The 140687-nt window shown below is 35.7% G+C and overlaps 1 protein-coding gene across 1 annotated transcript; it reads left to right on the forward strand.

Annotated features, from left to right (window-relative positions):
- Nucleotides 1–2783: 2783 nt before the first annotated feature.
- Nucleotides 2784–99769, forward strand: LOC150094937 (retinal guanylyl cyclase 2-like). Its single transcript, XM_090411154.1, has 18 exons — nucleotides 2784–3480; nucleotides 66566–66846; nucleotides 67708–68089; nucleotides 70337–70427; nucleotides 76742–76823; nucleotides 76948–77088; nucleotides 77214–77294; nucleotides 77702–77878; nucleotides 78091–78250; nucleotides 79601–79750; nucleotides 80364–80535; nucleotides 80632–80772; nucleotides 82918–83110; nucleotides 84778–84949; nucleotides 87495–87593; nucleotides 88674–88765; nucleotides 89703–89785; nucleotides 99214–99769. Exons 1-18 carry the CDS (start codon nucleotides 2784–2786, stop codon nucleotides 99767–99769), a joined length of 3750 nt encoding a protein of 1249 aa, XP_090267280.1.
- The last annotated feature ends 40918 nt before the right edge of the window (nucleotides 99770–140687 follow it).

The raw sequence follows: 140687 nt of genomic DNA on the forward strand, positions 1-140687 counted from the left end.
CTATTGTATCGACACAATATTAGTGTGTCGATACAATAGCTTCAAGTCTCCCTAAAATTCTCCCAACAAATGGGAGAATTTTAGGGAGACTTGAAGGATTATTTCTAGTTTGGAAAATATAAACTGCTTATTTCGTATAAGCAGTTAATATTATTCGTTATCTTACACTTTAAGTCACGTACTAAAATCATCCGAAATCTATGCGAATGATTTTAACAAAACCTAAATTCTATTTGTCTGCTTTTATCATTTTTAAGTTATTCGGAAAGTCGCATTTTACCGCTTCAAACATACTAACTTTCTTTCATTAAGATAGATTGGAATTGTCCTAAATGTTTCTCGTGTACTTTATGGATTATCTTGGCAGTACAGCGCTAACGTGACGAACATCACTTAATCCTCACTGTAAGGCGAAAATGTCCCTCCAAGTGGTCAACTGTTGTGCGTAGTTGGAAACAAATTATAAGCTAATTAATGACATTGCAGAATTTTGTTGTAACTTTTGTAAACTTACTCAAACAACACTCCGAAATAGAAAGTGTACAGTATGTTCAGTAATCTTCCCCCCCCCCTTTTTTTTTTTTTTTGTTCCTTCTGCATTTTATGTGACAACTAGCATACAGCTCCTGAACAAAGATTCAGGAGCTGTATACTAGTTGTATACCTTCACGTAGATTGGTAACAATGGAAATTCATCAGAATGCATAATGGCGCATGCGCAACTGAACTTTTGCTAATTGGCCATTGTTTGAATTAGATTTCGTTTTGTATACACGAGATTTAGTTTAGAAAAAATTCTTTATTCAACAACGAAATCTTAAAACGTGTCACGCGTTTGGGTTATATGAGATGAACGATAATGCAGATGCATTCGTTGATTTGTTGACATAAATACTAGAAAGGTAGAACAAATGAATGCAGAAATGACAAGTACAAAAACAGATAAACGAATAGATAAATAACTGATCATTTTAGCTAACGTCCAACAAAACTTGTTGAAAACAAAATTCCCTTTCTGTTCTTGTGTGGCAATGTGCCAATTTCAGATTGGAACGAAGTGTTGCCGACACCGTAAAAGCATTTTCAAGAATAAATCGATGTAAATCTTATAGTGATAAACTCTACAAGTTGATACACTTTACAACTCTACAAGTTTAAGAAGAAATCCGATAGGACTCACAATCAGGGAAGGTTTATATGAACTTCAACTCTTAAAAAATAAAAGAAAAAAAAACGTGAGTTATTTGATGAATGATGATAGAAGCTGAGACGAATATGTCAACTTTTAACGTTTAAATAACTAGCAATGAAAATATATTTAAGAAAATAACAATCTAATTAGCAAATGGTCCAACGTTTCAACAGACTTAAACTAACATTTTCAAGGCAGCATTGTTAGGTGATTGGTCATAATACCAAAACAGTTTTAGAGTAATTAGTAAAAAAACTGATGACAAAACATACTGACAGTTCCTAATCTCGTGACAATAGCGCGCGCACACACACACACACACACACACACACACACACACACACACACACACACACACACACACACACACACACACACACACACACACACACACACACACACACACACACACACACACACACCTGTATCACATATTACCCACACTATTGTATCCATTCAAATACATTATGTCAGCACACCATTAGAAAATTTATATAGTTATATATTATAAACTTTCTCCGGATATCTTTATTAAACCGGTAATTTGTTTTCAGCATTAAATATCCTTAATGCATTAAGAATTATGGTCTTTAGCATGTGAACAGACCATTTGTTTTATTACATAGGTGTGCATTGTTGGAAAACTGCAAATGGAATTACAAAAAAAAAGTCAAAAGAGAGCTGTAAAGTCTTTTCAAGGACGTAACGTTATCTAAATCTCTGCGAATGACTACGATAAGAACTTGCAATGATTACAACTGAAATATGTTTCTATTTGTGTAGAGAATGGGATATACTGATAATGTTTTTATCGGGAGATAAATACATCGATCTGTTTCATTTATTTTAGTATAGATTGATATGAGCAAAACGTACTTGTGCGCAGGCGCAGAAGTTACTTTTTTTTTTTCGATATTAGGTAATCGTGCAGAGCAAATGCGAATATTTTACTAGGTAAGTTCATAATGAGATTTAATATTTTTTAGATAAAATTTTAAACAACATAGAGAACATTTCCAAAGTATGGATTGTCGTCAGTGTCGCACAGTTGCAACTTCTCGAACGGCAAAGCGATCGACCTTTCCCCCCCCCCTCCTCCTCTCCCCCAACACAATTCAACAAGTCACCAATAGCTGACGTTAGCACTAACAGATCTTGTTACCTCGAAATCCCATAACGGAATGTACTAGCTGCCGTCAGGGGGCGCAGCCAAGCACTAAGAGAGCTTCACCTTCAACAGTTACCGCGTCAACTCCTTTAGCCAATTAGAAGAGCGCATTGCACGGCGTAAACATTCCTCATTCTTACACACACCATTCTGTTCACGTCTCCTTCCCCTGGACATCAGGCTTCACTGCCGAGCTGAGAAGTGCTGCGTGGTAAAACAACAACAACAGCACAGGGGATGGCAGCAGAGACATCATCCAGGCTAGAGTACCGGGTTCCGGTAGGAAAGGTGAGGTAGTGGTAGGAGTCGCCAATATGCGTGAAGGATGTGTGCCATCGTGAGAGGGGATCGCACCGCAGCATCTTCCGTTAGTGGCGGCGGCTTCCGTCAACAAAGTCGTGCCAGAGCCGCTGACTTCTTGCTATGCTACAAGCGAGCAGAGTCAAAGGACAAGGTTTTTTCCTCCGCTTGTTGTCCCTGTTATTCCTGTGCAGCACGCGCGCCGACACCAACCTCACGTCACCCGCCAGGTCATTCCGCATAGTCGCACTAGAGTTCGACAGCGCCTGTAATCGTAACTCCTCCCTCTTCGAAGACATCGTCAACGAAGTTCTCCGCCACCCGACCTTTTCGCCTCTCGTCGCCGAAACCGGCGTGACCTTCGACTTCCACTTGCCTTTAGTGGGTTGTTTCAGCGGCGGTCTCTATCCGCTGATCAAAGCTTTAGCCGAGCCCGAAGTGCGGGCCGTGGTCGGAGGATTCGCCGATCACGTGTGCGAAGCTGCGGCCACCTTGGCTACCGTTCATCGCAAGTTGTTGGTGTCGTGGAGTTGCACGAGCTCGGCTCTATCCGACAAAACTCTGTACCCGTCGTTCGCAAGATCGGTGTCGACGGCCGACAGTTCGGCCAAGCTACTGGCCAGCATACTGAAACGCTTGAGGTGGAAGTTTTCCGTGCTGATTGCCGCAGACAGCGAAGGTTGGTTACGACTGGCCACCGAAACTGACCGTGCCATACGCTCTCGCGGATTTGTTGTCAGGGGTTTCGTGGTGCTGTCGCCTAACGCTAGTATGGAAGAGGTCAAACTGCATTTGTCGGATATCCATCCACCCGTGAAAGGTAAGACAAATTTTTTTTTTCGGGGGAGGAGATCGTGTGACATTTGGAGACAACCCGGAAGTGTAACATGTAATCGTATGACACTTCCGCATATCTAACCGACTGTACACCTGATCAACCAAGATGGTTAATAGGATGGCTTCTCTGAATACGGGAGTGTTCGGAGAAATATGACATTCAAATCAAATGCCGGTAATAACGTATAATGAGAAACATATTACAAGTTAGAAAAATAGAGTGCGGATCATTATCTGAAGATATGGCGAGTTACTTAGTTGCTTAATACAAGTTCCAATTACTTGATAATTGCACGGAATGTCGTTAATAATCGCGTACGCACACACACACACACGCACATAGAACTTAGAACATTCACAATATCAGATAAACGAACTTAATGATCAGACACACAAGCACGCATACACCACTAACCAGGATGTGTGTGTGGGGGGGGGTGCACCCATTCTCGTGAGCGCATCTGATAATATATTGAGGATCGGTGGGTGTTTACTAGATAGATTAATAGCAACCGAGAGGCAATTACTTACCTCTTCTGTGGCTATACATAAGAGAATTGGTATCAGTGAGACAAATGGATTCCTACCACCAAAACGCAGCCAATCATTCCCATCTCATTTAATCACAACGCACCAAAAGATTCAAAACACGAATGCCACAATAAACAGATGATGATGTGGCTAGCTCCATCATCATCAATAGACAGATGATATGCCTGCCTACAACGTCATCGCTCCACACTAGACAGCTGACGTACAACCATTTCCACTGCTATGACCTCTCTACTTAAAGAATTACTAATACGGTTCAATAGCCTTATGTTCGTAATATAATATGCAAAAATTACCGATCCCTCATCCAATATTTAAAGTGTAATACTAATGACGTATTTCTTTTTCAGTGTTAACAACGCCCTCTTCTGGTTCCTAGTGAAAGTGTACATCAATAAATGAATTTTTGTTTTGTTTCGTTTCTTACCATTAATTTCATATATTTCTAAGCATACGCCATGAATATACTGCACAAAAAAATGCGTCACTTGATACATCCGCAGTGAGTTTTTCCCACTTTAATAGTCATTGTTTGCAATGACTGTAGCTAATCGATGTCTCCAATGGATACGCACTCTTCAAAACATCTCAGTACCAACTTCTCATTAAAACATGGAGGAGTATCACAGACAAAACCATTATCGATAAAAGAGTTTAATCCATACTGTAAAAATGTTGTTTGCATTCGATTTTTATTTATTTATTTACCTTCCGCAGTATTCGTATCTATGACAACACATTCTACGTTGATGTTTCTATTTATGCTAATACATAATGACAAAAAAACATTTAAAATAATAAAAATAAACAATTTTTATTTGATTTTGGCTACCAACAAACCATTGTATTAAACATCAATACATTTTGGTTACATAAGAATGGCATTCAATTCACAACAATGTAGCACGCGCAGAGTATTTTATTTATTTATTTTTTATTTCAATACAAAACAACAATGGCCAATCACATGTTTGTTTCACAAGTAAGTTAATAGAAGCTTTAACGATATGAGTGATATCATAAACTATTTAGTAAATGAGAAGGATATGGAAATTCTGAGTCGCCAGAGATCACAGAATTTTGGAAGTGAATCGTGGAAAATCAGTTGTCACTATATGGATCCGTAGTATATAGTTGAACCCATTGCCTATTGAATGTTAACTTCCGGGAATGATATCCACATACATTGCCTTTGTGTGACAATTGAGTGACAGGTAATAGCCTTCTATCTTCATGTTCAATAAAAAATAACTTCTCAGGATTCAAGAAGACAATGGAAAATATAACACCACCTGCAAAGGCCCCATATTATTTCTTGGCATATGACATTTTTTCAGCCATTTTTTCAATTTATTTGAAAACGACTTCTATTCCTCACACTGTCATTGAAATTTTCCGCTAAAAACTGACATGTCTGTTGGAAGTTTCATACTTTTGCTTCGTAGAGTTTTATCGGAGTGCGTAGCTTCTGTAATAGATGACTAATAGGTCTACGTTATCAAAGTGATAACATAGATTGAGATCATTTATTTATTTTAAAATAATAAAAAATAAATTATAATGTATAAATGAGGATGCTTCTTACTGTAGCATGTCTCAATTTTAAAACAATAGGCTTATTAAACCAGTCTCGGATGGAAGTGGAACAGAACACTTGATACTCGAAGCCCAGTGGCCGGTTTGGGACGGACTAATCCTGAGCAGTAAAAATAACCGAAAATTCCTATGAACTTCGTATACTAAGCAAATATACTTATTTGCTACTAACTGATTTCTGTTAACACGTTTCTTTGATAAGGTTTAAAAAATATTATTGTGGGTTGACTGGTGAGTCCTGGTTAATACAGTACAGACTTCGTTAGAAAACTGGAAAATGAAAATAATGCAAATATAGGAACGTAATTCTACAGCAAACTCCTTTTTCTGAGCACTAAACATCGCCGTAGTGACAGAGGATGTCGTGTTTATACATCCACCACAATTGCGCAGTTTAATCTATTATTTCCCATAGATCAAAGTACGCAAACCTATTCCCCTGCGCAGTTCAGTGAGGTGTGGATCGAGAACAGCCTTCGTTAAATGCTTCGGTTGCTGCCCACAGGAAGTTCTCAGACAATCTCGTTCCCGGCAAACTGTCTTATGAGCACACACACACTCACGCCTCTTAGAACACGCAATGTGGGTTATTTTTCCACTGATTAAACAACCGGCATACCTCACCTTTTGAGAAACCAGTCAGTTCTGCTGTTACGTTTTGCATTTATAAATTAATGTGGATATTAGAACACGTTCAGACTTATTATGGGATATCACGTGACACTCAAGAAAGGAGTTGCCGATAAGAGTCTTCGAAGAGATTGGGAAGTTGGACAACATCCTCTTTAGTTGAAAAAGACTCGGCATGGAATCTTTTCATGATTTGAGCCTTTTTAACGCAGTATGAGTTAGTCTGTCTCATACGGATGTGAAAAAATCTTCTGCCTCCAGGATCTCGGAGTTTTTCTTCTTCCGGAAAACGCACGCAACTAACAGCCACAATATATTTAAACTGAATGATCTGTATAAGGCGAAGTTCACTGTTGGCGCGGTTCCTGCAATAAATTCTGTCTTTTTTACCTTTAAGTTAAAAGATCGTATTAACATACGTAAAGTTAAGTTGTGATTGAATTTTGAAATATTAAAAGAAAACTACTTAAATTTTAGATAAAGAAATAATAAATAGAATAAATTAATTTTTTGTAATTTTTCTTATTAATATAATTTTTATATGAGGACGCATTTTATATGAGAGATTGGGATTCTATATACATGAGACTTAATTTTCAAATTTCAGTAAGACAGAGTGGAAAGTAATTTATATCCCAAATATCTTGTATCGCATTAGCACTCGCCAGTTACCCGAATTCATCATGCTGGCATTTTTTTCAATGGAAATACTATTTATTCTTTACTGATATCAATGTTGATTTCCTGGACTTCTTTATATTTAAATCAGTCAAAGAATGTTGCATATGCTGTACGCCCCTTTTCAAAATTTCATAGACACGCCACCCCGTTAATGATGAGAATTTAACGCAAAATGCTGTATTTTCGAGTGAATTCAAAATCTGCTATTGAGGCAATGCAATAACATCCCAGTAAGCGTAACTCAGGAACAAAACATCAGTTCATGATCACGTGATTTTAATAAGGGCTATATAGATTTACGATTCAAGCAATCCCTTTATATTTCACAATTTTAACTTCGACAATACTTAACACTGAATCACCGATTTCGCGATATCATTTAGTGACGATGCATGTCATATACTTGACCACCCTGGTATACGCAATCAGCATACATTGTTGTAATGGAAATATACGTTGATATCCTTCATGATCAAGTAACATCGGAAATTTTATTTACACTACCTGGTTGACGCGAGCAGAATATATCGTTGCCATGGAAACAGAGAGAGATAGAGGTCTTGTGTTCTCGCATGATTCTGTTCCGATTATTAACATTCTAGTAAGTTTTGAGTGCAGGTGTGTTTCAAGGTGACATTATTAATACCATACACGTCTTACACATAAGTGTCCATCTATTCCGTGGGCATGACTCCATCATCAGTTCGAAACTGGTGAAATAACCTTCACATGTTACTAACCCTTTCGGCAATTTTTCAATAAATGGTAGTCCCAAGTGTCGACTAACACTTCACACTTCTCGTGTAATCTGTTGCAGCGCATGCTTTTAGTGTATTGATCTCGTGATCAATGATAGATCATTAAAAGAATTTTGCATTGCAGAACCAGCAAGGCAGTACCAAACAGAGAAAATAGGTCAGGCTTTTTTTAAAAAAAATCTTATAAACAATGGTAACTAAGTAACCATTATACACAAATATAGGGCAATAATGAAAGAAAATAAATCGAATATTTTGAGGGGTGGGAGAGTAGATTCTTTTCTTTTTTGTAAATAAAAATCTAAAATATTTTAGTCTAAATCTATCATATTTAATATACTGCAAATCGTCGTAAAACTTAAAAAATGATTAGTTTAAAATACATACTGATTTCATTTTGAACTACAAACCCGTACATAACCTAAGACACGCGTATGACTTCAAAAAAGGTAGAAGAGCAACATATTCAGTTAGAACCTATAAATTCTGATGTGAATACCTGTTTCACTTGATATTATTCTTTAATGTATGACCACCAAACTTCACAGAATATTTCTGTGGCTTGGAATCGTATCGTCAATTTCTCTCCAAGACATTTTGGCAGTAATCCAAGGCTCGATGTACCTTCTGGGCACCTTTAAAACTAACAATAAAGCGACTTCGAAACAGTTTTGTAAAAAGAGGGAGGTAAACAGTCCTATAAATTATATACTAAATTTACATCGATATTTATATATAAAAGTTTAGGAACTTGCCGGCAATTCTTATACAAATTAAATAGGATTGATAATTATATTTCCTAAAACCTTCTCGATAGTGAGAATAAATTCTATCTCACTCTATCTATCCCCCTCCTCCCTGATTCTGTAATTAATAAATCTTTATCCTGGTGACTAATATTTTGTTCTTAAATCTATCTCTCAGCATTGTCAAATTCACGAGTGATTTTTTGGTATTGCTTGTAAAGGTAATTGTTACGTCATTTGATTTTAATCCAATGACAATAATGCTTCATTACCTTGGTGTTTATTATACTTTACTTCGATTGTTAACTGATATTTAATAGCCTGGTCTGTGCAGAAAACACTATCATCATTATCTGTCTATACGATTAGCATGGTTGTCATTTTTTTTCTCTTTAGTTATTAGTGTGTTTCTAAATAGAGTGGATTATATTAGATTATTTTCGAAATTAATTTTAATGCTATTTGCAGAATTAGTATTTTATTTTGTTTTAAGCATTAATGCTAATTTGAAGAGACTTAGTTTTAAGAGTGTACACTCTTCAAACGGAGCTCTAAAAAAACATCCTTCGGGATAGCGATTTCGTAACAAGCATTTTAGTGAATCAGTTGAGCTTACGGGCTGTATGAAATAATCTCTTAATCTTTAACTAACAAACTTAATCTAGTTTTAATTATATTATTAAGTACAAATGTTAAAAGAAAGACTTTTTCACTTAAGAAAATAGAATTAAAACTAAGTTTGAGGATTAGTGACTAAGAGGAGGAAAAAGAAAAGATCCCCTAAAGAGGAAGCATTTCGACGCTCTATGATGATGTTGTGGACTTTGAAAACGGATTTGACTCCATCAAACCTCAGCTATTCTAGAATTGTTGTTCAAACAAGGAAGAGAAGAAACACACAGAAATAAAAATACTCTGTTATTAAAACTGCATCAAAAACGCGAAACTTTTCCAATAAACAGAGAAATAAATAGCGACATACGATATCTCCCAAACTCTTTACGTCTGCTTAGCGAAAGTTTTGAACTGGAAGAATGGATACATTTAAATAAACGAAAAGATTCAAACTCATCTGTGTTTTGCCGATGATATTCTTCCTTGGTAGAAGATGTACTAGAAATAAAAATTAACAGAATGAACTCACGTTTCCATTCGAATTGGATTGAAGATGAGCACAATCCAAACGAAAGTAATGAATCACAATTTACCATAAAAAATTGAGAAGTGGACACAGTGAATTCATAAGTCTATCTGGAAGACAAATCAGGAAAGTTAAAGATGAACAAATAGAAGGAATAAAACGAAGGATACAGCTAGGTTAGATGGGTTTGGGGAGGAGGTAAAATATCGTGAAAAGTGATATTCCCATTAGTTTGAATCTGTAATTGCATATAGCAGTGAAACCTGGAACTTAACTCAAAATATCATTCACCAATTTAAAGTTAACCACAGAAGAACAGGAATGCTCGATGAGGCAATTAAAGACAGGATACTCTCCCGCTTTCCAGCCAAAAAGACTGCGGGTTCGAATCCCGCCGTCGGCATGGATGTTCTGTGAAAATACTAGTGGTGGGCAGTAGATACCGTTGGTGTAGATGAATGCGGTTCGCTGTAGTTGGTGGATTGAATGGTAGAGACGGAGAGTTGTGGAGTGGGTTTTTTTTCCTCGATGAGTCTTTGGACTCATTGGAGTTGTCACGTAATAATAATAATAATTCAAAATGGAGATGGGGTAGACACATTGCAAGATATAACAACGCAAGGGGGGGGGAATAAATTATTGACGGGATTTAAATCTATGGATGGAAGTAGACAAACGGAAAGATCAAGGAAGAGATGGCAAGATGAAATTACTAAGATTGCTGCAATACAATGGATAATAAAAGCTGAAAATAGAATGTAATGGAGAAAATTGTTGGGGGAGGCCTTCGTTTAGCAGTGGAACCGATCCAGGTTGAAGAAGAAGATGATGATTTTATTAATACTGAACTATATGATAGTTAATGCTGACCTTGTTATACACCAATCTGGTGATGGTATAACAAGTGGTCAAAACTACAGATGTGTCTTCACCAAGAAACAAGAAAGAGAGAGAGAGAGAGAGAGGCCCTCTTCCTGACAGCTGGTTGATGGACTTAAAGCTGTCGCCTGTCATAGGCCCGTCTTGCCAAGATCCTATAATCAAATTATCATAACTTTTTTAGGCATATATAGCTGAACTTTCGAGTTTTGTTAAAAGGAAATTGACCAGGCCCATGGAGACTAACCTTAATATTCTGATCAGTGACCTAAAATTTGACTTCCTAACAGGGGTTCGTCTTACAGAGTTCGTCCTCTCTACAAGACCCATCAATATGGAAATCGAGCTGATCTGATGTTGTCAGCGAGGTTTTCACCCTTACTGACAAGGAAAAGAGAGAAAATAAGCACCTATCTCAAATGATCTCGATTAATTATCTGTCTAGGAAGCATTTTACAAAAGGAAAACAAGCCTGAAATTTTGACTACTAGGTGCTTTTTAGTGATTTGAAAGAAACGGTGATGGACGCCATTTCTTTTAAAAACTGTCCCTCCCTAAAACTTCTGTTTTTCAATTTCCTGATGAATTTCATCGCCAATTTATCGTTCCAAGGGATTGGTTCTACTTTTGATCTTCTTATTAATTCAAAATTTATTAAACTGCTTTCGGTACGGTGTTTGCAAGGACTTACCGAAATTTTTCTACATCCGAACGATCGATGCCGCTTGCTGCATACAAAAAAGAAACAGAAGCAAGAAGGCATCCTTTTTTTTTCAAGAAAAGAGTGTTTCTATTTTCTCTACTGCGTACCCTCTATCCATACAAATCTGAAGAAAAATGTGAAGATTTTTTAGAGCTTATGCGGTATGAACCACGAATAATAAACAGTAAAAATTGTCATCAATTACCTGATTTACAATTTGGGGTTCCTACTGGATAACTCACACCGCGGAAAAAATTATTAATATACAATTTTGTTCTCTTCTTCCATTGAAATGTTTGTTCAGTTTATTTTTGCTAGAAACTGAGCAACAATATTCTTTCCATCGTTCCATCCAGTTGTATTTGCATTTTCCTTCTTCAAAATGCCATTCGAACTACGGAAACCTCCTACAAGTAAACAACCAGGAATTTTATGTCTCTCTCCCCCCCCCCCCATCGCACAGAATTAATTTCGCCAGCGATGTATAGTCTGCACCGTTCATCATAAGAATTGGTTACATTTTTATAAGATTTATTTTCAAACCACATTTTTTTTCTTTCTAAAAACGTAAATTATTCCAAACACACCAGTTTTACTTTGTTGAGAATAAAGCAATTCTCTGAATCTAAATGTTTGAATTTTCTTATTGTTGGGTCGCTAAACAAGGAAAAAAAATCCAGGCATCATCAAATAGTATCTCTGATTTATTCTTTTTTTTTTTTTTTTTTCATAATTTTTCATCTGTTTATCATTTTGGTCATGGCTTGTGTACAACATCAGTAATAATCTTATTCATTTTTTTTTGTTATTTATTTCCACTGTAATGATAAATTTTTAGTTACAGAGTAAACATCGAAATGTACTTTATAGAATATTTACATGAATCTAAGAGATCAACGTAATCCCTCCAAGATTCATTAGCAATTTATACTCATAATCTCACGAGACACAGAACCGATTATTCTTAATCATGTAAAATAACAAAAAAAGCTTTTAAAATATTAATTAGAATTAATGTATGCAGATTAATGGAAAAAAGCTCTTCTGCGTTCGTTCTTGATGCTGTTTGAAGTGCTAAACTTTGCTGAATGTTTCTTGTAAGCATTTCACGTTGCGAAACGCCTTCTCTAGGTCCGCTGCTGTTAGCGCACTTTCATTTCCTTGATAAAGCCGAAATAATACAGTTTTCAGTAATATCAATAAATATAGATTCAACTCTAGTGTTTATATTTCTGAGAACGGATTATATATATATATATATATATATATTTTTTTTTTTTTTTTTTTTTTTTTTTTTTTTTTTTTTTTTGTCCTGCAAGACCAACTGACTTGGGAATATACGCAATCGACAGAATTATTGGTAGACAATAATTCTGTCTACAATTTTGTTCATTATTATTTTGGTCATGAAAGGTTGCAAGACCTTCCAGCACATTAGTTCAGCCTATGGGCAAGAAGATAAGAAGAAAGAAGAAATCTGTGAACGTGTGTTTTTGCTTCCCATGGTCAACGGTTGAAGATTGTAGTCTTTCAGGAAGACCGAGTAAAGGAGGTTCGTTCATAGAACAGAAATAGATGGAATGAAAGAGGAGAAATGAAGTTTATTTGGTAAGTTTGGAGCTGGACTGTAAATGGTTGTTGACCAGTAGTTGTTCGGATTAATGGTTTAGGAAGAAAATTAAGGAATAGTAGACAATTCCTGAGAGTTTTGACCACAAAAGTACTTGTAAAGGAGGACTAATGCATAAAATGAACATTTATGAGAGAGAGCGAGAGAGAGAGAGAGAGAGAGAGATTGAAATAGATATGTAAAAGATTGATAATCTATTAAATTTTATTGCCATCTCGCATCTAGCAATCTTGGAGAGTAATTTGGCGTACCATCTTAAACATATGATCATTATTTCGGTGTTGGGTGGATATGGAATTTGTCTAGTCAGCAGCTGTGAAATAAGTGTCTACAGCGGAAAAGTACACAGAGTTTTGTGGCAGTTGCAGAAGCTATGGTTGAGCTAAGATGTGTTGATGTGTTGGTATCAGGAGATGTCGGTCAGTCCAAAGAGGGAGATCTACTCTGATCACATCTATACATGATCAGATCCGAGTTTTAGTAGCAGAAGTTTACAAGGTTGTCCAAGCTCCATTGAAGTACAACAATGGAATTGATTATGATAGATATTGAAGTCTCTAATAATTGGCCACTAGGAGGTTTGCCACATGATAAAAGAAGATTAGAGTATACGCTCATCAGCTAAGCCACAAATATAATTTAAAGTCAGTATGAGGTGTCAATTGATGTTCGGGAGGAAGAGAGTAGGTGAAAGAACGGAACCCGGAGGAGAAATTTGAGGATAGGAAGCTGTTCATCATGACTCATGGTGAGCGACCAATGGAAAATATGGTGATACAATTGTAGAGGGTGAACGGCATCCCATGCAACAGTTTGCTGAGCAGGCCTCTATGCCAAAAACGACCTTTGAAATGTCGAAACAATCATATCAATTTGTCCAAACCTTTCCATGGCTTGAATCCAGAAGTGGGTGGTAAATACTGTGGATCTAAAGTGGCCGATTCCATATTGCTGATCATTAATTAGATGCGTTGCCTCTAGATGGTGAAGAGGTTTGCTTGTGATTCTAAGTTTTGCTTTGGAGCCACTCATAATATGCTTTTTGATTGGATTGTGTTGCTACACTTGTTTGAGAACCAAGGTTTGGATAGTTGTAATGAATTTTCGGTGGAATGAGAGATAACGCCCTCACTCTAGTGAGGACTATATCTGTTATTTGAAATGAAATGGGATCTGGATCAGGAGAACAACAGCATCACTAGTCAGCCCATGGGAAGCAAGCACAAAAGTCATCCTATTTAGCACACTTGTAACGCCAAAAAAAAAACAGGAGATTGAGAATGGTTGGGTAAAGTTGATCCTTGGCGAAGGAGACATGTATGAGGTTGTGGTATGAATTACCAATATGAAAACGGAGATCAAAACTGACATCTACAACGTATTTGGAAGGGAGTTTATTAAGAAGTGAAGGGTGTTGGCAAAATGATGAGAGTTGTCTGATATTCTGGTAAGTAGATGAGGATTGTCTGTCTCAGGTCGTTACCGATTACAAAACCTCGACATCCCCGCCTGCTTATCAGGAGTGGACTGGTCCGCCGGACTACAAGGAATTTCCCAGTGGACCGTGGTGGGAATGGGCCGAAATATCTCCTATAGTGTTTTTTAAATTCATTCACGAGTTAATTTTATTCATAAAATATGAATATACTTCTTAAAAGCAAAAAAACAAAATGTGGCGAAGTGCATGTACGACAATTCAGATATATTTTGTAAAAATATATCCAAATATATTTTCACAAGTCACTTCACAATTACGTGACACTTCGATTGTGTATGTCAGGGCTATCCAACCTTAGGTAATCCGAGTGGCCGCATTCAATGTATATCTAGTAATTTAGTGAGCAGCAGCGACACAACCTCGAAAACTGAACAAACGAACAACACTAATGGCGCACCAATCGTGCGCTCACGTTCCCCGTGAGCGCCCGGAAGCAGGCGCGTTGGAACAAAACAGTGCAAGAACGCTTCTTTGACACATCTAATATTTGAAAAACACATGGATCTATAGTGATGTAAAAACACCAAATAAAATGACCAGCATCGAGATTATCGATTAGTGATAGAATTAAAATATGTAACACGCATTCGATTCAAGTTGTTATTTTATTTTTTTTCGCTCGTGAAAATCACAACCAGCGGAGGGCCGTGGGCAGTGCTTTGGACAGCCTTGGTGTATGTGATCAGTCTTTCCTACATCTTAGAATACAAATGTTGATGCAACTTCATCACCTAAATACTTGCAGTTGAATTTAATCGAGGTTATTTTTAACCAATAAATACGCGCTGACTTTATGTTCTAAATGAGTCAGCAACAGAAAGATGAAAAAAATATATATATATAACATAAAATAGTAGGCAGGAGGTGCTCAAGCAACTACCCGGATCTAATCGCTATTTCGCCAGCGCTACTGCTGTTAGAATTATTTACAAAAACAATTCAAAAAAAAATAATAATAATTAATGTATTTTTCATGATCGTGTTTTGTAGGAGATTTTTATGACTGCAATAACATCGTGTTTTATTGAGTTATCCTTCATTGGATGTGAAGTAAAAGCGATAAATAAAGCGTAGAGGCATGAAATGGGAGGTGAAAGGCATGCAGACATACTGCCCCATTGAGAGAATCCGGTTTCCTGTGCACACTTAACCTTGACAGTTTCCTCATACAAACCACTGTACTCAGTCTCATTCCACACACACACACGCGAATGGCAGAATAAGTGGTAACAAGATTTTGCACTAGCTGATAGGGAAGCCTTTGGATTCGTCATCAGATTCATTCTGGTGCACACTATCTAGCGGCCAAACTACGGGACTTGTGTCCTCGAATGGGTCCTTACAATGTGATCGAAAGATATCCCCTCCCCCACCCGCACTGCATGTGAGAAAACTTGGACAGAAGCCGGAGTCTTTGCTATAAGGAGCAAACATGGAAGTAAACCACTTCAGGCTTCCAATAGGCAAGATGCTGAGATTTCGTTCGGCGATGACAATCTACCACCAAGAGATCGAATTGTACTTTTCTCCAACGAGGAAGTGTACGATGTCTGCGGTGGCAAGTCGTAAATGCCACCACGTTATTTGATGAAATATGCTGCACCACAGGAAGTTTTTTTTTTTAATTTTTTTTTTCGATGTTGCGAAATTAGTATTTTTAGAACTTTAAAAACAATGGTTCAACTAAGATGCATATAAATAACATTAAATATATAACTAACATTAAATAAAACTTTTTTTTTTCGCTAGATGGGCGAAGCAAGAATGCTTTTCATCTTCCCCGTTATCTGTAGAGGACAATGTAAGGATAGAGTGTTATTGAGCTATGAGCTCTGATCATGGCAGGAGGTAACAGCAATAGCCGAGCCTCAGTTAGAACTTCATTGGCTACACCATTGACATCCATTACCCTCCTTGGGTACTCATTTTAGTCGCCTCATACGACATGCATGGGCTGCAGTGTAACTATTCTTATCCCGGCCACCACACGGGGATTTCTAAATAAAACTATTTTTATTTTATTTTATTTTATTTTTATTTATTTATTATTTTTTTTTTTGGAGGGGAGGAAGAGATGGACCGAGTCCTTGACTCTTTATCCCTTCCTCTGATTGAAGAAAATGGGGTGGATGGGGTGTTATTGAGCTAAAGGCTCTAGTCATGGCTGGGTAGCGGCAATAGCTGAGCCTCAGTTAAAACTTCATTGGCTACAGCATTGCCATCCATTACCCTGGGTGGTAAGCCAATAATAAATAAAACTAACCTAAACCTAAAAAGGACTGAGTCCTTGACTTTTTATCCATTCATCTAAATGAAGAAAATCTGCGTGGATGGTGTTATTGAGTTAAAAGCTCTAGTCATGGCTGGGTAACGGCATTAACCAAACCTCAGTTAAAACTTCATTGGCTACAACATTGCCATCCGTTACCCTGGAAGTCCTAAAGAGGATTCTACGTCAATATTTCCTTTACCACCTATTTCTCTTCAAAAATGTACGGGAGGAAGAGAGTGAGTGAAAGAACGGAACTCTAGGGTACTCCTGCACTGGAGGGGGAAATCTGAGGAGAGGAAAGTATCCATCATGACTCTTGGTGAGCGACCAGTGGAAAATATGGATAATAATAATTTGTGAGTTCAACATATCTCATCATTGGCCTAGAGAAAAAAAGGTGCTGAGATTCAGCGGATAGTAGGAGAGGAGGATAAAAAGATAGAGGTGATAGTGGTAGAGTAGGGAAAAGAGGCCTCAACTGACCTGTTTTAGCTGTTGACACCCCCCAGGGGTGCTTCTAAAACGGTCGTTGATTTTTCACTATTAAAGGAAAAATCCTAAAAGAAAAAAACATAAGAGACTAGACAAACTTAACAAATATAAATATATTTCAGGACTATGCGGAAGACCTTTCTAGAGAGAAGGAGAAAGGACTGAAATACCAGGAACAAGAAGGGAGATGATCTGGCCCGGAAGACCCCGCCCTGAAAAGGGCTTGAGACCACCTCGGTGTTGGCCTTCGCAGTCCGGATTTGTTCAGGTCAACCCGATCTAGGGACAGAAGCCTTAAACTGGGAATAGAAAGCTGGATAGAAATCTATAACATAGATGTTGGTTTGGGGAAGGGTGCGAAAGCGCACCATCTCCTCAGGAACGGGTCTTCGCCTAGCCGGCACCTTTCCTGCTCCAGGAAACGGCGGAGAGGCAATTCCTAATACGGAGATAAATGCGGTCCTCCTCAGTGAGAAGGTGTTTTTTCCTGATTTTCCATATCACAGATATTGAAGCACATTCCATACAATAGTTTGAGATAATGGGGAAAAAAAAAACTAATATTAAACCGACCATATATTTACTAAATTTATATTAATAAATAAAAGGCGTATTTTCATAATTCTTTATATTATTTGAAATATTTAAAATATTAACATTTTGAGAAAAAAATTTTTTTTAAATAAAAGTTTCACTTCTTTTTTATATAAATATTTAATTTATTTAAAAATTAATTTATAATAATAAATCGTATAATGTAATAATTCACAGTGCAATGCATATGATCCTATCACTATCTCTTTTCTTCATTCATTATCCGTAATGTGTTTCCTTTATCTCCACGCATGTCCTTCATTTATCTTTCAATTACTTGTAACAGGATAACAAGTCCAAATCATCTAGAAACTTTCTTTACCAACTTTAGTATTTTTTTATTATTATTATTTTTTGCAGTCTTATCAATCAAATGATTGAAATTAAAAATTTAGAGACCATCTATAGGGAGAGGCTGAAGAGAGAATCAAAAGGGAGGAAAAAACTCTCAAAGATCGCCCGAGGAACGTTATTGGCGAAGAAGGACAGAAAGTTATCGACCTGTCTAATAGATTGCAATGCTGAACCACGCCTTGCGAGGAACGTACGGACACCAACGCCAGTCTATAAAAGGAAACAACGTCACACAGCTATCGATCAAATGCCATTCTGTACGACCCTTGTATCCAAACGGATGAAAATGTTGCGAACGATTGGAATTTCCAAACGACGAATACTGAGTTTATCGTACGGGACATAGCGCCGAATATTTTACGAAGTTTTAGGTTTACACGGGATGTTAAGAATCCGATAAACTCCAGCCGGTACGAGATTGATAGCGGAAAGGGGAAAAAAAAATCTAAGCTTTTGCCGTATGCTAGCTTTTATTGCATTCCCTAACATCTGTTTTCATTACGAGTATGCTATGAGCCTTAATAGATTCGGCAGCAAACCTCCTTGGAATCTCTCAATCTTGACTTTCTCCTAAACCCGCTCTCTTACAGCATGTTTCATTCGGAGAAGCCAATCTCAGTCGGCAACTAATGAAAAAGTTCTTTACCAAGATTGAGTGTTATTCGAGAGATCGCGATAATCCAAGATAATTCTTGGTCAATTCTTCACAGACTTTGACCTTTAAGAATGAAAGTTTATTTCCTAAATCAAATTTTTGCCTGCAAAGTTATCAAAAATTTTATCCTCAAGATTATCAAAAAATGTATCTTCGAGATGACCAAAAAATTTATTCTCAAGATTATTAAACTTTTGCTTTCATAGTTATCAAAAATTTTTTTCTCAAGAACAACCAATTTTTTTATTTTACCTTCAATCGCTCCATATTTTTATCTTCAACATTTTCAGGATTTATCCTCAAGAATAGGAAATGTTTCAGGAAAAATTCCCCATTTGCTTATAGGAACAACGGAATTTATCGTGACAAACTAGGATTTTAACTTCCGGTATTTCAATTTAATTGTGAGCTTAATTTAGTTGTAACAATTGAAGGCAAAAGCCTACATCCGCATGTCACTGAGGGACGGATTTTAATCGCATTTAATAGGAAGGGATCCTCCCACTTGAAAAAGACAGTGTATTATCTTTGCACTACTCTAAACTACACATCCGCTGACGAAAAAAAAAATACTTTGTTTCTTTATGGTGTGAAAAATCTACTACCAACTAAGCACTAAAATATTTCTATGTTCTCTCTGGAGATATGGGGGGGGGGGAATAGCTTCCTAAATAATATAACGCTGCAATCATTTAACCCCCGTAGAGGGCTTAATACAATGAGAGTCAGTAGGCAAACAAGAATAAATTTACTTCGGTGATTAACGAAATCAAATATACGCAATGCAAGCAAAGTAATTTGTCTACTACAGCTAAAGATAGTGCTGTCTTCATAATCTTTGCCCGCCGCTAACATGGATAATTACAAAGACCTAAAACAGTACGGGAACGTCTATTAAGCAAATATGTGTCTAATCTCATTTGTTATGCAACCTTAATATCCTCCCTGGCACCTCATTTACATTCTTATCTCTGCCTCCTTCGCATTCCGCGAAGATATGTAGCACTAGAGGGGACGAGTGAGTCTAACCTTCTATTTATAGATGCGGAACATTAGAAAAGATAACTGTTTTTACACTCATAATTAATAATGCGATGCTAATTTTGGCAGTGGTTGGGGGGGTTTGCATTTACACTGTTCAAGATTAGCATTAATAACGTTATACAACTGAGTACATACCAATAAATAAAGATAATGGATCGAATAACTAATTATAGAATTGATGAGGATAATCCTCTGTCGTATTTCCAATAGAACAGTGCAATTGCACTACTGAAATAGTGTTCATCTTTTTTTTTTTTTTTTTGAATTCAAGGTATGCAAATGAAATGCCGATCTAGTAGGCCTAGCGTGTAGCACTTCCGGTCTACACCTAATAGGTAGTGGACGAGAATTCCTTGAATGTTAAATAATATAAAATGAATAAAATACAAATATCTTATAAAATGCACGACTTTATACATTCGTTGTAATAAATACGACTCAACAAATGGTCCTTTATTTCATTTTAATCCAATCATTAGACGCTTGGGTAGCGTAGTTGATAGCAATTGGTAACAATCACCATTTGGTCGAATAAGTTTGGGTTCGAATTCTGTTCAAGATGAACAGATCTAAAAAATTCATCCTATCATTATAATAAGGTATATTTTGCAATAGCATTGTTGTGCAATGACATCATTATCACAACAATCGAAATCGAACCACAGCAATATTTTTATCGTATGTACTACAGACGTTAATTTTGTTTTGCCTAATTCTGCCATTACATTGTTTCAATTATAGCGTATGTGTAGACTATTTTTTATCTATAGAGATCTATTACGTTTCTATTAGTTAAAATTATATATTGGAAACTTTTATTATAAAAAAATTGGATAAGATTGCGTCAAAGCAACGTCTGTTATTAAGAGAATGTAATATACTTGCAAATTGCAATTATTCTCTTACTGGTTTTTTATATAATTATTTATTTATTTTGTTATTATTTTGAGAACTAAAATATCCCTTTGTTATCTCTATATAAGATTGGTAATTCATGTTCAACTGAATTCAAAACCCTCCTAATGGTTCATGTCGACTTGTAATATGATCGAATCCAAGACAAAATAACTCCGTCACTACCGACTAACCTACTGCTAGCAATCTGCGAGATTAAAAAAAAAAGGAAAATACTCGATTAAAAGGGAACTTATAGTGGAGAATTTTCATCACCACAACCGAAACGTAATTATTGACATTGAAATTACAGTTACGATCAATGAAGATGGTTTAAATGATGTCCATACGCGCATTGTTTATAGCCACAGTGTACATATAAGCAGCGAAATGAATAAACATGAATCCACAAGTGAAGAAGATGATTCAGTTCCATGCACCCTACAAACCACTTCGTACGCTGTCATACCATAAAGCGTCATCCACCATTAGTTCGTGCAAGGGCACTGGTATTCCACACACGTCAATCCACAGGCACAATCCCTTGCTGAATTATCCGTATGAACATGGCTGTTCCGCTAAGCTCACTGACACCGTGGAAGGTGTAGAAATGAATCGAATATTTACATCACTATGGTTACAGTGGCGAAATGTACCAGGATATATTATAATCGTTAAAAGCAGAGTAAGTTGCCAATACAAAAATAAGTCGTGTGTCTATTCCACTAGTGAAGAATAATATCTTTCACATCAGCCACACTATTCTACATAATACGAAGATCAGTAGTAGTTAACCAGGTATATATTAGTCGCAACGGTTTCGTGTGCGTGTATGTAAACTCTCGTCTCATTCTACGAGCTAAATACTTCACTTATAGGCACTACGGTATTCTTTATTTTACTGCATAGACTTTCCTCTGTCGATCTACCACCTGTTTGATCTCCTCCAAATGCTTTGAAACGTTGTCACTTTGCCAATGATCAGAGCTGAAAGAAAGAGGTGGTGCATACATGGCAAGCTGCCCAGCCATTCCCCCCCCCCTACAGGTATTAAAAAATGTGTATTTTGTTCCTTGTTTAAAACAGTAGGGGACAAAGTTGAGAAAAACTGAATATTTGGTTATAATTTCGCTAAATACAAATTCGTCCGTTAAGATAAGAATAAATATGACTCAGAAGAGAGAAATGAATACGTTTCTTTCAATGATACAGTTCTATTGGCAAATGAATATTAGTCAATATTCATTTGCCAATAATAATCAATTTCCCACAACCCTTCATACTCAATGATTGTACTTCACTCTGCTCCAAGAGATGATTTAACTCAGCATCGTGTAACAGTTTACTGTCAAGTGAACGTAGCACATTCCAAACATCCTCAGTTGGCCACAAGAACATTAGAGATTTCTAATGAGAATAATGATAGTACGGGATAAACAATTATTGGTCCCTCGATATTGTAGAATGCAAACGACTCGATAGAATTCATTTTGCATTGTTGGAGTTTTTCCGATTGTAAATAAAATAATGCAGTAAAAAAAGTACATAACCATTGTTGGAATTTTGTTACTGTTCGATCCAGGGGCGTTCGTGCATGGGCACTGCGAAACTGCAGCACCCCCAATTTTTCTCGATATATAAATATATTTATTAATTTATTTATATTTGCTTGTAATATTTAATTTTATCATCAATAATCCTATACAATTCTCTTATTTTGTATTTAAAATAATAAAAATCCATCTCGTAGCACTTAGGAGGGCGCTAGCAGCACTGTGTTTACCACAGTGTCATATTGTTACGCGCGCAAGTATAGCACGTCATAGTGAGATCCGGGCTATTAGCGTAATGCGGCACTGTCCATCGCGCAGTTCCGCTGTTGTTTATATGCAGTTTGCGCCAGTAGTAGAGTGTTCGGAGTGCTTATCGTGTTTACTCCGTCTCTTTAAATATTTGGACATTACAATTAAAGACATAACATTTGTTATAGTTTTTATTTTAGAATGTTATTGGGGTTATGATAATGGCTTTTATTTTTAAGTAATTTTGAATTATATCAAAGTGTATAATTTTATTGATAATAAACAATATTTTTTTCATGTTTAATTTTTTTTAAAATTTTTATCATAATTTTGATATTTTATCCAAACACGTATGCACTGTACTTACAGTGTGTATGTATGTTTCGAGAGTTGTAGCACCCCCACGATTTCAAGCCACGAGCCACCACTGGTTCGATCTTCTGGAGATTAAAAGGAGGAAATGAACTCCAAATTTGATAATAATAATTTTACAAAGACAGATTTAGAACAGCCTTAGTCCATCAGCGAGAGCTGACCCAAGGCTATCAATGATTTTATTAGGCATTCAAGAGGAGAATAACGTAGACGTACCAGTCGCCATCTCGTGGTCTCTAACCCTAACAATATATATTATCTGAAATACTTTCATTTCTACGGTCGTTTTTATTACGTTAGAATAAAAAACTCGACTTTCCGGAAGAAAAAAAAATTTTTTTAATAATAAAAAATAAAACGTTCCTCTAGTTCAGAGGTCGCGAACTGGCGGCCCACGAAGGCTTCGTATCCGGCCAGCGACCTTAATGATTTCTTTTCTGAAAATCTAATTTTCTGCGGGGATTAAAACAGAAAAAATCCAAACTTCTAAATGTTTTACGACCATCTTAAATGAAAGTAAAACTTATTACTACAATTCTTTGTACCATGTTTTTATCATCAAATTTGGACAACACTGAATGGAAGTTACTTGCCACGCAGTCATTTTAAACCACGTGATACAATGTCAATAAGTTACAGATTACTATTGTAATATGATAGTCTAATTAAAAGTTACCTCAACTTATATATTTTTTGCCCATAACGATGTCTGAATTGAAAGTTAAAAAAAAAGAAAATAGATCAAGAAGGCAGAACTTTTCAAGAAAAATGAGAGAGGCATATTTCTTTTTAAAGTAAAAAAAAAACATTCCAACATGTTTGATATGTAGACAAAGTGTCGCCGTAGTGAAAGCATATAACCTAAAACGCCACTATGAAACAAACTATGTGATTAAATATACAGAAAAGATGCGTGCTGACAAACTTAAAGATTTAAAAAATGAACTGAAGTTTCAACAAAGGATATTTTCGAATGTTATCACAACAAGTGATGCTGCTGTTAATTGTAGTTACGTCATAAGTGAAAAAATTGCTCGAGCTTCGAAACCTTTTACTGATGGAGAATTTATTAAAAATTGTATTTTAAGCGCAGTCGAAATCATATGTCCGGAAAAAAAAGCAAGCATTTCAAAGTATAAGCCTGTCAGGAAATACAGTTGCGGAGCGTGTTGAAGATATAGCAGAGAACTTCCAAGATAATATTGAGTGAAAAAATAAAGAGTTTTGTAGCGTTTTCCATTGCAGTTGACGAATGTACAGACATTATTAATACTTCCCAGTTAGCAATATATATTCGTGTTGTTGATGACGATATGGATGTGACTGGATAACTATTGGATATAGTGCCTCTGTCAGGAACAACGACAGCAAATTAATTATTTTTGTGGATTGAGAAAAGTTTTCAAAATGCTCACGCGAACTGGTCAAAATGGGGCTCCTGTTATGGTTGGTGTTAACGTCAGACGTGTTACAAAACTTCAAATGAAAAAGGAAATGTTGTGCAAGGACAAACTTAAATCGTTTCATTGCATAATACACCAGGAGTCACTTTGTGCTAAAAAAAACTAAAAAATGTGCTAAAAATGCCGTATAATACAGCATTTTGCTATATTATACGGAGGCTTGGTCGTTGCGTCGTTTTAAAAAGATTTTTTTGAACTCTTAAAAGAAATTGACATGTTTATTTTATCCAAAGGAAAATTGATTCCTCAGCTCACCGATGAAGATTGTTGCAAAGACTTGGCCTTTTCAGTTGCAGCCACTTAAACACTTTGAATACTGCTCTGCAAGGACGTGAACAGTTGATATGTCATATGTAGGATTCAATTAAGTCATTTCTGGCAAAACTCTATCTTTGGCAAACCCAGTTGGCAAAGAATAATTTAGCCCACTTTCCTACACGTAAATCGATTTCTCGAAATAATAATGATGCTGAAAAGTACATTCCTCAAATTGAAGAATTGAAAATTGAATATGAAAAAAAAATTATGATTTCAACCGGTTTGAAAATGAATTATTATCATTTAGTTCGCCTTGATTAATTAATATTGAAAATGTTCGCGAAGAATTACAAATGGAAATAAATATAACGAAGTTGGCATACCAAATTTTTATAAATAACTCGGAAGTAAATATCCCAAATATAAAATTTATTGTACAAAATTGTTGTCAATCTTTGGAAGCAACTACTGTATGTGAGCAATTATTTTCAATTATGAAGCTTAATAAGGGATTAAAGATTCTAGATTAAATGCAATACTTCATATTGCAACACGAAATAAAAAAGCAGATATTGAATGTTAGTAAAGAGAAAAAGATATCAGGTTTCAGGATCAAAATCAAATTTAAAAAAAGGACTCGTAGATAAAAATCTTCATTTTTATAAATCAAAATTATGTATTTAAATAATTTTCTTAAAGTATGAATAAAATGTAATTCAAATTATATTTTCTGAACTTGTTATATTTTTAAAATTTAAAAATAAAAATGGTTATAAATGTAAAATTTAAAAGCTGGTGCTGTTTACGTAAGTCGTAAAGGCCCGGCAACAAAAGAACTTTCTTTTTTAGTTTATGTTTTGGTTCACAGAATAATATTGAATACGGCCCGCGTCTGATATACATCTAATTGACTGCCCCTTTGCTGCGTTTGAGTTTGAGACCCCTGCTCTAGTCGAAGAACTAGGAACTTACAACGGCCTTTGTAATTTCAATCCACAGGGTTGCACTGGCCTCTAAATAATAATAATAATAATAATAATAATAATAATAATAATAATAATAATAATAATAATAATAATAATAAAAGCAAAACATGGGAATATAAGAAACATTTAAATAATAAAATATTTAAAGTTGTTACCCTTCCCAATTATATGAACAGATTTTTCCCATTGATTAATATAAAATTACAAGAATCGCCTAAATATAGAAACTTGATATAAGTTCACACAAAATTCACGACTTGACTGCCTCAGTAAAAAATGCATCCAATGGGAATACTTTTGCAATTCTGTTTTTAAATATTTATGAAAAATAATAAAGAAATGTAAAAATCAGAGCAGTTACTATATTTAAGAGCTTATAATTATGAAAAAGATACAGAATCATTGGATAAACGGAACGCAAATAGCATTAATTTTGATGAATAAATATATTTAAATATATATTTACCAAAAGTTCGTCCTCTTTTAAATTTTTCATGTCTTTGTGGATTTATTGAACAGTCCCACTTAACTGTAATACGCCATTTAACATACTAAGTTGAACAGAGTTTTTTTTTTTTTATTTCAATAATCATTTATCATTTACAACAATACTCCAAACTTTCCTGTTTTATTACGGAAGTTATTGTTAACATATTGATTGATCAGAAGCTGCCATTCTTAGCCAGTGCATTTAAAGAGCTGAATAAAATCAGTCTCAGTGCTTTATACTTCTCATAAGGTTTAAAAGAACAGGAAAGGACAACTTTACTCTGAAAAATCGCGAGCGAATGCCGGTGTATTCGGCATTGATCGGAACCATGATTTAGAAGGAGAAACGATACCTCTTACTCAGGATATCTGAAAATATTTTAAGATCTTTAAGAAGGTATACAATTTACTTAAAAAAAATTCTTAACCTGTTACGCGTTTTAAAGGAAGTTAACCACATCATGTGTGGAAAGAGTTTAGAGACTGCGCCAAAGCAACTAAGCTTTGAAAACAGGTATGTTCCGGTAGGATGAGAAAAATTGCACAAATTTAATTTTTATTCAGAGGAAGAATCTTGGAACGAAAAAATATATGGCTTTTAGGTGGTGAGAGCGCGAGATAAGATATATTTGATATGTTGGCACTCGCTTGCATTATTTATTCTGAAATCTAGAGAAATCTAATCTAGTCTCGAGATCCGGATGTTTTGACGCCAATAACAGCTTGAAAAAAATTCCCCCTTTTTTTGCAAATAAACTAGGAGAGAATATCACTGTGGTGGAGTTAAGTACGCCATCTTGCTCCCAGTGGAGAACGATTTGGAGATAAACACTTATTGATGGGGGACAGAATTTTCATAAATATGTTTGCTCCTCTTAGAAAAGATAAAAACCAATTCAAATGTGAAGTATTTTAGCTTTTCACGTGTATTGGGTAACACTACACAACAAAAACATTTTTACTCTATAATAGGTAATGAAATTACATTAACTTTTGAGATTTTACTAAAGCTTCCCGTCAAAAATATATATAAAGAAAAATGATAATTTCTTTAAGGCATGTTATTTCCTCAAAAACTGGTAAACATCGACAAGAGTTGGTTGATCTATCCGTCTATATACGTATAAATTAAAATATCTTCTCGTATTTGTCAAGTTATTTTTATTTGGACTTCTTAGAATAGGACAGAGCAAATACTCCTATTTATGATTCTAGGATTATTTCTCCTCTTTAAAATCGCATAGACTTCGTAAACATTTCCATCCTAAGTTATCATAGAAACGTGAAAAAATCATTGATATAAAACAAACCCATCCACTTACATATATCTACTATAAAATAATAGAATTAAATTTTTTTTTTTGTTGTTTGGCTAGATGGGTGAAGCAAGAATGCTTTTCATATTCCCCTTTATCTGTAGAAGAAAATGTATGGATGGGGTAATATAGGGCTATAAGTTCTGATCACGGCAGGAGGGTAACAGCAATAACCGAGCCTCAGTTAAAACTTCATTGACTACAGTATTGCCATCCACTACCCTCCCTGGGTACCCATTTTAGTCGCCTCTTACGACATTCATGGGCTACAATGCGGCGATTTTTAAGTAAAGTGCTTTCTAAAAATTAAGACGATCTCCCCGGACCACTCCCTATGAGTGGCCAAAAGATCGTCCAACATAGCGTTGGCCCACTCAGTGACAGTCTCACCCTACCACTGAGCAGACCCGCTCATATTCCAGGGAAAGGCATCCACCGACAAGGTCCCCCCGCACACATACACACTGGCCACGCCGGAAGCCCCCCCTGGAGACTCAAAATACTCTGTCAGGTCAAACACCCCGAAATCTAAGCTTCCCCCTCACCGGGAGCAAAATTCCGGAAGAAACCTGAGAGAGCGAAACTCTGCGTCCATTTTATTCGCCTCTTACGACATGCATGAGTTACATACAGTGGGACAATTTTTAAGTAAAGCCCTTTCGAAAAAATAAGACGATCCCCCGGACCACTCCATATTAGTAGCCAAAAGACCGTCCAACTCAGCGTTGGTTCCACTCAGTGACACACCCCCCACCACCACTGAGCAGAAACACTCATATTCCATGGAAAATCATCCACCGACAAGGCCTCTTACGGGTCACGCCGGAGAATACCCTCCCCAGAAACACAAAATACTCTCTCAAGGCAAACTTCTCGAAATCTAAGCCACTCCCCCTCCACCAGGAGCAAAATTACGGAAGAAACCTCAGAGATCGAAACTCTACGTCCCATTTTAGTCGCCTCTTACGATATGCATGGGCTGCAGTGGAGGTATTCTTATCCCTGCCACCACATGGAGTATATATATATTATATCACACTTTAACTCCTTAAAAGGACTGGCTAGATGGGCGAAGCAAGAATGCTTTTCATATTCCCCGTTATCTGAAGAGGACAGTGAAGGATAGGGTATTATTGAGCTATATAAGCTCTGATCATGGCAGGAGGGCAACAGCAATAGCCGAGCCTCAGTTAGGACATCATTGGCATTACCCTCCCAGGGTACCCATTTTAGTCGCCTTGTACGACATGCATGAGCTACATTGAGGCTATTCTTATGCCGGCCACCACACGGGAAACACTTTAACTTATATAGTCCTTATAAGGACTGGCTTAAAGGGGCGAAGCAAGAATGCTTTTCATCTTCCCCGTTATCTGTAGTAAAAATGTGTAGGGATAAGGTGTTATTGGCTATTAAAGCTCTGATCATGGCAGGAGGATAACAGCAATAGCCGAGCCTCAGTTAGGACTTCATTGGCTACAGCATTGCTATCCATTACCCTCCAAGGGTATTAATCACTGCCTAATACGTGTCTGACCTGTCTTCCCTAACACTTTAACTTATATCCTTATAAGGACTGGCTTAAAGGGGCGAAGCAAAAATGTTTTTCATCTTCCTCGTTATCTGTAGAGGACAGTGTAGGGATAAGGTGTTATTGAGCTATTAAAGCTCTGATCATGGCAGGAGGGCAACACCGAACCTCAGTTAGAACTTCATTGTCTACAGCATTGCCATCCATTACCCTCCAAGGGTATTATTAATCACCGCATCTCACGGTCGATTAATTCCAATCCTTCCAACATTTTAATAGTCCTTATAAGGACTGGCTTAAAGGGGCGAAGCAAGAATGCTTTTCATATTCCCCGTTATCTGTAGAGAACAGTGTATGGATAAGGTATTATTGAGCTATATATAATATAATAAATAATAAAGCTCTGATCATGGCAGGAGGGTAACAGCAATAGCCGAGCCTCAGTTAGAGCTTCATTGGCTACAGCATTGCCATCCATTACCCTCCAAGGGTAATGAATGAATCAATCACCGCATCTAACGGTCGATTGATTCCTTCAAAACTCTCCCTCCAACATTTTAACTATGATTGTATTCTATTTATTTTAAATTATTTAAATATTGTTATGGTGTATTAATATATAATTAAATATATAAAATAAATTTTATTTATTAAAAAGTTGATTGATATTTTAACTTTTGTTTATATTTATTATATAATTGTATAGTAATTATAAATAAAAATGTAGTTATTTGAAAAATAATTGTATCACTATAGACAATTATTTATAACTATTTACGGTATAGTTTTTATTGTATAATTATATACGGTATGGTTATATCAGATTAGTTACATGCAGTTCTTTATATGTAGTTATTGCATAGTTATATACAGCTGTATATCTAATAATTCCATCCGAAAGTTCTCAAACCAACGTGAATGATGAATCTATTTCTTAATGCGTCCCATCAATCTTTTGTAATCTCGAACAAAGACTCCAAACAGCTTCTTTCTAAGAACCATTCAATTCTTACATTATATTTTTCCTTAACTCAATTCAACTCTTTTTTTTTTTTTTCAAAGCAGTTTTAACTTTGCAAGTGATTACCGCAAAGGATTTCGTTTCCGATCTTTTGCATAAACCATGAAGATGTTTTACTGACAAGAGCTTCATCTTCAAGTGTTCTGTTAAAATCCGTTAACAAATTACCATAAGTAACAGAGAGGTCCTCTGTTTATCTTTCTAATAGTAAAATTGTGTGCGTGTGTGTGTGAATATTTTTTATCGAACTTTGCCTTTTACATGCTGGATGATCAACTGGATCGGAATTGTCTTGAACGTTTTTTCTAGACCTTTTAAAAATCCCGACTCTGTGGTGCATACCATAAAAAACGAAATTGTTTTCTATTAGTCGAAAGTCTTGTTTATACAACGATATACAGGAAATATTTAAACGATAGCTGTGAATTTAGAAATACGGACGGACTTTTATCTTTTATGATTGAAAAAACACGTAACTTCCGAACAAAACCAGCGATAGCTTGCTATATTCGAAGGAAAAGTTATGCACCCTGTAACCGATAAGTAGTGGGTTCGAATTCCTCTACCGGGCATGAATGCTTGCGAATAAATGGATGAAAAAAAATGAAATTCATCGTCATGTGAGAGATCACCTGTTTATTAGAGGCATAAAGTGGTTTGGTTTTGAAAAAGTTCCATATTTGATTTGTCGAGGGGCGGGGGGGGATTCTGAATTATCTGACCCTTAATTTACCCAACACACTCAAGCGCGATAGTTTTATAATGTTTTGTGGGTGGGATTCGCATAACTAAAAAAAATAATTGATCAGAACGATAGCTTTTAGTTATTTGTTCTCAAAGAAGAAAAGGGGCCAACTTATCCGCATTTAGGGAATCAGTTACTTGATTCCAGCAAAGAAATGGAACAGATACAGAAATCAATCAACTGACTGAATTAATGTCCATTCTTAAACTCATTTTTACAAGAGTTGAGAGGTGAAATGCATAATAACCCATTTTAACACGTGTATCGCAGTAGATAGAATACAATTATGTTGATGGCTACAGTTGAATATTACTCACAGAGGAATTAGAAGATAAATACGGACATCTATCATCAATAGAAATATTTTGGAATTAATTTATATTTTAATTTTAAAAAAAGATATTAATTATGCATCATCGTCCTCGTCTTCCTATCTAGGCTCTAGGCCACGTGGCCTGTTCCGGACTCAGTACATCTTCTTGGTCGTCCCCTATTCTTTGTTCCTCTAGGATTATATGTTAAGATTTTTTTTTGGTAGTCTTTCTCTCTGCATTCTTGCTACATGTATTGTATCCTGTATTGAGGAGGTTATTGTAATCTGTTTTTAGATATTTTTTATAAATCGGTAACTAGAGCTCTACCCCAGCTTTTTGGAGATTTTCCCTCTTTGTATATTTGGGTTATAAGTTTTAGAAATTTAACGTTAAATTCTTTACCTGCAAATTTAATAAGTTCTGTGTTTATATTATCTTCTCCTGGTGACTTGCCCGTTTTGCTTTGTTTGAAGGTGTTTTGTAGTTCTTCGTATGTAAACTCATCTATATGACTAATATTATATTTTAGGGAAGATCCTTGCATCCGTAGCTCGGTTAATATCGACGATAACTTTGGTTGGAAAGATCTGGGTTCGAATCCCGTCTATTGTCAAGTCCTAATAACCTTATTAGGACTTGACAATAGAAGGTGAGCTACCTGGCCATGCTGGAATTGGAGCCTGTTCAGTGGAGAGCGGATGCACTTAGTCCATCAGACTTTGCCTGATTGGCTAAGTGAAAAATCTAAAACTTAATGACTATGGAGTGTCTTGAGGAATCCATCTTTTTTTTGGTAATCACTTCTTTACCGAAGTATTCAGAAACCTATCACGTCGTGTAAGAGTGACACGTGTCGCACTTTGTACTTGAGTCATAGAAAGTAATTGGGAGTCAGCGCATAGAAACAACTACACGGAAAGAAAATGAATGTCAATGTTTTAAAATTCCGAAGATGATTTTGTTTTTCTAATTTTTCACTTGGAAAAAAAAAAGTGTCGATTCTCAGTAAAAAAGTACTTCTTATATTCATTGAATGCAGACAGTGTATACAAACAAAACAAATGGAATAATTATTGTTCTGTAATTTGGTAGAAGAGAAAAAGTATTTTTGAGTTGCTTGTGATTTAATTGACTTCCTTTATTTAGACGTATTCTTTCCATTACGTGGCAATGGAAAGAAAGAATAGATGTAAAGTGTTAGTTTTTTAGATGGATTTCGTTCACAGAAAAATTAAGTGAAAGGGTGGGTATGAGGACACTGCTGTCGCACATGATTTCCATGTGTTAATCCGACCAGATTGCTACTTTTTACGAGATGAAAAACCTGACTTCCCGGAGAGAAAAAATAAAAATAATAAAACGCTGCCAACCCCCTTGAGACTGACTAATGGACCTTCAGATGCAAACTTCTATTAGATTTTTTTCGCATCCCAGACGTTATTCGAATCCAATTTTTTCAGAAGACTTGAATAGCTTCATGACATAATATCATAATACTCGTTTCACAATGATTATAGAAATGGTTGTCTTTTCAACTGAATGTGAGTTATCCGGTCTCATATACAAATAGAAGACAAAAGTAGCCAACAGAACACACGCGATGAAGATATAATAAATACATTGACTTATAGTATTACTTTGTTGTAACTCCAAATAATCCCAATAAATCATCCTCTACAAATTATTATTACCATTTACCAAAACCAAATGTTTTTCTACAATTATATTTATGGTTATTGCTAATTATTCTTAAAAAATACGCAAGAATCATACGTCATTCAGACAGATAAATAAAAAAATGCGCGTTGTCTATTGATAACGTAATATTCGTTTTTAATAAAATGCCTGCAGGCCTGGCGAGCTGAGTGTCCAACCGTTAGCGTCTGGGGTTGAATCCCATCATTTTGAGCGTGGATGTTTATGATTGTCTTTTATATATATATAGAAGACAATATCGGAAAACTGGGACGTGAAGTCATGGATTTTTTCCTTAAGTTTTACTTAAGGAGTTTTTTTTTTTTTTTTTTTCTGCTTTGAAACGAATCTTTGCTAGTGTTGTGCAATCATTTGGATATTTTAAAGGCGTCTCTGGTGGGAAAAGCACATCAGACGAGTTAAAAGGCAAACCACTCATCAAAAAAAAAAAAAAAATGAATGACATTCTCAAGGCGACTTATAAATTTAAGATATAAAATGTCTCGTGATTTTAGTTCCTAATATTTGTGGGAAGGAGTGTTCCTGAGAGAACCCCCTGTAAATATATAGAATGAGAACCAACACTCTAATTTAGTTTACACAATGGCTCTCGACGCGTATTATATTTACCGCATTAAGAAGGTAGCGTCTTGGAAGAGTGAGAAAACAAAATCTCACGTTCTCTGCATCACCTAAATATGCAACTGAGCTTATCTTTTATTCAATCTTAATACTCTTCTTAACATTTCATCATCGCCGTTGCGTTGTATCCCATGAATATTGCATCGTTTGCATGTATGCAAGCGATGCCTATCTCTCCTACGTATGCAAAGCCTCTTTCATTTACTGCCGGCTAAACTATTAGCTATATAATTCGTTGTGTCGACATCACGAGACACTCTAATAAGATGCCTCAGATAAAGCTGTAACCCGCTTCATCAACAGCAGAGAACATCATTAATTGAATAGGCCAATATTTCGTCTCATGGCATAATTAGCGTTCGAACAGTTAAACACTGCTTGTCGTAGTCTATTTTTGTCGACTCGCCAACTTGTACACGCGCATTAAAATTACAACGAAGTTGCATTGAGATTTAACGCAACGTACAGCAATGCACTGACAGTAGTGTAATATACCGTAATGTATGGACGTTTTCCTGCAGACAGTAGCTGATACATATATTAATGTGCTACTGCTGTTGCCTCAACAGTAGTGCGACATATAGTAATGCAATGCTACTATTGCAATCACACTAGTAACATACAGTAATGCATTTTGTTGTTTTAGCGACATAGTAACCACTGCTGTTACTGCAACGATGTATCAATGTCCTGCTGCTAATGTAACAACACTGCTAACATACAACAATGCGCTGTTATTGTTGATGTTCGATACAATAATGCACTGCTGCTATTGCAGTGACACTAGCAAAATACAGCAATGCATTTTCCAGAGGTAAAAGACTGATTTATGGTCCCAATTTTTATTTCCGGGTCAATATATCAAATAGATTACGATCATCAACCAAAGCAAAAATCTCATGACGTCATATATATATATCATTAATTGTCTTCTACCGTCTTCAAAAAAAAAAAAAAAAGCTGCTATCGAAGCATCCAAGAGAAGATTATTGATCAAAATTAACCCCAATATCCTTCTGTTCGATATGTGAAGCTTTTCAGCGTGCGCGCAGCCGTTGTCCATTGAGGCATGTTCGACAGCCGCCTTCCACAGCTGTATCGTATCTATGGAAAGCTTACATAAAGATCTGTAATTACCTCTGCTCTCTCCATCTTCCTAAGTAATTGTATTCTCGGGAAAATGAAAAAGAGGCGAAATACGAGCAAAGGCTAACTTTTAACATTTTTCAAATGACTTCGTACCAAAACTTCAAGATATGTGTGAAAACTTTCTTTAATAATAATAAAAAAAAGAGATATCGAAACTTTAAATTGAATAAAAAGTCCAAAGTTTCGAAATGGAAGATGCACTTGAAAGAATTCGACATATCTGTGAATTGAAACAATCGCCAAAACAAAAGGGTTAAAATAAATCTATAGTGTTGGTATAGAGTATTAAATATAGTAAATGCCACTCGCTATCAATAAATGAGAATAAAATTATATATTAATATTAATACAGTATGAAATATTATTACTATAAATTTAAGGAAAAAAGCACAAAGAATTAAACACAATATATTATAAATGATAAACCGAAATATTTTTATTTTAATTAATTATCCTTTTAATGAATTACCTAATTCAATCATAAGCTATACTGTTTTATATAATATTATATATAATATTCATGATGAGTACTTAAAACAGTATTTTAGTTCTGACAATGCAAACTCACCATTACAATTTCCGGTGATTTGCAGGAAGCGATTAGGGAACAAGCAAGGAGCACAGATTTACATAAACTAGGTGAACTAGTTTATGTAAATTGCAATAGGTTGGAACACGAGATATAAACAATGGAGTTTCTACGTGTAGATTTCTAAGTTATGTAATGTGGTTGGATAATCAACAATGTAAAATGCAAGTTAGAAATGGGAATTGTTTACAACAATGTAAGAAAGAATACATTCGTCTGATTTTACATTTATTGTTGCTAGTATTTAACAAATAATTTCCTTATTTCTTTATTCAAATTCTAAGACAATACGGGAAGAGAATCGAGTACTGAAAAAATAAAAATAATAATTGAATAGTAAATCTCTAGGATTATTTAACTGTACAAATATCAACGAACAAGAATCACAGACTTCCCTTTCATAATTAGTCTGAATTTCAAGCTTGAATATTTAGAAATTATGTTTTTTTTTTTCATAAATTCGAACTTAAAAGAATGGAGAGATAATAATGTACCATTTAGAAATAACAGTTAGCTTTAAATGAAAAAGGAAAATAATTTCTAACTAACCGTCATTAATCCCTGAATCTTAGGGATTAAGTATCAAACTTGACAGATTCTTTTGAGAAGTTTTAATTAGACCAATTATAAGTGACATTCATAAGAAATGGCCTCATCTTTCACGAGGAAACACAGCATGAAGAACTTTTACAAAGTTGTTACAGAGACCGGCAAAGACTGTTTTTTTTTTTTTAAATCTTCAACCATTTAAAAAAGAAACTTGTCTTTATGAAAAGATTAATATTTTAATATCCGAAATGAGCTACACTTGAATATTCAACTTTGAATAATAATAACAGGAAACATTATTTTGTCAAATGCACGAGGACTTTCTTTATTTTTTAAGGATTCTTTTGTGCTGCAGCAATTTCAGACAATTCCGTTTGTTAAACGTAATCTAATTTATATACACAAAAGAACGAAGAATGCAAGCGTACAAGGAAAGAAATATGGAGACGCAATTACAACCAACTGGTATAATCACTAATAACATTATTTCTTGTTGAATATTTATTATTTTCATTTATAGAAATGTTTGTTTGGTGTATTATAATTATTTTATTTTTACACTTAAAATTATTAAATTTATTAACATATCGATTAAAATTGCGACTGAATTTTAAATAAATTATTATTTTTTTAAATATTTCTTTTTCTTTTTGTTATTTAAATTTCTCAGGCTGCCTTAAGACATTTATGACACCATATTATTTATTTATATTTTTTCATTTGTTTGTTTCTAGTGAATATCTAAAATGAGAATCTTTTTATGATGCTATGTTTCTACTTTCTTTTTTCTTGTTAAAAAAAAACAAAACAAAACGTATAACTTCTGAATTGTATTCACTGATATATAATATAATGTATTTTTAATTTCATGGGGGGGAAAGAGTCACAAAATAGATGAGAGCGAGACTATCTGAAATGGTGACTTCAACTTTACTGATTCCAAGGGTGAAGCAAGATGCTTTTCATATTCCCCGCTGTCCGAAATGGATACAGTGAAGGAAAAAGTTTATGAGCAATATGCTCGCCCTGAGAGGGCAAGAGGATTATAGATCATTTCTTGAAAATCAGGATGGCTTTAGGTCTTTTGTGTTTGTACAGATCCGTTTCATCATAGTCAGCAGCTTGTTGCACCAGTGGATTGGGATGTGTAGACGATTTTAGGAAATACTTCGTTGCAAGAGACTGGAGGAAAGCGTATATATAGGGAATGTCGGTGTTCCGATAAAGTCGAACAACTCTGACAAACCACGAGCGTTCAGAATTATACGAAGGCACTTGTTTTGCACTCGCTGCAGTTTGAGGATATTAGTATCAGCGGTGTGGCTCCATGCTGGCGAAGCATATGTGATTATAGGAAGAATCATCAGTTTGTAGAGGAGCGGTTTGATTCTGGACTCAAATGGTGAAGAGGGTTCAGGTAGTATGAATAAATTTCTTCTTTTTCTTCCCTTCTAGATATTTGGCCTGTTAGGGCGCTATCTTTAGCCCTTCTAAGCCGTACCAGTCCCGAAGATAAGGTGGCTAGCTCTATGCCTCCCGGTGTGTATCCTATGTCTGTAGCTGCGTGTGTTCACGGAGTCCATTTGCCTGTTTGAGGAAGGAAAAACCCCCAGATAAACTGGGGAGAAAAATCCCGCAGTTCAGACCCTGGCTGCAGTTCAGACCCTGCAGGATTTTTTGGCTATGGCTGAGAAAGATCCTTAGGCTCCTCACGTCGGCGACGGGAATCGAGCCCAGAGACACTCCTTCCCAGGCATATAGTTGCGAAGCGCATAGCCACTGAGTAACAGATATATTTTATTAACCAATAACAAATAAATACATAGTTAGTAAATTATTTACAATATAAATAGATATAATATATACATCCTATATTTACATATGCTTTACCCTCCTTAAGGGAATTATCATTTGTTACAAATAATTCATTTCGTGAATTTACTTCCCATAGTCATTAATAGTGAACAGTTACATGACATTTCATTATTAGATATATTCAGGTTTTAGCTGTTAACACCTTTTATTAAACTAATCACAAATAAATATATTGTAGTAAAAATAAACACTTCATAAGTAGATCTATACATCAAGTATTTTCATATATTTTAACCTCCTTAGGGATATTACTATTAGTTACAAGTATTTCATCTTGTGAATTTACTTCTCATAGTCTTTAACATGGATCAGTTACATGACGTTTCATGATTAATTACGGTACATTCAGGAAAAACTCCTAATATCTTTGTATTACTGTTATTATGCAAATTAAAATAACTACATAGCAGTAAAAATAAGTACATCATAACTAGATATATACATCATATATTTACATTTGTTCAACTTCTTTAGGGGTACTGTGTTACTAGTAATTCATTTTGTGAAGGATCAGTTACATGACATTTCAGTTATTTACATTCAGGTTTAACTCTTAATACCTTTGTATTACTGTTTTTATACAAATAAATATAAGTACACAGCAGTAGAATAGATACATCACTGATTGATATATTCATCCTCTATATGCATATGCTTTAACCTCCTTAAGGTATTACCATTTGTTACAAGTAATGTATTTCGTGAAATTACTTCTCATAGTCACTGACAATTATATGATATTACATTATTAGTTACATTCAGGTTTTAAATCTTAATACCGTTTGCATTACTGTTATTAATCACTTTAGATTGTTAGCTATTTTACCACATCATTCTGATTAAATATTTCGAATCCTTACAAGTTCACTTGGCATATATATATATTTTGTGAGCTCAACAAACTTCATCATTGGCCTGTAGAGTAAGATAGGCTGAGAGTCAGCAGATAGTAGGAGAGGAAATAAAGATAGAGTGCATAGTGGTAGAGTAGTTAAAGGAGGCCTCAGCTGACCCGTTTTAGCTGTTTGCCCCCCCAGGGGCGCTTCTAAAACGGTTTGATTTTTCACTTTCAAAAAAAAGGAAAAATCCTAAAAGGGAATGTAACAAAACAAAGAGAGAATAAATCTGGAGAAGGAATGGAAAGATAAACTTAGAGGTGGAGGAAGGATCTGGCCCGAGTGATGCAGCTCACAAGGAACTGCACCGCCTCGCTGTAAGCCTTCGCCGCTCGGGTTCTCAGGTTCTACCCCACCTGTGAGAGCTAAAAACCAGTGAAGCTGAGTACAGAAATCTACAAGATGGTTACTGTTCCTTTCTTTTGTTGTGGGCTGTTATGATTCTTTTGGCCACCTCATTTCCCTTGGCCATGTCTAGTTTGCAGAGAGCTATGAAGAACGCCGAAGCTGCCTCCTCGTCTATATCAAGGGCTACCTCTACTTGCTCAGGGGTGATTTTGCTAATGTCATCAACGAAGAGGTCACCCCATTTTGCACTAACGATGTCGGGTCCATATTTCCCTGTGAGGAGGAGTTCAGGTTCTCCTACTTTATCTATTGCCTCTTTAAACTTTTCTGCCACCCCGGGCATACCTCTAAGGAGATGTTTTAGAGTCTCCCCTGCTTTTGCATGAGGGACTTCTGGGTGTTCGGTTTCAGATACTTTTGCTGTTTTGAGATTTGTCAGCTCTTCCTGCGGACTTAATGGCCGTTTGGAAGTTTTGGTGTTCGTCTCCATCTCTCCTAGAGCTTCTTCTACTGTATCTGAATTGGCGATGTCTATATTGGCAGTGGTAGCTCCGCTTTCGTCCGTGGGAGTTACCATGATGGTTTCTGCATTGTCAGTCTCTTCTGTTGGGATTGTATTGCTGGTCTCTGCAATTCTGGTAGGTTTCCCTTCCTTACGGGACCTTTTAGTTGTCTTAGACATGGCGGCATGATCAGGATTGGCCTCAAGAGGCGGAAACTCTTCCTGTGTTGTGACCTTTTCATTACTTGGTTTTGTTGCTGATGATTGCACCACCCATCCTCTCTGCGAGGGTTCTGGATGGGCAGGTGTCAACTTTGTGGTCAGTGACCCCACATTTCAAACAAGCTGCCTCACATTTTTCGTGGTTGTGGCCAATTTTTAGGCAGTTCTTGCATTTTATGCGAGGGCAGTCTTCCCCAAGAAGGCACCACATCTAAAGCATTGCTTTTTGACGCCTGGGTAATTTACCATTACCCGGGCAGATCCTATGAGGACAAAGTTAGGAACTTCGGTCCCTATTTCACGAGAGATGGTTACCTCCCCTGACTTCCACTCAGGATTGTCTGCATCATTCTGTACCTGGATTTCCCGTACAACTCACCACTTAGAGAATACGCTATGAATTATATCGTTGTTCTCTGCATATTCTAGGGGAAATCGTGGTATCTTAAGGGTTCTCAGGATGCTCCCAACCATGAAGGGAGATACTTTTACTTTACCACAGTCAAACCCTTGGAGAAGCTTTTCTCTGGTCTCCATATTTTTGGTCACTACCTGGTATCTTCCTCCCCCATAAGGGGTAAATCCAAAAATGTTCTCTGCGCCGACGCAGTCTATGATAGCTTTCGCCATCGCCGGTATTGTGGCGTCAACCTCAATTCCGAGGGTACGCACACGCGGCGGAATGGAGGACATGATCAGATGGGGGGGGGGGCTAACTTTTCCCACAACCAAGTGTTTGATATTTCCCCAGTCCGGGGTTTAGGAAGTTCTGTAAAATTCCGGTTAAATATATCGTGAAACCCGATGGGACTCGTACCGATATTAATGGTTAAGAACAGAAACTATATACTACATACTTGATCTTAGCCAAAAGGGATCTTTGGATTAAGAGAACAGTGATAAGCAGGGCACATATGTATGCACATATACATATACATACACCAAGCTAACAGTACAGACGTATGTATGAATTTATAATAAGTTCTTATGAATAGTAATAAGGTGTGAATAATATCTGTCCTTTTTAAATTAGTTCCTAACCTAAAGAGGTCTTTTATAACAATAATAATAACAATAAAAATGTTTTCCAAAAATATGTATTCTATTTTATCTTAAAAACGTAAATTATTATACTAATTTATCAATGTCTAGAGAAAAAAAAATCAATTGTTATTAAAATATGGAACCGAAAGGCCACAATTATATATTCATTTATTAACCAATTTAAAAAAATAAAGAAATAAGATGTCTTTTTTATTTATTATTTTTAAAGATATTATTTGGTTACTAAGCCAAGATTTATGGTTGGTTGTTCAAAAAAGAGATTTATTAATACATAAAATGTAAATAATTATTATTTTAACACAGAGAGATATACGCCTGTATTTAAAGTAGATGTATTCTAAACCTAAATGTTAATTTCGTTTCAGAATAGATGCGCATTCTCAATTATATATGTATATTCTAAATGTATAAATGCTAGATACATATTCTAAATTCAAAATCTAATAAAATAACATATCTATGTATTCTAATTAAGTATCTATCTATATTTAAAATACACATATTCTAAATGTTTATGCCTATCACTAGCTGTATTCGATGTACTACGTATAGAAGCATAAATTCCACCGACCAGATTGGTGATAAGCATAGTTTGCCCTGAAGCTTATCATCCGATCTGCATCTCAATTTACTTTCAGTTGAATCGCTTCGTTCTTTTCGATATATTTTGAATAAAATATTGTACTTACAATAATTCCAACCAACATCTTACTGCTCATTTAATAATTTTATGTCTAGACAACTACTGCAGTACACAGTAGTTGTCTAGACATATACAGGTCCTCTTTTCTTCAGCAGTTGAATCCTTCGTTCTATTACTGCGGCAATATTTTATTTAAGAATTTCGTCAAAACATGTTGTGGTTTAACCTACTTTAACATTTCAAGAATATGTTCATTGCTAGTTATATTCCAGTCCTTAACTTCACATTTATTTATCTTATTTCTAATATTTCTTCCATCTCACTAAAAAGAATTTATTTCTCCAGAAATTTTCTGTCTGATAATCTACTACTCTTCAGTCATTTCATCAGCTGTTCCTCTTCACTTTATTGCATTTTTATGGGCCTTATCTGATTTTTCGCGCTGTTCTTACTTAAATCGGATTCTTATTATTTCTTCACATATTTTTGAGGTATTCAATTAGCTTTTTTCCATTTCCATCTATCATTCGTTCTTTACGATATATTTATTTTCTTTTAACATTATTTTACTAATTACGTTCTCTCTCTCTCTTTTTTTGCTCGTGTCTTACAGTTATTTTACACTTACTTTTTCTTTATCGAATTTCTTCTTCTTTTTTTTTCTTTTTTGTACTCTCTCATAACCACTGTTTATTATATCTTTCTTACTTTATTTTTTTGACTTCTTCGCCGATAAATTTTTAAACTTCATCTCAAAGAATTTGAAAAAATAAATGGGTTGTGGTTTCTGCCTGTAATTCTTTAGAAGCTGTTTTTTTTTAATTATATATTTTCACATTTTTTTGAAATATATGCGAAATATAGTTTCATTTTTCTTATTTAAATATGTAGTACGAATCGACTTCTTTTAATAATAATAATAATAATAATAATAATAATAATAATAATAATAATAATAATATCCTTAAGTGATCAGGACAACATCATGTCATGTCATGTTTTTCGTGGAAATTTATCGGGTTTAGATAGTATGATGGGTAATGTTTTCCCATTATCGAAATTAATTTAGGCTTTCCGAATACAACATTTAATTAATTAGCTTAATTATGCTATGTGCAAGTCCATCTTAACTTACTTAGATCCAACACTTAGATCTACTCTTGGCGATCTTTAATTTTTCGTGATACTGGTTTAAGAATTTTTCTTGTGTTTGTCATAACAAAGTTATTAGTTTCGTGCGTATTCCTATCCATTTATCCAGGATATGCATCCACTTCCGCGATTCAAAAATATATCCTCGACCCAGTTTCAATAATACTGTTGTGAATGTTCATAGGTTGAGAATATTTAGAATTGTGAAAGCTGACGTCATAGTTACCAAATATTATTACAACATTCCCTACTACTAGGAAGCTGACGAAGATCCATATTTCTAAAAGATGAAAAAAAAAAAAAAAAACTTCGATGCATTACGGATAGTATACAAATTTATCCCCCCCCCCATACACATCGACTTCAAGAAACCTCTTTATGCATTACTATATTAAAAGGCAACTTCTGTTCTTCGTAACGAATAATTACGTACATACCATTACAATTCTTTTCACGCTGAAGAGGGGCTAGAAATAAAATGTCTTCCAATCAGTGATGTATATATTGTGTGAGTTCAAGTCTCTCGTCGTTGGACTTTTGAGATGAAAGTGGCGCTCTGATTCAGCAGACAGAGAGAGAGGGGAAGATAAAAAGACAGAGTGAAATAATGATAGAAGAGAGAAAGAGGCCTCAGTTGACCCACCTCATACTTCTAAAAGGGTCGTTTGACTTTTCACTAACAAGAATAAAGAGATAAAAAGAATTAAGATAAAAAGCCAAACGGCTATTTTTTCTGGCGAAGTTAATTAAATTAGTGGGATAACAATCCCTTATTATTTTACAGCCAGTGTGCGAAACTCTGAGATCGAAAACTATGATCTAAAAGTCTCATGCCGAAGAACTATCGGCGAATCCAAGCGTAAGTGACCGCCTGGTAGTACAACACCAAGGCGAAAGCTATCATAGATTGCGTCGGCGCAGAGAACAGTTTTTTATTTTTAATATGATACGATCGCTACATTCATTGAAGAAACGACTACACTACTCAAAAACAGGCAAGCAGCTTTGTCTCGAAAAATATTCTTATATATAATTTGTATTTTAATAAATGAATGGGAGATTTAATTATAATAAATATTTATTTAATTTTTATTTTAATTTTAAGCATTATTACAAAATGAAAAAATAAATAAAAGATGCATCTAAATAATATACAAAAATCTGAAATAAATTAAAAGAAAAAAATTAAAATAAAAAAACTTTAGGTTCCTTGGTTATTAATTCCAATTTTCCTAGAGAACGCATTTTGCTTAAATAACATTTTTAGACTTCTTTCAAAAAAATGCATGTTTCGGTTATTTCCAAAGAATAAATAACCAAGGCGTTATTAAGCTTAGAAACTTCTCTAGGCAGTCGTTTTCTTTCAGCGACTAAATCTCTGAATATGAATGAAGTTCCCAAAACACCTTGCTGAGTCAACAAAAAAAAAAAAAAAAAAAAGCAGAAAAAGCTGTTGTCGATTGTTAGGGATCCAATTAACTCTTCTTCCACCTCAATCCTAAAATTTCAAATACGGCGTATGCTAAACCATTCGTGTTTTCCTGAGATCGTGAAAAGTTTTGCTTTTCACTTCCGTCTCCTGCATCATATTTGCAAGCCTCTTGCCTATGATGAATTGCCTTTGGCAGAATATGACTTCCGCGAGATCTCGGCGTGGCATTGTTGTCTTGAACAGCTAGCTTAATTCGTTTCCATGGACACTGGCGCATGAAAGTACAGTTATTTGGTATCCAATTTGTGACGTACTTATTTGTTGGAGTAGTCTCGTGAATCATTTCATTTAAATGTAATTAAAAGAACGAATTGCCTTTCGCATCAGTGAAGTTGTAAATTTCAATTCTATTTATTAGCTCGTGTAGATTTCTCCTATAATTTGAATTCTATTTTTTTTTTTTGTAATTTAATTATCTTCTATAGTTTCTATACTTCTTTTTTTTTTTTTGCTTGCTTCCCACGTAGCAAGGTAATTAACTGCTAGACTTTATTTATTGCAAGTGGGTTGACATCTGTCGAAATCGTGCGAATCTCACGGTATGTATTCTCGAGTAATCCCAACAGTGTATGCATATATGTGGGTAGAAGATTTAAAGCACATTCATAGCAGAAAATCCTTTAAAATATCGTCGATAAACAAGCATTTAGAATTTTCCGCTGCAATTCTGACAGTATCCTTCTTTTTTTCCCATAAAAAATTTAACAGATCTTATGAAATAAATATTTTTTCTGATATCCTAAGTACGCCGTAAGTTTCATCGGATGAGAAGGTAACCTTCCTCTTAGATTACACCCTAAATACCCCATTCGTTTCCCTTTTATTGATGGAAATCCAATATCGTGTTCTACTGCATAGCAAAATTTCGTAAATCTTCAAGAATATTGCTGTATACGAATGAATTTTAAAACATCCACAAAACGCAAGACTATCGAGTTTCTTATTGCACCTACCTTATTATAAATAAATGATTGAGGATCTCTTTCCCATGCCTATTCAAGCATTCTCTATACGGTAGATTTCCGGTGCATTTTATATCTTTTAAAATGTAACAGCAGTTCTCATCGAAAAAAAAATGACATTGGATCCTAAAATCTTTTCTAAACCTTGTAGTTGTGTTGGAAAGAAAACTGATACAATATCCGGGGATGCAACTACCTGACTCATTTTTAGTGTCGATTTTTTTTTCTTGAGTGTGACGTAAGCAACAATTCCCCCCCCCCCCCCCCATGCACACACACTCTCTTTCTGCCACGACTCATGCTTTTGTTGATCGATTTCACCTGGAGTATTAGCAACCTAGCGTGTGGCTACCATGTTGAAGGCCAAGGTTATAATAAACGCTGATGACGTCAGATCAAAATCATTACAGCTTAAGGACTATACCATCCAGGTCATGAACCGCTGATCTATAAACACTTTTAATAATATTTAGAAAAACATTAAGATATCTAACCGGAATTAAATCGGATAAAAATAGCATGACATTGAATTTTTTTTTGCCATATACGTAATTGAAAGATTGCTTAGAATTCTATTAAATTCTGCTTAGAATTAAGAACATTATCTTATATAACACACCGTAGAAATATTTTCCACGTCAGTGATGGTAGTTTCATCATGAAAAAATTTCGAGTTGAAAATAGGCCACCTACTCATGAACGAAAACCCATAACAATATTTCATTATGTATCATTACCAATCGAACTATGATAATTTTATTATTATTAAAAATAATATTATATTTTATTTATATATTGCTATTAAATATAATTACATTGTTTAATGATTATTAAAACTAGTAAAATATTGATTTATTATTAAAATAGTTTACAATATATTAATACATCATCAATTAATAATTAACATAATATATAACGTGTCATTTGGCTGAGATATTATTGTTGTGTGCAGAGATAGAGTAATCAACCGTGAGATGCGGTGATTGATTTTATATGAGATGCCCATATAGGGTAACGGATGGCAATGCTGAACCAATGAAGTTTAACTGAGCTTCGGCTGTTGCTGTTACCCCCTTGGATAATGAGTTTCGAGAGTTTGCTCTCTTGAGGTTTTTGCCTAAAGGGAGCAATTTGAGTCTCCGGGGATGGTGTTCTCCGGCACGGCCCGGTGAGGGGCTTTGTCGGTGAATTATTTTCTTCGGAATTTGAGCGGTTCTGCTCGGTGGTCGGGGAGCCCGTCACTGAGTGGAACCAACGCTGAGATTTGGATGGTCTTTCGCCCACTATGGAGTGGCCTAGAGATCGTCCGATTTTTTGAGATATCACCTTTACTTAAACAGGCGGTGATTAATACCCTTGGAGTGTGATGGATGGCAATGCTGTAGCCAATGAAGTTCTAACTGAGGCTCAGCTATTGCTGTTACCCTCCTGCCATGATCAGAGCTTTACTCCCTACACTGTCCTCTACAGATAACGGGCAATATGAAAAACATTCTTGCTTCGCCCCTTTAAGCCAGTCCTTTTAAGGATTATTGTTGTGTGTTGTCTTCGTAAGGAAGTGGTGCTCAATTCATCCGATTCCGCAGGTTTTCTGTTTTAATCGTCCAATAAAACGCTTTATTGGTGTTAGGTAGCAGAGTGGAGCGGTGAGGGGGGGGGGCTAGACCTCGGGGGGTTTGCCCTGAGAGAGCATTTTGAGTCTCCAGGGAGGTTGTTCTCCGGCATGACCTAGTGATGGGCTGTGTCGGTGGATGCCTTTTCCTGGAATATGAGGATTCTGCTCGGTAGCGGGGAAGCCCATCACTAAGTGGAGCCAACGCTAAGTTGGACGGTCTTTCGGCCACTATGGAGTGCTCTAGGGAGATAGCTTTACTTATTCAGTAGCCAATGAAGTTTTAACTTAGGCTCGGCTATTGCCGTTATCCAACCATGGCTAGAGCTTTTAGCTCAATAACACCCCATCCACACAGATTTTCTTCAATCAGATGAAGGGACAAAGAGTCAAGGACTAAGTCCATCTCCCCCCTCCCCCCAAAAAATATTTACATTAATGTTTATAGTATAGTAAAAATTGCTTTTCCCCACCCTCTCCTTTATGTACTTTTATAATTGAAATAATTGTGTTTACAAGTATACAAGAGTTTGATTTTAGGAATAATTCAATTAAATTGCAAATCATATATTTACGTCTTAATTATTTTGCAAAAATAACCATTCAATATTTTTTCCGGTGAACTGTATGAATTAAAACGTTAAGCGATTATTAAAATCAATTGAATAATTTTAGTATTCAGAGCGACGGTATATATATATATATATATATTGTTGTTGTTCGTGTTAGCCTTTTATTGTATATTTATCTTAACCAAGAAGAAGCCACAGGCATCTGTGTCGAAATGAGTATATTTGCAAGTACTTAATATATTTAATACTTGCATATTGTTGTTGTTGGAATAACAATATCCTCTTCATTGTTGCTTCCTTATTATTATTATTATAATATCCTCCAGGGAGTCCAAAGACTCATCGAGGGAGAGTGTGCCAACAGCATCGAATGATTGAATCCCTTCCAACTACTAACCGCGCTCAAACTTACTTAACTGAGCCATTAGTAGCAGAGGCTCTAACAATCGACCAACCTTTGCCGGCAAGGTTGGTCGATTAGTCGATTGGATTATCATCATTATCAAAGTTCTCTCATTTAAAAGTGTTTAGTTCGTTAATCTATTGTCTTTCGGAAGTGAAGAATATTTTTCCCCTCCTTAATTTAAATAATTATGTTTGCAAATATATGAGTTTATACTTGTTTTAATTATTTTGCAAAAATAGCCATTTAATATTTTTCCAGTGAGCTGTATGAATTATTTTGTTATATTAGTATGAATTATTATTATTATTATTATTATTATTATTATTATTATTATTATTAAACTTTAAATATTTTTAAATCTTGATTAATTTTATTTTTATTATAAACTTAATAATACACCATTATTTTATTTACATCATGAGACAATATAAGATATTATTTAATTTTTTTCTTTCGTTATTTATTTACACCTGTGTCGTGGCCGGGGTAAGAGTAGCGCTACTGTTGCCCATGCATGTCGTAAGAGGCGATTAAAAGAGAGTGAAACTCTGTGTCCCATTTTAATAGGACACAGAGTTTCACTCTCTTAGGTTTCTTCCGGAATTTTGCTCCCGGTGAGGGGAGCTTGGATTTCGTGGCGGGGTGGGGGGGGGGTTGCCCTGAGAGAGCATTTTGAGTCGATTGGATTGTGGTGGGGGGGAAACGTCACTACGTTGGACGATCTTTCCGCCCCTCGTAGGGAGTGGTCCGGGGGATGGTTTTAATTTTTAGAAAGGGCTTTACTTACATACCAGCCCCATGTATGTCGTACGAGGCGACTAAAATGGGTACCCAGGGAGAGTAATGGATGGCAATGCTGTAGCCAATGAAGTTTAACTGAGGCCTATGCCATTGCTGTTACTCTCTTGCCACGATCAGAGCTTATAGCGCTATATTACCCCATCCATACATTTTCTTCTACAGATAATGGGGAATACGAAAAGCATTCTTGCTTCGCCCATGTAGCGAAAAAAAATTATTTACATTACATGTCTATATTAGATATACCATTAAATAAAATAATGCAACACATCCTGTTCCGGTTTCAATGTTGTCTGGAGACTATAATCTGTGTTTTGCCTGTCTCCAATAATTTGTTCCTTCAGCCTAATTACGTTTTCTTGTCCGAAGCCGACACAATAAACTAGTCCTTCAAGTTAGAATGTACCGAAAAGTTTTCTTGACTACCGCTGGAAAATTTAATGAACTATTAAAACAAGGTCTTGTTTGTTGGTATGGAAATAAGTAACAAGAAAGCTCTTTCATGTTTGGTGCCATGCTTAATTAACAAGCAACGCTAATGAGCTCTTGTTGATAGCGGTTTAAATGCATTTACTGGTTTAACTTGTAGCTTGAGTATTCCCAAACAATACACGACTAAGGTTTGGCATTTTCACTGGAGTTTGTATGTTGACGTTAATTTCAACGTAGAAGTAGTGCATGTCCAGGTCGATGGTGATTGGTTAAAATTCCTCGCATTAAGAAATTAAACCAATAGTTAACAGAGTATTATAGAATTCAATTTAGTCCCAATACCATAACCTACTCGCTTTAGTTCGCGTGCCAAAGCACACTTTGGCACGCGAAGTTTGTTAAGACAAATAAAAGTTTAAACAGATTTCCGTAACTTTCACAACTATGACTTTTTTTTTTGTTTATTTGTTTTATTTTCCCGAACGATGCACCATGTTGTAAACTAACGTCACACTTTAACGATGTATATCTTTCCTATAAGAATGAATCAATGCGGATGTTTGTAACTCTTAAGATAGTTCACCATAAATATTTCAAATCCGTCGATATTATTATCCATACATCGTTCACTGTTACTGCACGCTACTATCTTAATGGATAAAATACTTCTTTTTTTAACGTTTCGTTTATTTTTCTAAGCACGTCTTACAAAGCTTACCATCGGTCTAGAAGAAAACGGTCACGCACGCCAACCAAGTAGGAGATCCATAACTTCGACACACACACACACACGTTGCCACTTTCTGCCAGTAATATCTACTCATCAATCTTTAAGTCTATGAAAAGAATAAAGAATGTCTAAAGAAACTAGGTTTTCTATTATATAGATATAAAATTATATCGGACGCCTGTTAACAAGTGGAATATTCAAAAAAAATTCGATGAGAACTGTTGCTTGATTATATATATTTTCCCTTTAACAAGACACCTTTTTAAAAACCGAATAATCTTTATATATTTTGGAGCGTTATGGATTCAACTAAATGGGGTGAGGGTTCGAACGTGAGATGCGGTGATTGATTAATAAATAATTAGCACCAAATAACACCTCATCCCTACACTGTCCTCTACAGATAACGGGAAAGATGAAAACCATTCTTGCTTCGCCCCTAACCAAATAGTTTTTTAATAATTTCTTCGTAGCAAAACAGACATACTGTATTTCAAGAATATTATTATTATTAAACTGAATATATAAAAATAAAAATGTGTACTATTTAGCTTCATCGATTAAAAATATAAAAATAAAAATGTGTACTATTTAGCTTCTTCGATTAAAAAATTGCATGAGTAATAACACTATTAAATCCTTTTTAAATGTTACTCCTATCCACAAAAGGTGTAAAACTAAAAATATATATTAGTAATGTGAATGACCTAAGAATTTTTATGATTTTTACTTTTTTTATGTATAAGTAATCAAGAAACGCTACTTAAACCAAACATGGAACTTTTTGAAGCCATTTCAGGAGAAGTAATTCCATCTTTAGGCATTTTTTGAAATTATTTTTACTTATTTATATTCGTATTTGTATTTTAAGCGTTCTTTGCTATAAAACGATAATAAAGGAATTCCTTTTGGATGGGACTTATTTGTTTGACAAGTTTATCATCTCTCGATGGATTTCAATAAATTTAATAAGTGAAGTCCTGAATAAAATCCACCTTCTTCACAAGTTCTTTTATACCGAAAACAAAAGTGAAGACTTTATTCTTGGCTGTATTACGTTAGCTATAGTCAATAATAAAAATAAGGGGAAAATCGTATAGAATTTGTTTTATTTCACAGAAATTTGATAAAATAATACTTTATTAAATAAAGAATTCAGCACCATTTGTTATTGTAGTTACGTGATATCCAAGAAATCGTTGACGTAATAATAATTATAGCATTGTTATATTTTTATGCATAAATATGAATGGCGTATTAATTTTCTCTAACTACTCTATCAGATTAAATTAATTTCGGTGATTAATTAAAGTATTGAGCAGCTTAAAATACATTTTAAAATAAAATATAAACAGAAAAGATAACAAAAAGTTCATTATTGTTTTGTATTTGGTCACTTAATATTAATACTTGAGATTTTTTCTTGGTTTATTGGTCGACCATATATTAGTAAATGATATACATAGTTTGTCAACAAGTTTTACTAGCTATTCTGTCTGGCTTCTTCAGGACTTTTGTGACTACGAAAATTAAAACTGACTCGTAACATCATAAGCATGGAGCGTGGTGTTACGCGTCAGTTTTAATTTTAGAGTTGCTCTCAAACCTGTCAAAACTCTACGCCACATTTTAAGATCTCCTAAGAATGCCTTCTTCAAATACGTAGGTGTATACAACATCCCATGTTCCTGTGGATTAAATGACATAGGCCAAACATCAAGAAGCCTGGAAATTCGAAAAAAAAGAACATATAGGGGATGTGAACAACAACAACAGAACAGACACTTCAGGATTAACCCATCACTTCTCGATCTCTAACTACACCATCGATTGCGATAACAGCTCAATGCCTCATATAGAAGAAGATCTTCGATGTAGAAACTTCAAAGAAGCCGCGGTTGTACACTCCGTTCGGGAGAAAATCTAAACAGAAATGAAAGAATGATTCTGAAAGACATCAGGAAAAGCCTAATGAATTCACTAATGTTACTCCATTCTTCTTTTTTAGTAGCGAACGTTATTGTACCGACATACTTGTCCTGAAGAAGTCAGACAGAATAGCTGCAGAAACTGGTTGACAATTTGTGTATATCATTTACTAATATATGGTCGCCCAATAAACCAAGAAAAAATCTCCAATTATAACAAAAGTGGTATCATTTTTTATTTTATGAAATATGTAGTTGGTATATTTTATTTAAATGGCATTTAGATGGCGTTAGTGCTTTAAGGGCTTTTCGTCGATGGTATTGTGTGTGTAGGATACCCATATCGCGGGTTAGACCTTGAATTCATGCATTGTGGAGCTCTGGCATTATTTGAAGAATTCGAGCAGGCGATTAAAACACCCAGTGGTTCTATTCTTTTGTTATTGAAAAGATCATGCACCGGACCTACTTCGCTTTCCATTTGGTGCTACCAGCAAGTTATTCATTAAGTGTCAAGTTAGTTTAATAACTTTATTTTGTGGATTGTATCGGATAAGTAATAGTGCTGAAGAATAAGATCTTAGATGATCCTACTGTTGTAGACGGTAATTTGCTAGTTCAAATACGTGATGATGCTGTGCAACATGTGTGTCTCGGAATCAATAGCCTGTTAACTGACAAGCTCTATTAACTTTGCATTGGCAAAGTATGCCGTATTACAATGCCATACTTTTAAGAGCTAAAACTATTAACTTAGTCACGTGTTTCCTGTGGACCAGTACGGATTCTGGAGTTTTTTTTTTTTTTTTTTTTAATTCTTAATACTTTTTTTAAATTTGAATTAAATAAACATTTATTTAGAATATGTTCTTTAATTTTTAGTGGTTGTTGATTTAAAAATTTTACTACGTAAATACTGATAATTTAACGAATACACCATTACTGAGAACTTAAGTGATATCTTCAAATATCTAATTTATTTTAGGGAAATTATTCAAAATTAAAAAATATTGAAACCCCATGTGGTAGCCGGGATAAGCATAACCTCACTCTTACGACATGCAACCCATGCATGTCGTAAGAGGGGACTAAAATGGACGCAGAGTTTCGCTCTCTTAGGTTTCTTCTGAAATTTTGCTCCCGGTGAGGGGGGGGGCTTAGATTTCGGGGGGGGGGGGGTTGCCCTGAGAGAGAGAGCATTTTGAGTCTCTGGGGAGGACGTTCTCCGGCGTAGCCCGTGAGGGGCCTTGTCGGTGGATGCTTTTCCCTGGAATATGAGCTGTTCTGCTCAGTGTTGGGGGGGGGAAGTCATTGAGTGGAGCAACGCTGAGTTGGACGATCTTTCGACGACTCGTAGGGAGTGCGGGGGATCGTCTTCATTTTTAGAGGTGGCTTTACTTATTAATCCCACTGAAACCCATGCATGTCGTATGAGGCGACTAAAATGGGTGCCCGAGGAGGGTAATGGATGGCAATGCTGTAGCCAAAGAAGTTGTAACTGAGACTCGGCTATTGCTTTTACCCTCCTGCCATGATCAGAGCTTTATATAGCTCAATAATACCTTATCCATACACTTTCCTCTACAGATAACGGGGAAGATGAAAAGCATTCTTGCTTCGCCCATCTAGCCAAAAAAAAAAAAAGTAAATTAAATATTAAATAGATGCATTTATTTGTTTATTCATTCGTGTGGGGTTCCCCCCGATCCTCGACAGTCCCTTAGAACTGCTTGAGCCTTCCTAATGAGGGATTAAATATGTACTTTTGAACTGTAGCAGCGTGTATTTACTGGACCGGTTTGCCTGTTCTGAGGGATAAAAAACCGGAGTTTCCCAGAGGAAACGCCCTCTACCACTCCGTATGAGACCAGCTAACTCACCTTTAATCGAAAGAGACCAGATAAAGGTTCCTCACGTCACCGACAGGAATCGAACCCAGGTCTTTCTGACAAGGGCTTCGCCTATACCAACCGAGATACGCACTGTAGCATGTTTAAGCCAAGAAAAAAATGAAAATTAAAAACTTATTTGAAAAATTATTCTTTTAACACTACGTTACTAGAACCTCGGCGCGCGTAGTAAGCTAAACACCCATTCGTTGTTGGAAGCATAAAACACCATTTATTGGTGATATTATGTTACTGATACTGAAAACGTGTACTGATAGCGGTGCCATCTGCTTCGTTTAGTTAGTTATTCAGATGTGACATCGGTTTGAGCCCTACCTCCTCAGGTTTTGGAGGCGAAGTCTTCTGCGGGATTCGAACCCGCAGCCTCTTCGCTGAAATGAGGATATACGTTAACCACAGGGAAAACCAAGCAAATATCAATTATTGTTACTATGGAAACATAACATCTTATTTGTTTAACTATTCTACAAACCGAAGTATTTTATATGTTCTGATAAGTACTGCAATACAGAACTTTTGGAAGCTAAACTACTGTAAAAAACTACAGACCGAAACTTTTTTAATCCCCCTTTTTGTGTGTGTGTGTGGGGGGATTCCCTTAAGGCAATGGTAACACTGTTCTGACCTATTGTATGAAATATAAGACAAAGAAATCTTGCAAACATCTTATGTTTTCTACTTTGAAGCTATCAAAGTTTTTTTCGATATGTAAAACGGGGAAAAAAATATTGATCAAACTTATATCGAAGTCGTCGACAGAATTTTGTTGTCGGCATAATCCTTACTAGCAGAACAATCAGTAAATAAAACTGTGACGAGAAGAATTGCGAAGCTCTTGGCTCGTCAATGGAGAAACTATGGAATGTTTGCTTACTTGCAATGTTGGATTTCCACTGGGCTTCAAAACGTCTGACTGCTACAAATTTATGTCAAGAGTACATCGCTTGAAGGGATGAAGATCGCCTAGTGCTGCCTTCTGTTTTGTTGCCATGGTGAAGAGGCCCATCACTCCACCAACGTTTCCGGTTGTATCAGACGCACGTGCAATATTACATCACCAGAGAAGAGAAAAGAGGGAGATGGGGGGGAAGGGATAAAATCCGTTCTCTAGGATGTGCTCGAAGACAGGAAACTAAGACAGGATTTCCTGTTGGAGTTTTATTCCAGGTAGAGTACTAAAGTAAAACAGCGAATAAAATATTCTTGGGATAAAATCGTATACGAAGGATGAGGATTCGGAGAGGCGTAAGATGTGATTAATATCCATGCTAAAACGACTGTTGCTAAGTGTACATGCGTCTTTCCCAGTTGAATTGTCACTTTGTTTAACGATAAGGTACAGACATAAGGGAGTGATAAAATTTCTACGTACGTTCCTATGGAGGAACTTGTAAGCATCAAGGTTCCCCCCTCCCCCCCATTGGAACATAACGCAGATAATGTTTATGGGATGCGTTTCTTTTTAAGTAGGCCACAGAGAGTATTGTAGTTATGGTTAAAGAATATTTATTAAGCCTTTATATAACGAATTTTTTCTATGTTTTGTTCATACTTGATGTAATCACAATTTAAAGTTATTTTAAATATAATATATTAAAAGTTTTCTAATTAATTATTGAGATAAATTAACATTTTAAAGCTCAAAAACTTTTTTATGTAAATTTGAAATCAGGACGAAATCTCACACACCTTTTTTCAGATTAAATAAGAGATAATAATATAGCCTTTGTTGAAATGCGTATAGTAAACGAATTTTGGAGAGTGGAAAAATGGCGGCTCGCGTGTTAGTGTTTTGTGTCGTGTGTTATTGATGGTGAATTGTGTATTTGACTGATAAGTTTTCAGAGATTTATGCTTATATTCATTAGTAATATCAGTTATTTGCTTGCCGCAATAAACAGGCATTTTACATTTTATTTCCCATACAAGGTAAGTCAACTGACTTCGCAAAGGCGATACGCTAGGCCTACTGCCATTAGTGTCGTTGTTGTATTTTAACATCTTGTTGCTAGTTGACGCGCCTATGCTTGATATTGCTGGTAGTCCTTTGCGGCTGCGGGATATTTTACAAAAACTTCTGCTGGCAGGTCTTTAGACCTGCGGGATATTTTATTAACGCACATACGCAACTAAATCGATATGAGCGTGCCTGACCTGGACGTATTTGCTGATCTGCTCGAAAGAGAGCCAGCTCTTGAACTCATTGATAAACTACAAAAGAAGTTCAAGTTGACATGGCCTACTAGCATGATTGACCCCGACACTATTATTGAGTCACTCGATAAAAAGCTAGCACTCAGTTTTATTAAAAAGCTCCTCAAAAAGTTTGAACGGGATTGGCCCGGCTACTTAAATTTGTATTCCTCACCTGAAGTTGAAGTTGAGGAAAATGAAGACTCCCCACAAGTGGAGGAAAAACTCAATCTAGTTGTCTCTACCTCTAATCCTTCTGATCAAGAAGAAACTCACGCACGTAAGAAGAGAAAAATTCTTGCTGCTGAATCAACAAATGTTGTTGGTATGGAAGAGGATGTTCCCATTTCAGATCCCTCTGTTTCCCACAATGAAAAGGTGCCACCGATTATCCCAAGGGAAAAGCAGAGATGGACAACACTCAGAACCATCATGGCAAATTCACAAATTCATTACACGTCTGCTAAAAATGCAGACGAGGGAATACGAATTCAGCCCACCACGGTGGCTGACTATAGAAACCTTACAAAGGAACTGGATACTAGAGGAACCCAATATCACACATTTTCACTTGCCTCTGAAAAAAATCTGAAAGTAGTCTTACGAGGAGTCTCTGAGGATATTGACACAGATGAAATAGTTACTGACCTTAACCTACAGGAACTACCCCCCATAAAGGTCACTAGAATGTTTAGATCAAATAAGACACCTATGCCTTTAGTCTTAGTAGAAATTCATAACATCTACAAAGACATTTATAATTTAAAATCAATCTGTGGACTCAAAATCACCACAGAACCATTGAGAAAGAAATCATCTTCTGGGCAGTGCCACCGGTGCCAAAAATTTGGCCATGCCCAGAAGCTATGCAAAGCTCAGTTCAGATGCGTAAAATGTGGCGAGAATCACCCCACAAACACCTGCGCCAAGCCAAAAACCACCCCGGCTAAGTGCGCTAATTGTGGGGGTCCCCACCCTGCTAATTATAGAGGGTGTATGCATCATCCCAAAAACAGATGGAATGATCCCAGTCATCAATCTACCTCGTCATCTAATGCGAGAGTTCCTGAAGCTCAGGCTACTCAGTTCTCCAAGAGTGAGAACATGACAACTGGTGCTCGCCCATCATTAACTGAGCCCCTTAAGAAAACGAATCTTCAACATCAAGTAAGAACATATGCTGATGTGGCCCGCTCCAAACAGATAGTACAAACCCAGAACCGGAATACTCCACACTCAAATCTATCAGCTGTTATCACCTCTTCTCTTGCAAACATGCTCCAGGATTTCAGCAACTCAAATCCATCCTTAAGTGTCACAAAAAGATTCCTACAGCAAACCCAATCCATATTATCTGCACTCTCTGATGCATAGGAAAAAAATCGTCCCAAACTCTCTTAGGATTATCGGTTGGAATGCCAACGGTATAAAAAACAAACTATTAGAAATCCAGGAATTTAATAATAGATACAACCCAGATATACTGCTAATTAATGAAACTCACCTGAGGCCTGCTGACACCCTGAAAATCAGAGGGTATCAGATTTACAGAAACGACAGGCTTGGGTATAGAGGTGGAGGTACAGCCACTCTTATCAAAAGCTATATCAATCATCACTCAATAACCAACCCTACTACCACCAACCTCGAAATCACAGGAATCAATGTTCTCACAAACTCAATTGGGAACCTCAAAATTTTTTCTGCTTACAACCCTCCATTAAAGACATTATTGACCTCAGATCTGGATGCCATCCTTGGAGTAAAAGGACCGATCATCATCGCTGGAGACCTCAATGCAAAGCATCCTGCTTGGAACAGTAAATCCACTAACAAAAATGGTCGTATCCTTTCTAGCTACACAGGATTAAACCATGCTGTTGTGGCTGGACCTACCGAACCAACTCATCTCAGTACATCTGGCACTGCTGACATCTTGGATATAGCCATCCTGCAAGACATTAAACTACAGTACAGCCTTACATCACTAAACGAGCTGTCGTCGGATCACAACCCAATTCTACTGCAATTGGGAGAACAAGAATGCCTGTCTCCTCCTCATTCAGGCATATCGTGGGAGAGATTGTCTAAAGCACTTCGGGATCAAATAGGACCCGTCCCACACATATGCACACCAGAAGATGTGGATTCTGCAGTGACTAGCCTCACCCAACAGATTAAGTCCGCTATAATGGTTGCAACCTTCCAGAAACCTGTTCCCAAGCCTGATCGTTTGCCTGAGGACATTATGGACCTGATCAGAGAGAAGAACAGAGCTAGGAAGAGATTTCGTAACACTCGCGCTCCTCAGGATAAGACAGTGCTTAATAGATTGAATGGAGCAGTAAGAGATGCACTTAAAACGCATAGAAACGAAGTTTGGGATAAAAAGTTAGCCTCTATCTCACCTATTGATCACTCTATCTGGGGCCTACTGAGAAACATCAAAAACAAAAACAGATCCCTCCCCCCTATAATCTCAAACCAGGGCCTAATCCACACAGATGCAGATAAGGCAGAAGCCATACTTAAAAATCTTGAGGATCAGTGCAAACCATCTTATAACAACATTGATTTCAATCATCTGTATAAAATCCACAGACAGGTTAGACATGCACTAAACCTCCCGGATACCAGTGCTGATCATATTGCACCCGCATCACCTGTTGAATTATATGATATTATTAAAAAACTTAAGAACAATAAAGCTCCTGGACCAGACAGCATCTCAAACAGGGTGATCAAGCTGCTGCCTCGAAAAGCTATAGTGCATCTGACCAGTATAATAAATGCAATCTTAAGACTTCACTATTTTCCTTCCACCTGGAAACTGGCTGATGTGATTCCTATACATAAGCCAGGCAAAGACCCACACTTACCGCAGAATTATCGTCCAATCAGTCTCATCTCCAACCTGGGTAAGATTGCAGAGAAGGTCATCCTCTCACGACTCCAAACCTCAATAAATGACCTAAACATCCTCCCTAAAGAACAGTTTGGTTTTCGGCAACACCATAGTACTACCCAGCAAATCCATAGAATTGTGGAATATATCATCACCAGCTACAACTGGCGCCAGTACACAGGAGCTGTTTTCCTAGACCTATCTAAAGCATTTGATAAAATCTGGCATTTTGGACTCCTGCACAAACTTATCTCAGCCGGCATCTCACTAAAAATGGTTCATCTAATCCGTTCATATCTTCAGAATAGATCAATGCAAGTTAAAATTAACGGTTCTATATCGTCCCAGCGCCATATCTTTGCTGGAGTGCCACAGGGATCTCTACTGGCTCCATTGCTGTTTTCTGTATACATGTCAGACATCCCTCACAATCCGATGACTTCCATTTTAGCGCTGTATGCGGACGATACGGCAATACTAACCAGATCCCTCAGACCCCACTTCGTTACTAGAAAGCTTCAAGAAAACATTCTAAAGCTGGAGGGTTGGTTCTCTAGGTGGAGATTGGAAGTCAACCCCCTGAAAAGCTCAGCGGTTCTTTTCTCAAAAAGGCCAATGTCTCCTGCAGGAGATGTGTTACTATTCAATACTAAAATTCCCTGGCAGACAGAAACAAATTACCTGGGTGTAATTCTCGACAAAAAGCTATCTTTCAACCAACATATCAAGTCTGCATGTGCAAAAGCATCTAAAGCCATAGCTCAGATTTACCCGCTAATTAATAGAAATAGCAAGCTCAGCAACAGAATCAAATTGCAACTTTACCAGATGACGATTCGTCCCATAATCACCTATGCCTCTCCAGCCTGGAGCCACACCTCTAACGCTAACATTATCAAGATTCAGCGTGTGCAGAACAAGTGCTTGAGAATGATTCTGAACGCCCCGTGGTATGTTAGAAACAGCCAGCTCCATAGAGACACAAATATTCCATATATTCTCTCTTATCTACAATCCTTAGCTTCCAAGTTTTTTCTAAAGACGTCCACACACCCCAATGATTTGATTCAACAAGCTGCAGCATATGAGCCAACGGACATATTCAAATATAGAAGACCAAAAACTATATTAGCCTCCTATAACGATGCATAATCTCCATGCCCATTCAGGGCGAGCAAACTGCTCGTAAATTTTACCCTCACTGTAACCACGACAGATAGCGGGGAATATGAAAAGCATCTTGCTTCACCCTTAAAGACATAAATGTCAATTGTCAATTGTCAATTGCGTATAGTAAACAGTTGTTGGTTGCATGTTTTTTAAAATAAGGATTTCTATCGTTCTGGCATGCGTCATAAATAATAAATTTATTAATTTTGACGCTTCTCCACGTCAACAAACTGGAGAGCTGTAAATCCAACGAAGCAAAGGTCACATATTTGCATTTTCACGCATGAGATTAAGAATGGAGCAGAGCGTACTTTTTATATTGGAATCCGGAAGTTTGAAAGAAGGATGCAAAATACGTATTTAACGATATTGTCTTCGAGGGGAAAAAAAAAGACAATAGCGAATTCCTTTTTCTTTTCTTTCTTTCTTTTTTTTTTAAACGACACTTCATAATTTCTAGTGGTTAGTGTTGGTATTTCTAAAAATAAAATGTCTGCGTCTGTATTACGCTGCTGCCACTTGACAATCCATGTAGTGTCTACATGAATAAGATCGATGCTTACCTCGAGGAGTGTGCAATTCCTCTAGCGACAAGCTACTGACTTAATAAAATATGGCGTAATTTCCTATGCTATTTTCCGTGCCAATGAACAAACGGTTTAGACGCAAGAAAAAAAAAAAAGATGGATGCAGGAATCACGTTATATACTGAAGGTTAAAGAAGCGCATAACAAAGCATGCATTTTTCCAATTATAGATAAATAAACTTTACTAACAACGTTTTAAAATAAATATTTTAAATTAATAAAATATTCATGTTGTTCTTTTGCACGTTTTACTTTTAGATTCTGAGAATTTAAACGTGACACCATTTTTAAAATAAAAGCGAGTTTATTATTGATGTCAGTGGCTCCCACTGGTGTTAGTCATTTTCATTCCAAATGTCAATTAGCGCAGTTTAAATCTGGTTTCTGTGAATAATACACAAGCGGTGCTAATTGCATTATAGATTGTGTCGGTGCTTACTTGACTTTCGCTTCGATATTATTAATGCAATTACGTTGTCGTTTTGATCTTGAAATTATAAAGTAGCTTCTCAATTATGTACATACACGTGGATTTAAATGTTTGATGAAATAAATATATCTCCATTTCATGCATAATTTTGATTATTAGGATTGTTTGTCTTGTAAATATTACAGTCGTGAGTTCATAATGTATAAAAGGACACAGTAATAAAAAAAATGTATTTGCAATATTGAACTAAACTGAATGAAATAAACTAAACTAAATGAAATATCGAAATATGTTGAAATTATTATTTTTATTTCTGTGCACGAAATACAATTTTAGTCGAACTATTCCGAAGGAATTTATAGGGATAAAGTTTCTCTGGGTGTTGCTTATACACAGAAAGAGAAGTAGAATATTACGATTACGTTTTTTTTTCTTTTTCTTTTTTCTGTGACCATTAGAAGCCGATCTTTAAAGTTAGAAGAAATAGGAGACATCACGTAAAGGCGACGTTTTCCCTCCTTAAACGACATGCCAAATAGAGCTGTTTCAGACAGTAATGGTTTCTCTGCCACCACATCCATTTCTCTGCAATTTGATGGATTGGAAGGTATACGAATGGGATCAAGGTTGGCTAGACGGAAAAATGCATCTGACTCGATATCGTTTACGACACCAATGGTTATGACAGAGAGAGGCCTTTTATTTCTTATTGACTTTTTTTTTTTTTCTATTCTCTTTCCTTCGGTTTTTATGCTTGATTTTTTCCCGATTGATTATCACGTTCTCCCTCTTATCTTTATTGTACTTTACTTTAGGTGCGATCCCCCCCCCGTCATACTTTACTTAAAATCATCTGAAGACGAGATCATTATCATAGGAAATACGATACTTGATCAAAAAGGGATAGATTGAAAGTGCAAATCGTTCCGAGCACGGATTTGCCGTGCACACGTATAACTCCATTGTTGACATGGAAGTATGACGTCACACTGGTCTACGTTAATAACACAGTTTTTTTTTTTTTTGGCTGTCTATATATGGAGAGAGAGACAATACTTATGAAAGAATTAATTCCGGTAATTAGACCCACCCTACTTGCGAATGAATCTCGAAAAACTATTGTTTTCATTGCAGAGTGACGTGTGTTGCTCCATATTTCATGGACAAATATAGTAAGAGCTTATGAGAATATTACCTTCTGCATTAGAGTTGCCTCGGTTTGCGCCATTGAGTTTGCACTTATGATGAATTTAACTTTCCGACCTAGGATTGACAGAACACATTGGTCTTTTGGTTTCTGCCTAGTTTCTGATGAAACCCAATACGTTCGAAACAGCTATCAGGCCAGTGAAAACTAGCTTAAGCACTGATAAAAGATAAGCATTAGGTCTCCTGGGTAAAGCTTGTATCTTTTAAATAATGCAAACCAGAGGCGCATCCAGAGGGGTGGGAACAAAGGAGCCCTGTCCCCCAAAGAAAAAGGAGAGAAAAAAAAAAAACACTAGAAAAATTTCCCAAAATCTTTTCCTAATTGAAATTCTTTTTTTTTTAATTTATGTTGTGTCGTGTCTTCTATTTCTATACTGCTTATGAATTAGCGATCATTGCAGATACTCAGTCATGCTCAGGTCGTATGCGATGCGTAGTGTGTATTTTCAAATCGTCTACTCAACTACTCCCCCCCCCCCACAGATTAAATCCTGATTGCGGTACCGGTGCAAACGAAAGCAACTCCGATGACAAAGGTTATCTTCTCATGCTCTCTATCCTCTTTCATAATATATTAATTATTCCGAATTGAAGAATTTTGGTGTTATATTTTATTAATCAAATATCTTATATTTCAGTAATGCTGTAGATATGTTATGAGCATTTCACCAGACCTTAATTATTCATATTCACTGTGGGATGTTACTCATGTTTGTTAAAAATGCGAACAAAAAGATGAGTGACAGAACCTCAAAAGGAACAGAAAATCTATTTCGCTAAGATATCAATAAGTTTTGCGAATCGTAGAAGGGGTAGAAATAATCTGGAAACGGAAATATTGGTTTTAGATTCAGAGAATCTGCATCTAAATTAACATAATAGTGAATCTATTCAATTTTTATCAGGCCTTAAATCGTGTTTCATGTAATGGTCCCTATGGTACACACGACTGCGTAGCATATTCTTCTTCTTCTTCTTTTTTTTTTTTTTAAAGCTTCGTTTATCATTATGTGTTACTGTTATAAATCGTTAGAAGCATCCATCAGAATTAAATATTGATGGCTTTCGCAGATACTCAAGTTGCATATTTTATGTACCTTGAAATAATTACATTTACGTTCGTTTGACTAATTCAGTTTTGAGTTTTCCCTTATACATATTCCATTAGATACGCATATGTTACTTGTAATTAAATAATCCAGTAGAAATTGAATTACTTTAGCAAATAATAAAGTTAAAAAAAGAAAGAGAGAAACGAAACCAAGTTGTTAGAATGAAATGACGTTTAAAATGGTGCAGACTGGCAGCAATAAAATTATTAGTAATCTAGGAACGAGACTATCTGAGATTATTAATAAATAATAATAGAATTCGCTTTTAAGCAAATGACATATCATTCAATGGGATAAAACAAGTTCTCAAATTTCGGCCATCCTTAGATGGGGGTTGAAGAAAAAGGGGCTGGTCATTGTGTCCATAATCCACGCAAATTTTATCATTTAGTGCTTTGTGATTGTTGTTCTGATTGTGTCAGCAATGGAAAAAAGCTTTTTAAGGACTTAATTGTGTATTTAAATCCTTAAAATCTAATTTGCTATAAAAATAATTTCTCAATATTTAATCTTTTGTTTATAACTAGTACTTAACATTTATCCGATACTTTCTTCAATTTTGTGTTATCTGTTTACTTCCCAGACTCAAGATAAATGAAAAATTCAAAATGAGTTCAATAAAGCGATGGATTCTTTAGACAGACCAAATTTTATTCGTAAAGATCTACTTATCTAAAGCTATAAGGCCAGTCAGTGTATTATGCCTGTTAACTGCTTGTTCATTAGTTGATCTGTTTTGTGGAGTGAAAAAAAAAAAAAAAAAAAAAAAAAAAACGAGTCAGGAGAAAAACACTGCCGTATGAGACTGACTAACTCACCTTCGATTCAAAAGCCCTTATAAAAATTCCTCGCGTCCTTGAGAGAATTTAAACTTGTCGTTCAGCACGAATTCTGAAGTCGCCAGATCATTTATTTTTTAAAAGAGAAATGTGATCTTCAAGTTGTTTAGTGTTGGTCAACATCTAACGGTAGGATTATCCACACACTCTTATTCGTATAACTTCTATTTGCAAATTATTAATTGGTGGAATAGTTTTCGCATTCCAGAAATTCAACCACTGTACGTTGTTTCATCCGTCCTGGCATAATCTTTTCACCTTGAGCTCTTGTGGCCACCATCGTTCAGAGATCTCTAGTAGCAAAACTCTGAAAGTTCACAGAAAAGCCCGGGGAAGTTCTAGCTCAAATCGCATTGAGAATCAATGCGAATTGAGCTTGTTTCTTTAAAAAAAATCGCAAAGAGAACATTGCTTTTTGAAAATCACATAAAAAGCAACACAACAATTAATGTTAATAAACATAAAGGGACTTACCATCTCCCTTTCTTAACATATTCGCCGGTAAAATAGCCTTTCGGCTTATTAAATTAGTAATTAACAACAATTAATATTGTTCCGAACTTCATGATAACGTGTAACAAATGGTTACGTGGAGGAACTTCCAATGGGCAGAGAGAGAGAGAGAGAGAATAAATATAGAAGAAATATGTAAAAGTATAGAAAGTATTAAAGCTGGGTTTCAAAGTATATTGTACTTGCCAAGAAATTATATTTTCCAAATTATACTCTAACCTGCTCCAGTACTAATAGACATCCTCTCTCTCTCTCTCTCTCTCTCTCTCTCTCTCTCTCTCTCTCTCTCTCTCTCTAACACACTAACTTAATATGCTAATCTGACTTCCTGTTTACAAATAAGGTAAAGAAGTGCAGTTTTAGGCTTCAAGCGATTCCGCGTCCATTATATTACTGTTAGCCGTAATATTTATTTATTTCCATAATACAGTGATGGCCCTAGTCATAGTTTTAGATCAGTGACATTGTGCCATTAATTTACATTTTTTTAAAAAAATTTCTGATAGAGTTTGTATCTTTTTTTTATCGCCTCCACGATATAGAAGCCTTAACTTACAACTCTCTTAGTTCAGTAATATAACAAAAAAGCATAATTTAGTTTCAAAGCCATGTTAGTGTTTAGTCTTATTTCAAAAGATAAATCGAAATAATCTTATAAAGTTTTGTAATATAATATTATAATATAATTTCAAATTATTTCATCGATATTCTGTTTTTAATTAAAATTATCTTTTTACACAGAGTATAAATTTTAGTGATATCGAGCAAAACCAACCCCAATGTAGCCCATGCATGTCGTACGAGACGACTAAATTGGGTATCCAGGGAGGGTAATAGATGGCAATGCTGTAACCGGTGAAGTTCTAACTGGGCCTTGGCTATTGCTGTTACCCTCCTACCATGGTCAGAGCTTTATATAGCTGTCCTCTTCAGATAACGGGGAATATGAAAAGCATTCTTGCTTCACCCATCAAATCAGTAACGTTCTGCGTTCTGCAAAATCAAATGAATCCCATGCGCTGGCCGGGCTAAGAATAGCGCCGCTGTACCCCATGAATGTCGTAAGAGGAGACTAAAATGGGAAGCAGAGTTACGAGAGTTTTGCTCTCTTAGGTTTCTTCCGAAATGTAAGCCCTCCCCCCCCCTCCCGGCGAGGGGGAGCTTACATTTCGGATAAGCTATTGCTATTACCCTCCTGCCATGATCATAGCTTATAGCTCCATAACACTCTATCCATGCATTTTCTTCTACAGATAGCGGGGAATATGAAAAGCATTCTTGCTTCACCCATGTAGCCAAAAAAAAAAAAAAAAAAAGCCAAATGAATGGAAATAACCCAAATTAACTGTCGCACGACTAAATACGGACAAAAGGTGATGTGAGATTATTCAAAACGAAATTTTTTTTATGTAAATTTTTTGAGTCTGCTTTTTAGTATTTGTGTCTTTTTGATTGCACGCAAATGAAACAGTAAATAGAGCAACATTTTTGACCACGAGATGTTTCTTAGTTTAAAAGCAACGCTACAGTAACTTACTTTGCGCCAAAAAGGAACAAAGCAATATTACAAATTTGCTAGGACCACATCCTGAATCGACCTGGATGCAATTTTAACTACTTTGAAATATAGTATCAGAGGCTTTCAACCGAAGGAAATCATCCACCCAATTTACATAAGGTTCTTAAGGGAGAACGGTGTGAGCTTGTTTGTGTTGTGTACGTCACATTCAACTTTATTCCTCTTCATACGATCTTCTTCCATATCGATCAACTTCACTCAGCAAGCTAACTTGCTTTTCGTGTCGTCCCATTACATGACAGTTGACTTTTTCTTATGCGTGTTTCAACCGAGTTTACCTTTATCGAATCCCGTCCCTAGAGGGCGCAGCTTGTTAAGATGGGACGTGTAATCTACTGCTTTTGCTCTTCCCTGTTATACGCGTCTGCTTAACAAGGAAATAATGAAGTGACATTCTTCTTGTAGCAACGACATATTTACGGGAATGATCCGACTTTATGAGCCCAGCACGGTTATTGTAAAAGGATATGAAAATCGCTTTCCAGAACGTCATGGTGAATGTTTTCACTGCCGACAACGACAGAGTGGCTAACGATAATAAAGATCGTATAAATACCAAGGTCTTAAAACTGAAAGATCGAAAAAGGTCGCGAATTCTTTTAATATAAAACTCGGAAATGTGAAGTCATAAAAAAACTGTCTGAACAGCGCCATCTATCATAAAACTCAAAACCACGTATAATGGAGGATATGAAGTCCGAACAGCGCCATCTATCATAAAATTCAAAACCACGTATAATGGAGGATATGAAGTAAACCCCCCCAAAAAAAATCTGAACAGCGCCATCTATCGGAAAAACTCAAAACCATGCATGATGAGAGAAATGTTCATAATATTAATTCTTAATAATATTTGATATTAATTAAATATTTTAAGTGGTGGACAATATTAAATATATTAAGAATTTTACGACAATTATAAATTTGTTTTAAATTCTAGCTGTCATTCTGAGTATGGATATGAGAATGCCTTTGTTAGAGAAAATCCTTCTGGCAGTCGATCAACTCGACATGGCCGACGGTCGTTTTGCCTTTTTCATTCTTCATGTTCACACAACTTTACATCCCAAATCCTTGCCATCCGTTCTTGAAATGTCCGTAGAGGTTTTACGCAGTATCTTTGTAGTGACTGTTGTATCCATGAACACAACTTATCAAAGTACTTGGGAGATCAATAGCCATAGGAAAAACTTCGAAACGCTATCATCGAACATGCCTATGGTAAGTAATGTAGTTACTTTGCTTTGCTATGTGTAACGTTATGGATTTGTGCATATTAATCGTGGATGGAGTTTGGCTTTATCTATCGTCAGTGTTTAAGTAAGATAACAGGCAAGTAGGGTATCAAAATTAACTCACTTTTTTAAACAATTAATAGTTATCACTTTGATGAGGGCCGTAACATATTGAAGAGGTAGTTAATATAAACCTCTTCTCCCCCCCTCCCCGCATGCTACAGGTTAATTCAATTTTCTTTTATTTTCCTAACTTCGCACTGAAAACAATACTGTAGTCCCGAAGAGGCCTAATCTCCACCCATATATTGTGTTAATCAACACTAGACCTGAGGAATCGAAAAGGCATTCTGTGGTAAGTTCTTCACGCCGCTAGTGTTTCTGCAAGGCACCCAAAGAGAATAAAAATAATTCCTCGCCTCCTAAAAGGGAATTGAACCTGGTATTTCTACCCAAAGGGCTTCGTTGCTTCCCCTGTTGAAGTTCCTAACCTCCAAGGCTTAATGGATTTTGTCAAACATGACATTATATTTGTTCACTTCCAATTATACAGCCACATTATAATATTATTTTCCAACTGGTTGACGATGGCTAATAATTGTTTACCTTACAAATTTCATGTTTTATATCAGCGTGACCTGGTTTATGATATTTTCTTCTCAGTGAGAAAAAAGACCTTCAGTTGCAGCTAATAACGACTATATTATTGTCGAACTAAGAGCATCTAGAATAATTATTAGACAATATTTTGAGTTAAGAAGCTACAGAGACCTATTTGTGCTACTATTTTTTGTTTGTTTAGGACTTTTACTCGGAGTAGCTACTGACGAAATTACTTTGTTCTCAGAGCACGATCTACGAAGTGTATCGACGCTACTCGTCCGTCTCGTTGATGTTGACGGCGGTTAGGAACGCCTGGCTAGCGGGGATCGACCTGTTCGATAACAACACCGATATTTCTTCCTATTCCCGTAACACGGCCTACCCGACGCTGCTGGGCTACGGAATGACCGATCACGAAGCGAACCACCTAGTACGACCCGTCATCCTGGATTACGATCCTGTTCGGATGGAGTTCCGTGATGTGGCCGATGTGATGCTAAACGAAAGTGAAATCTCCGTCGCTGAAGGGAATTGGAAAGCGCGCGTCGACTGGCCTCACGACCGACCGCTGTTACCCGATCCTGACTGCGTCGTTGAAGAGGTGGTCTGCGCCCAGGACGCGGAAGGTAATGAAAAGTTATTTTCACTTACTCGTGATGTCATGTTCGATTCTGTGTTAATACTGTGTTAGCTATCGTCAGGATTCAATTCCTTACATGGTCGATGGTAATCATAAGAAATTTGACCGATTCCATATATATTTAAAGCTGTCTAAACTAAAAATGATTTAACCTTAAGTCGTTTTAGTTAAGCCTTAAAATTTAGCCTTCATCCCTTAAAGGTTAAAAACGTATTCTTCACTCCTTGAAGGCTAATATTTATCCCCCACTTCTTAAAGGCTAAAATTTATCCTTCAAGGTACGAAGTTTTTAACTAAAGAGTGATACGTCTAACTAACGATTTTAAAACTACATCGCCTTCCTTTAAGGACTTTATGACTAAAACATCTTTTTCAAGACTTGAAAGCAAAATAGCAACGAGTTTATGGTAAAAATTCCAAGGCTAAACTTAAAAAAGTGCTGAAAGGCTAATCTTTTTAGCCTTTAAGGTTTAATGTAATGCGTTTTGTCTTAAAGGGTAAAACTGATTACCCTTTTAGCACTTTTTGAAATTTCGTTTTGAATTATAATTCAAAATGAAAACTACAAACTTCAATTTCATTTGAAGCCTTTGAAATTTTTGAAATTTCTTTCTTTGAAATAGAATTTTTTGAAATAAGACTCAAGGTGATACATTTTGCCTTAAAGGGCGAAAGTGATTAGCCTTTCAGCACTTTTTAAGTTTAGCCTTTGGAATTTTACCCTTTTTAAACACTAATCACCTTTAAAGATTACAGTAGTGAATATTTTAAAAAAATCACACACACCTAATTTATTATGTTTTCTATAATGTTAGCCCTTTTTTTTTTTTTTTTAAATTGGATTTTTCACTAGTACCAAAAAAAAAATATTTTAACACTTTAATTAAAAAAATATTTCAAAAGAAGCTATACGATCATTTTATATAATAAAATATAACAGTATATATATATATATATATATATATATATATATATATATATATATATATATATATATATATATATATATAACCAATGTTATCAAACCAATGAAGACCTTTTTTTTTCCCCTCACCGAAACAACAATAGCGTAGATACTGCATTCTCCTAAGTAAGATGAACGAATTCATAAGTCGCATTAAATAAGTCGACGATTTATTACGCGCGAAGCTGACAACCCTGTCAGAAACTGATAAAATGCGAGCTATGCAGCCATGGAATACCGTCTTAAAAAAGTGCAGCGAGATTACCCTTCTTCCAGTCTGGCAACTGATTGCCGTATGATGTCACTGTGACGTCATGATTAAACTTTGACGTACTCACACCCGTCAAGTTCAACACCTATCAACTGTTGTTAATAGACTGAATGCGCGATAAATGTCTTTTTCATTCTGCGAGCTATCACACGATCTTTGTCCTTAGGCTCTAATGGCACAGCAATCGCGATAAAAAAGAAAGATTATTCTTATATAAATAAGGTATTAAACTCCAGAAAGCAATTGTTGATATAGTAGGACACGTGATATATGCAAAAGAAAGGAAAAATGATAAAGGCATCACAAATCTTTGTACGACTGATTTATTTTTATATACTGATGGAAGTCAAGTCATGAACAGTGCAATGGGGAAAAAATTAAATATGTATTACGTATATAAAAAGTTGATTATTATGGATTTCTATGTAAAGTGATGAAATTTTTTAATGTAAACCAAAATTGATATTTTTTTCCCCGTGAATTTTAAATAAGGATTCCCAGTATCGCATTCGATTAAACCTTACTGGCAGAACCACACATCCGTTGTATTTTTCATCAAAACTAAAACACTTTCTGAAGAATGTGCTCCTTCCTTAAATCCTACTGCTTCAGTCGTAACCATAGAAACCGCCTTGTGATTAATTGAATCACTACAGACATAAAGGGGCATGTATTTACCTAAGAAGTTTAATCTCTTTTAGAAGTTCCATTCGCAAAAGCGTCTGTAACCATGGTGTTAGTATATCACGTGAAATAATAATCATATATTTACTCGTGCAGAACAAATTACTATATGCCTTAAGCTCAGGGAAAATACTTAAAACTGTTTCCGGTCGATTTGAACTACTCATTACCAGAGAAATACAGCGCCATCTCTAGGAGGATTTTATCAACAAGTGAAATATATTTACATATCCTGAATGTTGTTATAAATACAGCGTAGAGAGCAGATGGAGAGAATATGAAAAAATAATACCGGATCTTTTTTCTCGTTGCAGTTTCCATGCTGTCCAATGAGGAAACCGTCTCTGTGACTACATCTTTATTGCTGTTCGTTGGTATTATTTTGGCCGTAGTTCTCACTTTAAGGTAGGTTTATATGACGAAACTGGCTGAGAAATTATTTGGTTTTGTTAATGCATCATTGTTTTTTCTTTTAATTTATTGCTAGTTCTTGGGATTTACTATAAAACATTATATAATAATAATAAAATAATAATAAAAATATATGGTAAAACATGAAAAATTGCAACAGTTACCAAAGAATAAAAAATTATACACAAAACACCATTTATTTTTATATATAGAATTTAAATATTAGTTTACAAAATTTAGAAGAATTTGGCGGGTTGATTCACTCAATCCCATACTCCTTCGATGATCGTGTTTTCTACAATGTTAGCTTTTTTTTTTTTTTTTTGAATGAAGACCATAGTATTTAGATTTATTTATATTTACACTTGTTAAATTTGCTTAGTCTCTCCTTATTTTTCCTTTTCAGGATTTTTCCTTTTAAAAGTGAAAAATCAACGACCGTTTTAGAAGCACCCCTGGGGAGTCAACAGCTAAAACAGGTCAGCTGAGGCCTCTTTTCCCTACTCTACCACTATGCACTCTATCTTTATTTTCCTCTCATACTGTCTGCTGAACCTCAGCCTATCTTACTCCACAGGCCAATGATGAGATACGTTGAACTCACAAAATATATACCCAGCCATAACTAGAGCTTTTAGCTCAGTAACACCCCATTCACACAAATTTTCTTCATTCAGATGACGGGATAAAGAGTCAAGGACTCAGTCCATCGCCCAGTTCTTTTAAGAACTTTAAGAACTTAATAGTTATGCGGTGATTGATTCATTCAATCCAATACCCTTGGAGGGTAATGGATGGCAATGCTGTAGCCAATGAAGTTCTAACTGAGGCTCGGCTATTGCCGTTACCCTCCTGCCATGATCAGAGCTTTAATTGCTCAATAACACCTTATCCCTACACTGTCCTCTACAGATAACGGGGAAGATGAAAAGCATTCTTGCTTCGCCCCTTTAAGCCAGTCCTTATAAGGACTATATAAGGAATAGTTATTTGCGTGGAGAAGAACACAAGATGGCGGCTCGCTTTTTGATTAGTGTGATATTTTTGGATTTTCGAATGATATGTAGAGGTAAGCGTTCTTCGTTTTGTGAAATTTCATACCTGTACGGTAGTCTGATGAATTGTGATGATTGTGTGGAGTGACCAGCAAGTGATATTTGTTGTAAATGTGTCCTGAACACAACGCCATTATATATCAGTGCTCTTACCCAAAAAATTCAGAGTCCTGCATAAGTGCCGGTAAGGCTTCAACTGCACGGTAAGTGGTTTTTTTTTTTTTCCAACTTTAGATACTTCACATTGATAGTCATGGAAAAACAGCTAAATGAGATAATATTCGAAGAAGTATATAGAGAATTTATAAGACTAGATGAACTACTTAACATCAATTGGCCGGGAAAAATGAAACTTTATGACACGTTTCCCCTCGGAAAGTGTCGCAGAAGATCAGTTAGAATCGGTGCCTTCTACGCCTTCAGACTTTTATACAGGTCAGCATAATGTACAAAGCAGACAAGACTCCCATGCCATTAGTCCTAGTAGAGATTCATAAAATTTACAAAAATATCTTACAACTTTAAAACAGTCTGTGGCCTCATCGTCACACCAGAACCACTCCGGAAAAGATCATCTTCTGGGCAGTGCCACAGGTGCCAGAAGTTTGGCCATGCCCAGAATCTATGTAGAGCGGAATATAGATGTTTGAAATGTGGGGACAGCCACCCAACCAATACCTGCACCAAGCCGGGGACCACCTCGGCCAAATGTGCCAACTGCGGTGGCCTTCATCCTGCGAACTACAAAGGATGAACTCAGTACCCAAAGAACAGACGGATGGAGGCAGTCAATCAGCCTTCCTCCTACAGTAAAAGAACACCAGAGGTCCAGGCATCAAAAGCGGAGAATCAGCGGCCACAGTCGGAGACCTCCAATAATAGAGACACCCGAAAGCAAACAAGAAGTTATGTCGATGTGACCCGTACAAATAGACCAATACCAGAACAAAATCAACCAATAGCACCTAAACATCTAACAGCTGTTATTACGGCCTCACTAGTAAACATGCTACAAGATTTTAGCCTGTCAAACTCTACTGCAACCTCCACTAAAAGATTTTTTCGTGAAACGCGGGTCATCCTCACAGCTCTCATAAAGGAATAGCAACAAACACATTCCAGCATCTCTTCAGATCGTTGCATGCAATGCAAATGGCCTCAAAAACAAAATTCTGGACCCCGGAGTTTTCACATATAGGTATCAACCAGATGTTATATTAATCAGTGAAACTCATTTAAGACCTTCAGACAATCCTAAAATAAGGGATTATCGCCTATACAGAAATGATAGATTACTCTACAGAGGCGGCGACACAGCCATCTTCATTAAAAATTATATTAAGCACCACTCTGTGAGCAACCCTTCAACCACTAACCTTGAGATCACAGGCGTGGAAGTAGTCACCAGCTCCGCTGGCAGATTGAAAATCTACTCAGCTTACAACCCTCCTCAAAAATCTCTACTACACTCTGACCTAAATGCCATCTTATTCATCAGAGAGCCCACCATTATAGCCGGGGATCTGAACTCCAAGCACCCTGCGTGGAAATGAACAACCACCAACAAGAATGGTTGCATCCTTTCCAATTACTTGGGATCAAGCAATGCTGTTTTGGCAGGCCCCACCGAACCAACTCATCTCAGTACGTTTGGCACTGCTGACATCCTGGATATAGCTATCCTGCAGGATATCAAACTTCAATACAGCATCATATCTATGGATGAACTATCATCCGATCACAACCCAATTCTACTACAGCTGGGAAAACAAGAACACCTATCTCCTCCTTCTCACTCCTACATAGCATGGGAAAGACTGTCAACGGCACTCAAGGATTATATTGGACCTGTTCCTCACATACGCACAAAAGAAGAAGTAGAAACTGCAGTTACAAATCACACAACAAATTATTTCTGGTATAACGGAAGCTACCTCCTACAAATCTGCCCGCAAGCCAGATCGTTTGCCTGAAGACATCATGAACTTGATCAGAGACAAAAACAGAGCTTGGAAAAGATACCGTAACACGTGTGCACCACAAGATAAAATACATCTAAACCGATTAAATGGGGCAGTAAGAGATGCACTCAAAGCCCATAGAGACCAAGTATGGGATGAAAAGTTATCCTCCATTTCACCTACTGATCACTTCATCTGGGGACTGCTGAAAAATATCAGAAACAAAGACAGATGCCTTCCCCCGAACTTCCTTCAGAACCAATATTCTCTGACCAGAGCCTTGCTCACACAGATGTAGACAAAGCAGAAATTATAGCAAACAATTTGGAGGAGCAATGCAGGCCTTCGTATGGAAATCTTGACTTTGACCACATATATAAGATTCACAGCAAGGTCAGACACTCACTCAAACTTCCTGACACCAGCACTAACTATATTGTACCAACATCACCTGCTGAGATATAGGACATTATTAAAGAACAAAAAAAGCTCCTGGGCCAGACGGCGTTACTAATCGGGTGATCAAACTTCTGCCCCGAAAAGCAGTGGTGCACCTGACCACAATTATAAATGCAATCCTAAGTCTTCACTATTTTCCTTCCTGGAAACTGGCCGATGTAATTCCTATACATAAGCCAGGCAAGGATCCTCACCTGCTTCAAAATTATCGTCCAATCAGACTCATCTGCAACCTAGGCACGATTGCTGAGAAGGTCATCCTCGCACTTCTTCAAGCCTCAATAAATGAACTAGACATCCTTCCTAAAGAGCAGTTCGGCTTTCGGCAATACCACAGTACTACTCACCAAATCCACAGAATTGTGGAATATATCACCACCAGCTACAACTGGCGTCAGTACACGGGAGCTGTTTTCTTGACCTATCCAAAGCATTTGACAATATATGGCACTTTGGATTGCTACATAAATTTATCTCAGCTGGTATCTCAATGAAAATGGTACATTTAATTAGATCATATCTTCAAAACAGAACCACGCAAGTTAAGATCAATGGTACTACCTCATCTCAGCGACCCATCTTGGCTCGAGTGCCACAGGGATCACTACTGGCTCCATTGCTGTTCTCTGTATACATGTCTGATATCCCGCACAACCCAATGACATCCATCATGGCGCTGTATGCAGATAACACATCATTAGTCAGATCTCTTCGACCACATTTCGTTACTACAAAACTTCAAGAAAACCTTCTAAAATTAGAAAGATGGTTCTCCAAATGGAGACTGCAAATAAATCCCGTAAAAAGTTTAGCTATTCACTTCACAAAAAAGGTCGATATCTCCAGTAGGAGACATCTCATTATTTTCAACACCAAAATTCCCTGGCAGACGGAAACAAAATACTTAGGTGTCGTCCTCGACAAAAAATTAACTTTTAACCAACACATCAAGGCTGCATGTGCAAAGGCATCTAAAGCCATCGCTCAGATCTACTCCCTAATCAACAGAAGCAGCAAGCTAAACATCAGAATCAAACTGCTTTTATACCAGCTGACGATTCGTCCCATAGTCACTTACGCCTCTCCAGCCTGGAGCCACACCTCCATTACAAATATTATCAAATTGCAACGGGTTCAAAACAAATGCTTGAGAATAATTCTAAACGCCCCATGGTTCGTCAGAAATCATCAACTTCACCGAGATACAAATATTCCTTATATCTTCTCCTTCCTACAAACTTTAGCCGCAAAGTTCTTCCTAAAGACGTCCACGCATGCCAATGATCCAGTTCAGCAAGCTGTAGCCTATGAACCTACGGATACATTGAAACACAAAACTCCAAAAGCCATTTTAACTTCCTTCAGTAATGTATAATCTCGATGCCCATTCTGGGCGAGCAAACTGCTCATAATATTTTCCCACACTGTGACCGTAACAGACAACGGGGAATATGAAAAGCTTTTCGCTTCACCCCTTAAGCCATAAATGTCAAATTGTCAATAGTTATTTGCGTTTATTTGCGTCTAGCTTCCGAGTTAGATCCGAGATGTGTTATGTCATCGTTTCTGGAACGCAAGTTTACTGTAAAAGCCCGAAAATTGGCAAAAATCCTAGCATTTACATGATGAGGTGGTAAAAGCCCAAAAAAATGCTTGTAAACGTTTCCATTTCGGTAAAAGCCATCATTTACTAACACCAATTGGTATTGGTGTTGATAAATGATGGCTTTTGTGGACAAATACCCGTTTGTCCACAATAACATATACGGAATCATTTCCCCCTATTAATAAGCCTACGTCTCTATCAGCATTTGCCCTCTACTCCAAATTAGCTTTGTGACCATGTCAGTTTTTCATCACAACTGAAATTTTACTCCCCCCCCCACACTCTTTATTACGTATGGAAGTTCCCACTTTAACTTTTTTTTTTTTTTTTTTTTTTGGTTCCTTCGTACTCGTTTTATTTTCTACTCAATTTCCTTCGTTTTTTCCACTCGGGGTGCATTTCATTCTCACGACTTTGAAGTCGGAAGGGATCGATAAAATGCACCCACGTCTTTAAGAGCGGACGTGTGTATGTTATACGACTGCCTGCGCCTGTGATCTCTCTCTCTCTCTCTCTCTGAAATCTCGTGCTTTTCGTACAATTTTTTTAAACAAATACACAAACAAAATATAGTGAAATAAGATTAACATTTTTTTTTTTTCGAAAAGAATGTTTTTTCCGCCTGTAACGACGGGTATCAAGAAAGTCACTGAACATATATCACACCTCGAAATTTTCTTTGTTTTCATTTGATTATTTTTTAAATAATGTGATATATAAAGAAAACAATATGAAGGAAAACTAATAAAACCGACTTAACAATTAGAGAGAAATTTGCTATTGATTTCCATAACTCGCTACACGTGCTTGACCTATCTAACAATGAGAGTTCGCGAGGAAACAGACACCAACACATTTCAATCATGTGCTGGCAACAATGTCAACAATTGATGAAGTGTTGTCCTTACAAATAGAAACGTCTAGCCAATTACTGAAACATGTTTTATGACTTATACTGCGAGTACGTTTTGGTACGTGCACTGCACCTGTTGGTGCGATTTCTCGTATTTGATAAAATGTTATGTTCAGAGCTGGCAGAGCAACATCCGTTGATTCTGTTTAGTTTTCTACATTAAAAAAAAAAAAAAAAAAAAAAAAAACAGGGTAGAAAAAATAAATGAAATCATGCGTGGCGCCATCTATTGGCACTATTATAATAATATAAACCTATTTAAATATTAAATATTAAAATGATTAAGTATTTAATTGGAGGTGTTTTAATTTCAGGAAAAAATTAGTTCTAAAGGAAATGAGAAGGAAGATCACGTTAACAACAGATGATCTCATTCTGACCCAACCAGCAAGAAAGGTAACAATCAATTTGCTCACAACTAGCACCTCCTTTCACCTAAAAAAATAAATAAAAATATATCGAATTAATTTTTGATTGTCTTAAGTGAAAAAAAAAAAAAGGCTTCTCTTCCTTCTTCCAGACGCTTCCAATGGGTTTTAGTTTCGATAAGCCGGATATCCTACGTGGGTCTTACGATTCTCTTCGACCTCCGACATCACTGACCAATGTACAGAGCCGGAGATGTAGCACGGAAGATAAACCCAACTGTGCTAGACTAAACGTAAATTCCTTTTTTGTGTGTGTGTGTGTGTGCCGCGAAATATATCGTATTTTCAATAGAATGTTAATTAAAATTTGAATGAAATTAATTAGAATCTACGTCTTACTTGTGTTGTTGTTTTCTAGGGCGATCTTGTATATTTAAAATACCTTTTAGTGACGTCACCATTTGAAGTAAGACGAAAATCTATGAAACATTTATGTGTGGTAAGTGCCTTTTATTGGTTAACGTGTTGTGTAAAATGCTACTGTGTGCGATGTGCTGCTAATACAATTGTTGATTTCGATAGTATTGTTGTGTTTACTTCTGGTATGTTACAAATTAAATTGTCGTTTTTTTTTATCATTGTTGAAACATTATTAACCTGGATAGCATTGTTTGATTTCGTATTGTTATAAAATACAAGTGAATGTGTTGAATTGGAATTATTTCTTCTGCATCTATTCAATCGATTAGCATACTGGAAAACTTGTGGCTGGAATTTTGTTAGTATAATTTATAGACATAAAAAGAAATGAGTAATTGGGGCAATAATATGTAGATATTGTAAACTAATTAGATCCCTCAATGAAAAGTTCCTGAATAAATCTTTTATAATAATATCTTATTTTAGCTTTACGAACTGAGGAATGAGAACTTAAATCCGTTTCTTGGTTGTTTGGCTGATCCAGAGCGCCCTGCTCTCGTATGGGAGTATTGCTCAAGAGGAAGCCTTTACGAAATATTAGCTCGCGACGATATGAAGCTCGACTGGTCTTTCAAATTATCACTGCTCACGGACCTTGTTCGGGTATGCCAATCTTTTACATTGACGCCATTTAATTAATATTTATTAAATAAAAATGTGAATAAAATTTTATTTAACAAAAATTAAATATTTATTTATTTTAACTAAATCGATTTTAATTAAAAATATTTAAAATGACCGAAATATTTTAAAAAATTTATATTTTTATTTGTCATTTTTAGTAATCGAATTGTCTTTTTTTTTTTTTTTTTCAGGGAATGCGTTATTTGCATAATTCTTCTATCAAGTATCACGGCCGATTGAGTTCAAAAAATTGTCTTATTGACATTCGTTGGGTATTGAAACTGACGGATTACGGTCTTCCACCCTTTTTTGAAAGCCAAAACCTACCTCTTCTTCTTTTGTCTGCGAAAGGTTCGTATATTTCATCTTGATTGGTTAGACGCAAAAATACTGATTATTTGTATTTAAACAATGGGTGATCGATGTACGCATGCGCCGCAAGCATTGTTGAAAATGATGTAATGTAATTGTTTGAAACACAATTTGAACCAGATGGAATGAAAACGGACTTATGAAAAAGGTCAGTTTTTAATCAATCAACTATTAATTGATTATTTTAGCGAATTACGAAAAAAATTTTAAAGAAAGTTTTTTCTGGGATTTCACGCATAACTGCATGAAATCCCACTTAGTCACGTGATCTAACACAGCGTCTAACGGCGCTATGTTAGATCACGTGACTTAGAAATCATCTCGATATCGGAAAGGATGCCTTTTATAATTCCAGAGTAACATACACGCATGCGTGCCTCCCCATCTCATAGAAACAAAATTTCACTTAGAAGTCAGCTGAGCGAATCTACAAATTTTATTATGAGAATGAGAATCCTACGAAAACATTTGAGAACAGTAGCTTATAAACGTGATTAAAAAAAACTTGGTATGGACCCCTCAATGATCGTGCTAATTTGTGCTTAACCATCTAACTATATGGATATATCTGAGAACTTAATAAATCGCTAAGACATTTTTTCCCCTAATGGTAAACATTCCGTTATAACTTTAACTCTTGCAAGTATTAAAACCTCTTTATGTGAAGTAACTGAATTTGTATCTATATATTCGTGTCATCTTTCATTGATTCGCTCTATTTATTTATTTATATTTTCTTGCTTGCATAAAGATGTCAGGTCTCAAGATGGTGCAAATAATAATGTATTCTTTTAATTATTATTACTTATTTATCATTGAAGATGATTTGAACACTTGTAATAAATTGTTGATGCAAAAAAAAAAAAAAAAAAAAAAATGTGCCTATCGCTTAAACACCGAAAAAGTCGTTGCCCATTCTGTAAAGCTAATTTACCTAAAAAAAAAGTAATGGAACTCAAGCAAAAAAAAAAAAAAAAATGAAACAATATAAAGATTCTATGCATGTCGAAATGTCCTTTATTGCATGGGACTACTCAATACAACAATGGACCGCTTCATTGTAAAAATAAACATGACTAGGAATTTATTTATGAATAGCATGGATAAAAGACGAACAGATTGCAGTGCTTGAGGGAAACCATAGTTTTTTTTTCTTTTTTTTTTTCGTTTTTTTTTTTCATACCTGACAAGCACAATCCTTTTCACATCGACATAAAAGAGATGGAGGGATGATAGCAGCAACAGCACAGCATCTTCCAAAATCGACACCAGCAAATGCGGCCATCTTTTATATGACACAAACATCTGTACCTTTTCTGTCTCTTTAAGATCTCTTGTGGACGGCTCCTGAGTTATTGCGGAACGAGGAAACGCCACGAAGAGGATCACAGCAGGGTGACGTCTATAGTTTCGCTATTGTGATGCAGGAAGTGCTGGTAAGAGGGGAGCCCTACTACATGCTGCATCTCTCACCCGATGGTAAGTGTGCTTTGTGGGTCAGTACGTCTTCACCTTTTGCAGAATACTATTTCTTGATAAAGTTACGCCACTGCACTTTTGGAATAACTAGTTTGGATAAGTTCCGTATTTTATTTTATTTTTTTAACAGTAAAGACATCTTTCTGTTGTTTTATTTATATTCTATAAGAAAGGAATTAAAAGAAAGCTGTCATAAATTGGCTTTAAACTTATTAAAGTTCTACTGAATACTAATAAATAATTATTACTAGAGAAATTCTAAATATTTCCAAAAGACAATTGCGCGTGCATTGTTTAAAACATGACAGACTTTATTGTTGTTTTCATAAAATAACTTTATTAATATTCATTGCAATACAACAATGCCTTCACAACAATACGCAAGTGTTGTATATTTCAACAATGCGAAGCAACCCAACAATAAATACAAAACCTGGAATTTTCGCTTGCAATTTCTTAGGATTTATTACGTCATTCTAAATTATTTTTCGACTGCTGTTAACAAACTAAAGTTTGTTAACAACAACTAAAGTTTGTAACAAAAAAAAAGTTTGAAAATTTTTTAAAATTTTCAAGCTTTTTTTTTGTTTGTTTTATTTTGTGTTATCTGTAGAGATCGTGGAAAAACTAAAACATCCACCACCTCTAATTCGTCCATCGGTATCTAAGCAAGCAGCGCCACCCGAGGCCATCAATATCATGAGACAGTGTTGGGCTGAGCAAGCAGAGATGAGACCTGACTTCAATGTGATTAGCGATCGCTTTAAGCTTCTCAACTATGGCAGGTAATTGTCCTTATCTCATTGATTAGACGCTAAATAACCTTTTTTTCCTCGCTCTGAACATTTTCATTCTCTTTATTGTGGAATTATTTCTTTTAGGAAGGTGAATATAGTGGACACCATGTTTCAGATGCTTGAAAAATACTCCAACAATCTCGAAGATCTCATTAAGGAACGAACCATACAATTAGACGAAGAACGGAAAAAAACAGAGCAACTATTGCATCGAATGTTGCCTAGGTAACCATACTGTTCTAATAAAGATTGCGTAAGCTTTTAGGCAAATTTATGTTTAATGTATGCTAATAGCTCTAATTTTTGACTACCTTCACTTGGATTAGTTTTACTGTTTTTAATTCATATCAAATGCATTACGTTTTGTTTATAATGGTTGGATTAAGCCAACTATTTATTTTACTTGAATTTCTTTAGGACTCTAGGGACCAGGGAGCGTGTAATTGATTTCTGCTATGGTTTACGGTTCCATTTCCTCTTTCCCATCTTCCTAGAAGATGGTTAAAGAATTTTGGGACGCTATAAATACAATAAAGTATTCAAGCCGGGTTTCCAATATTCTAAATATTGAGAAACATCTATTCCGTTACAAACTGCGGAAGCGGACATTAAAACTGCTAGTAAAGCACAAGTAAGGTTCTCACTATACAGCTGTGGTGAGATTAATACATCGCCAGAGAGTCGTTCGCGAAACGAAATAAAAGAACTATGTAGGCCAGCGGATGCTGCACATATGCAGTTTATGAGTTCAGAAAAGGCTAAGAGTCATTGCAAGAGAAACGGAGATCTTTGGAACCATTTTTGATGTATCAGAAATATCTCCCCATATTGGTAGGAGAGGATGTGATAGAATGATACTGAAAACGCATTCAGAATCAGAAGTGCGTTTATATGGAAGAATAACTTTATTATTATTCATTGCAACGCAACAATGCTTTTACAACAATAGGCAAGCGTTGTATATTTCAACAATGCGAAGCAATCCAACAATAAATACAAAATCCGGACACACACACGCGCGCGCGCGCGTGGTAGCTGACAGAACCTATAATACATTAGCGTGAGGATAAGGTGTGGGCAAGTGTTGGGAGACTGTTGCCATTTTTTCTAGAAATGTTAGAGGTCGCATTGTTCGCAAGCATTTCATGAGGAAGACTGTTCTGGAGGGACAGCCGCTATTGCAGTTGACTATAAAAGGATGTTGAACAGCTGATATGCATGTTTTTTTAACAGACGCTTCAGATAGCGGTGAGATGATGCATGCTAATTCAGTCAAGGAGTGTGCATCGAAGTATTTACAGAAAAGACAGAGCTGAAGTAGGCCATCACTGAGAGAGAGAGAGAGAGAGAGAGAGAGAGAGAGAGAGAGAGAGAGAGAGAGAGAGAGAGAGAGAGAGATTTAATCCTATCTAGAGATATGCGTATTACTGAAGGATTTGATTTGATTTTTTTTTTTTTTTTTGCAAAAAATAAAGGCAAGAATTATGCTTCGATAGCATTGAAGGTGAGTAAGTTACTTTTCCCCACTTAAAAATGGTATGGAGATCAGTGTTTAAGTCACTGGTAGACATTCTTGAAGCTTGGAATATTTGAGAAATACAAGGTTTGTCAAAGAGAAATTCGCAAGATTATTGGTCAATGAAAGGTTTAAAAGAGGATAGACGATAAAAAAAAAAAAGATAATTGAAGCTCTCCTACCTTGACGGAAAAGTTTGAGTAGAGGGAGCTACCCACCTACCATGACACACTTGGATTGACTAGAGAGAAAGCTAGGTGTGATAAGAAGGCATAGTATAATCCATACATGGAATACAATACTAGCGGGAAGAGAAGCTGTTTAGTTACTTGGTTGATTGTAATTACAATTAAGGAACTAAGGCTGTGGATGTATTATACCTGCTGTTCTGATGTGGATGTTCCCCGGCCGTTTTTCTGTTTTGGGTGGGAAAACTCCCTCCACCTCTTTATGATTTCTATCACCTCGTATTCATCTGAAAAGATCTGATAATTTTTGAATGGATATTTTGTGTAGAGGTTTTAAAGAAACCTGAGTATCAACTCGACAAGTTGTACCGGTGTATGATATTGCTGTTGCCGCAACTTATCACTTCCTGCTCGGCATAGGAAAGTATTCAAGTCCTCTGGAAATTGAACTTAACAAACAGAATTTTTATATTCTTTTTTTTTTTTTTAAATCACGTTTTATATTCTAATTTTATCCGTTTTTTTTTTTTTTACTTTTTTATCCCATCGCTTTTGAAAATAAATATACGTTTTTATTATAACCGTTTAATAGATTTTCGCAAGTGATTTTCTCTTAATCCATCTGTTTGTATTAAAACCAATCCCTATTGATCTCATCTCTTGCAGTACCGTGGCTGAGAACTTAAAGGCAGGTCTTCCTGTGATACCGGAGAAATTCGAGGAGGTCACCATTTACTTCAGTGATATCGTGGGCTTTACAACGATCTCCGCATACAGCGAACCAATGGAGATTGTCGACCTTTTAAATGACCTCTACACTGCCTTTGACAGCACCATCAATCATCACAATGTTTATAAGGTAAGACAGGCATTTTTCTTGTGATTATTCAAATCTCAAATTTCTCTATCCTTAATGCGTTCCTTTAAATACTTCCTTTTCTTGACGGGAAGTGACGTACCTCCTTACATGGTTAATTAGTTGCGAATGCCAGTGGAATACTGACAATAAAACGCCCTTTTTAACTGTTAAGTATTTAGATAACACGTTATAGCTTAATGAGCGATATTCTGTTATCTGTGACGTTGCCAATGAAGAAGTGACGTCATGCTCACGCGAGTACATTGTTGCTATTTTTCATTGATTACTGAAGATTAGTGATTAGTAGCTGGAAAGGCTATGATAATAGCTCTCATTACCATTCGCTATACATGATAAAGTCTGAGAGAGACAGAGTGTGTGTGTGTGTGTGTGTGTGTGTGTGTGTGTGTGTGTGTGTGTGTGTGTGTGAGAGAGAGAGAGAGAGAGAGAGAGAGAGAGAGAAAGCCCTCTTTGGTGAATAATTTTCACAGCCATATTAAAGGAAATGCAGTTTTTAAAACCTGAAAATAAAAACAACCAGCGCACCATATAAAAAAAACAGAATCTTAATCCAGCGATTGCAACGCGAACTAAAATACCCTAGCAAGAAATTTAATCTTTGAATTTCGATCTTCTTGTTTTATTTTATTTATTTCCTATTGCCATCTTTTTTCGTCGAATATTTTCGTGTCGTTTCCAGCGGAGAAAAAATCCTGCGAATTTCAACAAAGACGGAATGTCTGTCAGAAAGGAGAAGCAGAATGTGACAAGAAAAAAAAAAAAAAAAAACATACCAATGAGAAAGAATTAGATATCACTAAGAAAAATTTTGAGAATGACAAACTTAGTCGGGGGGGGGGGTTGAAATTTTGGGTCCAACATACCTCTTAATGATAGTAGCAAAGAGTTATTGTATTACATTTGTCTCAGTTGCTAACTTTTCTTTTGTTCGGGGGGGGGGGGGAATGCCTGTGCAGCTCTGTGGAATTGTCGTTTGCACCCGTACCATATCTCCTCTATCAGTTTCCGAGTTAGTCGATCATTGGAATAGGCAAGTATGGTTACACTTCCTGGAAACTCGGGTTTACCTCACCACCTGAAAACAATTGACACTAGAACTCAGACTATTTCAAACAATAATAACTGTTAAAGGCCACGAGATGGCAGCAGTTGTTTGCAGATACCTATGGAACTCATCGTAAGCCTTAGGCCTGCTATTGCGAGAAATAAGGGCAGAGTTGGCTGCTTATCACTCTTCAAAAAAATCAGATTTAAACGATTTTGCCTACTTCCTCGGAAAATAAAAGGAGTTATATGATTTTTTTTCATTTTTTCTTTGTATTTTCTCATCTCAAAGTTTTCGATATAATTCTCTTGCGATTAGCTTTATAAGCCATTCATGGTGTGTCCCTTCGCAGCCGTGGAATAATACAATCGGTTAACGTGGGTTTAAGTACCGACACATTCCTTTAGGGGCCGAAACCAGAAAAATGAAGATTAGGGTTAAATTATAAAATTTGCCTCTTTGACAACGTTACTGTAAAGGAGGAAGGAAAGAAAGTACAAAGCAAGGATTGGGTATAGTGTAACCGACCAACTCAAAAATAATTTACTTTTTCCATGCATTTATTTATTTATTTATTTTAAATTAATTTTTTTACTTTCAGGTAGAAACCATAGGAGATGCGTATATGGTGGTAGGAGGGCTTCCTCAAAAAACGGCCGACCATGCTGAGCAGGTGGCCACAATGGCACTAGAGTTACTGCACGTGTGTGGGCAGTTCAAAATCCGACACATGCCCACTGTGCCTTTGATGTTGCGGATAGGTATACATACAGGTAAGCTACTTAAAACCTGCACTTATTTACGACCGCATTTATTTTGAAAAGCTGTAATTTGCTTTTAAGTAACAGCGTAAAGTAGCGAATAACGATAAAAAAAGCAACCTAACTTTCGTCTTGGTAATCCTAGTAACTCAGATTGCGAAGGTAGCAGATCGTATTTAATGGCGTGTAAAGAAATATCGAAGTGGCTTTCATTTATCATTCCCGCTTTTTTATTATTAACCAGCAAGGCTGCTTCTCTGCGTTACCATGAATCCGTAAAAATGATGGGGCCATAACTTCCTCGTGGCAGGTTTATGGCTAACAGAGTTTTTTAAATGGCAAGTCTAACGATGATCTCCATCTTTTAATTGAATGTCCTGATTTACGTCCTTCAGGACGTCATATCGTTAAGTAAATTTTATTCGCTAGTAGAAATTATCAGTTGAAAACTATTTTAGGAATGTACTGTTGTCGGTTTCAGTCTGATGATCGAGCAACAGTTAGTGCGAGAGTATGCACGATTCCAGTCGACGAGAGTTTGATAATATCTACAGCATATATATCGAAACTATTCTAACAGAACATGTACGATTCTGCATCAGTTTTAATTTCGATTGCTATCAAATTATAAAATATTTTATTATAAAATTTAATAATTTTTGAAAGATTACAATATTCCATTGGTGATATAATAAACTATTTTAATTGACTATTGCGATTCGCGAACTAAATTGTTCATTGGTCAAGACTCTAAAAGCAATTTTCGAGTCATTCATATTATTTTTTTTTTTATACGGATGGAATATGAATACTCTGTTTTAAGCAGTTGACAAAAATATCGAAGCAATTTTTAATTTTCTTAGAAATAATAATTTAACTGATATTTACTTTCAAATAACCGAAAAAAATTCTAATATAATTTAAATTTTTTGTAAAATTCTAAAAATAATTGTTATACCTTTATAAAATTTATATTAATAAAATATAAATTTAAAAAACCCAAGAAATATTTCGCATTCATCATAGAAGCCTTATCGAAAATATTAAATTTGTTGTGTTAAGAAATACAAGTCGTAAGTAAACTTGCTGTAAAAAGGAAATAACAGGTTATTTCATTCTGGTAAGGGACCAGCAATATTGATTCGGCCACTTTCAATCCAGCTGATATTCTACCCCTCACTGCCCACCTTTGGATTGAAGCTATGGAAAGGTTCTGGGGAAACTCACGCGGTTGCATTCGACAGTTCTAGGGCATTTGATCTGGTTTGGCCCAGAGATCTTCTTGGCAAACTATCACCCTATAGTCTGCCACCTATGTTTACAATTAATTGTTCCCCAGCTTGTATTCAGATTTCCCCACCAATGTAGAAATGCCCCAGGAGTCTGCACTTCTGTATTCAGTTTTATTTCTTCATAAATGGCTACTTCTGAACAAAAATTGAGAGTTAACAATGTTTTCACATGGAATCGACTTACCAATTTAACAACAATCAAAACCGAGGAACAGTATGCGTACGATGGGACAAAAATAATCTGTTGATTATAAATTTTATGAGACTCGTCTAAAATAACCAAAACAAATCGAAGTAAAGTTCTTGTTTCAATCTTTAAATTATTGTTTTATTTTATTTTTTTACATGCAACGTTGTTTAGTTTGATTATTTTTCACCGAAAGCATTGAGGGTGTTTGATTGTCGCTGTGCTTTTGAATTCCAAGCATTGTTTAAAAATAGCGCAGTTCAATTACAATTAAAAGGCAACAGACACACTTACTATGTTTACCTTTCTCCATTTCTGAGATGCGATCTTTAAATGCTCAGTTTGATAAAGGTTGTTCGCGTCCTACGGGGTTCGAACCCAGGTCTTCCACCAAGGTGCGTCTTTTAAACCAACTGAATAAGAAAGCTGTCTGTTTCTTCCTAATACTCAGAAGTTTTAAGAAATGGGTAATAAGAAGCTAATTAGATGAGAAGGTAACAGAATTGTATTTTTAAGTAAGTCTAACCATAAGTTTTGTGTTTTGATAAATCACCAACTGAAGGTATGGGTTGCATCTTTAGCAGTTTCTTAGATTCAAAATAACTACAGCAGACGTAAGGATTTTTTTAAATAAATTATATGAGCAATAAGTTTCTTTTAACTTAAAGGTGTGTTTTGCGCAAACGTAAACATAATTATAAAAAAAAATCTTGTCGGTGTGATTGACTGAGTAGATACTGTCTTCTTTCCTTATTAAATTATTATAATAAATTTTTGTTAATAAAATTTTATATAAACTGATATTCTAAAAAGAAATCCAAGAAAATTTTTTAATTTTTGAAAAATTATTAGGCATATATTATAAAATAATTAATACACCTAATTATAATGAAGCTATCCTAACTTAAATAATTTAATATGTCTGACGGGTATAATGCTATATTTGGATTATTGAAAAGTATGAATAAATATATAAATAAATTTGTTGATTATTTTTTATCGAAAAGTAGTTTTATTACATTGAAAATGTAATAAAACTGTGCTTATGTGCTTATTTGAACAATTTTACTACTGTTAGGTCCGGTAGTAGCAGGAGTTGTTGGATTAACCATGCCAAGGTATTGTCTGTTCGGCGATACGGTCAACACCGCTTCCAGAATGGAATCTACTAGTCGGGGTGAGTACGAATGACACATGTCTAACTATATTTGAATATGAGTGCATATGTGCATTCTGAATCTGTGAGTTGTAATCGCAATACTTCTTTAGGCTCGTCCCTACTTGTGATAGTTCGCGTTGAAATTGCTTCTATGGGAGTGAAGCTGAATATCTTGAACATTTTCTCTCAGAAATGTCATCTCAGTGAAGGCTCGTAGATCTGTTTTTTTTCAACGCATGTAAAAGCAATCGTATGAAAGCCTGCCACTTTCAGTGATGCATTATTTTGCTAAGAAACGTTTTCTGCTACATTTTCGATTCTCTACTTTGTGTTCTCTTATCGATAAAATCATCTACTATCTTTTTTTTTTCGTTTGAAAACCTCTTTCTGTATTCTAAAGAATTACTAGAAAAATAAAGACCAATTTTTTCGAAAAAAACCCATTTTCATTAATTTATTTAGAAAATTTCTTTCTTTAGTTCATACACCATTAACTTAATTTCAAAATTATTATATATAATACTTAGAAATAAAATTGGATTGTGAGGGGGGGAAGGAGGATGAATAATCGAACGTGAGATGCGGTGATTAAGATTAATTAATTAATAATTAATACCCTTGGAGGGTTAATGGATGTCAATGCTATAGCCAATGAAGTTCTACCTGAGGCTCCGCTATTGCTGTAACCCTCCTGCTATGATCAGAGCTTTAATAGCTCAATAACACCTTATCCCTATATATATATATATATATATATATATATATATATATATATATATATATAGGGATAAGGTGTTATTGAGCTATTATATATATACATATGATCATTATTTCGATACGATTTAAACTTTTAGCCAGATTTATTTAACATCAAAATATTTTCCTGAGTGATGGCACAACCTTTGACATGGGGAATATTAGGCTATTTCAAAAATAGATCAGCATTTGATTACTGATTCCATTGATGCATGAACGGATGTGCAGAACAATTTTTAATGATTCTATTTAATTTATCTGCACATTTAATAGTGTTTAGAAACTGAGTAATGAACCAAACAGAATAAAAACCAAAGTTTTTTTTTTTTTTTCTTTTTTCAGCTTACCGAATTCACGTAAGCAAGACCACAGCCAGACGTCTAAGGGACGTTGGTGGATACCACATCGAATACAGAGGAGATATTGTACTTAAGGTAATTACAAACAATAGAATCTCTTATGCCTACATTAAATTTCCATTCTCCACGAGGAATTCACTTTAAACAGAGACTACTGTGTGTCTCTTCGTTTGAAAATTGTTTGTTTGTGCCAATATCAATTATTCATGAATCACTCTGTCAGAAGTAGACACTGCCATCTTTGCCAGAGTCAATAAGCTACTCATGCATGCATGTGCACTACAAGCCCGTTAAGCCTACCTGAGGGATCATTACTGAAAATGATCGATCCTCAGATGCTCTTCACTCACGTTGACATAAGCACTTAAGTAGCCGTATCTGATGGGTTACTAGTGTCATTACAGGTTGAATTAAAGTTTGGGGACCCTCATTAGATCCCTCGAGAAGATGCTAAGAGGATTAAGTCCCAAAACTTACTTTTTTTTTCTTTATATATCACTGAACCATTAATGAGAGATGGGGGATGGCAATGTTTGCCCTTTATCCAACATTCGATCACTTCAGTTTTTTTTTTTTTTTTTAATAAGGAAAGTTTATTAATCTTTCTTTCAGGTTGACATTTTGATCGATAATCTATGTCTAAATAAATAAAAATTTCAAAAAATAATAAAAATTGATTAAAAAAATCCTCAGATCACCCAGGGTACAAAAAATAAGCTACTCACGGGTGAGACCCACACATATTAGCACCGTGGGTGAACTGCGGTTTTTATTTTTATTTTTTACATGATGCTGAATTGCTGCTTGAGGTAGCAAAATGAAATTTGTTCAAGCCCACTGCAGATCTTCGCTCTGAAGCAGGGATGGTGTTCTCACACCGGGCAATGAAACTCATATCTCACCGAAATATATATAATCTAAAACTTTATTTACTAAGCCTTTCGAAATGCACATTCAAATAAAAATAGAATCTTTTGTGCAGTCTTGAAGTTGAATTTTGTTTCTCCTCTAGGGTAAAGGAAAGCATTCCACCTACTGGTTAATAGGCAAAGATGGATTCGATAAAGAACTTCCCACCCCACCAGAATATGCAGGGTAAGTTCAAGTTGGCTGATCATAGTAAACATTTAAATAAATAACAGCGAAAAAAGAACGTTACAAAATAAAATCTCTCAAATTCAGCTATCTAAAAAATGTTATCCAAAAGCTGGCTCTTTTTAAAAATTGGTTATAATACAGTAAAACCCCTTTTTTACACTTTTCTATAAAAAAGGGGTTTTACAGAAAAGTGGACTGATGGAAAAAAGTGTAAAAAGCAGGAAATGTAAAAAAACGTTTAAATAAGGCTAAAAGATGACTTACTGCTAGTATGTGAGTCTACATACCAGATTACAAAATTTAATAACTGAAAACAAATGAATTTACGATTACTTACATTTATCTATTCAAAATAATATTTATTTGTTGATTGTTTTTGCTTTTCGTTTTTTTTTTTTTTTTTGACAGCGCAAGATTGCTTTGCATTGAGTTCAATGCTTGACCTCTTTTTTTACAATCGTGTTCAAAGTGGACACGGAGAGTCCAAGATCGTATGCTAAATGCACACGTGTTCCGGCATGCCAATTTACACGTCGCAGAATTGTCATCTTTTCTTCTACCGAAATACATTTTCTGTCTTTTTTCCCCATGTTACTAACATGGATAATCCACCACCGCAACTTGAAAGCGACTTTCACACGCTAAATTACGTTGCAGAAATTCTGCAATATCAATTCGTGCTGTGATTGAAAAATCACGGTATCGCTCATCACTACAGCACTGCGGCAAGCGTGCAGGTCACCGTGATTGCGGAAACGAAACTACAGCCGAAAGTAAGTAACGCCATCTGGGAACAGAAATGCGCAGATTTTCGCAGCAACCGATTCGAAAATCAAAATTGCCAACCGAGAAAAAAACGCAAGTCACGAGAAATAACGTCCACATCAAGTTGTTAATGGCGGGAAAACAACACATCGTAAGAATGGGCCTTAAGACGGGACCAACGGAAAATGACGTAAATGGCAGGAAAACGTAAATTGCGGGAATGTAAAAACGGGGTTTTACTGTATATTTATTTAATTATAACATATTTTATTTATTTAACTATATTGTTATAACACATCTATAGTATATTCTATATAAGAAAGGGGAGAAAAACACAGTATTAGAAATAAAATCGAAAATTATACTAAAACATAGGCGTCCAAGAAGCGGACCCGGTGTCATTCCAAGTCTGGTGAAACTCATCTTACATCTTAGGACATTTATAAACATGTCCTAAGATAGAAGGACATGCAGTTTTATTAACCCGATGCAGTTTTAATTTCGCCCAAGGCGGAATTAAAACTGCATCGGGTTAACTAGGAGGGGGGGGGGGAGAGCCACGTCGGCAAATACGAACATCACTGAGTCCTCATTTCCAACGAACACAGCTTGAATGCTAATTCCTACCTGGGGATTGTTTCTGACGAGGGATTGCCCTACACGATGATGATGTGGCCCAAAGGGTCTGAACTCTTCCAATAACACAACGAATGCCTCATATTACAAGGCTCGCATTGTGTAAGGATGGTTTTTAGAGCATAACCAAGCATTCTATTTGCTTCCATGGATACTTAATTCTCCTCATTTGAATTCCATTAAACATGTGGGATCATATGAAATGCAGCATTGATGGTGGACGCCAGTGTCTGGCTTGGTCGCTGATCTTTGAGACCTTATTCTGTCTATTTAGTCCAAAATACCTCGGGATAGCGGACGTGGTTTAGTGAAATCAATGCTAACACTGGCGCAAGAGGTTTCCTCGGTCAAAAGAAGTCCAACACGCTACTATGTTAGAGGTCACAATGTTTTGGCTCATGACCGTATATTACGATTGCATTTATTGAATTTACAGACTACTTCGTCAGAGATGTATCATAGGGACTGCCGTGTATCCTTTCGTGGCAATGGTCAATGACTATATTGCCTAAAATCAACTGTAGGCTACATTATCGGCTTATAGAAATGGGAGGAAGAAAGGTATACGTGAAGATCCAGGAGATATCGCCAAAGAGCATTCAAAAAAGGTGGTATGGAACATTTGAGCAGTTCGATGCGAACAACCATCAACCGAAAGTTTAAAATTTTACAGGAGATTCAAGTAAGTAGCAGGACACGCTACTTAAGCGCCGTACATTCTCGTTTTCTACGGAGCGGTAGATGCACATAAGCCAAACAGCAACTATGGCATTCAGTAATGCAGATTACACCAGTGTAAACAATAGCATCACTAGCCTGTGGATGTTCAATCACACTAAGCCTTTCTGATCGAATGGATGAATACGAACATTGTGGACTCAACTGGGAAACAACTCATGCCTGCCCGAGACCATCACTCCAGGCGAGAAGTTTAATGCTTAGTGTGATTGAACTTCCTTCCAGGAAGTTCAATCACACCAAGCATTAAACTTAGTGTGAGCATAGGGCCTGGAAGGACGGAGCTTCCGTCCTTCCAGGCCCTACGCTCCCAAACATGTAACACTTCTTGACTTCTTACACTGTGACTTTTACGGAACAGACGACATAACAACATAACAATGCACCATGTCGTGTTGCAACTGTGACTGCGACAAAATCTGAGAATAATGATTTAAGAAAACCTAACTCGCCTGCACACAGTAGAGACAGACGAGTAAAGTTTACGATCACCTTCGTTCCAAAGGCCAACGGTGGAACGATATGGAACTTTGAGTGTGGGCTAGTCCAGTACATTCCACAACCGCACGAGGAATGGATGGTCATCATGGTGAAGGATCTTTCTGAGGAATGTTCTTGAGGTGTGTGTAATAATGTGGGTGCTCTGATATATGGTGCTGTTACAATGCTTATTCCGACATGAGATAGATGTGGAGATTTTCCAAAATACGAGAGTAGTATGGGAGGCGGTTTGAACAAGATCAAGATCAAGATAAGATAAGGAATCGTGACGTGATTGGTTGATGACGTCATTGTGTGCATGGCTTCATGGGTGTGGAATGTTTGGAATTTCCGTGTGGACAAGTGTGTCACTGGCTTCAGTTGTTGTGTTTTGGTTCGCGTATGGGATTATGGGTGATGGTAGAGATAAGGATTCGTGTTGTGATTGGTGGTGCAATTCTGACAAGATGAAGATCAAGATAAGATAAGGAATGATGACGTGGGTGTGTGTTGTTTTGAGATGTAGATAAGTGACGTCATTTGTTATTTGTAAATAAATGTCGTCATTTGTTATTTGTAAATAAGTGACGTTGTTGTATTGAATGGAAAGGATGATATTAGTGGATAAGAAATCGTGTCGTGATTGGTGGTGCAGTTCTGACAAGATGAAGATCAAGATAAGATAAGGAATCGTGTCGTGTGTGTGTGTTGTTTTCAGATGTAGATAAGTGACGTCATTTGTTAGTTGTAAATAAGTGACGTTATTGTTTTGAATGGAAAGGGAAATATATTAGTGGATAAGAAATCGTGTCGTGATTGGTGGGACACTTTAAACCAGATCAAGATCAAGATAAGATAAGGAAATGTGACGTGAATATTTGTCGTCATTTGTAAATAAGTGACGTTATTGTTTTGAATGGAAAGGATGATTTTAGTGGTTAAGTAATCGTCTCGTGATTGGTGGGACACTTCTGACAAGATCAAGATAAAGATAACATTAGGATTCGTGACGTGAATGTTTGTTGTTATTGAGTTTGGAATGATAATTTAATTTAACTATATTCTATGTCACACAAACATACAGTTTTTTTTCTTCTATAGATGGTTGTACTAATTTTCCAATACATTTTGGGTATTTCTTTCTTGTTAAAGTGTGGGAATTCTTAGAGAAAGTCGTGATGGCTCTCGTGTTTCGAGCTTTTCTGAATAATTAATTATATACTTAAAGTACCTGTCCTTAAACACACACACACACACATAAGACATAAAAATCGCTAATGTGTCCATGTTGATACTCTAATATATACCCTATGATTATTCTTATGGAAAAAAAAATACTATTCAGTATTAGAATTACGCTTACCAAACAACATGCGATCAGATATGTTTAAGTTAAAAAAGTACTTACAGCTTTCCAGATGACTCTTCGAAATTCGATTATTCCAAAATAGTTCAATTTTATATCCACAACACAACACAAACACAAAAACCACAAAGAATGAAATTTCTGTAAATACTGTAACCTGAACTAGTTACTTCGTCCTTTAGATTACGGAGCGTAGATGGTGAGGTTTCGTCATTGCAATATCCCCCAGCGAGCGCTTTTCTTCAAAGGGGATGACATGAGTCACAACCGTAAATTGTGAATTTATTTTCCAACACTGAATATTTCTCATTAAGTCTTTTACAGTAGGTTTTCTGAATATTCCAATTGTTGATTAACATGTATTCACAGAACACAAACACAAATCTGAAAAGAACATTTCACTTTTTCATTATAGCTTACTGTGGCTAACATATATTCACACCACAAAACACACAAAACATAGGAGTTGATAGATATTTCTGTAAATAACCAGAAAAGCTAGTGGACTACTTAATTTACTTTAGTATCCGTTTGGTTCTCTGTATTAATCTTTCCCACGGGTGTCCTTCCTCGGTAGGAAGCTCTATGCGCTGTTTTGTTTAGGGTAAGTGTTATTTCCGGTTTCGAATTCCGATTGCTGTTAGAGTATGGAATTCAGACAAGTGAAATTATTATTATTTTTTTCAAATTGATTGGTTATTTTCTGTATTTTACTTTTAAAAGTCATATTCAAACAGAATAACTGAGTAGAATTAATAAATATATAAAGTATATGTGAATTTATTTTCCAACACTGAATATTTCTCATTAAGTTTTTCTTAAAGTTCCCCAAGCTTAGTGGGAAAGTCTATGCGCCGTTTTGTTTAGGGTAAGTGTTATTTCCGCTTTCGAATTCCGATTGCTGTTAGAGTATGGAATTCAGACAAGTGAAATTTTTATTTATTTATTTTTTTTCAAATTGATTGGTTATTTTCTGTATTTTACTTTTACAGGTCATATTCTAAGAGAATAACTGAGCAGAATTAATAAATATATATAAAGTATATGAGAATTTATTTTCCAACACTGTATATTTCTCATTAAGCCTTATCCGGTCGCCTTTTGTTGTACGTAGGTGAGAAATCGTGTGTTTTGTTTCGAACTTTTGGTTTCCGCTGGGAAATTACCAATATAACTATTAATTTTACCTTCGATTCCTTGTGCTCTTAACCTATTTCTGTAAGTAGACTTTATTTATGAATTATTTTCCCACACTGTTAGTTTTCATTCATTAACCTTGTTTCTAGATAACGAACAAATAAGACTTTTACTTCAATGAATCAAAAAAAAAAAAATTATCTGGTTACTTTGTGGCATGAAATTTCACAAGGAAAAAAAAAATGTTATCTTCTTTCTTAAATTTGTATAACACATCTACGACACCCAATTTGTTCATTTAATTTACACATTTTATTGAACGAAATATTATTTACAAATTGTATTTACTGAATCTAACAATACAGAAAATAAATAAATTGAAAAATACATCAAAGGTTCTTCCATGGTTGTGGAATTACCATCGTATGGTTTTGACAATGTGATTCTCATCTGAAAGTTAATTTTCATTTGGTGGTTGTTTGTTGGGAATTTATTACTGTAGTAGTAAAATTAAGGGTTGCATATTTATATTTTCGAATCCAATACGTATACTTCAGAGAATTATTAAAAGCACAGAATCTTTCGTTATGTTTCCAAAAGCATTTAAAAGTACACATTATGTTTTGGGCATCCAATTTCATTTAAATCAAGAACAGGCCTCCCTATTAACTTCGTTAATGTTTTTGATTTTTCTCTTCCTTTGGCAAGTAATATATGATATTTGCATGTTGATTCTATCATCCAATCTCTTAGTTTGTCCAAAGCTAGTGAACCAATTTCCCACTTCAGCTGATGGTTATATTTTATTAACCAAGAATTCTGTTTTTTAACTCTTTCAGGTAATTCTTTCCAACTACAAGGTGATTTTGTCACTGCATATCTTACACTAAATCCATCAGAAATACAAATTTCTTTAGGAAATAAATTTGAACTGCTATTCAACAAAAATTGTACATCAATTATCCCAATGATAAGTGAAAATTCGTATTTTTCACCCACTGTCGATTTTTCATAATCGTTTTCCTTCATTCTTCTTCTTCGATTACTTCATATGGCACCACAAATAAATAGTTATTTATTATTATTTCACTGATTATTAGCTCTGATCGTATACTTTATGGTAACTTTCGTTTACAAAATTCTAAACAATTAGAACTTTTCACAAAGAAACTTTCAATGAATTTGTGGCTCACCCATTATTTTTGCATTACCAAACACAAATCACAAAACAGCAGCTGCAGTGGATGAACGATTACCTTAAGTCCAAACTCACTCGACTCTCTGGTATTTTCTTATAGTACTGTTTACACTTACCATCCCCTACCCTGACCGTTCCTTCAAAAATGAACCTTTGCGCAGATGACTCAACGACATGTTTTCACATGCTGTTGGATATACTGTTGGTGTGTTTTTATCTTACTTTGTGTAGGGAAAGGTAAAATTTGTATATGTGTTATCTGTAGAGTACAAACATTTTCTCTATGCCAAACTTTAAAGAAGTGTTAAAGTCACGTTTTGTTGGTTTAATTAGATGCTTCTCTCTTTCTCTCTCTGTAAAATAACCAAATTCTAACAGTTCGGATTTTCGATTATGTGAACGATTTGTTTTCAGATAACTCAAATAATGTCAATAGATAGCATTAGACAATTTCTAAAATAATCAATACATGGATTTTCGTTTTCAACACTTTTTTTTTTTTTTTTTCCTGTCCTGGCATTAATTTCACAGTTGTAATTTTTTTAAAATAATTAAACAGAATTGCATTAAGATATAAAGTTGTGGATTTAAATATCAAGATCTAATCAGAATAACTGAGTAAAAATTCACTGTGGAAAAACACAACAACAAAAACACATCTTTGTTCATTTAAGTTTACAAATGCACATTTTATTTTGCTGAAATACTATTTACAAGTATATTCACTGAGAAAAATTCGAAACATGTAATTACCTAAAATATTTCACAATATTTAGTTAGACTCTTAACATTTTCCAAAGAGTTCAATGAATACAATTTTTGTTACTCACTATTTCTTGGTTACATTACATCAAAATAGCTGGTCACGCAAAAGAATTTTTAAATCAGATACCATGGTAACCACACTTCCATACGTTTGATATTGTGTCAGTCTGGAAATGACACCATGCCTCGCTAAACATTCTGTGTATTCTTTTGTCAGCAAATATACACAAACAGTTTTTGTAAAATGTTCGTAAATGTCCCAAAATAAAGAATCTTTATCGAATTGGATAAAATCTTGAAAGTCTAATTTTACCATTGATGAATTTAAATGTTGAGCGATAATTTTTCCCATTAATCGGACAGATGGTAATTCAGTTTCCAAAAATAGTAAATGATTATCAATGTCGTACATTTTTGTTGAAAATCTCTCAGCTTCTTCACAACTAATAGAAAAAACCTTACTTCCATCAGCTCCTGTATCATCAAGTATTAGTTCCCCATCTTGGCATTTCAGAATATAACAATCACCGAGGTCCATTTCGTAGTCAACTCTTCTTTGCAAGTAGCCGAGGATATCAGACCACTTCGTGCGTAATTTTTCCCAAGTGGTCCGGGATAAATACATCACAATGTACGTGTCTTCTAAAATAATAATCGGTTTCCATCCTTTTAGAGCTAGGTGAAGAGTTTTGTCTCGTGCTATTTTCCTGAAGAAAGAAAATTTCAATGACTTTTGTGGCTCACCCATTATTTTACTTTACTTTACTTTCCTGGATACCAATCACCACAACACAATACGATAACTTCACAGGATGAACGAATTGTCGTAACTGCAAAGACACTTGACTCGTTTATTTTTCCTTATAGTACTGTTTACCTGACCCTTAACCCTGACCGTTCCTTCCAAAATGAAACTTTTGCGCAGATGATTCACGGACATGTTTCTACATGGTGTTGGATAAACCATGACGACAATGACGGATGTGTGTCACCCTGGGAAAATTCCAAGATATCTTATCTCAAAAACATCACCCACAATTCCATAGCCAAACAAAACATGACAACAATGTCGTTATGTGTTTGGATATTTCTGGGGAACATATGTCTCTCACACTGTGATATCACAGAGGGTGACAGATGTCTTCCCTGCAATGCTCCCCCAACCTAACCCCATCACCCTAGTCTCTCACCATCCCCTCTCCTCCAGAAGATGTCTGCTCAGCCTAGTGGATATGAGTGAGCTCATCGTTTGCAGATATATTTTAGTGATGTCACCTCCAATTGATACTGATAACTTTTTTGGGAAAAAAAAAATTTAAAAAACTGGTTTTTTATGATAACTTTTTAGGAAAAAAACGCATTTTTTATGAAAACTTTTTTGGAAAAAAAAAAAACGCGTTTTTTTATTTTTTTTAATTTTTATTTTACACGTCACGATTCCTTATCTTATCTTGATCTTGATCTTATTCAAACCGCCTCCCATACTACTTACGAGGAAGTGCCTGATTTTGCAGCGCTGAATTTAGCGCTTGAGCGAAGTCCTATTTACTTTTTTTTAAATAAAAAAAGGTTAAAAATATGAAATATATCAAACATACTCGTAAGACAGATATTTATTCCATCTGTTTAATTTTCTCATTACTAGTAAGATATATTCTCTCTCTCTCTCTCTCTCTCTCTCTCTCTCTCTCTCTCTCTTTCTCTCTCTCTCTCTCTCTCTCTCTCTCTCTCTGTTTGGTCTTCCTGTTTCAGTTTTTTTGGAATTGAAAACTATATTGTGAAGTGAATTTTATTGAATAAAATATTCTATTGAATATTTTTCTCTTTTCTCATGCTTCGTACAGTGACCACCACGGGTGAGTAATATTTTATTTCCACGTTTTTGGTTATGACCTTGAAAGAAAAGTACTATACCATTTATATCTAACGTTAAATATAAACCTTTCACATTAAAAGCAGACAATTCTATGGACGGTAATATTAATATAAAAGCAAATCATTATCATTATTACTGGAATGTGGATGATTCATGAATAAATTTACATGGATCGTTCATAAAGTTATTTTATTATTATTTAAAACTAAATTTTATTTCTATAAAGTTTTACAATATTAAATTTTGTTTTCAAAAATTAAAATATATAGTCTTACTTTTCCGTGGACATAAATGACATTTAAAGATTAAAAAATCGGTTTTTCTTCTTTAGATTTTCCAAAACTCTTCTGTAACCGAAAAATTATTAAAAGTAACTACATTTTTAAATGATTTAAGATAATATTTAATTCATAATCTATCCTTACAACTTCTACCATTTTGTGTTATATTTCTTAATCTTATAGATTCGTGGATGAAGAAATATTCAAGGCTCTAGGCAGAAAGAAGACGAATGGCCTCATGGGTGGATTTGTGGAAACTCCATTAGGAACCCCTTTAACAACCACACCATCTCCGAGAACACAGGGAGCTCATGGAACTAATCAAGATATATTGGAGTCCATGATTGAAGGCAGTTTGAGTCCTTATTCACCTCTATCAGATGTGGTACAAGAACATTTGCATTCTCCCTTCACACCCACTACCACGGTATTATTACCTTCGCCTCCAAAAGGCAGAAGAACTAGTGGTGCTTCGATTTACGCATCTTTAGGAAGTCGAATTCCCGAATCAGAATCAACAGCTGTCAAAAACATCGATGTACCCATTTCTCAGGACGACATCACCTTAGATCAAAGACCAGCGATCAAAAAAAGCTTGGTTATGCGTCAGAGGAATCTGGAGAAAGGTCAAGCGAAATCTCTACCTCATTGTTTGACCTCACCAAGTACTAGTCATCGGTCCAGTACGACAAGTTTAGTGTCTACTGTCTCTCAAATCGAAACCGCATTTGTGGAGTAACGCTACTATAAAACGCGCTGTTTTCAACAATAATGGCACAAGAATCCTTGCACATTGGACTCAAACCCAACTACAGATCACCACTGTACCCATCGTACAAGTGAGGCTGTTTTGGAGACTCGAAAAAAGAAAAGTGAGAAAATGGTGGTGTACAAATGAAATCCAATCTCTTTATAACGCAAAGGATGCATTTCGATATTGTCCAATGGCTCACTCTAATATGTAAATAGAGCAACGAAAGAAAATTGAGTAATGACGTTGGATTTAGTACAAAGAACAACACTATACAATTATTGTTTATGAATCAGCCAGGCGATGAAATTACCTTGAAAATGAAAGGCCTTAATAAGTATAAGTATGGATTGTATGAGATATCTCCGTAGCAAGCGGAGGGTCTTGAATTATTTAAATGAAAGCAAGCTTCCAAAGACTTAAGTCTATATCGATGAAATAAGAATTTTGGCACTTTCCTGACATGTTTCTCAGCTACCACGGCTCATTCAAATAGCCTGTGCTCCAGCAGCTTATAATTCACCTTCATCTTCGCCAACTATTGGTGTTAGTATACTTAGACATTTCCAAGTTTAAGTGAGACTGGTATACAAAACTACTATAGATCCGCGATTCTAGAATGTTAAACTCATATAAGTTTAAATTATTTAATTTCAATTTAAAAAAAATTAAAGCTTGAAATGCTTAAAAGATAGAAACACAATAAAGAACGAATAAAATAGTGGGATTAACTGTCATCGACAAGGAAGAAACTCAGTTAATTTATGCATTTCAGAAATTATTGTCTAAAGCAAGCAAAGCGTATTTCATATTTAAACAGTTCGTCTTTTTACAATTCATAAATATCGGAATGTTAAATTAATCATACGTTGTGAACACATCTTCTTTTATCCTGCAAGACATAGCTGCACATTTTAGATATCATCATTAATTGTAGATACGGCACTGCATTCATAAAACGAATTACTTTCATATATTATTTTATAACCGTAATTAATTTATTATTGCTTGTTTTCACCTGGCTGCCATAACGGTCACATGATCTAGTCATTATAAAAAGCAGACGAAAAACTGCAAGTCTACTATTGCATATCAAGCTTAGCGCACAGATAAACAATTGACGTCACTGCACGCATCACGTGTCACTATTCCTTGTGAATATTGCTTACACGCACTTCCAGTCCCTAATCTCGATACCATACGTCATTGTCATATAGTAAATAGAATATGTACAACGTAGCAATCATCTCAAATCTTTAGCACCAGTATTATTTTTAATTATAATTGAAAAAAAAAAATCAAAATAACAACACAACGTCCAAACGTATATAGAGTTGTAGCAATATATAGCTCTTGTGTATAAATATTTATTAGCTTTAGAATTATAAATATTTCGAATCTGAAGATATAAAATCGGAACGTTATATTTAAACTGTCTATTTTTATAATGCTGTAATTTAAATATACGTATTATATATTTAATTTACATCACAATAGCTATAATATTATCGAAGATCGAGGAGCAGAAACGATTTTGCATTTTATGAAAGTCAATGAAGTTTGAAGACAATCAAAAAAGATATAAATGTCTATTTTAACGTCTTAACCGAATAGAATATTAGACATCGTCGGTATCAAAGCATATTGTTCTCAAATCGGCGAAATAAAATTATTCCTTTTAATTGTGAACTTTGCACCATTTTGTGTCTTTGTAAAATTGTTGGTTAATTTCTGTAACACTAAACTGCTCTCAACCTGGTATTAAGATGATGTTGAAAATAAAGGTATGTTATTATGGAGGTTTTTGTGTGTTTTAATCGAATATATGATTCATTAGGAAAAAGAAAATGGAGTTTAACGTACGTCACAATTTAGCGTGGACAGTTGCAGCTCTTTTTCGGACTTCCAAGGCAGATATTCATGCCCATCTTCCAGAAAAGTGGAACTCCTTTTAGGGAGAGTAGTGCAGAACACATTGAAAATTTATCGCAAACTTAAAAAAAAAAAAAAATTACAATTCAGATTATTTTTCGTTTTTTTTTTTTCCCCTGAAGATTCTATTGGTGATTCTTCCTCAACCATAAGGTTTTTGTTGTTAATACCCTATTTTTCTCTTTCTCAAATGTGCAAATTGACGCGAGAATGCAAATTGCATTTACTCGAGATAAAAATAAATCAGCACTCCACAAAGGCACTGTTCGAAATGCAGCATTAGAATGCACATTTGTTTATTTTGAATTTCAAATGCAAGTCAAGACACCCCAGATGTTAACAATCGCGCTGTACGATCGAAACCAATCGATAAAAAATACACGTACTTAAGATGGGATTGAAATATCGACTCTCTCTCTTCTCTCCCCTACGAAAAATCGTAATCCCATACAAAATGCGAATATGATTTTTATTTCATCTCACTGAACGGTTCGATGAAGAGTCTATTATTTCCGCATGAATAATTTGATTACGCAGTTGAGTACTCCCGATAAAGATACGGAAGGGTAACATGACGCAAACGGAAGACGACTCTTCGGTTGCTTGCTCTCTCATTTCTCTTTTAAAAGATAAGTTCTGAATTTTTAATTCGCATTAAATTACATTACAGACTAATGCGTTCCTTAAAAAATAAACCAATGTTTATTTGAATAACAAAACCTCAATTAATTGAGGTATTAAAATGATATCCGACATTTACTACAGAAAATGATTTCCTCAAAATCAACAGAATTTATCTACATGTCCAGTTTCCGATCTATATATGTATATGAACATAATACTCATGCGTTTAGTAATTTAAATGGGAAAAATAAATTATGACGCAAATAACAATTTGACAAATAGAAAATGACATTTTACTTTTAATTATTGGATCCTTATATAAGGACTAGCTTAAAGGGGCGAAGCAAGAATGCTTTTCATCTTCCCCGTTATCTCTGTAGAGGACAGTGTAGGGATAAAGGGTAATTGAGCTATTAAAGCTCTGATCATGGCAGGAAAGTAACAGCAATCGCCGACCCTCAATTAGGACTTCATTGGCTACAGCATTGCCATTCATTACCCTCCAAGGGTATTAATTTAATCACCGCATCTCACGATCGATCGTAACCAAATTTTTAATTATTGGATCTCTGTAATCCAAATTTGTTATACTATTTATATAATATATTTGGGTTTATGTTAGAAATGATTCACGATTTTAAAGTTTAAAAAAAAAATTTTTTCTATATAAAATTATTAAAAGAAATAATAATAAATATACATTATTGTTTTATATCCCAAAATAAAAATAATGTTAATTTATTTTCCGTTTTAACTTGAAACTGTTTTAAAATTTTTAAGGGAATGCAGTTAACTAATAATAAAGTGCACAAATGGTGAGGCGCCCCTAGTGGCAAAAACTGCAAAGTGAAAGTAAAAAAATATAAACGAATTTCAGTTTGTATTATTATATTTAAAGAAAAAATATTCAAAATGAATGCTAAAATTACTAAAAATTAGTATCAAATTAAATACAGAATATTATTTTATTTGAATTGATTTAATTAACAGCAGTATGCTATATTAAGTTGATAATTATAAGTTTACAGTACTGATCATTAAAGTGCATTATTACTATTTACCAGCAATTTTAATCGATAAAAAATATATAAAAAAAAATAAAATCAGTTAGCGCCTTTTATTCCCTTATAGGGAGTAGACGAGGCCTTTAAACCCTATCTAGCTTTTGGAGACCGAGTAGGCAGTTCAATCTCCACAGGTAGCCAATGAGAGATAGATGGCCTATGTCTATCACTAATTACAGCATCCATCGATGAAGAGGCTGGCAAACAAGTGCTGCCATCTCTTGGTACCTAATCCTAACAAGATATGTTACTGGCTGAAATAATGTGGGTACTACAGTCGATTTTCTTGAGTTTACGGGATAACAGCCCGAGTTTCCGGGAGGAAAAACCTGCTTGCCCGTGCCAGAGATCGACTAACTCGGGAATCGGTCGAAAAAAGACTTAAAAAAAGTTCCTCCATTCGGCGACGATAAAAAATGTATATCTGTATAAAGCTTTAAGCCTAAAACATCTGAAACGAAGTTTATAGTTTTTGTAATCTTCATGAAGAAGGCGCTTACACGCAAGGCTGTTAAATTATAGAATGCATCGGATAACCTAACGTCAAGAATCAGTAAGCTTCTAATTATACTAATGGCTACAGAAAATGGGATTTTTGGTTAGGCTTAACTCGTTTAATTAATGTTACTGTAATTCAACACAACCGTGGTTTGCTTGTACGTCGTTTAATTTTATGTTTATGGACATGTTAAATCATATCCGATGTTTTGATTGCATTCCCAATAAACAAACCACTCTCGTAAGGCATCAAATAACAGAAATGACTATGATAACGATAACTGATGTTTACGACATGCAGTTTTGTCTAAGCAGCAGCCATTTGTGAAAAAAACATATTCGCTGTACATAGAGGGGGAAAAAGGGGGGGAAGGACACGCGCGTTATCAATTACATTCAATAACTATCCAAAGAGCGCAGGCCTAGATTTTATCTCCATTTTTTAAATAAAACAAAAAAAGAATAAAATAATTATCAGCCACAGGAGGGAGAAACTATTAAGATGGAAGAAGGAATGGCGAATATTAAGGGCGGTGCCGGTTTAGTAGAACTCACTACTTCGGAATTAGGTTAAAGATAATTTGTGCCATTAAATGGTGTATTATCTTCCTTCGTTGTATGAGATAAAAGTTTTAAGCACGTTGGTAATATTCCAGAACAAACATGAAATGCTGGAAAATAAAATGCCAACTAATTCAAAGGGAAGGCATGTTTTAGCGTCATTTGTCGACCTTAAAACAATCTTAATTTGCTGATAAATGTTTCTTCAGATTGCTTTCGTGCCTCAAAAATAAAATTTTACTACTTAATACGTTTAAAAGGATTAAGTGCTAATTCCAACCCAACCTATTTTGGGTTGCATTTATTTACTTTTTATAGCAATTCCGTCTACGAGTGGTCCTAAACTTATTGTACGTTAAAAAAACGTACCGTACATGGATTTTTTAAGAGGATGTTGTTGTTGTGTTATAACACAACAGCAACGTTTATGGAGAAGTCAAAAGAAGAAAGGGGTTTATGGTTAATGTGTTTCTTGAAGAGTTGAAGGTTGTATTCGTTCAGAAAATGCATGGAAAGGACTGTTTGTAAAAGGACAGAAATATATGGAATGAAGGAAGAACATAAGAAGTTGGATCGGCGAGTCTAGAAGTGAACGGTGTATGGATGTTGACCAGCAGCAGCAGCCCATGTTCTTACGTGATTAGAGGAAGGACTCATTGAGTAGAATGGCGTCGAAGGAAACGCCCGTAGAAAAGGCATAAAGTCAATGAGAAAGAAAGAGCATCTGTTAAGCAAATTGCTATCTTCTGGAAACAATCAAGCATTCTTTTGATGAATCGTCCCAAATTTAAAAACAATATTCTAAGGATAGAACATCCTTAGAATATTGAACTGGCTTTTATAAAGTCTTCGCTGTTGAGCAAAAGTGGAAATGTTTAGAACGAGAAAGAATACCAAGCTAATATTTTGGAGGCTGAAGAGGCTACGGAAGTGATGTGTTTATGGCCCAATGGACCACATTAAAAAAGAACTGATCAAATGTTCTTCCGGGTATAAGGCAGGATTGTGTTTTGCTAGCATTGAAATTCATTCAGTTATGTTCACCACACTTCAGATTTACTAGAATATCAGTGTTTAAATTAGCTGTGGAATATTTTGAAACTTGAATGTGCTAGAGGTTTGGTGAATAACAAAGAAACTGGAATGTAGTGGTTGGACGTTGAGTTGAAAGCATAGATCTTTGGATACGTCGGCGTTAATGGAAAAGATCGGATGACAGGATACCATACATCATCATACGCAATGAACTTCCAAAGAGCATGCCACAATATACATAAAGGATAGAAGGGAGTTCAACTATTAAGTCCGCGATGCCAAACTCAATCAGATGACTTGCATATATCAAGAACGAGTTTATCTAAATCTTTCCATAACTTGTGTTCAAAAGTAGATAAGGTTTGCAAAGTCTTCTGTGGAACGTACATGGTGGAATCCTTATGGGTGAGCATTATTTAAGATGGACTTCTGGATAGTGAAGAAGCTAGCTGTTTGATGACTTTTCCATCGCAACTGAGAATCGGTAAGGGCAATGCGACTATGCTTTGATGTCTAATTTTATCTACCGTTTTAGGAATAGGCTGGATATAAGCTTGCTGTCATGCTGATTCAGACATAACAGTAAACAGGGCATTCAAGGTAGGTGTTATTTCTTGAGCTCAAGTTCTGAGTATAACTTGAAGGATAACATCTGGACCAGAGGACTTAGTGGCAAGACTATTGAGTATTTTCCTAATGTTCTTCTGAGGAAAAATCAGAGGAAATAGTAATGGTGGTTCGTGGAATAATGGGGGAGATTTACCTTGGACTTCTAAACAAGAGTTAAAGGAGACGATTGAAGACAAGAGGTCTCCCTTACCTATAGAAGACGCTGTCATTATTCCTCCAGGATGACAGACAGAGGTGGAGACATCGCAGGGTAAGAAATTTTGCCCAACAGCCTTGGCAAGAGATTAAATTAATTGACTCCTATTTCAGCAGGAGGTAAGTTTAGTGCATTCACCCCTTACAAAACCTGCTTTAGATTTGTTGATGATTTTTTGCAGTTATTAAGGACTATAGTGTAAGCTGCAATTTTTAACTACTCTGTCAAGCCTTTAGATTAGGAAAGTGGGAGAAATAATCAGTCCATGGAAAAGAAGCAGAGAAATCTCAAGTCGTCTTAACTTCCGCATTGTAGTGTCATAGGATACGAAGCTGGGGAAAGGATGATCTTTAGAAAAACACGGGCAAGGTTATGATTAGCGATGCCGAGAGGAGAGCTAATATCAGCTTTAGTGTATTTCGAGAGAGAGGGGTTAAGAAAAGGTTCAGGGTGTTGGAAGAATTATGAGGATTATCTAGAATTCGGTAAGTAGGTCAACAATTTGAGTTAAGTCGTTAACGATCGCAAATAAATGAGCTCTCTCTCTAAGCTTGTGAATTAATGAAGTTAGAGAGGGGGGGAGCAGTCCGAATTATGAATGTTGAAACCTCCAAGGAAGACTATCACACTGTTTGGATGATTCGACTCTATATTGAGCTTTCAGCGATAGATAATAACGAGAGATTTTTATCATTATATAAAGAAGATTCCGGGTCTGATAATCTTTGGCACGAGACATTCTGATGGGGAGGGAGTTCTCTGTTATAAAGAGCTGAAAAAGTACATTACCTTGATACTAAAAGTATTTTCGTCGGAAGCTGAAGAGAGAAAAAGAATAATAGAACCCTGTCATCGTAATCAATTGAGTACGATGTAAGTATGAGATCGTACTGACGGAAATATGTGACGGGGTCGATAGGATGCGGGACTCTCCGTAGAAAAATTTCATTTTGAATCCTGTTCGTGATGTTTTTCAATCCATTTTATATTTACATTTTAATAGATGCAATTCATTTCAAGACCTCGTTACTCTAATGGTCATCCAGTTAAATGTGGTCTACGGCGAGGGTTAAGATTAAAACCTAATGTCTTAGGTATTTCGGAGATCGAATGATTCTAATTTACGGGAGCTACTTTGGAGGATAGTTACCGAAGCTCCGATCACTGGTTAATTAACCGTAATTGTTGATCGATATCTTGCAGAGGAAGTTACACTTTCTTTGCCGAGGAGCTGACGATATTAGGTTTATCACGAAGGAAAAGGCTATAACTAAAGAAATCAATTTGGGTGAGAGAAAAAAAATGAAGTTTTCGAATAACTGTCTCATCCTCTTATAAAGAATGAGAAAACATATGAGAATTATTTCAAAAGTTCCGCACACCGCGCGTGCGTCACCACAGATGATGCAATAGTTTCTATCTGCACGTTTCCATCTTTTTCTTTTTATAGTTTGAACAAAACCAAAAGATATTTTATTCCTTTGCAAATATGTTAACTAATTTCCCATCATTCCTGGAACTTATGAGGGTTGTTTTTTGCTTTACAAAGAATGCAACGAAATACAAATCCATCATAAAGCTATCAAACACTTTAATTATTTCTCCTTTAATATAAAGACGTCTTTATAACTCTTAAAAGAAAATAGCTACCTACATATTTCCTATTTTAACAACAAATCGATATTTCTAGATTGCTAAGATCTTCTACTGCGGTGCGACCTGAAGAAGAAAACACACTGCCATCTAACGGGAGCATTCGAAACCAATAACCTCGGCGGATTTTAAGTATAGTAAAATTGGAATATTTTTAAACTTTAAAAGCAAATTTAAATAATATAAAGAAAGTATTATTGGTAGTTTATCTACCATGAGGAATTATACAATCATAAACAGATAAACACGTAATACAAGACGACGCAGTTGATTCTCTAGTAATCTTATTAATGCTAAAACCAAATACGACCATTTTGCATCCAGAAAGAAAACCACTTCGAAAATGAACTTGGGTTGATTTATAAACGTATCAAAACGTTATTTTCTTTCTTATGTGCTGATGAGTTGTCGCTTTTCCCACCTCAATTCATTTTACGCGAATAAGAGCGAAAGTGTCTGTTGTTTGCAGAGAAGTGTGTAACCCCCCCCCCCTCGTTTTCTTTTTGAGGGTAAAACTTATTCTGGATTGTGGTGGTCGCCTTCATTATTCACTAACGTCTACCTTTGATTGCAGGACGTAGCACGTGACTGTATAAAAAAATATCACCGTCTTGGATGAATGGCAAAATCTCACGCAACAGACTAATACATAATTAAATAGATTCTCGCTCACTCGCACACAAACACATACACACAGTATTGACGTGCATTACTCATAATATCACGTCAGCCACTAGATACGTGTGAGAAAATTCATTTAATCTTTCATGCAGGCGATTAATGTCGCTTGTAGTTCACACGTCCCGAACTTCATCGCATACACAGCACAAAATTCAGAACAACTTGATGTTTCCCATACTTCTATCGTATTCTATAATATAGACAGCTTCTTAATTATTATTATTATCGAATATGTGGCTTATTATTTTTTATATGGCTCTCATCCACAAAATGTTTTTGTAGGCCTATAGTACATTCTTATTGTGAGTTAGATACGGATTTTTCTATTTTTTAAAATAAATTTTCTATTTATTATTTTTTTTTTTACCCCGTTCAGAAACTCTTCTGCATAGATTCTTTCCAAGATACTCTAGACTTAACATAAAAATACTGATTTTTGTCCCATTGTTTGCTAAAAATATTTAGTAATCGCCAAGCACGAAGTATTGAATGGGACATAAGTATTCCCCAGTATTCATGTTTCATATTTGCTGTTTGAATTCATCCTCAGTAGATAGGGTCAGCAATTTACAGGATTCTCAAATTTTGGAGAACACGATGAAAACCACGACACAAATTATGACCGTCTTAAATTTGTTTCCATTGTTATTTTGTGTTCTCACATTTCTGTATTGTGAAATTGAGGGCTTCCAACTCAAATGAGTTTGACAGCAGCAGATTTTTTTCTTCCCGGAAACTGGTTTTTAACATCGCCGCTCAAAAATGGACCTAATAATTCACATTATTTCAGACACAATATATACCTGCTACGGTTTATGACCACGAGATGGCAGCACCCGTGTGCCATAATCTCTCCAATGAAAGCTCTGATTCATTGATAATTTGAGCTCACTATCAGGGATGGTTGAAGTGCGAAGATCAGCAGCTCCAAAAAACGTTTGCTGGGGTTAAAGGTGCTCAACTTCTTCATTTGTAAAATGAGTTAACAAATTTATTTATTAACTTTTAAAAATTTTTAATGAAATCATTTTTTTTCTTCATCCGTGCGTATTTATCTGATATAGCATGAGCAACTTGTCTGCGCGGTTAGCCGAGTAGTTACATGCTCCTCAACCATATGCCCGGGACAGAAGTGTCCTTTGTTCGATTGTCGTCGCTGACGTGAGGATCCTTCTCAGACATAGCCAAGTTACTCGCTGTTGGGCGTGGACTGCAGGGTTTTTCCTCCTGCAAAACAGGCAAACTTAAGAACACAACGCTTCACAGACAATTACACGTCGTTGAGCGTGGGGATAGCGACCCCACCTCGTGGTGAGTTATGAAACCCCCCCCCCCCAAAAAAAAAATGGGAGGCCGGGGCCTACATGGGGTTGTAGTGCCAAAGAAGAAGAAGAAGAATGATCAACTAGTTGTGAGAAATGAATTTTGAATAAAAGCAGTTTCAGAGGCGCAGATATGTTCATTTGGAAGCCAAAATGATTTCATACACAAAACATAATGAGCCGGAGCATTGTTATGGTGGAGAAATCAATAAATCAACGTCCATTGCACATGTTTTGTAGTACATACCTCTACATGGAATTGCTGGTTCGGTTTGATTCCTAAAAAGAATTCGTGATCGATTGTTCAGTTACATGGGGGAGAAAGAAAGCAATCGACACAGACGCCACCTACAGCTTTGAACTCGGAAGTAAGTCTGAAAGTAAAATTAAGACCAATGAAACATTTTAATTCAGAGGAACACACACACACACACACACACACACACACACACACACACACACACACACACACACACACACACACACACACACACACACACACACACACACACACACACACAGAAATAGATTACAAGCACTTAACTCTATTTTCTTTCCTTTTTTATGTAGTTAGTGCGTAAAGGTGGGGATCTGCTGAGTTCTGCACTTGCGCGATTGATCTAAAAATGACTTAGGCACGTTATGGCATATAATTTTATGTCATCGCTACAATATCACTATAACTTTACACACTACATTTCTTAGTATAGTGCATTCTTCGTTGATTGTAGCTCAACAAGTTGTGTTCTTCAGCTATAATTTCGTATGATCTTGATTTCGCGATGTTCTTGTCAGCAAACGGGTTGATGCTCTGGATTCAAATTCTTATTGATAACACTGAGAAAGAGAGAAGAAACAACACTGAGAAACTCTACCTAACCATTGCGAAAGTTCACCTGTCAAGGTTAAAGCGTTAGCCTCTGAACTAATCGAACACAATGAGCAGTCACGTGTTAAGACTAAAGAATCGGTCATGCGTTAACAGATATCAATATGGGACTGTCGTTTTTATGTATACAGAGAAGTTATTTTCTTGATATATTTTTTAGTAATGTTGCCCTTATTATAAATAAAGTGAACTCCTGTGATTAAACTGGTATTTTTGGTAACTGTACGCAGTAATGTTTTTATTAATTATAATATATAATAGAATGAATTTATAACACAAAACTTTCCCCATAAAATATCTTGTTATTTAACATGTAAAATATATTTTCGTAAATACAAAACTTTATTGTGCATTATGTTTTGTTACAATCGAAAAAAAAAAAAATATTTTGTTTGCGATAGTTATTCAGAACAACGCAGTTGTTTTGTATATGCGATATTATATTACAACGCTGTTTATGCGTATTTCTATATTTGTAAATAAATATAAACATATATATCCTTATGTACTGCAAAACGAATTGTGCATATGTCTATATTACGTTAATATAGACTTTGTGGCTGGAAATATTTCTTCATATTTCCAGCCACAAAACGATCATGAGATAGTATCTCACCTACCCAATATCAAATATGGATCAACAGCAATTTTGTTTAAATTTCAAGCTTAATTTATTCTCTCAAGCACAATATGCATGCCTTGCATCTTTTTTGTTTACAAGGTGCTTCGAGCCTTAGAATAATCTTGTAAAATACCATTAGAACAATATCCACCTACTTGCTCTATCACTCTCCCCAGCGACTAAATGTAAGAATGAGGTGGTAGACCGCATGCCATGTGATATCTGTCCAGATCAATAACACCCAGAGATCCATCGGCCTGGAAATACCAGAAAATTGGCCACAAGAGAGCACTGCACACTGAAATGGAAGTCGAGCGAAACAAACAGCGCAATCTTCATAACAACATCTAAGTGTTTGATATCACTTTGGGGGATTTTGTCAGCAGAAGAGTCAAAAATTGTAGTTCCTGGAAAGATATTTTCTGTAAAACAACAGATTTCTTTTCCCATTAGTACTTCACATTGAAAAAATTAATAAATAACCATTAATACCACTGAGGTATCGCTCATAGTTGGTTAGTTCATCTCTTATAATTATGTATACGATAAATTAAAGGGTGTTCAAATAAAAAAAAATCTAGTAATAGATGAAAATATGGCTTAAATTTTTACTCTATAAACTTTTATTATTAAATGTTATATATAAATGTATGTACATTAAAAACGAAATGTCTGCATGTAATTTTAATTTAGAAATAATATTTCAATATAAATATGCGATTCGAATCACAAGGGTAATTGAACACAGAACAATAATAATTTTATGATAATTCATATTAGTTAATGATAGACTTGTTGCAAATTAAAGAAATTTGTTAAGAATTTCTGAACAAAGGGCTTCGAAGTCCTTTGGTCGGAAAGACCTGGGTTCGATTCGCGTCCGTGACGTGAGTAACCTTTATCTGGTCTCTTTCGACTAAAAGTGAGTTAGCCGGTCTCATACAGAGGTAGGGATTTTTCGGAAACTCGGGTTTTTTGTCCTCCAGAAGAGGCAAACCGGCCCATGAACACACGCATCTATAGACATAGGACACATCGGGAAGCATAGGGCTAACCACCTTATCCTCGATACGATAGCAGCTGAATGTAGAAAAATCCTCGATACCGCAAAGTAAAAGAGGGGGGAAGGAATAAGAAGAAGAAGACGAAGTAATCTATGGGATATCGTAACAGAAAAGTAAGAAGACAAACACTAATATAAATATTGATCGTTATTCTGTAAAAATCAATCGATAATGCAGCTTGGCAACCATGGAATGATAGGTGATGTATTATTTCCATAGACTAAGTTTGTTTTAAGCAATAGTAAAAATACTTATTGAAATTGCTAAATGATATTGTAATATCCGTTCTTGATTAAGCTTAAAATGATTGTAGTAGCTGTTCTTATACATGGTTAAACGTATCTTGTTTAATTTCAAAAAAGAAAAAAATTGTATCGTTCGTGATTAAACTTGCAAATGCAAATTCCTAAAGCTTCCGGAACTTTTTCCTTTTCTAAAACAAAAAAAAAGAAAATGAAAGGCAGTCTGAATCATGACCTAATGGCCTCTAATATCAATTTAGGTAGGGGTTCTTGGTTAATGTGTGATTTTTAAATGATATTCGCTACGCAATGTACTTGCGTTGATGTTCATCGACATACAAACAAGACAGCTAATGACTGCTTTCTCCTGTGGCATGCACCGCCAATCATCTATCATAACTAATGATGTTTGCAATGGGTACATCATTATCCACATGCGATAGCACCGATGTAGGGCCACATTCAAACTGAAATCGTGTAAGCAAATTAAGTATTGACAAATTATCCTGTATTGCTTCGTCCTTGCATGCGACACGAGAAAAAAAGTTTGGTATTTTTGATAAATGACTTTGAATGTAAAGAAATCCATTCTTACACATCCTAATAGCCCGTAGGTTATTTTCTTCAGCAAAACTTAATCGTCGCTTTATGGTAAAGGATGAAAAAAATGGTTGATTGGCTGTAAATACATTTTATACTCACTAATGGATTAAACAACAAGGTAATAAACTTCACAGATTCAGGTGTGGCCTTCCAATCATTTATATCACGCTCGCACCACTTGCGGAGTTATTTCTGGTGGTGAAATGCAGCTCAAAAAAATTCTTAATGATTAAATTATCATAAGACAACGTGCATCAACGATCTTATATGTTTGGAAAGCCAGAGTTCGAATCTCGTTTAGAGACACACAAAGAACCCTTTAGTCGTTGTTGGACTTTTCAATCGAAAGTGAGTTAGCTGTCCTCCTGTGGACGTGGAAGGATTTTTCCTGCTAGGAACTTGGATTTCTTAATACTCAAAACAGAAAAACCGGCTAAACAAAACACTCAGTATTAAAGACTCAGTGGAATAAACCTCATAGCCACAGTTGCTTCGGTCAAGCAGATCTGTGGAAGCTAACGTGAATGATTGCATAACTGCTTGGGCTTTTCCAATGTTCTCATCAGTTGTTGATGGACAAGCACCTACTAATCGTTCGTTTTCTTTTTTTTGGGGGGGGGTGACACTTTGTTTATATAGTAGACGCATGCTCGCTATTCTCTTCGACAAAGGAAACGCAGAAGCATGACGTCATATCTGTCTTACTCGACAACAAACAAAACTTTCTTAAAATATCTTTCCACGTATATTTACATAAATACAAAACAAACTATGTTTATTTAGATGTTTGCTCGCTATTCTCTTAATAATGTGGACATTCAGTGTATATTTCATACGGAAAAAAAATACAAATGATATCGTTAACTAACAACGAAACAAAGTCAATTATATATACAGTATTTTCATATTAAATTGACACGTGAACGTCTTGTTATTGTTGTTGCTGCCAAGAAATAATCAATAAGTCTTGAAAACATAAAATGTATCATGGAATTTGTATATATATATATATATATATATACCCTGTTTACCGCAGAATTCTAAACATACACACACACACAAAGAAGTGACTCCTATAACCTTCATTTCTTTGTATGTATTTCAAGACGTACGCACATTGAGTAAATTAATTGTGTTGTTTGTTTCTTTCCCGTCCAATACATCAAAAAGTCGGCGCCCAATGCCTCGATCCTCTAGTGAATGGGTATAGCGCTATTTGTTACACCGTTTGTTTCTCCCCCCCCCACCAAGCTTATCGGCTCTTTGTAAGAATAGAGTAACGAAGTGCTCAGCATGCCTTCTCACATAACGGACATCTACAAAGGCTTTGGTACATGCGTATGACTGCTAAATTAAGTCACAATGTGACCTCTGGCTTTACCCAACAAAAGGGAGGATATTTTACTCGGGCGAATTGGAATTGCGTTCCTGGCTTGTGGCATATAATAGAGTAGATTAGGTTTTCTGTCGATCGAAGAAGCATCTCTGTGTCTCCTTATACGTGTAGAGTAGGACTTCGTTAATGCGTTTTTCGAACAATTTCGAATGGCTGTTCTAAAGGACTATACGAGGCCTCATACTGAGTACGTGTGAAATACACTGTGAGAGAATCAGGTATAATAACTTCAGAAGATCATACTGTAGAACATTAACTAACAGAGGAATAATACTTATCCCTTTTGTCTTTATTTTTATGTTTTCTATATCTTTTTAATCTTTTTATATACGTTTTCTTACTGAAGTACCCCTAATATATCATCAGAATATAAAACTGTGCATCATTAGCTTTGTCGGTCGTATTAGTAAAACTAATGTTTGTACGCAAGAACAGATACTACATTTTTATGTTCGCTGTCCTAGACAGGTTTTTAGTTGATGTGAACGATGTTGAAACATATTTTGTCGTGATGGTGAATGGTGGTATCTATGGTAACAAGTGGTATCTATGGTAACAAAACGAAGTAAGGAATTAGCGAATTAATGCACGAAAAACTAGAATAAACAAGCTCTCAAAGGGGAAAAATTCCTTAGACCAGCAAACTAATATACATAATGAAATCTTGGGTTCCTAAATAGAATATGAAAAGCGCCTTTCATGAATAAACCTAATTAAATATCATTTCTTGCCTTTTTATCATGCCGAGAATATAAAAAGGAATTCTACAGCGACATTACGCAATATTTTCTCTTCAGGCATCCAGTTTCTGTACCGAGGATAATTTTTTTTTTCTCAATGCCAAGAATTCGTGATATTTTTAAAATAATAAATAATAATAAAAATTTGAGCATTCCAATGATTTGAATTCCGTCCACGTTTTCTTCCGGAATTTTTAATTTCTGTTACAAGCCTTTCGCATTTGTTGTTAATGAGTTTGTCAAATTAGATGTTAATTAAAGCGGCTCGCATTCCACGTACAGGTAGAATGGGATACTAAGACAAATAATGGGTTTTCGCAAAGAAAACAGAAACTCTGTTTAAGTATTGAAGAGAGAAATATACTCGTAGAGTAAATGAATCCGAAAATGAATGTTCCAGAAAAAAAATCAATAATTTATTATTATTATTATTATTATTATTATTATTATTATTATTATTATTATTGAAGGATCTAGAAGTCAACAGTAAAAATTAAACTAACAAATGAATGTGTCAAGTTTTCTTAGATTATAATTACTTACAAAAACTTAAATGTTCTCGTCAAAACTAAGATATTAATTTCTAAACATTGGATTGGTAGAAGAGACTATAAAATGGCCCACTGGATCTCTAGAATGTTTTTTTTTTTTTTTTTTTGGTGTGTGTGTGTGTGTGTGTGTGTGTGTGTGTGTGTGTGTGTGTGTGTGTGTGTGTGTGTGTGTGTGTGTGTGTGTGTGTGTACTTTAATGGCTTTTATGATGGAAAATAACTAGCAAAATTTAATTGGATTTATAAAAGACAATGTTTATCTCCTTCCTCTGTAAGGTTTTTTTTTTCGTTAGATTTCCTTATCATCTCGTATGTTTCCGATGTGACTGAACAATCGTATGATAAGATAGACATATTTCTAAAAATCTCTTAGTAATCGGAAAATAATAAGTAACTGAAGTTTTATTGTTACCTCAGTAACTTTCGTCAATGTTTGTCTTTTGAATTAATATTTATGCAATAATATGAGCCATACGTAGTATTTATATTGATCTACATCTTCATGTGATGCTAATATTTGTTTTGAATAGTTGTGTTAGATATTGGCTTACTTGCATTTTATGTACAATTTTGTTTAACTTCGGTAGCATGTCTTAGCAGCAAAATTGCAGAACATCGCACCATGTCAAGGCAAATATCATTTTGGAATAGTTTCACGAGTATAAAGAGATGGTAGTTGCTATGAAGATACTAATAAACTGGCAACTCAGTGTATATGAGTAAATTACACGGACATTTTATTTATTTATTTATTTTTTATATAAAATTCTCCATAGTAGTTCAAAGGATGAAAATCTAAAGCTCCAGTTCAACGTACTTTTCTGCTAGTTTTCAACCACCACAAACTTTGCACGTGCACGGAAATAGATTTCTACTAGCGCTGTCATTTTCAATGAAAAAAAAAAAAAAAAACCATTCCATTGTTACGTATATTACATTGTTGTCAGGGGGATTGTAGACGATGCTGGATTTGAGAAGTTCTGATGCAACAAGCCTCTACATACTTTTCATCGAGTTCTTTCGGAGTCAGTTTTCATCCGTTACCTAGCAGAGGTTTCATTTGTTGTGTAGTTGTCATAGTAACTGAGTTGACAACATAGGAAGAGGATGAAGCGACTGGCTTTCATCACACAAAATTAGAAGCACGGTCAACAGCACTCGCTTCGCAGGGAAAGCAGTCTCCCGCATCCATGGTTACCAGGTTAAAAGCTACGTTATAAGCAGTGGCGGCTCGTGGCTTGAAATCGTGGGAATGCTACAACTTTCTGCATATACATACACACTGTAAGTACAGTGCATACGTGTTCGGATAAAATATCAAAATTATGGTAAAATTAAAAAAAAAAAAATTAAACATGAAAAAATATTGTTTATTATCGATAAAATTATACAGTTTGGTATAACTCAAAATTACTTAAAAATAAAATCCATTATCATAACCCCAACAATGTTCTAAAATAAAAACTATAACCAATGTTATGTCTTTAATTGTAATGTCCAAATATTTAAAGAGACGGAGTAAACACGATAAGCACTACGAACGCCCTACTATTGGTGCAAACTGAATATAAACAACAGTAGAATTGCGCGACGGACAGTGCCACATTACGCTAATAGCTCGCATTTCACTATGACGTGCATATGCTTGCGCGCGTAGCAATATGACACTGTGGTAAACACAGTGCTGCTAGCGTCCTTTGCCCACCTAAGTGCTACAAGATGGATTTTTATTATTTTTTATACAAAATAAGAGAATTGTATAGGATTGTTGATGATAAAATTAAATATTACAAGCAAATATAAATAAATTAATAAAAATATATTTATATATCGAGAAAAATTGGGGGTGCTGCTGTTCCGCAGTGCCTATGTACGCACTGCGGAAATTATAACCTTATAACCACCCCTGGTTATAAGGTTATAATTTCCACGGAAATAAAATAATTATGCAAGAGATTGATAAAGTTGGTCATAAAAATGTTCACATTAGTTTTTATTATTGCCTGACTTATAAAAGGCCTTGAGCCTTTGTTTGACAGCAGTCTTAGTTAAAACCTTTGTCTAAGAGTGGTGAACTCAGGACCGATTAACTCAGTTACCTCAGATCACCGCAACTAGAAGAGATGAGTCCAATAGGCTTGTTCCTCATAATTGCAGTGACACGAGTTTATAATTAGGGGTTTAACAACAATTGATTATTTTTACCAATATATGGAAGTTTTCTCTCTACAACACCTTATTAGATTAAGTTAGGTTGTAAATATAACGCAACTTAGGCTGTAATCATCATGTATGCCAACAGAAAGACAGACAGAGAGAGAGAGAGAGAGAGAGAGAGAGGGGGGGTGAATATAGTAACACCAATAGCACCTTAACATTATTGCAGTCAAGATACGATCAAAAAATATTTCAACTGTTATATATATGCAGAAAGTTTTTTACCTTGGGTGTAAAATACGTTAAAAATACCAAGACATTTTATACTTGGTTTCAATCCTTTTTCCAAGTAAGCAAAACAAAGTTTTGCGCTTGAAAAATATTCATGTCTGCTACCTGTGTATAGATGCTGATGACTTCATATTACTTGCCTTAGTATGCATCCCACAATGCAAGGCACACACACACACACACACACACACACACACACACACACACACACACACACACACACACACACACACACACACACACACACACACACACACACACACACACACACACACACACACACTTTCGGACACATGTATAATGCAATGCAATGCATAATGGCCTCCCCCACTGATGAAACCTCAATAAAGGTCGAAACCGGTCTGGGTTGTGGCCCTTCCCATTATGCATTGCATTATACACTCCCGGAAGGGGGGTGTGTGTGCTTTGCATTATGGGACATACTAAGGCAAGTGATATGAAGTCATTAGCCTCTATATACAATATATATATATATATATATATATATATATATATTGGCGAAGGATCGATATCTGTGCCCGCTGCTCTTTCAAAAGTTAGATGTAAAAAGAGCTCTGCCTAATCCCTTAGGCATAAAAGGGATTATAAGATTTTTTTTTTTTTTATTAAGATAAAGTTTTTGAGGTTTTTAGCTTTTCTAAACAATATTTGTAACTTTTTATTTTTAACTAATATTGTTAAAACCTAAAAGTGTATTCCTGGGGTTTTTTGGGCATCATTCCCTGATAGTGCTGTCAGCATCCGCTTTAGATGAAAAATGTATTCCAATAATAATAACCCAGAAATAGTGCGCGTGCGTTCAGCAGGAAAGTAGAATCATGTCAGATGCGTATGATATTAGAGTATTTTTAGAAACCTATTTATCATATCATCGTCAGGAGTTCTAACAGCACTTAACAACGGTATTCTAAGTATCCTTAAATTTCTTAACCTTAATTCAAGAATAAGGTGGTTGGCCTATACTTGTAGGTTTTCTTTGGTAGGTAAATTGCGTGTGTTCTATTAGCCGCTTTCCATGGTTACGGGACGAAAAAACGAGTTTATGCAATTAAAAACCCTACCACTATCGTACGAGACCGGTTGATTCACCTTCATTTTGAAAAGCCCAGATAGAAAAGCCCTGGGTCGAATCCCGTCTAGGACGGGATTCGACCCAGGGTTTTCCAACCAAAGGCTTCGACCACCCTGCGGAGGCCTTGTTTATGATATCGTAGATATTTTTCCAGACACACGTCAATTTACAACATGCACAAACGTAAAAGATAAAAGAAAGTAAAAAAAAAAAGTGATTAAACCAGAAATCTACAAAGCTAATACTGTCAATATTATACCAGCCTATAAAAATACTAAAGTTAAAAATTAATAATGCTAAAACATTATGAGATTTTAAGGAAGCTAAGAATCCCAGAAAAACAAGTAAAAGAAGGGCATTTATATTATTTCGTAGAACTCAATTGTTTTAAGCATTTATGGTGTTTATGTATCTTCGTAGTAAAGTCCATGACATTAAATCAGATGAAAAAGATTTAGTCGCCAACCTAAACTTTTTTTAAGCGTTTTTTGACCCCCGGTTCACAAATTATTTGATTTTTTTTTAAGTGTGAATTTTTTCCTTGAAGAAATCCGTGTTTTTCATTCAACATCACAACTCAGAAAAATCGACAATAATCAACAACAGAATGCACATCATAATCGTATAATAATACTTAGAATTAGGAACACAAGATGGCGACAAAATATATACAATATATATTATTGAATGGACTCTCTTCTCTCTTGGTGAGAGAATTTCGACTTATTTTGGGTTTTGTAATTATTGATTTAATTCTCTACATGGCATCTAAATTTAAACATAATATTGCAACTACCGGTTCTGAACAAATTTTAGAAATATTTTTTTAAATAATAATAGAGAATAATTTCTACGTGACTTCTGGAACGTACGTGTGCAACATTTGCTGAGAATAAGATCTTAAGAGTAAAATAATAAATTTTTTTAAAAAAATGGTACTTATCTGATAATCTAATCAGATAAAATAAAAAAAAAAAAAAAGGACTGGCTTAAAGGGGCGAAGCAAAATGCTTTTCATCTTTCCCGTTATCTGTATCTGTAGAGGACAGTGTAGGGATAAGGTGTTATTGAACTATTAAAGCTCCAATCATGGTAGGAGGGTAACAGCAATAACCGAGCCTCAGTTAGAACTTCTTTGGCTACAGCATTGCCATCCATTACTCTTCGTGGGTACCAATTTTAGTCGCCTCTTACGACATGCATTAGCTACATTGGTGCTATTCTTATCCCGGCAACCACACGGGGAAAATTAAATATAAAAAGTCTCACCAGTTTCATTAAATTTCCATGGATGTATTAATAAAAAAGGTGTATTAATAATTCTAATTTTTTTCAAAATACTTAATTATTTAAAATAAAATTTTAATTGATTATTACTTCTAATATTTGAAAATATATTTTATTAATAAATATAAGTGAAATAATAATTGGTTATAATTTTAAATTTAGGTTTGTCAAGCTTTCATAAAGCAAATAAAATACAAAATAGTTTCAAGAGTCGACTGAAATTAAAAAAAAAATGTAAAACAGAATACATATGTAGAAATGCGTGCTTTGTTTTTCTATAAGTAACATATTAAATAATTACCCAAAACTTCTGAAATGACTTGTGACTATTGTAGGATAATTGTGATTATGGATGAGTTAGCTAACTCCGATTAACGACAGCATATCTAATGTCACGCATTTAATGTCTACAATATTTCTAACAATATTGAACCAGGTGATTTACATCTTCGGTGTGCGAATAGTTGTTTCTAATATCTATGTTCGCCATTCTAACCATTCTGATGAAAGCTGACTATTTCTAGTAACAAGAGGCTCTAATTAATTTCACCAGGATCTGTGAGATAATAACTCCCCAGTTTATTAATGCACCATGTTCAAAACTTGTACAGACACTAGAACGTTGAATTCTCATTATTTTGCTGCGTATTTCTATCGTGGAAGCGATTTATCAGTGTGCTGCTTCCATTGCCATAGTAACCGCATGAAAATAACCAAAGCAGAACAGAATGTTCTAAAGTGTGCAATTGTTACACTAATAAATTTTGCAGAATGAAAGACAGAGAGAAAATTTCTTTTATACAAAAGCTTGAATGGAACTTCCGCGACTTGCCTAATCTTAATAAAAGTGTACTTGAAATATTTTCTTTGTTCATTTGGTGTTTTTTCTCCTATGTTATTTCTTATTTTTATTACTATCACTAAAAGAGGCTTCAACATTCACTTTAGTTACAGCGAGTAATAACCAGTCGATTATGAACACAATAAATTGTCATAAAATTATGTGACAGTTTTTTATAATTAATCTAGTTAATTGAACATAACAGGATATACTGTCTCTATCCTATAAAAAACAGGAAATAGTAAATAAATGCACTAATTAGACAACTGGATAAATTGATAAATTTTCTTTAATAAAGTTATGCAGTTCTTTTTCCATGCAAACCTCGGCCCCTTAAAATCGGCCATGAGGTCCAAAACGGCATAATTTTCAAATCTAAATGCTCTTAATTCATTTTGTCCATTCAGAAAACAACATAACAGTCCTTAAAAGGAACTGGCTTAAAGAGGCGAAGCAAGAATGCTTTTCATCCTCCCCGTTATCTGTAGAGGACAGTGTAGGGATAAGGTTGTTGAGCTATTAAAGCTCTGATCATGGTAGGAGTGTAACAGCAATAGCCGAGCCTCAGTTAGAACTTCATTGGCTACAGCATTGCATTCCATCACCCTCCAAGGGTATTGGATTCTAAAATCTAATCAAAACCAACATGCCTTAAAGTCCTTATAAGGACTGGCTTAAAGGGGCGAAGCAAGAATGCTTTTCATCTTCCCCGTTATCTGTAGAGGACAGTGTAGGGATAAGGTGTTATTGAGCTATTAAAGCTCTGATCATGGCAGGACAGTAACAGCGAGCCGAACCTCAGTTAGAACTTCATTGGCTACAGCATTACCCTCCAAGGTTATTAATCACCGCATCTCACGGTCGATCAATCCTCCTGCTCACCCCCCCCCCCAACATAACAGTTCTTAAGTTCTTAAAAGAACTGGGCGATGGACTGAGTCCTTGATTCTTTCTGAATGAAGAAAATCTGTGTGAATGGAGTGTTATTGAGCTAAAAGGCTCTAGTCATGGCTGGGTAACGGCAATAGCCGAGCTTCAGTTAAAACTTCATTGGCTGCAGCATCGCCATTTGTTACCCTGGAAGTCCGAAAAAGGACTTTTTCAAAGGATCACCATTTTACCAACATAACAGTTTAACATTTCTGGCTAGATGGGTGAAGAAAAATTGCTTTTCATATTCCCCTTTGTCTTGTAATGGAAGAACTTTGAATGGAGTGTTTGTGAGCTATATGCTCGCCCATTGAGGGCAGTGAAGTTAGTTGCGTTCAGCTGAACTTAAAATAGATTTTGGTCTTTTAAATTTGTAGATTTCTTCTTCATTATATTCCGAGGCTTCCTTGATTAACGGGTTTGGATGGTTACTTGTCTTGGTAAAGAACTTCTCAGCTAGATTTATGAGAAAGGAAGAGATATAAAGGATATTAACTTCTCCATGGATCTGGGTGTTTCTTACAAACCAAGGGGCATCCAGAATCATCCTCAGGCACTTATTCTGTAATCTCTGAAGTTTTAGAATGTTAGAATTTGCGGTGTGGCTCCAAGCTGGGGATGCGTAAGTGATGACCGGTCTAATTACCATCTTGTAAATTGTTAATTTTGTTTGCATGTTCAGTTTACTTTGTCTGTTGATCATAGGGTAGAGCTGTGCTAAGACGTTGGATGTCTTTGAGGAAATGTAACTAATATGTTTGCTGAATAGGAGTTTACTATCAAGAATCACTCCAAGATATTTAACTTCAGTCTGCCATGGAATCTTTACTCCCAATAAATAAATATCCTCCATGGTATGGATTTTCTTTCTAGTAAACAGTATGGCTGAGCTTTTCTGGGGGTTAACTTGGATCCTCCAGTCTGCCATCCACTTTTCTTAATTGTGTATGCTATTTTGTAGTCTTTTAGTTGCCAGTTTTGGGCTCAGTGAACTTGACATCAGTGCAGTATTATCAGCATATAATGCAGTGAATGTTGTTCTTGGGTTCAGAGGGATGTCTGCTACATAGATTGAAAACAGTAGAGGTGCTAGAAGAGATCCTTGAGGTACGCCTGCCGAGATCCTGCGTCTGGTCGAAACCGTTTCGCCTACCCTGACCTGCATGTATCTGCCTTTCAGATAAGAATGTATCACCTTAACATAACAGTCATTTCTAGTATTTTATGAATATAATTCATATTTATAAAAAATAATGGTGTGTTTAAATTTTAAATGTTAAATAATTTAATCTTTATAAATAATAAGTAAAAATAAATTATGAACTAAAATATGAAAAGAAAAATTATTTTATATACGCGAGATATCATTCAACAAGACTCCCACAGTACTACGAGGGTGGTCTGAAAAGTTCTCGGCCTCGATCATAAATGGCAACACTATCGGGAAGATTTGTTTTCTAAATTTCTACATCTGTCATAAGCATCCAAGTGAAATTGCAAGTCATTCTATCAAGTCGTTTGTTCTACAGCTGTCTGAAGCAAAAGTGTTGTCTGTATCCCTTGAAATGGATGAAATTGAGTGTCGTGCGGTTATAAAATTCTTTGTAAAAGAAGGATTAACGCCAAAAGAAATTCATTTGAAGTTCATAAAAGTTTACGGGCACTCTTCTCCTTCGTTTTCAACAATTAAGAAATCGGCTGCTGAGTTTTAACGTGGCCGTACCAGCCTTGAAGATGATCCACGTGAAGGACGTCCAAAAAGTGTAACAACGCCAGAAATCATTGATCAAGTGCACGATATGGTATTGGATGACCAGCGAGTCAAAGTGCGTGAAATTGCTGAGACTACACACATTTCAAAAGAATTTGTCGGATATATTTTGCATGAAGAATTGCAAATGAAAAAGCTTTGCGCAACATGGGTGCAGTGCTTGCCCAGAGGAGATATCAAAAACGCACTCGCATGAAAATATGTGAACAGTGCTTGGAGCGTTTTAACAAGAATAAAACTGATTTTGTGCGTCGATTTATTACTACGGATGAGACTTGGATTCACCATTACACACCAGAATCCAGAGAGCAGTCAAAACACTGGCCAAAGAAAACAAAGTCGGTTCCATCAGCAGGAAAGGTCATGGCTTCGGTGTTTTGGGATGCTAAAGGCAAAAATGTTTATTAATTATCTTGAAAAGGGTAAAACCATAACCCGGAGCATATTATTCCGATCTTTTAACCAGACTAGACGAAAAACATTCGTGAGAAAAGACCCTCTTTGAAGAAGAAAAAATTATCTTTCATCAGGATGATGCACCTGCCCACAAAAGTGTTTTGGCAAAGGGAAAATTAAGGGATCTGCACTATAAATTGTTGGAACATCCACCCTATTCCCCAGAATTGGCTCCCTCTGACTTCTATCTCTTCCCAAAACTAAAACTGTTCCTCGCTAGTCAGCTTTTTTCTTCGAATCAAGAGGTGATGGCAGCTGTAGACGGGTATTTTGCAGATCTTACTGAGAACCACTACAGGGACGGAACTGCAGGGATGGCGCTGGAGCATCGCTGAAATAAATGTATTAGTCTTAAGGGAGATTATGTTGAAAAATAAAAATAATTTTGAAATTATAAATTCGTTTTTTCAGTGTTAGGCCGAGAACTTTTCAGACCACCCTTGTATTCTGAAAAAAAAAAAATCAATTAGTTATTTTCTCTTTAATTCGCTGTTTTTTTTTCTTTTTTTCAAAAAAAGTAGCACTTAGTAAAACTCGTTTGTTTTTTTATTTTGCAATTTTGTAAGCTACCGTGTGCATGTGTATAGGAAGAAATTGTAATAAAAAAAAATAAATATGCCTCGTGATCGTTTTAAAGTTGCTGTTAGAATAAAAGATACCATTTAAGTTTATATCGAGAGAAAGACACCTGACAAGGAAATACTTGATGATTAAGTCAGTGTTTACAACTATTATACATTTCGTTTTCATTTGAAACCGACACACTAAAAAGTTCTGCGCTTCATATTAAAAGTTGACGAATATATTAGTCAAATTTCGATACGTTTGCTCTTCCATGTTGGATTTATCGAGGAGCAAAAAAAAGCGAACAAATAGGTGCATTTTGAACTATTTCAAAGGATGTGTTTTGAATTAGTTCAAAATTTGATATTACAGTTTTTTAACTATTACCCATACAGTTTAATTAAATAATATATAACAGATAAAATTATAATTTTCGTTGCCATGGATGTTACTTTCCATGACAATACAGTACTGATTACCAAAGAATTTTTTTTTTAATTGTTTACTTGACATAATACTGAAAACAATTTATATGCAATCTGCACAGCAATGCAACAAGTCGTATTGCTGTGGAGATTGCAAAATCCTTTGTGTTTTTATAAGGAGGGGGGGGGGAGATGTTTACTCCAGGAACTTCGGTTTCGCCTCAAGAATACGAATATAGCACACATTTTAAAGTAATGGAAAATTAATGCCTTAGTTTTATGGTCTTGATCTTCTGATGGAAGGCGGAAATAATAATAATAAATTCCATATATTCTGAAATTTTTATTTTTTCAGAACTCATTAATGAGATATCTTCATTCCTGCCTGTTAATTTGACGTAATCACGCTTATATATGACGATTTCTTTATCATTACCACCCATTAATTCTAATCGAACTGAAAAAAAAAAAGATTCTTGTTTACAATTTGGAAGATACATTTAGAAGCCAACCACAATCCTCATAAAAAACTAAATTAAACTAATGTCTCGACGAAAACTGTCTGGTTATTCTTAAACGCACATTCCTTATTAACCATCTAACGTCGTTGTTATCATTGATCTGATGAATGTTAGCAACGTCGTCCTTGAGAATTTTCATTTTCCCAGACTCGCTTCATATCATTACATGTAATAAAACACAGATTATGGGGGATTCTCTGAGGCGAGCGAATTGCTGTCGCCCCTGTCTCTAAGGCAATCAGTATTTCTTCCTTAATTAGGAAAGGCAAACAGTAGCTCTCTCTTTCGTTCGCTCTCTTTTTAGTCCGAGCTCAAAGAGATCAAAGGCTAATTAAACTGTGCTCTATTCGGAGACGAATTATACTTAATTTCTTGCGATCGAAGACTTCTGATAGTTTTTTTTTTTTTTTTTTTTTTTACGTAGTGTTTTCTTGTTTGATTAGTTTCTTCCTTTCTCGTCTAATTCCCAGCACTCAATTGTTGTAATTAAAGTACTTTCCTCTTCTCTCTCTCTCTCTCTCTCTCTCTCTCTCTCTCTCTCTCTGTGTTTTCATTTTTTTAACTCATTTTTTTACACTCTGTTCGGACTTCATTTTCTAACTTGCCAAGACATATTTGAAGATGGAAGGCTAGATTAAAAAAAAAAAAAATGAAAACACAGGCGGAGAGAGAGAGAGAGAGAAGAGGAAAGTACTTCAACTACAACAATTAAATCAACAACGCAAACCACCGTTATGAAAGGAGGAACGCAAAGAAGAGAAAAAGCGGAAAAGATTGCTGTAGAAACTTATTCATTCCACAAGCAAACAAACAGAAAGAATTAAAACCAACGAAGAAAGAGTAAGAAACAAAAAAAGAATACAAATAATGAGGTTGTAAATGAGACTCTAAGTATATAATGTACACAATGCTTCTTCTTTTTTTTTTTTTTAACTTGGTTTTCTAAAACTATGGAAATGCTACATTAGTACCAACGAATTCTGTTTTGCAAATGCGCATTACTCTTGAAGGAAGCAGTGCCACTTAAGCTTCTTCAGGACCCTGTTTAACGAAAAGATTGGTGTTTAATATCTTTATTATTCGACCATATTATTATTTTCATTATCGATTATTATTTATTTTTATGTGTCTCACACACGTAAAAGCTAGTCAAAGTATGGTACATGAGTAGCGTGGATGGGCTATGGATTTTCGTTTTTCGTATTTTTATTAGTTTTTTTTTTTTGTGTGTGTGTGTGTGTGTGTGTGTGTGTGTGTGTGTGTGTGTGTGTGTGTGTGTGTGTGTGTGTGTGTGTGTGTGTGTGTGTGTGTGTGTGTGTGTGTGTGTGTGTTTAGTATCTAATTCAGAAATCTTGCTTTAGAGACCAAGCATAACTTTTTTATAAGCCACTTCAGACCTCCGATAAGCAGGGAGATGGTGTCACACCAGGCAATAAAATCATCTATGACCTGAAGACAACAATCGTAGACATCTATATCCACGTCGGGATTCGAATCCGCAGTCCAACCTTTTGGTTAGAGAGCGGGATACTCTAACCACTCTTGCCGACCATGCTAGCAAAATTTATTTATTTATTGAGCTCGACTCATGATCCTCCATTTATTTTTCCTGACTCCGAACAGCGTTTTCAGGACAGAATATCATCTCTGAATGGTGTTTTAATGAAAAAAAAAAAAAAGCCTCGTTTCACATTTGTCATGTTCATCTGTTTGCAGGAGGAAAAAAATATAGAAAAGAGACATTTAGAAACATTTTTTTTTTTTTTTTTTTTGGCTAGATGGGTGAAGCAAGAATGCTTTTCATATTCCCCGTTATCTGTAGAAGGAAATGTAGTTCTATAAGCTCTGATCAAGGCAGGAACAGCATTAGCCGACCCTCAGTTAAAACTTCATTGGCTACAGCCAGGGGCGCGCCTGCCATATTTACAATGTGTGCGATGCACACAGGCGCCAGGATAATAAAGGCGCCAAAGAGGAAGGAGGAAATACTTAAAAAAAAAAAAAAAACGTTTTTTTAAAGTGATATTTTTTTATTGGAGGGTAGGTATAGGGGCACCAACTGGGGTTTTGCACATATAGGCGCCGGACACTACTGGCGCACCCCTGGCTACAGCATTGCCATTCATTACCCTCTCTGGGTGCCCATTTTGGTCGTCTCGTGCGACGTGGATGGGCTACAGTAGGGCTATTCTTATCCCGACCATCACATTGGGTACATTACAAACATACCACTCTGAAGTATCAGAAAACTGGAATGGTGTATAATGTTTTAATGTGCTATTTAAGGAAATATTTGTTGTTTTTAATTGTATCATTACTGTATTGCTCTTTTCTTATAGAAATAATTTACTTTTAATATTCATTTGATTATAATTCTCTCTCTTTGAAGAATAATAATCTCATATGAATATAAATCTGAATTCTTAGTTGACTGGCTAAGCGAAAGAATTCAAGGAATGTTGAATGCAAATTATGATACTATTTATATTTCTGTTTTTAACTACTTAAAAAGTGCTTTAATATGTTAACAAAGTAGCCAACCTTGGGACAAACAGTAAAGAACTTTGTCAAAAACAAAGATTTTCTTTTATAATTAAAAATGATAGACTCAAAAGCTTCTTTTCATAAATACCAGTCACGTGTATTCATAGCAGTCGGAAATGTAATACGCTTCCCTTAACCACGCCCTTCCAACCTTGCACCAGTGATCATTAGCACACCAACAGAATGGCACTACAATTTCAGTCCACGTGACTACTCCAGTGAAGTCACCCAGAAACATGAATAAGGCGACATATAAAGAACAAGTATGGAAAGATCAGAAGAGGGAAAAAAAAAAAAAAACAGAAGATTTATTCATAGTTTAAATCAGCAGCTAATTCAAACATAGAAAGGGTCTCAAAATTTTCACTCTACCAAATTTCATCAAAATTCGTACAACCGCAGCTTTCAACTTTTGTGCGAACATATAGAAAACATGAGTGCTGATAGATGTTTACTCAATATTAAAGCAAAGCGAGATTGAAAGAACGAAAAATAAAAATTATCCAATAGAGAGAGAGAGAGAGAGAGAGAGAGAGAGAGAGAGAGAGAAAGTTTCAGCTTTTCCCTGTGAATTTGTAATGCTGAGTAAGTCAGTGCAACATGGTTGGGCAGTGGCCTATTTATTGCGACCGTAACTTAATTACCTGCACATTAATCCAACCCTAATGACACGTCAGGTGTCTGCTTTGTTCCAAAACGAAAACCCATAGTGGATTGGCGTACTGGGAAACGGTACACTAGCAAAGCGTGTCTAACTACACCCAAGCGTAACTAATCCTTTCATACTGTTTTAATCTCAGCATCAACGAAGTGAAGTTTCACAGAAGTCACGAAACCTCGGCGACTTTGGGCGAATTGTTAGCGAATGCGAGGTCAACTCGCATCTCCCTTACAGTGGACAGAAGCGTGCAAATGAATATACGATGTGATTTAATACGGCGGCATGCTCCTCTTGGCTAATAAAATCCCCCCCCTCCCCAACATCGAGCAAAAGATGTATCACTAGAGGTCTCTACTGTCGCAATAACAATGTCTTGCAAATTAGATTCAGAAACTGTATAATTCTTTCATTTCTTTAGCGATGCTGGTATGCAGATAAGAAAAATGTTCAACGCGTTTTTTTTGCCACGTTAATTGTTCGGTTAAGACAAAGTAAACATTTGCGCAATGCAGTAATTTGTTTAATTTACGTGCGCTAGAATAATTAGCGTGTTGCAAATTTCGGCACTTAATTAGCGTATTTCTCTCTATCTCTTTTAATCACGAGAAGCATTATTTATTTAGAATATACATATATATATATACTGCCAAACGAATTTTATTTTAACTTTATTAACCATTTTAATTACGATGTTTTTGAGCAGCCGAGATGTGTATGAAATATCACTATAGAGGTCGCTGTACTGATATTTCATACTCAATAACTGATAAAAGAAATATTACTTTATTCACCTGGCGGTCGCCAAAGTAACTATTATGTCACGGAAATCGACTTTATTGAAATATTTCTCAAGTATCACATAAATTATGTTTTTTTTTTCTTTTAAATAATAACATATTGCATTATTCTCATTTAATATTTTTTCTTTATTTTTTAACTTTTTTTATAACTTTTTTTTTTCATTTTCAAAAAGTACTGAAAGTTTTAAAATTAAAAACTAAATAATAAAAATGTACGAACTTTATTATAATAGGCAATTCTAGCTGAATGAAAACCGCTTCAAAATTCTAGTAGTCATATGATCTGGAACTCAAAGGTATTTCGAAAGAAATAGGAAATGAATGAAATATGAAATATAAATTTTGAATGACTAAGATAGCAATACTTACTGGCAATGTCCCGAAATTTACCAGGGGATTTGTGAATGGAGATGACTGTTCTATAAATGAAATCAGGAAGAGGCGAGTTCTATCAAAAAAAAAAAAAAAAAAAAATGCAATATTTGGTGATTTCCCATGAGAATTCACCCATTCGTCTAACCCAGCAGTATACCGCGTTTTATGACGTCATTTTTATGAAACTTTATATATGCAGATGTAGATTTATTGGCTATAAATATAAACTCATATGTAACGTACGCATTACTGCAAAGCCGAGGGATTTTAAGGAAGAATGTAACCTAGATATAAATCTATCAGGAAAAACGAAAACTATCAAATATGCAAAGAGATATTTGGTATTTTCATTTCTTATACGTGCATTTTCGTAGCATTTGTTTCTGCTATTTTTCGGTAGGTTTTGTTTCATGTTTCCGTAGAATATTATTAGTTCGCTTTTCTTATCTGAATATTGTTTTTCCTTTTTGGTTCTAAATGGATGTTCGCATCGAGGTTTTCACTTGTAACTCAGCAGAATTTATTTACTTTTTTTCTTTTTTTTTTTTTTTAAGACATATAAACAGTATGTCGATTTCGAGCTACGATAGTTCCCTCTGGGACTCTGCTGTCGCCTCAGAAGTAAATAAATGATTCTTAAAACACACACACACACACAAAATCCAAAAGAAAACAACAAATAAAAGAGAAACAATGTTGGGAATTTTACATCATATCTGTGATTCGAGGACACTTATTTATACATCCTCAATGGATTCTACAGCTTTCTCAATTTAGTAGATCAAGATAAAAAATGAATGTATCTATATTCTTAAATCTTTCTCGCATTTTGTCTTTATCCTTCCACATATTTCTTTTTTTTTTCTATTTTTAACAGTCCCTTGAAAGTTCTAGATATTATTGCTTGTTTTGTGTGTGTGTGTATATATATATATATATATATATATATATATATATATATATGTGTGTGTGTGTGTGTGTGTGTGTGTGTGTGTGTGTGCCTTTTATATTTATTTATTTATCTTTTTCTCTTCTTGCTTTCCTGCGACATCGCATTTTCCTTTATTAATAAATAATTCCTTAAAATGGAGACGTCACTTTTCTTTTTCCGAAGACTTTGTTGATAATCAAGTCTTATATTCTTATATCGTTTATAGCGTTGAGTGTAAATACGTTGAAGTACTGGAAAAAAATCTCATAAACACACCATAAATATTTAAACGATCGTGCATTTTTATGAGTACGTTTTCTTAGAAAATTACCTCTGATATCACAAGTTAATTTTCTTCTATAAATTTGTTTATAGAAGAAAATTAACTTGTGAAAATTAAAATTAATAAAATGCCTAAGGCAATGAAATCTCTTGCAGGCACCTTAAATTCAATAATTACCTGGAGATAACAAATACGATATTTGATCCGAGACAAACAGAAATATAACTAGCTGTCGAATATTTGTACTAAATTTTATAAAGATGCAGAATGGATTTTCTTCAGGTATAGTTCGACGACCTCCAGACCTATCTAAATGGACATTATCACACACACACACACACACACACACACACACACACACACACACACACACACACACACACACACACACACACACACACACACACACACACACACACACACACACACACACACACACACACACACACACACACAGAGAGAGAGAGAGAGAGAGAGAGAGAGAGAGAGAGCAAAGTAAGGGGTTTAAAGAAAGAGGGAAACTAAAAATATATATAGAGAAAACATGGCAAATAAATGAGAAAAGTGAAAAGCATAATGGAGAGAAAATAAAAGAAAGAAAGACTAAAAGATTAAGATGAGTTTCTGACATTTATTAGATCTCCACTAACTGCGTATCGGTTTCTTACTCACCGAAACAAAATCAATCTTCAATCTATCTCTCTATCGCTTGTGATGAGACATTTCCTCAAGCGTTCTGACATCACATAAAATTGCGTTTGACCAGCCAATTAACGAGGAAAAGAAGAAAGAACATGCTCTGGCACTTTACTTCTTTCACAGCATTCTGCAGATCTTTTGGGAGACTTAAAGAATGAGAGAGAGAGAAAGAGAGAAAGAGCTGTAATTGCGATCCGTAGTTTAACCTTTGAATGGCACAACATTGAATAGAACATGTCACAAGAACACAATTGTAACCACTTCTCAAAGTGTAATAAGAAAGAAAAATAAAAGTTATAATTGTGGCTACAGGTAATGATACATCCACAGAATCTTCTAATTCTCTTTATTGTATAAGTTCTGACAGCATTGCAATTCTTCTGCGTTGTCACATTCTTCTTGCCTAAGGGATGTGAGAATAAAAAGATTGATTAGCCAAACATCGCTTGACGTTTTGACATTGATAATTACAACTTTAGTATCTGCTCTTTTGGTTCGTCAAGCGGTATTTTAATCAATTATAAAATGAGAACAAAAGGAAGGATTATACTTGAGCCACATTCATCACTTTTGATTATAAATATACCGCTAATCTACAATAATTTTTTTCTCTCCCGTAACTTCACTGTAAGTAGGGTATTGTTTAAAGGCAATCACCGTTAATTAGTTATTTATTTAGTTTTAAAGTTGCCTTCGATAATAATGGTGACTTTCACTTCTTTGTACTAAGATGGTATTGTTATGTTTAACAATAAGTAGTTCAGAGAACCAATCATATGACAAGAAACAGAAGGTCGTCTGGAACTTCTTAATATTCTCAGCAGTTGGTTTCCTTATACAAGAATGTATAATTTTTATTTCATATAACGCATATACATTCAAAATTAGTAAAATATATATTTTCTATTTGCAGATAAGAAATGAATTTACATTATCTATTGCAAAGTTGCTATGGTTACAGAACCTTGGCATACAATAAAGTATTCCCGCTGTAGATAGAAACGTTTCTCACTATTAATTCCCAAAGCATACAGACAACATGAATGCGTTAAACAACATGATACTGGAGATTAGCAGAACGGTTCCACTTGCATTGTTCAAGTAACACAATGGGTACACAATAGAACTCCACGACAGTCTTTTGTGCTACCATTCCTCCATAAAAGAACTCAAGAATACACAAACAAAATGTAAATTTAACAATCCCCATCTCAAGTAATACTCAAATATAATGGCTTACACAATAAACAGATATTAGAAAAGTGTTAGCAATAGATTCAAAATACAGCCTCCATGCATTTATTGTACAATGGCAACTTCATTAATGACAATGTTTAGTTTTCTTTGTTACACAAATCTATATGTTTAGGATATTTAGGTTTTTCAAGTTGTCAACGTGCTATGTATTTATTTCCTATCAAGACCTTAATGAGATCTTTAGAATTATGTGTGTACTCAAACCTTAGCATTTCAACTTTTGTTTTTCCATTCCGTACTCTTAATGCATTCTTGTGTAAGTACGTTTCAAAGTTAAGTATTTTTAAATGTTTTGTAAATTTTATTTATTTTTATTACAAAATAAATTATTTAATTATACTTTGATAATTTTTAGAGAATATTGAAAATATCTATAGAAGAAAAAAGTTATTTTTTAAAATCTTTAGACACCTTTCCTATTTTTTTATATTTTTCTAATAATAATTCAAGAAAAGGAAATGCTTTAGTCATGGTGTTGGATTTATTCATTCAATCCAATACCCTTGAAGGGAAATGGAAAGTCATCAAAACAGTCCTAAAACCGATGTTACTGCACACTATTAACCTCACAAACATCACAGACACACAAGGCAACGCCATTCACAAACAAATCACTAATTTTTTCTGGAACAACAGGAAACACGAGGTGCTCAGGGCCTTTCTCCATCTCCCCCCCCCACAAGGGGGATTCGCCCTGCCAATCCTCAAATACTACCACCTAACCAACACTGCTCAGACCATACGAAAAGCATTGGCATCAAATCACCCTTAGGATTTTTCTTACCCTACTTCGGGACCACTGGCCACGCCGGACCATTTGCGGAGACGGTGCCAGAGTGGTACTACACAATATGCAAACTTTTCAAAAAAAAATGGCAACGGATGGAGTTCGAGTGCTTCAGCTCAGCCCAAACAAGCTGTACTGGAAAATGTTTGACCACTTTGACTGGGAAAAACCCGATCTGGGCACAAACGAAGAGGTGTTTTTCACCAACATAAAAAACAGCTGGGGACAACCATTTCACCGGGACTTAGCCTGGAGAATCGCCTACGGCAGACTCCCGGTGAAACTGGTAAAATCAGCCTACAACCCGCGACCGTGCAACCCCTTCTGCGACGTCTGCGGCGCGATAGAAACCGTAGGGCATCTCTTCTTTCACTGCCCGCCAGCACAGCGTGTTTGGCACAGACTGGCTGAGGTGCTTGCCATCCCAGCGCTCACATTCGCCGAAGTAGTCCTGCTACAGTTTCCTCCCCCAGTAACCAAAAACAAGAAACACCTGATTTTCGTAATAAATGTGATCAAACACCACATTTGGAAAATCAGGAAAAAAACCTTCTTAACGAGGAGGATCGCATCTATCTCCGTGTTAAGAACTGTCTCTCAGCCTACCTCCGCCGCTTCCTGGAGCAGGAAAGGTACTTACGGGGAGAAGAGCGGTTCCTGAGGAGATGGTGCGACCCACCAACCATCTGCCAGATCATACAGGGGGGGGGGGGAATCCGGTTGTGTCTGCACCTATAACACCTTCAAGTTGTAGGCGTTGACGCTGTCTCGATCTTCCTTCCTGATCAGCGTTTACCCCACAGATATGTCTAGTCCTTTCGCAGTTGAAAGTTTTTCTGTCCCCAGGTTGGGGTTGACCTGAACAAACCCGGACTGCGAAGGCCAACATCGAGGTGGTCCCAAGCCCTTTTCAGGGCGGGGTCTTCCGGGACAGGTCATCTCCCTTCCTTTCCTGGTTATACTGTTCTGGAGTTGCTCGGCAAACTCATTCCTCTATAGAATTGTCTTCCACATGGTCTTTAGATATATTTAAATATTAAATTTGCATAGTCTCTCCTTTGTTTTCCTTTTCAGGATTTTCCTTTTAAAAGTGAAAAATCAACGACCGTTTTAGAAGCACCCCTGGGGGGGGTCAACAGCTAAAACAGGTCAGCTGAGGCCTCTTTTATCTACTCTACTACTATGCACTCTATTTTTATTTCCTTTACTACTATCTGCTGAATCTCAGCCTATCTTATTCCACAGGCCAATGATGATATACGTTGAACTCACAAAATATATATAATGGATGGCAATGCTGTACCAATGAAGTTTAACTGAGGTTCGGCTGTTGCTGTTATCCCCTTGGGTGCTGAGATTCGAGAGTTATGAGTACGCTCTCTTAAGGTTTTTGCCTTAAGGGAGCAATTTGAGTCTCCGGGAAAGTGTTCTCCGGCACGGCCCGCTGAGGGGTTTTGTCGGTGAATGCTTATCTTCGGAATTTGAGCGGTTCTGCTCGGTGGTGGCGTATGGGTGGAAGGCCATCACTGAGTGGAGCCAACGCTGAGATGGACGGTCTTTCGCCCACGATTGAGTGGCCTAGAGATCCGAATTTTTAGACACGGCTTTACCTTTAAATATGGCAATGCTGTAGCTAATGAACTTTTAACTGAGGCTCGGCTTTTGCTGTTATTCTCCTGCCATGATCAGAGCTTTAATAGCTCAATAACACCTTATACCTACACTGTCCTCTACAGATAACGGGAAAGATGAAAAGCATTCTTGCTTCGCCCCTTTAAACCAGTCCTTATAAGGACATTTTAGTCATGCAATAGTATTACCTAGATCACTTAATAAAAAGTTTAAAAGTTAAACGATGTTCATGTTTTTTTAATACGTACGTACATTGTTATTAAGAATAATTAAATGAAATATATTCAAGATCATGAGAGGTTGAAAACTTATAGTACCTTTTTTTTGTTTCAATGAGATATCTGATTTCTTCCGGGAGGTGGTTAGAAGATGCAGAGCAAGCGCAGATCCACTCAGACTTACATAGTGTGTAGCTTTCAATGGAACTGCGATATTTACTAATCGATAGCAATACTACTCTTAACGTATTCATTAAGTATTCCACCGTTGAGATTTATAAGCTTTGCTGTACCAAAACTTATGTTTTGAATTCAAATCACTAGCTTCCAACAGTAAGTTATTGGTGTTCTGTAAGTCGGTAAAATCTGCTTGGAATAGCTGTTTACTTGGGGGGGGGGGGTTTATAACCAGGAGGATCATTAGCCTGCCCTCATAAACCGCGTGCATCTCTCCTATACCTATAATTGGACTTTATTGGCTGTATGATGCTTCATTGAACAGAGACGGCCATCTATTCCCATTAGCACATTAGGTTGTTAGCTGGACGGAAGTATAGCTCGTTAACAAGGACTACATCTATTCTTTAATAGTAGAATTTCTATGATTAGCATTCATAGGTTTTTCAATTTCGTTAGGAGGAGTTTCCTTACGATACTTTTTTCCCCTGAGTATTCAAGATTTACCCAGCACAGGTTCTCCATTAACGTTATCGGCAGTGAATAGGGTGACTGATTATTCTTAACACTCGAAGAAGTTACCGTGTCACGCAGCAATGGAAAGAATGTTATTGACTAAAATAGTATCATAATCAAAAAATGGAAAGAATGTTACTGACTGAAACAGTATCATAATCAATGTTACTGACTAAAATATATCATAATCAATATCACATCTCATATCATAATCAAAATCAACCTAAGTTGACTATGACGATAGATTCACCACGCATTCCAGCCACAGTTGTGGTCAGGAAGTCTTATGCTGCTGAAGAGCTTCGAATTTACATCTTGGCCCAAAGAGATTACTAAAAAAGAGTTGACTCAACTCTTGTCTTCAAATATATATTTTGTGAGTTCAACGACTTCATCATTGGCCTGTAGAGTAAGATAGGCTGAGAGTCAGCAGATAGTAGGAGAAGAAATAAAGATAGAGTGCATAGTGGTAGGGTAGGTTAAAGAGGCCTCAGTTGACCTGTTTTAGCTGTTTGCCCCCCAGGAGCGTTTCTAAAACGGTCGTTGATTTTTCACTTTAGAAATAGGAAAAATCCTGAAAAGGAAAACATGTAACAAATAGAAAGTATAACATAAGTATCGAGAAAGCCAAAGGAATGGAAAACTAAATTTAGAGGTGGAGGAAGGATCTGGCCCGAGTGATGCAGCTCACAAGGAACTGCACCGCCTCGCTGTAAGCCTTCGCCGCTCGGGTTCTCAGGTCCTCCCTCACCTGTGGGATCTAAAAACCAGTGAAGCTGAGTACAGAAAACCCACAAAGTGGTTACTGTGTCTTTCTTTTGTTGTGGGCTGTTAATATTCTCTTGGCTACTTCACTTCCCTTGGCCATGTCCAGTTTGCAGAGAGCTATGAAGAACGCCGAAACTGCCTCCTCATCTAAATCCATAGCTACCTCAACTTGATCAGGGTTGATTTTGCTAATGTCATCAACGAAAAGGTCACCCCATTTGGCACTGACAACATCAGGTTCATGCTTCCCTGTAAGGAGGAGTTCAGGTTCTCCTAATTTTGCCATCGCTTCTTTGAATTTATCCGCCGCCCCAGGGATACCTCTAATAAGATGGCTTTGAGTCTCCCCTGCTTTTGCATGAGGGACTTCTGGGTGGGCGGTCTCAGATACTTTAGCTGTTTTTGGTGTTATCAACTCTTCTTCTTGTGGGCTTAATGGCCGCTCTGGAAGTGTTGGTATCTGCCTCCATCTTTTCTTCTTCCTTGGCTATATCTATATCTATATTAGTATTTGTAGCTTCTCTTTCTTCTACTGTAGTTATATCGACTGTTTCTTCTGTGTAGTTTTTACTGCTCGTTTCGTTGTGGAAATGTTTTTTTCCCTTACGGTTTTTCTTGGTTGTCTTAGAGGTGGAGGGATGGTTTTCTGTAGCATCAGGAAAGGCCTTTAAAGGTGGAGAGGCTTCCTGTGCTGTGCCATTTCCATTGCTTGGTGCAGTTGTAGGTGTGATTGTACCTCCCATCCTCTCTGCCAGGGTTCTTGATGGGCATGTGTCCACTTTGTGGTCAATGACCCCGCATTTCAGGCAAGCTGCCTCACATTTTTCTTGATTGTGGCCTGCTTGGAGGCAGTTTTTCCACTTAACTCTAGGACAGTCGCCCCAAGGTGAGTGAAGGCACCACATCTGAAATCTCTGAAACACTGTTTTTTTACGCCAGGGTAGTTAATCATTACTCTGGCAGATCCTATAACAACAAAGTTGGGAACGGACGTTTTCATCTCGAGGGAGATAATGACCACGCCCGACTTCCATTGAGGGTTGTCTGCGTCGTTCAGGACTTGTATGTTGCGTATATATATAACGCCCCATTTTCCGAAGACTTCGTGGATGACTTTTTCGTCACTCCAAGGAAAAGAATAAATGAAAAGATAATCACACAAGCGGACTCAACAGGTTCTTAAAGTTCTTAAAAGAACTGGGCGATGGACTGAGTCCTTGACTCTTTATCCCGTCATCTGAATGAAGTAAATCTGTGTGGATGGAGTGTTATTGAGCTAAAAAGCTCTAGTCATGGCTGGGTAACGGCAATAGCCGAGCCTCAGTTAAAACTTCATTGGCATTGCCATTTGTCACCCTGGAAGTCCTAAAAAGGACTTTTCCGGGAATCAGGTGTTCATTCCCCATATTATATTGGACTCAACAGGATGCTGACGAATTTTAATTTATATTCTAATTTTGATTATATATAAAAGGTGTATTAATTATTTCTATTTTTAAATAAAAAATAATTAATATTTTTAAAATATAACAGCAATTTCTTTTTAAAAATATTAGTTGCTATTTTATATCTTAAGATAAATTAATTTAAATCCATATTAGTGATTTAACATAGCGGAAAAAATATTAGATATGGTGTTAAATTTTTAAAAATAGGTCTGAATAATATATTAAAATAATTTTAAAATATTATTAATCATGACAATTATTAATATTTTGATGGCTAACTCATAAATTTCAAATGTATGAAATGGGCATACAAATAGGAAGAGTAACAACAACAATGTTGTTGCTGTTACCCTTTTGTGAAAATTCGATTTGTGAAAATTCACAAGAAACGGGAAATATTTTGACTCTGCTGCAATAGGTGCAACAATGAGGAAATTATGTTTTGCATTGGAATTGCTTCTTTTCATTGGTTACTTGTTTTGAATAATGGCCAGAACAACTGAGACCTCAGCTTATGAAAATACGTTGGCGGCTTTTCGTTAAGCAGTTGATGTAGCTAAAAATCAAACATACACAAAACGAACATTCGTTCTTACAGAGAGATATTATTTTTTTTTTTCAAATAAGCAAATTAATAGAAGATAAAATATTTAAATGTGTTGTTTTCTATACACGTGAAAGAAGGCGGTAACTAAAAAAAAAAAAAAAAACTTAAGTTCAGAGTTGACCTTTTGTCCTTCGACTAGTCACAGTTATTTTTATGTTGCAATTTTTTTTTTTGTCTCTTTTTCTGTCTACTTTTGCATTCTGATTTGTTCGTGACTACAACAAAACTAATTTTAACAACAAAAAAAAAGTATAATCATAAAAAGTCAGTAAAAAAAAAAGTGGAAGAAACCCAGCGTATCATTTGCAGGAATGTTGAGTTAAATGCCATTCTGGTAACTCCCCGCCCATTCAATGTCCCTCATAAATCTATAAGACACAGAAGGGAAAAAAAAAGTCTATTTTGAGGCATGCTCATTACACAAAGAGTTCGCCGAATGGATTAAATGCTCTCTTAAATTACGGTGCAATTTCCGCCCAATAATCGACTACAAATATCGAATGATGTGGTTAAGATGAAAAACATATTCACCGCTGACGGATGTCGTGTGGCTTAAACTTCAGTA

Source organism: Typopeltis vanoorti, chromosome 21 (assembly GCF_054136105.1).
Source record: "Typopeltis vanoorti isolate ZY-2024b chromosome 21, IOZ_Tvanoo_1.0, whole genome shotgun sequence".
NCBI classification, from domain to species: domain Eukaryota; kingdom Metazoa; phylum Arthropoda; class Arachnida; order Uropygi; family Thelyphonidae; genus Typopeltis; species Typopeltis vanoorti.

Excerpts from the sequence above, each read along its gene's own strand:
- LOC150094937 (XM_090411154.1), top strand. The coding sequence starts at position 2,784 with ATGCTACAAGCGAGCAGAGTCAAAGGACAAGGTTTTTTCCTCCGCTTG. Across the intron at positions 76,824-76,947 it reads TGACCCAACCAGCAAGAAAG|ACGCTTCCAATGGGTTTTAG; the intron begins GTAACAATCAAT and ends TCCTTCTTCCAG. Across the intron at positions 87,594-88,673 it reads AATGGAATCTACTAGTCGGG|CTTACCGAATTCACGTAAGC; the intron begins GTGAGTACGAAT and ends TTCTTTTTTCAG.